Raw genomic sequence first — 113,911 nt, forward strand, 5'->3', positions numbered from 1 at the left:
TGTTGGAAAAGGTAGGACCCGTAAAAATGATTTAAACATCTTCGGGCAGACCCGTTGATATACTGACTTCGTTACATGATGCTATTTCGTGACTTCCTATATCTGCTATGTCAAGAGATATGGAAATCGCCAAAACTAAAAGGCACACGAGATTTCAAATTTGTATTGCTTTTTACTGGCAAATAATTTTTTTCCCTGCGGGATGGCATTTGTCCTGTGGGGTTCAGATCGCCAGGACAGGAACATTCGGAACCAGCAATTTAGCCGACTATGGACAATTAAACATATATGTGTATTGTATAAATATCCAAGTTTTCTGTCACCACAGGGGCATTCCTTCTCGGCCAAATTCTTCTCTCTGCTGATCGTTCTGGCACACTTTCTCGGACTGGCATGTCACATGGCCTATAACTTCATATGCCTTGGTGCGTCGTGGCGCAGTAATGGCCGACGCCGAAGTCTCCATTTCTATAAATTCTACGTATTTTCGTGGGGGAAGGGTACCCAATAATCAAAATATTAGGCAATACTAAAACGCGCGCCCCGCGCAAAAAAAATGAATAAGTGATACAAATTTCCAAAAAAATACTCTATAATTTATGTTAATTCAAGAAATCATTTTAGGCCCCTTCGAGCTCGCACCCCCCAATCGGGGGGTTTGGGGTGTGGCAGTTACGGTCCTGTTCGCCACTACCCAACACTTTTGTCATCACAGAGCAGCTATTTGCTGGTTTGACTACACAAGACACACAACCACAACAGTACGCAAGACAATCGCCAATAACTGCAACGTAAAACGTATAGTGAACCAGTGACGTGCGGTCCAATGAGGCAGGTGAGGCAGTGCCTCACCTGTCGTCTGGATGAGTAAGTGAAAATTGTGAAACCCATTCATGAGTCGATGATTATATTGATGTTACACATCGATGTTCATAAATAACTAAATTGGAACATTTTTTTCACCAAACATCATCAATTTGCATAATTATTATTCAAAAATACAGCGCGAAAGGAGAGGTGAGGCACATGTGAGGCACGGGCGGGTCGTGCCTCACCTGCAACAATGCAATTCCTCATAAATAGGTCGGAATTCTTAATAACTGGAATCAATGAAATGCTATAGTCACACTGATTCTGAAAATGTAAATATTACCGGTGTCAGAGCACCAGGACCCCCAAAAATCGCCAAGGACGGTGACCTTCGCCTGTATTACAGACAATGCCATCGTAGAGAAACAATGGCTAGGTGAGGCACAAACGAATCTGCTTCATGCACTATTCGCTAACAATTGGACAATAGAAACCGAGTAAAAACGCGCTACCGATTTCGGAATCCAACAGTCTTGTAGGAATTATATAAGATTGAAGCGACGGCCAATGCGTAATGCAAAGCCAATACATTGATTCCCGTACTAATTATGTAGCTGTTATGTATTTTGCACCCATAGCTACGTTAAATTGTGGTATGTGATAGATATTTGCATAGGCTGCATTGTCGTTGTTTGTGTCCTTTATGCTGTGTTCGACTGCAATCCCTTTAACCGTTAATTGTGGAATGTGATTGTGATAGCCATATACTTACAAAGCCTGCGTTGTTGTTTGTGGTAGTGGTGCCACTCCCAAACACTAGATCTAGTGTATTTTGACTTGACCTAGTGCATTTTCTTTCGAAATTCAGCAAATCTAGTGTTATTTTACTGAATAAATTTGTAACTGATGCTTTTATCATCTTCTTCGAATAATTTATACCGGAAGGCCTACTTGAAAAGATAGTAATTATTATTTGTCTAAACATGCCCATTTGGCACAATAGCGACCAGACCTACATGGATTATAGAATGTGGAATTGCAACGGCTACCAGTGTGCAAAGAAAATGCTCTCTATACCCGCTGCCGTTGTTATTCACATTTCAAGTCTCTTTACGTGCGTTTTGTACTTTTGTATGGGGGGGGGGGCGTGCCTCACCAGCCGTGAACCTCACCGCACGTCACTGTAGTGAACCAATACCAGTAACGCTCAAAATTTCGGGAAAGCGTTATTTCATATCAAACTAGTCGTGCTGGATGCGTTTGCGACGTCATGAATGGCCGTCCAGAGTTAAAAATGAGGTTTTGTGAACACCACGCAATATAATTTTCGATAGATGCATTCCAGAGCAGTTAGCTGGTAGCGGTAATTGCGCATGTGTCTCCGTGAATATGAAGACTGTCCTGTAGATAATTTTGAACAAACGCGTCTATTCCCCACCAGAAACCATTGAATTCCCCAGCAGTGGGGAATTGCTCACCGTTTGGGAACCACTGCATTAGACTAGCTTGCTTGGAATACCAGCTTAAGGTAGGAAAGTGCAGCATCACGAATCAGTAAAGCCAATATTCAACTGTCAATTATGTTGTCCTAATCATACGGTCGTACCAAAAACTGCACCCGCTACTGCTATTACAATTATAGGTAGGAGCATATAGATGGTGTGTTAATACCGTGTTCGGCAATTTCTATCAGAGACGACCCCAATTTAAAGCAAAACGAAACCAGAATGTACATGCGACCCCATTTTGTTTTTCGATACGAAGACAATGTTTTAAGTAATGTCGACAGTCAGGCCCTATTCGTCTTTCTGTTGGTTCGTTGAGCACTTTCTACGTTCAGTTCAGTTTCTACGCGGAACCGTTCAGTTTCTGTCGAAGTCATTGTACAAATAAAAAGAAGTCGCTCTTTCTCAAAGAAATCGACTAGATATGTGAAATAATGGATTACGCTTAATTGAACTCATCGTAATCGATTACGATTACTAACCATGACTGCCCATTGTCTGCATATCTGCAGATAATTTTGGCACGTACCCAATCGATTATTGCGTGTTCTGTATTGAGGCAGCAGTCGTTCGATTTGTCTCAAGTGAATACGATCTTTAACATCGTTGTCAATAAGGCTCATATGGTGCGAACCCCTGAAAGGCTCAGGTTCGTGTAAACGCGAACCTTTTTGAAAGGTTCTGAGTGAACGCCAGGAATTTCTATTTCTAGAAATCTCTGGTGAACACGAACGTGAGCACTGAGCATTCTTTCGCTACATTTCAGTGAAGTGATATGCATGCTGAAGTACATGCTGTCTTTTTCAACGTCATTAAATGTATCGACTGGAGCAATAAATTCTAGAATATTCTCATAGAATCAATATCTTTCGTGACTTTGCCAACAATTTCGACGAGGACTTGCAAGGGAATAGGCTATAAGCTCACGCTTCAACGGTCTAGGCCAGACCGGACAATGTATTCCGAGTCAGACTTGCTACATTTATATTGAGCAGAGTGTAAAACAGGTTTCTATACTTGCTCCCGATATTATCCTAACCCATAAAAAAATTATGCAGTAGCCAACACCCCAATGACACGCATTTGGTTTTTATGATACAATAAACATCAAATCGAGAAGGATCCCGTACGCCTGCTAGATTTTTTACACTGTACAACGATGCATTCTTTATATCAATTTCATTGATTGGTTTGATGAGCATCATTCGCTGACTATACCTACATGTAATGATCGTTCTTGCTGTTGTATGATTGCGGGTCAAGCCCACAGCAAAGAGTTTTACTAAACATTCACAAACGGAAAGCTGATTATTTCACGCAAACTTTTGTGATAAAGCAAGTACAGTTTTTGAGATTGCAAGGTGTATGCTGGTTTAGTGTTGTTGATTTTATGCTGCCAGCGCCATAAATAGACTGGTCCGAAGGTGAAATTCAAAGAATTTCAACTAAAGATGTTATAATGACGTGAAAAATGTAATATATGAAAACGGTTCACAGTCAAGAACCTACCAAGGTTCGTTTGTGAACTTGAACCTCTAAATTTGCGAGGTTCACACACAGAACGCGAACGTGAACCTCACGTTCACACCATCCCTAAATTGATACTCATAAACGTTGATGTCGTGAGTGAACAAGATTAAGGGATGCATGAATTTGTCAAACAATTTTAAACGTAAGACCTTGGTAGCTTTCACACTCTATTTAACGTCCACTTGCGAATGAATATAACTTTATTAGTTACACGAGCTTTCGGAGCGCCGCTCCTTCATCAGGTGTCAAAGCGAAAGTAACGCAAAAAGAGCAACGCATAAATATTTTCAATTTGAACATATGCATATTACGACATCATAGGGAAATCTAAACTTGATATTTGTGTCTATGACGTCATAGAGTACGCGACTTTGGAATCTAGAATTTCTCATTCCCTATGATGTCATAATATGCATATGTTCAAATTGAAAATATTTATGCGTTGCTCTTTTTGCGTTACTTTCGCTTTGACACCTGATGAAAGAGCGGCGCTCCGAAAGCTCGTGTAACTAATAAAGTTATATTCATTCGCAAGTGGACGTTAAATAGAGGGTGAAAGTTACCAAGGTCTTACGTTCATATATATCGTCTGCTATCGGAGCAACAAAGTATTAAACAATTTTAAGGGATCTCCAAATTGAAATAAAGGTTGTAGAGCAGGGGTTAACTGAGCTAGTCCGCTTGGTTAGGCGGAGATCAATACACACACGCGATTCATACGATTCATATTTAAACTCCCGCCATGGCCATCATTGGCATCACTGAATTAGGCGCAATCAGTAGGGGGATTGTGAATGTTGTGATGATGCACCGTGAGGAGTGGCGTAATTCAGGTATGTTGGGATTCGGATGAGAAGCTCGGTCTATTTGAAGTAGCGATTCTATATCTTTTATCAGCTGGTTTACAATTCAGTGATCGTTATCGCTTTCGCATTTCCAAACTGTTGTCTGGAAGGGAACAGCAGAAGCCATGCAGACTGATTTACAGTAAATATTCAGATCTAGTGAATCTTCAAGCTCCACCCACAATTTGAGCGCTCTTGAGGTTCACCTTCTCATTTATGGGGAAACATTATCAAACCCATAACACACCCACAATTTAGTGCTTCACATTGTCGCCGTGTATATCTAGCTACGGCGCTTGCTTCATTAGTACCGAAAGTTGTCATCTCATTACGCCTTTTCATCGCAATCCTTATATTGTCTACCAACATATCTTCTATTCTTCTTATAAGAAGCAAAATAAATATAGTCGTGAGTAATCGTGATTACTTTTTCAATGTAATCGTAATCGTAATCGCAATCGATTACATTCATGGAGTAATCAATCCATGTTTGGTGTGGCTACTATTCTTTATGGGGTAATATCGGTAGCAAGTATAAAAGTCCGTTTTACACTCGGCTCAATATCAATGTAGCAATATTCAGACCCGAATACATTGTCCGGTCTGGCCAAGACCGTTAAGGCGTAAGCTTATTCTTAGGGAACGTTCGCGTTCTGTGTGTCTGTGTGAACCTCAGAAATTTAGAGGTTCACGTTCACAAACGAAACTTGGTAGGTTCTGCAAAGTGAACCTTTTTCATGTATTACAATTTTCACTTCATTATAACATCTATGGTTGAAATTTGTTGCATTTCAACTGCGGGCCAGTACATGCATGGCGCGGGCAGCATCAAACAAATCAACACTAAAAGGGCATGCACCTTGACTATCTCAAAAATGTTAGTTGCTTTTTTTATCAAAGTTTGCTCGACTATTTAGCAACTCTCTGCTGTGAGCTTGACCCGCAATCACACAGCATCAAGAGCGAAATACACTACATGTAGGTAAATCAGCGAATGATGCTTACTCATACTCAACCAATCAATGAAGTATACCGTCAAGGTATAAGCAATGAGCATATACTCCCTTGAAAGTCCTCGTCGAAATTGTTGGCAAAGCGATGGAAGATATTGATATTATGGGATCGCTATATCATTTGATTGTCCCAGTTGATAAATTTGGCGAAGTTTAAAACGTCAATATGTATTTCAGCATTGCGGCGTTATATGACTCGAGTCGTCGCTATAGGTATCGTGTATATGTACATTAATATAGGCCATTGGTTCCCAACCGCGGCTCTCAGCTAGCCTTCTCGTGGCTCCCAATGACGCTTTGAAATCCCACCAAATTATTAAAAATGAATTTAAAACAAACAAAAAAATAAAATTCATATTTAAAAAAGCTAGGTACCCATGCTTGTCTTGGAGTCTGGAATTTATAATTAAGGGTGGAGCCCAATTCCTCTGGTCAATAGCAATTCTCTAGTCACGATTTCGTTACTCAACTAACGCCAACAAGTATACTCACACTCAAATGCGTTCGGATGGGCACTCAAATTTAAGTCAGCTCACCACCAGACATAAGCCCAGGTGGTGTTACAACACATTTTCCAACGGGATCTGACCATCAAACAAATGGATCATTTCATGCATATAACAGGCTTATCAGCAACTTTATTGATGAGTTCAGCCGCCGAATTGACGGAATGAATGCTTTGTGGCCCATAATGAGAATGTTTTCAAATCGTTTTGAAGTTAATAAAGCCACTGCCCCTAGTAATTTGCAACTTGAGTTGCTAGACACGAGGTCAGATATTGAGCTCAATGAATGATTTTAAAATGAAGACTTACTTGAATTTTGGATTCAAGTTCCAGACGGAAAGTATCCCAACCTGATAACCAATGCCCAGAAAAACGATTCTCTAATGTGTAACTTATGTATGTGAAGCACTTTTGAGCAAAATAGTCAGAATCAAAAATTTATATAGCAATCGATTGACCAATGACCACCTCAAGAAGCTACTGCGTACTGCATTCTCTGCAATTACCAGTGGCGGCTCGTCCTATAGGGCAACTGGGGCATTGCCCCACCTAAAATTCTGTTCAATAACAATTCTTTACCATTTATAGACGCACACCTATCTATATAAACCGAAATCACAGCGAAAATCGTATACTTCTTGTCCTTTCGCTTGTAAATGCCCATATATAGCGAAGTCTATGCGAAAATCAAATTCTCTTCTGTGTTTTCGCTTTGCGAATGCCTAGCCGGGGCTTGCCCCGGTAGTGCTCATAACAAGCTTTCACTGTCTATTCTCTCAAAACCGCGCATAATAAAGAAACGGTGATTTACTCTCTCCTATTCATAAAATTACCGAGCAATCGGGGCACGATAGCTCTGTGCCCTTAAGGTGTGATGTAACAATCGTATCTATAGCTGAACTCTGTTACCGTCATATGCGTTTAGTCGACCTTTGTTGGTATAGGTCGATTTTAATGGGGTTTCACACCATGAAAACTCTTGAAACTTGTTATGTCATGTCGTGATGGTGGTATTTAACACTGCCCCAAGTTTCAGGGTTTCTACTTAAAGTTTAGGGTAGTAATTCCGTTTCCGAAGTTGAGTGTGTGCTGATCCATCATGTATCGCAAACAGATTTTACTCAAAAGCCGGTATTGGTATCCATTGGTTTTGACGGTGTTCAATACTGAGATCGGTTATGACATTTGGCACGGTAAGTCTTAATGTTAGTATCGAACGCTGTACCAAGTTTTAAGTTTGTCACTGAACTGTGTTAGTGGTAATTTCGTTTCCTAATTCGAGTGGGAGATGACTCGTCATTTATCGCTAACAGATTATACGCAAAGCCGGTATTGGTCGCTATTGATTTTAACGATGCTCCTTACCTAGATCCGTCATAAGCTTTTGCACGGTATGTCTTGATTTTAGTATCGAACGCTGTGCCAAGTCTCAAGGTTGACACTCAATGATTAGGGCAGTAATTTCGTTATCAAGGTCGAGTATGGTAAAGATGTGCTCCGATCTGACACTTTAGCCTACAACACATTGCGGATTTCACGCAAAAGCCGGTGTATCTGCGGTAACGTTAAGTGAGATGATGATATCATTCTCAGTTTGCATTCAAATATTTACTTTGATCGTATATTCTCCAATGTCAATTTCACCGTGAAATTGTGGCCTTCAAGCCATTTGCGTACAACCCCTCGTCACTTGATCAGCCTATTCCTCAGTAAATTTTACGCAAAATTCGGTGTTGGCCTGTTCGCATTAATTTTGACAGTGTACCATACCGAAAAGGGCCATGAGGCCACTTCTCGATAATGTCACGTAACAGTGTACCAAGTTTAAGGCTTTCATCCACGTATTTATTCGGTAATATATTTTTCAAAGGCGATTTCGCAGCAGACCTATAAGACAGTAATAAAAACGTATGTGTCGTGTTACAGTCTCCAGTTTCAAGGCCAAAATCTCTTATGCTGTGCCGAGACCAAATTTCCGAGGCTGCTATTCTTAGTCCTTTACAATGATGTTTTGGATTCAATAGGACAGGCCCAATCTATGAGATAACAATTGCGTATCTGTCCGAATTCGTTGACCTTTCCAATTAGGCTTACGCTATCTCTCGAGTTATAGTCATTTCCATTTCTGCAGATAATTAGTCAGGTCTAATGCGAACATGAACCGTGTTGAATCTTTGTTCCGTACGCCGTTTACGCAGTTACCACACTTCAAGTCACAGCTCACCAGCGGACCTCTCGTGGCACATACGTTAAAATCACTGTTGCCGGGAAATTCATGTTACCGTACCATCATTAAGTTACTTGTTTACGTTGGAAAACGCCATTGTGACGTCATCTTGATAAAAAGTCGCTTGCAGGCCTTGCCCCACCACCCGATATTGTCACGAGCCGCCACTGGCAATTACGTATCGGTTTGACACTGTTATTGAAGCTCAAAGCCAGTGCCAAGTTGGACATTAAATCTGATTTGTGTATTTTTTCTTGTTACTGTTGCTATTCGTTGGTACGTGCTTTTATCCTTTATAATTTTTGTTATACCTTGAGTGTATTCGTGCGGCTCCAAACGTACTCTGAAATTTAAAATGCGGCCCGACACTAAAAAGGGCTGGAAACCACTGATATAGGCCATCACTCCACTGAATGATAAGGTTGTAATTAGCAATATAACGTCACGTGCCGTCATGAGGCTCAAGTTCGCGCTCATACAGAACCTTTCAAAAAGGTTCGCGTTCACACGAACCTAAACCTTTCAGAGCTTCACACCATCCCTATTAGGGAGTGTGCGAACCCCTTAAAGGTTGAAGTTCGTGTGAACGCGTTGAAAGGTTCTGTGTGAACCCTAACGTGAACCTATGACGTCGCCTGACGTCATATTGCTAATTCCAACTCTACATTTCCGTGAAGTGATATATTATTGTACACTATACCCAGCGACGGCTCAGGCCACATTATGCCGCAATGCTGAAGTACATGCTGACTTTTTAACGTCACCAAATGTATCATGTGGAGCAGGGGCGGGCGGGAAATCTGCCCAGGGCACTTATGGATCCTAACGCAAAATCACCGTCAACATCTGAAATCTGCGTTGCTCAGAACAACCAGAATGTCGCATCACAATGATCATAACAATGACCAATTGCGATGTTCCTATTTTTATCGGACAATGCCATATTTCCGACTCTGTACGTGAATTCCGGGCTGATTTACATTCGATAGTTATACTACATTCTATACTACGTTATACTACACTATACTACACTACACTATACCATATACATTTTACTGCATTCTATAGTTATACTCACCGCGACTGACTTGAACATATGGCGACAAGGAGAAGGAAGGTGAACGACGTAAACAAGATTTTCAACTCTGCGTGGAAATATGAATTTGCTTTTACCGAGATAAATGGGAAACCTATGTGCCTGACTTGTCAGAGAACAGTGGGCGTGATGAAGCGAGATAATTTAAAACGACACCACGAAAGGCTTCACCCGGAGTTCAAAAATACTCATCCACCTGACAGTCCGTATTTCGCAGCATTCGTAGTAGTACGGATAACGTTACAGAGTCATCGTTCGCAGTTGCTTGAAACATCGCCAAAGCCAAGAAGCCTGCTACAGGAGGTGGGTTTTTCAAGAAAACACTGGCAGACTGTGCGAATTCCCTGTTTTCGTAATTTAAAAACAAGGACAGCATCGCCAGGCAAATCTCGAAGCTGCAGTTGTCTGATTCAACCGTGACCAGACGAGTAGAATCAATCTCAGACGATCTTTTATCGCAGTTGCTGAATCACGTTAAAAGAGAGCTGAGTACTTTAGTCTAGCATTGGATGAATCGACCGACTCCACAGACATTGCGCAGATAATTATCTGGGTGCGTTTTCTCAAAGTGGAGACGATCGCAGAAGAAATGCTGGCTTTGATACCGCTGACAGGGCAAACGCGGGGCGAGGATATTTGTGCCGCAATGGTGAGCTTTTTTCGAGGAGCAGGAAAAAACATCAACCTGAGGAAGCTGGTTTCTGTAACTACTGATGGGGCTCCGTCCATGGTAGGCAAGGGGAAAGGGTTGATTGGTCTGCTCAGAAAAAATAACGAAATGCCAGATTTCTTCTCATATCACTGCCTTTTGAACCATAGAGCAATTGTGTAGCAAGCTGAGAGGTGGAGAGCTGAAAGTAACAATGGATTCCGTGACAAAAACAGTCAATTTTATAATTGCTCACGCATTGAAACACAGAGAGTTCCGTTCTCTTGTGGAAGGATATAAAAGAGCATATACCGACTTGACAATGCATGCGGAAGTGAGGTGGCTTTGTCGGAGATATGTTCTCGCACGATTCATGGAGCTGCTTCCGGCAGTCCGCATATTTTTTCAAGAGAAAAATCGGCATGATTTACTTGCGTCACTGGAAGATGAAATATTCATGCAGAACGCAGCTTTTCTAACTGATATAACGCGCCACTTGAATTCACTAAATCTTATACTTCAAGGAGAAAAAAAAGAATTTGCCGACGATGATGAATGATGTGGCTGCATTCGAGATAAAATTGAGCCTGTTTGCGCAGCAACTTGAGGTCGGTGATTTCACGCATTTTACTGTTCTAGAGACCCATGTGTCGCAACAGCAAGGTTTTTTCTCACCAACCCCTGACTGCACCTACGTCAGGGAATTGATAGCGGAGTTTTCATCTCGATTCGCGGACATTAAATACTTGGGACCAGTGCTAGCACTCACAGAAAATCCGTTTTCTTGCAACGTTCAGAATAGCCTACTTCATTGTCAGCTGAGGCGGCACAATATGGAGTAAAAAGGGCTAAATTTGAGGAACAACTCATCGAACTGCAGCACAACAATATCCTCAAAGAAAGACAAAAGGAGGAGAGCATTCAAATATTCTGAATATCCTACGTACCGGAGAATTCATACCCAGCATTGATTTTGCGTGCTCATAAGATTCTCTACTGTTTCGGATCTACTTATTTACAGAGGTGGTCAGTAACGAAGTACTTCTACTTTTTCGATGTACTCAAGTAGTTTTCCTCTACTTCTGGTACTTACTCAAGTAGATCTGATTTTCGCTACTTCCACTTCTACTTCTTAATATTTTGTGATCTACTTACTTACTTTTCGCTATTTTCAGTTTGTCAAGTAGAAGTAGTTCAATCTTCCAATCAGGAAGATAGCCTGAGGAATTTCGGAGCTGTTTTCACGGAGTATTAACATTTAATTTTCATAAAAGTTTAGTAAAGCACAGAATTTTCGTCGCGCTTCGTGCGCAGTGGATACGGTGTGACCAGTATGATTTCACGAAAGTATCGGTGAATAGAATTTAGGTGGAGGGTTGGCGTGGTTCCGTTCACACCACATTGTCGCCCATCACCCATGAAATAATTCATCACAGTATATGGCTCATCATAACGTTTGAAACTGATGTTTCGCAATCCAGCATTTTCTTGTCATATCGTAATCTAGCATATATATGTCCATGGCGTGTCCTGGAAGAGTGTTTTAGCATACCACCCTTGAAACTTACTGGACTAAAATCATGAAATACATATTCTGCTTTTAGAAGTAGTATTTATATTTCACTTTCAATTCTCAGTATCATATACTTTGAGTTATAATTAATATCAGTTCTTTTGTCCGAATAACATACATGCTGAAGTATAAAAGCAAGTGCAGTAATGCCTTTAATTTCTGGAAATATAGCTACACAATATGGCATTTTTACGGTCCACCATATTTTTTGTTAACGTTTACAAATCGCGCAAAGTGTTTACACCGTATCCTATACAACTTCTCCATATTGCTCTTCGACTAAACTACGGGCCTTATAGGGGGATGGCGCCATACCATGCTATTTTCCAAAACGCGTTGTTCGAGAAAACAGAGGATTAGTATCGCATTTTCTTATCAATACTATCATTTTCACCCCATGATGTGGACGAATGCTTATGCTATCGAAAATTGGATACCTGCTGGTATGCATCAATATGAATCAAGCTCGTCACCTATCACATAGCTCAATTTGCACCTTTTTATAATCTACCCAATCAGGATCGTTTTCACAACTACTTACTTACTTGAGTACTTTTAAAGTCAGTCAATTCTACTTCTACTTCAAGTAGTTTTAGGTTGCTCATGAAAGAAGTACTTCTACTTGTACTTGAGTAGATTTTTTCGTCGCTACTTCTACTTCTACTTGAGTAGCTTTCTTGACTACTTTGACCACCTCTGCTTATTTATGTGAAACCTCTTTCTTTGCCATGGGAATGATATAATCCAAAGCGCGCTCCCATACAACTGACAGACATTTGGAGGATTACATGAGAGCTGCTACAACTGAGCTGCGACCGGATTTTAAAGTGCTTGTGAACAGAATGCAGACTCGGAACTCGCACTAAATCAACAGTTGTACTGTGTTTTCATATATTGCAAACAAAGGAACTGACACTTGTTGTTTGGTATAATTCGCACTAGGACGTGATTACAACTGCAGATTTACGAACGCTGTCCAAGTATGTCCACTTATGTTTTAGAATGCACAAAAATGAATTAGACATCAGTATAGAACAGGTAAACAAGCTGACGGTGAACCAAATAATGCGAATGCGTGGTAAAATGTTCTGCGGCTCGCTGCATCTGTTGTTGCTCAAATGCGGCCCGCGGTGTATGAGAAGTTGAGAACCCCTGCTATAGTTAATAACTCTTTCGCCAATCTGTCCGTCGCCGATGGAAAAAAGAACAATCGAAGTGTTCGACTGACACTTATCAGGAGATACCGTCAGCAATATTGCGATCTTTCAAAACACTAATGTTCAACAATAATAAGTATCACTAATTATGACGTAACACGGAGTAAATACAAAATTCGAAATGCGAGAGAGCAATGGCGCAGACACGGAGAGAACGAAACAAAACAAGTTGGTGTGCGATTTTTCAATGATACACAACTTCTTTCTGTTGGCATAGACTAGGTCAGTGGTTCCCAACCACTTCTACGGAAGTTTTTGGTGGTTTAGCATCATTCCAATGACGCAACTTATTATTTATTGCGTGATTGATGACATACCCTGGGTAACCGTTGTCAATAAAAAAAATTCGAATGAACTCAAGTTTTGAATTGAATTCATCTTCAGAGCAAATCATCAGCGCGCGGCGGACCAATGCGTCAATCAAATTGATTTCACGACCTTTTCAACTAAAATTCAAAAACTTATTGCGGCAATCCATGTTGCCCATTATGACACGGAGTAAAATTTCAAAAAGTTCGATATACGAGAGCGATATAGTCAGGGGCATAGCCAGTCGAGAAAAAGGGGGGTGGGGGGTATTTATAGAAACGGGGATTGTTTTCAGAAGGAGAGGATGTTCCTAGTTCTAACCGACTGATCAGGTAAAATGTATGCACAAAGGCAGATACTACAATGTTCGGATAATCTACCTCGTGTTTGTGACTTCTTTATTCGCATATACAAAACTAAGTTGTGCAATTTGAATACAGCACCGCAACCCGTAAGCTATGATAACAGCCGAAAAGGGTCATGGGGTGGCTGCGCAACCCCACCAACTCGTAAGTCGGCGCCTATGGTACAATACCCCACCCACCTACATATCCATGATATACAATTATAAACGTATGAACGATATTCGTTCCATGGAAATCAGAGATCACAAACACGCGGCCAGCGACGGCATTTTGGATTTCGAAGTATCCGACAATATTTAACTACCATTTTTAATTTGAGGACTTAGTATTCGCTATAAAACTACTACAGAAGCCAGAAACTACTCATCAAACTTCACTATTACATCACATTCAAAAATTACGACTCAATGAAAGATTACCTATTTTATACGTGACATTACTTGTTTTTGCTGGTTAAACATGACCCGTTGATGATTCGTACTGAAAATTGTGATTTGGACTTGGGCGCGACCTTTTGTAGAATTACTCGAACTCGGACTCAATGGGTGATAAAATATAAATGGCTCGAGTTGAGTTGCGTCAAAAGATACAGTCAGAGAAGGAATTTTGTGATGCGGAACGCCGTGACTTGGTACAACCACGGACGCCACAAACTATCAAACTGGTATGGAAAATAGTAAAAAATCAAAAGGTCGTAGCTTGCGTTTCGTAGTTTATTTAGATATCTATAAGCAGGTCGGTATGGAAACCATTGGCATTATGTTGTCCTCTTGATGTATAGTTGCTTACATCCTGTGTCATCTTGGGTATCTTTATCCATGCTATAATCCCCAATTAAATGTGGCGAGTATAAAGTAGTCGTAGCCTACGCTTCACAGCTGTAACACAAATGGATTCTTCGGCGAGTGGACATTTCTATTGCTATGGCACAGTAATTATTATATTCAAGTTGTTATTGATCTGTTCAAATATTAGAAGGTAAATCTAACGTTGAGGTAATTTGACTTTGGTAACGACATGATCAATATCCTAGTTATCCGGAGTATATACCTGAGACCCAGATTAGGCTCTACTGCTCCAATGCTCTGATATCAGATCAATCTTTGTAAAATTCTATCTATAATTGCGGCACGTAAAATGTCCGGTATAACTGCAAAATTATAACGCGACAGCTTTTACGCTGTCCTGATGCATTTGTACTCTCGCGTGGTCTCTACAACTAATTTTTTTTACAAAAATTCAAATATCTAAAAATGTTTTTTTTTCGTGCCAGGCCTGAATTCACAATACTAAATCACATTTTACGATCCGTTTGGAATGTCAGTCTGCAAGGTCCCGTCAAATAAGGCCTACTTGTAAATACATTGGATTCCCCTATTATTGGTGCTGCGGCCCGCGGCGTCATCAAAAAGTAGGAAATTGGCCCGCGAGCACATTTGAGTTTGAGACCACTGATTTAAATCATACAAGAGGGTTCGTTGAGGTGAGCAAGTTGACGAAAACGTAAGCTGTAAGCTCCTATCACTCCGTCTGCGATCAATTCTTTTGTGATATACCAATGGAGGCTCGGTAAACGCACAATCATTGAGTCATTGGTTAGCATTCCGAGCTTTTTAGAATGCACGCCTGAGCTATTACGTACACATTTATCTGACGGACTGATGTCAATTAAATCAGAGGCTGTGGTTCAAAGCAACAGGAAAAGTAACGATTGCAAATAATTCGTAATATAATCGTCACGAAGTATATAACGGACGAAGAGTTTGCTAAAGGCGCAACTGTTGCTGTTGGCAGCGCAACTAGCAAGTGTGAGGTCAAAGGCGGCGTTACGAGCGTTGGTAGAGCAGCAACGGGCGCGGATCTTCCCAAGCTCGCCGAGTGGCACTAATAATAGGATTCGAAAACATTGCCATGCTAGGCGGTTCTTTATGTTAGGAATTGCGCTACCGTCAGCCCCCAATGTCTAACCATACAAAATGGACGCGTCATGACTAGCAACTTCGTCAGGACGTCGCGCACGTGCCGAATTTTATATCATATAGCAAGTGGCAGTCACACTCTAATTACTGCCATTCAGTACACGAGATTGATAGGGAATTCTGTTGTCTCGATATCTTATTTCAGAACAGGCAAACCACCTCGTAACTGGTGGTACAGCTCAATGTCATTGATAGCGTTCGATGGCGAAGTCAAGAAATCCTCGCAATCGAAACGTAGCTCTGGGCGATCTCTCTCGTTAGTGCAATACACGGTTACTAAATATTTTGACTTGCCGGCGTTTTCGGTAGCAGAAAGAGTGCTAACCAATATAATAGGCTTAGTTGTCTAGGCTACTTTAACTTAAGAGTGCAGGGTTCCTTAGGCTGTAGAGATCTTCAAGCGAGATATTACTCAATACATATGACGTTATTCAGATGTTGCAAGGTAGTTTTCGTACGCTGGTCTACAATTTTCCAAACAATTTTTTCCTCATATCTTTTGATGATTGATAGGCTAATTTGTGGTTGCTGAATCCAATTCTGAGCTTTGAATTATTCTATCACGTCAGGATTGTTCGCTGTGGATTTTACCGAATTTTATTAATTAATCAAATTTTGACTTTCGTTAGTGAACTTTCGGTGAGCGTATAACGGCAACAGATCTATATTTTTAATAAAATGTTTTGATGAAACCTGGGCTGCTGTAGCACAGAATGACAGTTTTCGATAAACTTTAATCATAGGCCCTTGTCAAGATGGAAAGGAGGGGAAAAGCATTGCTCCCTATTCATCAGGCATGCGTGGAATACGATTTTTGACCATGTCGAGGGATGAAATTTGCCACCTTAAATACAATTATTTTCCAAAATGACTGAAATTTCGATGTGGATGACCTCGACATCCATTGGTTGGAATTTAGCCAAATTTGGTGTGCAACGTTTTTTTTTAGGTAACCTGATGATTTGACAAGTAAGCCGATAAAATTTGAATGTTTTTCAACACCTTTAATTTGCAGACATAAAACCATCATGAACGTACTGTTGGGACCTAGGCAGGGATTTGGAACTGCCGTAAATTTGCATTGCTCCCGCTCCGGCTCCGGAGCTTTCTTCTATCATACCGCATTATTACCACTGCCTCCGGCTCTGAAAACTATCGAAGGTGTCTGTCTATATCAGGGGTTGGCAACCCGCGGCCTGTGGGTCATATGTGGCCCGCGAGAAGGTTTTGAGTAGCCCACGAGCTAATTTCCCATTATATAATCGAAATTCTGTTATATTATCGAAATTGAATAGCTCAGATTGTGAACTTGCAAGGCCAAAAATATGATTAGTCTGGCCGCAACACTTGGGATGTTGATGACTAAAATATCAGTTTCGACGCATTGGCAGATCCAGGGTCAAGTAACATTTTTAGTAAATCGTCGTACATCACAATGAACTAAAAAAGTAGTAAAATTTTTCTTCACGCTTCGCGTGTTTAATTGTCACACGAATTCTTTCTTTGCAGCCTATACCCCCACTCGAAAATGGAAAAACGCCTGATTTATCAGATTGAGTCTAACTATATTCGTAATTACGAGAGAAAGTCTTTTCGCGTTTGCGCTCGCAGAAAGGTCGTCGGCGATGAAATGTAGGCACAAAATGATTGTCGTATATTAGCGGAAATCTTCGATGTAGATAATAGATATGTCCAGATGCCGAATAGTCTTGTCCTTGCAAACTGAGCCCAGCGGGCGGTATACAGTCGACCCGCAATATACCCAAGTCATAATAATATTAACTTCGAAAATTTTACGCGCCTGGCGCGGCTAGTGGGCAGCGCACTCGTTCGTCAATTTCATGTGGCCCTTTAGCCGAAAAGGTTGGCCACCCCTGGTCTAGATTACTGATTTACCCGTAGGTTAGTTATATATAGTAATCTGAGTCTGTCAGCCGTCAGTAACATCGGATGCAATAACGAAGACATAGGTGCCGCCGTACCGGCTTGTGACGACATAATGAATACTTGTCAATTGTCGATAACATCATAGTTGCACTAGAACGCACTTTACTTCGTGCCATTGCTGTGTACAGCATTAAAATACCGATGCGGCGTTTTAACACTGGCACTGTACTCGTTAACATTAAGCCATACAGCTCAATTCAATTTTTAAATGTGCGATTATTATTCAACTGTAACTGTAGTAAGAGCAATATGGGCGGATGTAACGACGTGATCAGTAGAACTTCGATTTGTACCAAATGGCCAATGGTTTGACGTTCGATATTGGTGCACTCGTTACCAGTCCATCCGGTGTCGATCAAGTTTATCTGAATATAATATTTTCCGGTTGAAACAAATCGAATAATCGAATTAAACACTGTGACATCCACATTGCGCCATGCCCATAACGAATTAAACTATGCAGTATCAGGGCCGTAACAGCACTTCGTCAGGCCCCCCAAAACTTTGGTCTTGGGCCCCCCATAGGGTTATAGGCCGAACTTCTGGGGGGCTTCGCCCCCCAGACCCCCCCTGGCGATACCCTGTTTACCGCTATTTATCATATTGCTGGGGCTTTGTTTACTGAATCAACTTTTGTCGCCTAAGCGCGCTATGCGCGGACAATTTCTAGAATTCATGATTGAATCGGTCAGTATGATCGGGAATTGCATATATATTGTTATCAATTTTTATCTTCTCTCTGTTCACGTAATCAGATTTGCCGGTACAGCTGAGTGAGGTGTGTTTGAAAAGGTAGTACGACTCAATAATAATTAAACATCTTCGGGTGTATACCCATTGGCAGGAACGAAACAGTACCTCGTCAGGCCCCCAAATACGTGGGTCTCGGGATCCCATAGGGTGTAAAACGACCCCACCATCACGTTGTTCGCGTTTGTCACGAAATGATCTGCACTGTATTGTGAGGCAGCGCGAAGCGCGAAAATTTTCGATAATTTATGATGAAATCGGTCAATCAGATCGGCGATTGCATATATATTATGCTATCAATTTATTGTCCTCTCTACTCACGTAATTAGATTCACCGGTAGAGCCGAGTGAAGTGTCTTGACAACGGGAGGGCCCGTAAATATTAATTAAACATCTTCGGCGGGCGGACCCGTTGATATGACTTCGTTACATGATGTTATTTCGTGACTTCCAGTCTGCTATAACAAAAAATATAGAATCGCCCAAACGTGAGCTTCTAAACCAGGGGTCGCCAACTCAAAACTGGTCGCGGGCCACTTTTCAAATTTCGTAGCGGCCGCGGGCCGCATGACTTCAATATCGATATCAAGTAGGCAACCACGTTTTAAAACTCTACGTCAGTACAGCACTGTGTTACCTAACATAGCCGATAGGCATAGTGATCATACAAAAAGTAATATTTTAATAAAGGAATAAAAATACAACAGAAGATCACTGTCATCAATTTCATTTTATTTTGAACTCTGAGCTGTGCACGATACCTGGAAACGCTTTTTGGGGCTAGCGAGATACGTTACTAGCTGAAAGACCATCTCCACCTTAAGCTTGATCTTTTGAGGAAGCTCTAAGCCAGTGGTTCTCAAACTTTTTTAACCCTTTATCAAACCTCAAACCCTTTATGATACTGAAGATTTTTGTCCCCCCGTATCGTCACATCACAAAATGCATCCATAAAGCTAGCAATCGCAACGGATAGTTTAATGCCACGGATGGTTATGAATGTTGATGAGATAATTCTATAATATGAATTCGGGACTATACACAGAGCAATAGCTATACCTATGAATTGTAGGTAAATCGCGCAGAGCGCGAAAAATTTTTCAGTTGACCGCAGCTCCGTGCCCCCTTCAGTTTCAGAACCACTGCCCTAATCCAATTTCTAAGCGTCTCGATCTTGGCAGTATTTCAAAATGTTTTCTTTGCTTTCTTCCGAAATCTCAAATCAAGTCGCGGGCCGCAAAATATGACCTCGCGGGCCGCGTGTTGGTGACCCCTGTTCTATACTATGAGAGGCACACGATTTCAAATTGGTATTTCTTCACTGGCATAAAATTTTTCCCAGCGGGATGGTATTTGTCTTGTGAGGTTCAGATTGCAAAGACAGCAACATTCGGCGCCCGTCATTGAGGCGCCTATGGACAAATAAACCTATATGTATTTTGTATATATAACGAAGTCTTCGGTCAGCGTAGGGGCATACACCTTTTCGGCCAAGGTTTTCTCGCTGACGATCGTTCTGGCACACTTCTTGGAGTCGCATGTTATATGGCCCAAAACTTGATTGTATGTCTTGGTGGGTCGTGGCGCGGTAATGGTCCAATACCCAATAATAAAGACAAATGGCTACTTGAAAAATTTTGAAAAAATTGCACGAATTTTCAAAAAATACTCTATGATTTATGCTAATTCACGAAATAATTTTGGGCCCCCTTCGAGCTCGGCCCCCTTCCCCAATTGGGGGGTTTGGGGTGCGGCAGTTACGGTGCTGTGCAGTATGCACATTGCACACATTGCGAGAATACTATAGTATATCTATAGTATCAAGAAGACATCAAGAATGAATTAACGAAACAGATGATTACAAATTGGAAATCGCGTATCAAATCAGTAATTTGTCTCAAACGTAAAATACCATGGGGTTTTGGGCTACTCTTCTGCCATCCCCCATTTACGCTCGAAAATCCTTACTGGAGTGAATGACGATGATGCGCAGTAATGAATTCCAATTTGCATGCATAATTGCATACTCAATAACACTGTCCAATTTCGCGGTCCGATTAAAGAACTATCACGAAAGAACGAGTATTTGCTCATCCCATTCATAGCAACGATAAGATGGAATTTCTCGGCTCGTGCTCGTCATATCGACATGTGCAACGAAATCACGTTTTTATCCTCTATTCCAGTGGTTCTTAACCTGGGGGTAATTACCCCCAAGGGGGTAATTTACCAATTTTTTTGGGGTAATTGAAATTGACGATTTTTATATACTTACAACGCTGCACCGGAGTATTTTCAAACGTAAATATGAATGTAGGCTACCATATATTTTGCGAGCTTGTACTTCGTTTCACCTATCACACCACGCCTGCTGTGATATCATAGTAACAATCAGTGATTACGAATTAGAGGGCCGAATGTAGTTTAGTGTAGTGCTAGGTAGGCAAGTCCAATTTGTTTTGCAGTAGTGCGGAACATATATTGTTGCGCAATGCGCATACTGCCATCTCGAATGACAACACGGGCGTCTAAGGTTAGCTTTAAACCTATAATGCAGTAACAATATCGTACAAATATAGTAGTTAGTGTGGAAAGGTGTAACGGTGGTATAGTCTAGTCAGCAAAATTATGTCTGAAATCATCAAGAAACGAAGGAAAGGTTTTGGAACCTTTTTGCTTCAAAAGAAGTAACCAATGATGGTCATAAACTCATAATGGCATCGAACTTTCCGATTGAATTTCCTTCAACTTTTTGCTGTGAAGTAGGATTTCTGCAATGATATCTATCGAAACCAAATAAGTTTGCGATTGACAATGACATGAGAGATAGGCCCACCGTTTATCAACCTCCCCTTCTTCTAGATTTAACCACCACTGGATAACACGAAAACAGCATCAGCTTTTTCATTGACCTAGTATTTTTTAACAGGCATTCCAGTGTTCATTATGACGTCATATTTGTGCATTTTTGAAAAGGGGTAATTGCATCCCGTCAATTTCTTCTTGCGGGTAACGATACGAAAAAGGTTTAGAACCACTGCTCTATTCCATTTCGCGTAATACAAAGTGATCATTATTTTCGAACCGTATACAATTGGCCAACAAGGTTGTGCTGATGATGATTGCGGGTATGCCGAATACCTACAATATTCACAGGCATATTTCGCATACCGAGGTTCGGCACTCATATATGAAAATTGAACATTGAACATATGACTGCTCTGCTGTTAAATCCCCAGGAACATGGTTAGTCGGAAAAGGTAGCGCTATGGAGGAAAAGATTTTTAATTTCGCAAAGGCCTGCTATTGAATAATGTGAACTCAGCAGATATGGTTGTTGCATGTATAATAGCAACTTATGAAATACGTCGGAGCCGGAGCTACCCCGCAAATAACTGACTCCAGCTCCGGCTCCGGCTCCGGCTGAATTTTATGTAGAGCTCCGGCTCCAGCTCCGGTAAAATAGCACGGCTCCGGGGCTCCGGTTCCGGGCTCCGGATCCGGATCCAAAGCCCTGGACCTAGGCCTACTCAAAATATATTTTTCATGATTAAACACTCGAGCAGTTGAGATCTCTTTATACTTCTCATTTGCAACAATATTTTACAATGAACCAGGGGCGGCCAAAGTAGTCATCGTATTTAACAAAGTACAGCTAGGAGTAAAGACTAAAATTTTGACTCAATTACAAGTAGAAGAACCTTTTCAAAGCGCAGTGTATTATTTCTGTGGTGCAGTGGTTCCCAACCTGTGGTACGCGTACCACTAGTGGTACGCGAAGGTCTGCCAGGTGATACGCGAGATATTCTGTTTTTTTCGACCGACGGGAGTTTATTAGATCAGGTGAGGTTGAACACCAAGATTGTTCTCCAATAAACTTCAGGCTTAGCATGGCCTCCTCGTACTCGACTCTAGCTTCTCATGCTATTCCCTAGCTGCTAATTTTCCCTTCTACGTGGGAGCAAGGATTTTCATCTCCGATGACTCAAGTCGAAGAAACGAAACCGACTTGTTGCGCCCATGCATGACTTTCGGTGCGCTGTGAGCAAACAGATGCCACGCATCGACCAGCTAGTGCAGTGGTTCTCAAACTGGGGGTGTGAAAGCATCTGAAGGAGGCGCGAAGCTGCGGCCAACTGAAAAATTTATTCGCGCTCCGCGCGATTTACCTTCATTTCATTCTTTGGCTCTGTTTCTAGTCCTAATTGCATAATTGAGAATTCTCTTATCAACTGTCATAACAGTCCATGCCGTCAAATTATTCGCTGGGATTGCTAGCATTCTGGGTGCATTTTGTGATATGACGATAAGGATGGGCGCGCAATTTTTCACCATCATAAACAGGGGGGGGTCTAGAAAAGTTTTAGAACCGCTGAGCTAGTGGAAAATAAACAAATGCAGCCATCGCATTCTATAAATTGACGTTTGTTGTTTGCTGTTATTTCATTATGTTGTTCTTCTTGTGACTGGTGGTGAAAAACGATTCCATGAATCTCATCAACTCTGGCTGATAATGCATATAGTTTATTAGTATTTGCTATTATGCCTTGTATAGGTCAAATACGTCATTATGACGTCATAAATAACGGAAACATTTTTGACCGCCTTCAGCGCGCGTAACTTATGTAGGTGGTACGCGAGCACTGCATAAAACCTCGAAATGGTACGTGGGTGAAAAAAGGTTGGGAACCACTGCTGTATAGTGGATCCGTTTGGAATTCTTGTGGTCAAGTATATTTAAACGGAATTTGATGAGATAAGAATGTCAATGCTTTACAACTAGATCTCTTCCTGTAGGCCACCATTGGTGGGAATTGTTATGTTCTTGATCTTGGTTGAACAAGTTGAACAATAACTCATACGACGAGGTTGCAATATGAAACCAGTTTATTATCAGCAGAACAACTTAAGAGACAGGCGACACGGTCGAGAGTGTAGTTAATCGAAAGACCAGTAAATGACAGAACACAGGGTATAAATACAACGCAAGACACACGAGGAAATAATGAATGGCGCGAATTACTAGTCCTATAAAAATTGAGTGAAACGATACCAACGTAAATACACGAACATAACAGTCCTCCCTCCCTTGTAAGTTAAAGGGTGCGACGTGATTCACGTTGGCCGATAGAAATCAGTTTGTTTCCTATTTCTAACGGGGTAACGTCTACCCGACGTACGGGCAAGACTAGCTGCAGGACGTTTTGCCCTATTACTAACCAATGGTTGCTCAGCTTGTGACTGTTGAGGCTGAGCAACTTCCTGTGTGGCTGTATCATTACCAGTGGAAATCAGGCGTGGTTGGAGTTGGTTTTTATGCCTTCTCCAATACCCATGATCTGTTTGGACAATGTACACAACGCGTCCCAATATTTCCGTCACCACGCCGGGTTACGGAGTTCATGTGTGGAGTTTCGGGCGGCATAGCTTTCCATATGTCAGTTTCATCGCACTAAATACGACGTTTTTAGCAAAAGGCTTGGGACTACAGCGTTAGACCCCGTTTCAGTAGAACACCGTTGAAGTTGTCAACTGATAATATATATATATATGTATATTATCCGTTCTTTTTTTTGTTTTCTTTAGTACTGTGGTTCACAAAGTGGGCGATATTGCAACCTGGTGTGATTTTCAGAGACAAAAGGGCGGGAAGAACGAAGGGGGTTATTGAAGGGGTAACAATGTTCATTCAATTTTATATAATAACCAGTCTGGTTTCTTGTCAGGCATAAGCTATAATCGAAAGATGTTGACAAAACAGCGACTCAATGCCCAACGATAATTCAAGCACAAAACACTTTCATCTTTTTGTTTGCACCCCTCTCTGTATAATGTATTAGGACATTCATTGGTGTACACATACTTGTTTACAGACTTAGACCACCCTGTATTACAGAATACTGTATTACAGAATACATTTTCAATGAATCGGATCGTTACATGATCTGTATTACGGAAGACAGTGCTTGATAACAGCGACATTTTGTCGTCGCCGCTGCCTGACTTCATGAATCGCCCGCAGGCGATACCACTCGCATTACCATATAAGTACCATGCTACAGAATTCAAATTGGTTAGGGATAACTGATAAAACCGAACTGGTTGAAGAACCAAAGTTCACCAAATACCGGGGCAAGTGAAGATATTGTGTTCTAAACGAGATTGAATCGAAGCCGCGACGAACATGATCTGTCTCGTTTCTATTTGTTTCTGCGGTTTTAGTTACAAAAAGTTATTGGCTGTAACAACTGGTTTTCTGATCTTTTAACATTCCGTGAGATGATTATATAGAACTGCGCGAACCGGCTGTACTGTGTGTCACAACAAGCGGGGGGGGGCGACTTCAGTCAAGGTAGATACTCGGGGTCGCAGAGGAGAGCGGTTGTTACAATATTCCTATATACTCGGATAGATCAAGACCAATGAATAATACACTGTGTCTTCGCTTGCCTGAGGCATTGCGATAAAGGCACAGAGCTAGCAAAATATTGTTCAATGCGCTGTCTATCATTTGATTTCATGTAAATACGTTTTGATGCGTATGAACTGGACTGCATGGGGGCTAACAAAGGGCTTTGGGGCAGCCGTAAATTTAAACTGCTCCAGCTCCGGCTCCGGAGCTCTCTTCTATCATACATCAGCTCCGGAGCCGCATTATTACCACTGCTCCGGCTCCAGCTTCGGCTCCGGCTCTGAAATTATCGAATGCGTGACCCGCGAGCTAATTTCCTATTATATTATCGAAAATGAATTGCTCAGATTGTGAACCTGCAATGCCAACCAAAATTTAGAATTCTGGCTGCGACACTTGGGATGTTGATGACTAAAATACCAGTTCCGACGCATTGGCAGATCCAGGGTCCAGTCACATTTTCAGTAAATCGTCGTACATTACAATAAACTAAAATAGTAGCGAAATTTTTCTTCACGCTTCGCGTGTTTAATTGTCACACGATTTCTTGCTTGGTAGCCTACCCCCTACTGAAAATGAAAAAAAACGCCTAATTTACCCGATTGAGTCTAATTGTATTCGCAATTACGGGAGAGAATCTTTTAGCGTTTGCGCTCGCATAAAGATCGTCGACGGTGAAATGTAGGCACAAAATGATTGTCGCATATTATCGGAGACCTTCGATATCGATGTGGCCAGATGCCGAATAGTCGTGTCCTTGCAAACTGAGCCTAGCGGGCGGTATACAATAGACCCGCAATACTCAAGTAATAATATTATTGTAGTTGTTTATTTATAAACTTAGAAAATTTTACCCGCTTGGCATGGCTATAGTGGACCGCGCACTGGTTCGTCAATTGCATGTGCCCCTTTAGCCGAAAAGGTTGGCCATTCTTGGTCTATATAGATTACTAATCTACCCATAGGTTAGTTATCTATAGTAATCTAGAGTCTGTCAGCCGTCAGTAACATCCGATGTAGCAACGAAGACATATAGGTGCCGCCGTGCCGGCTTGTGACGTCATACTGAATACTTGTCAATTGTCGACAACATTATAGTTGCACTAGAACGCACTTTACTCTATATGCCATTGCTGTGCACAGCATTAAAATTCAGGCCTGCTGTTCAATTATGATAAATCAGCAGATGTAGTTGTTGCATATATAATAGCATCTTGTGAAATAGGTCGGAGCCGGAGCTACTCCACAAATAACGGGCTCCAGCCAGACATGGGGTAATCGCGATTAGTAATCGTAATCGATTACGACGATTACAGCATTTTTAAGTAATCGTAATCGCAATCGATTACATTCGAAAAAATCCCGAAGTAATCGTAATCGTAATCGACTACTTCCCATATTTAATCGATTTCTTTGTGAAAGAACGATTACTTTTTATTTGTACAAGGACTGTGACATAAACTGAACACTCGTGAACAAGGAAGATGCATTATACCAGTTATTGAGAGCACAAACGTCTGATTTTTAAATGCCACTGCTCATTATTACGTCAGAGGTAGCCTATTAGCTTTGCTCGTCTTTGCGTAGGAAGTGTCCACACATAGCAAATAGATATTCGATGTACATTAGTGTGATTGTAAGAAACCCACCGTGCTGTATATCGGTTTATCAATACATTTCAGGCGCCACTACCTCGCATCAGGATAATTAATCATAATCACCTCTCTGCCTAAGTTAAAATAGCAACTTTTGTATTGATGTTTGGTTAAGCTTAGTTAAACTATAGAATGTAATAGTTCTAACTCTAGAGTTAGATGCAGTTTCACCGTTGCTGCTTGGCGAGCAGTAGACCTATATGGTACGAACATACAGCAGACAAAGGTTTAAAATTTTGTACTCGTCAAATAAAACATTACGGTTTCCACAACGAAGCATTAAAATCAACAGCTGCTGATATGTATCATAACTGGGCCGTTGTTTTGCCGTTTCTCGTAATGGCAGCTTGCATTACATTATCTGCATTAAGTTGAAGGCAGAATTTTATGTTCTCTTTCTGTTATTCTCATATTATTCTACTCAAAACGGGCGCCAATCGCTATTTCACAATTCTTTACTGAACATTTGGACTTGCCGCCATAGCCATCGGCTTCTATACCATGTTAGCGTGGGTTGTAGCTGGAATCAGGATCAAAACAGCATAAGCGTCCCCTAACCAAACTTTGGTCTTGGGCCGCCATAGGGTAGTCAATTTGAAGTTGACGATTTTATTTCGGCAATAGTATTGGTAATTGCATTATATTGCATTTTTAATCCTATCTCAGCGCCCTAAGGTCAGATGTACCTGGAGAGCGGGGGGGGGGGGGGGGGGGGCGTAATTCATAATTATAACATATGGTATCTTGCAATAATTAATTTATTGTATGTTGTTAATTCGTGACCTCCGGTCTGTTATATAGCCAAAAGTAGTGGCCCAAACAACAGACTAACAGAAAAACTTGCGTGAGACGCACACACAAATTGCCATGTCTAACTAATGCTCCGTGGGTGCCCGGGTGGCATTTGCATCGTGGGCTCAGATTGGAAGGAATGGACTGTTAGTCACGCCCACCCAGCGCGGCTACTAACAATGGACACATACGCTAAGTTTTGGCCAATGTCTTTTTATTAGACACTTCGTGAAGTCTCATGTTGGCCGAAACTGCATAAGTCTTTTGATGTGTCGAGGAGCGGTATTGAATGGCACCTAAATGCCTATTACTATGAATTATGCAATATGCATGCTTTATTTCTTGAGGGGGAGACGTATATGCATTTCGAAATCAAGCTATCTAGAGACATTTAAATCGCAAAGCTCAAAGAGAAATTCGAAGTTAATGAAATCTCTCGAAAATACTCTATAATTTATGTTGGTTTACAAAATACTTTTGACTCCCCTCCAACCACGCTCCCCACCCTATTGGGGAATTGTGGGTGCGGCAGTCATGGACATGGCAAGAATGCAAATCATTGGGTGCGATAAACCGTCCTCTATAAAATGGGCTATGGGTACATTATGACGTAACAACGAAATGTCCCGTCGTTTTTAAAGACAGTTGTTATATCATTGGTCCTTTCCAGCGCAATCCATGTATTGTCTTCCAATATAACTACTACGATGCAAAATAAATGTAATCGTGAGTAATCGTGATTACTTTTCAAATGTAATCGTAATCGTAATCGACTACTTCCCGATTTTGCTGTAATCGTAATCGTAATCGTAATCGCGTGATTCAGAAGTAATCGTAATCGCAATCGATTACATTCATGAAGTAATCACCCCATGTCTGGCTCCAGCTCCGGCTCCGGCTCCGGCTGAATTTTATGTAGAGCTCCGGCACGGCTCCGGGGCTCCGGCTCCGGCTCCAGAGCATTGGTTAACACTGCTGGTCTGTTACATTCAACGTAATTTATGTAGCGGGTTACGGAGTTCATCTGTGGAGTTTCGGGCCGCATAGTTTTCCATATGTCAGTTTCATCGCACTATATACGACGTTCTTAGCCAAAGGCTTAGAACTACAGCGTTAGACCCCGTTTCAGTAGAACACCATTGAAGTTGTCAACTGTTATTATATATATATATATATATATATATTATCCGTTCTTTTTTTGTTTTCTTTAGTACTGTGGTTCACAAAGTGGGCGATATTGCAACCTGGGTTGATTTTCATAGACAAAACGGCGGGAAGAATGAAGGGGGTGATTGAAGGGGTAAAAATGTTAGATTGCTCATTCAATTTTATATAATTACCAGTCTGGTTTCTTGTCAGGCCTACGCTATAATCGAAAGATGTTGACAAAACAGCGACTCAATGCCCAACGATAATTCAAGCACAAAACACTTTCATCTTTTTGTTTGCACCCCTGTCTGTATAACGTATTAGGACATTCATTGGTATACACATACTTGTTCACAGAATTAGACCACCCTGTATTACAGAATACTCTTTGAAAGTTAGAAGAATATGCATTGGATGCATCTATTCGTTGCAGATCTGTTGATCGTAATCCTGTCATTTGCAATCTCAAATGCTTCCGGTGAGTATATTTATGTAGTCAAAGTTCCGTTCACGTGGCTATGTCTATCACATTGACTTCCTAGAGCAGGGGTGGGCAATTATTTTTCTCCGCGGGCCAAATAAGAAGTAGAAAATACGTTGGCGGGCCGAGTGATTTTTTTTTATCTATATTCTTTAGCGCATTTTAGTTTTATTTCTGCACTACATTGTTGATAAATGCCGCTCAGGGAATGTTTTGATGTTAGGTAATGAGAAAGGGACGGTTTGTTAAAAAAATATCTATTTGCCGTCATGATTTGAAATAATGGTAAACATGATACATTTCTTCTATTAAGACACTAAAACAGTGATTCTGAATCTTTTTTGACTCGCTCCCATTATCGTGATATCACAAAATGTTATTAAAGAGAGAAATCAGAATGCTAGCAATCTCATTGGACAGTTTTATTTCATGGAATGTTTATGGCTGTTGCTGAGACGATTCTCAAATATCAAAGTCGGAAAATACACAGAGCAACAACCATTGGCTGGGGGTGGATCGCGCCAAGCACGAAGTTTTTTGTATTTCACTGCTTCTTCGCGCCCCCTTCAGATACTTTCACGCCCCCCCCCCCCAGTTTGAGAACCCCTGCAATAAAATGCATTTCGGATGGTACAAAGCTTCTTGTCTATGGTCGCTGCCTTCAGAGCAGTGTGCAGCTTGGTGAAATAGCCTTGATGTTTAGCGAAGCTCGCAGTTCTTCTGAAATTCTCCCTCCCTTAACCGAGGGTCTATCTTCGTGTTTTTTTCATGAGATCGAATTTAATTAGAATTCTGAATCTCGGCACCCTGCTCGGCACAAACTAAAATGGCGGGTTTACTCCTGACTCCAGTATACAAATATTCAGTGCTCTAAACCAGTGTTTCCCAACCTTTATTGATGTCGGAGCCGCATTGCGAACTCCAAAGTATACGTATGGAGCAGGGATGGGCAATTATTTTCCTCCGCGGGCCCAATGAGAAAAATAAATGCGTTGGCGGGCCGAGTGAAAAAATCTAGCTATGCTCTCCTGCGTATTATAATTTTATTTTTAAATTACATTGTTAATAAATGCAGCTCAGTGAATTAGTTGATATTCGGTAATGAGAAAGTGACGGTTAAGTAAAAAAATATCTATCAGATGTCATGATTCGAAACAATGTTAAACATGATACATTTTAGCTCTCTTTAAACCCATATCCACGTTCTTCTATTAAGACTCTAAAATAGTGGTATCGAAAGATTTGGCAGCCCCCTTATAATGGCATAACAAAATATTAATAAGTGCTATCAGAAAGCTAGCAATCTCAACGGGTAGTTTGATCATAGCCTATGGTTTGATGGTGTGGAAGATTATGGCTGTTGATGAGAGAATTGTGAAATATCAAAGTCGGACAATACAGAGAGCAACAACTATAAGCTGGAGTATATCGCGCGGAGCGCGAAAAAAATTATCAATAAACTTCGGCTTCGCGCCACCCTTCTGATGCTTTCACGTCTCCCAGTTCGAGTACCACTGCACTGAAATGCATATATGCATTAGTACAAAGCTTATTTTCTTGGTCGCTGCCTTCCGAGCAGTTTGCAGTTTGAGCGAAGCTTGCAGTTTTTCGGAACTTCGGCCTCCCTTGACCGAGTGTTTCGTGCTTCTTTCATAAGACCGACTTTAATTAAAATCCGTAATCTTGGCGACATGATCGGCAAAAACTGAAGTGATGGGTTTTACCGCTGACTCCAGTATGCGAATATTTAGTACTTTAAATTCTAATCCTAAACCATCTTTGAATTTCAGTATTCGGTTTCTTTCTTTTTTGGCATGCCCGTTAATCCTTTATGGGTAATTGATATGATGAGTCATATAGTAATCGCGAGCACTGATTGACTTGTTTTGCGAATTAGGGATTTGAAAACATATCACGTCACAAATTAAATTGAAACGCATACTGTATAGTGCGCATTGTGACAATGTCTACAACAAGGTTTGAACTATACTATATGGAAAAAGTGATTTCTTGTGACTTCAATTGCTACTCATACTTTGCCACATTGCCTTTATTTTGAATCTGGATTTCGCATGCCAGGTATGTATGCAGCGTATTCGTGGCATATTGCTGAGCAGGCTTCAAAGTAAACGAATTTCCTGTTCAATTGATACAGCCTATGGTTAGTCGTTCAAAAAGCAAGTTTTATGTTTTGAATTCCAAGCAACCTTTCGCGGGCCGCACAGAATAGCTTCGCGGGCCGCACTTTGCCCAGGTCTGCTCTACAAACTGTTTTGGTATCAAAAGAACTTTATTTACAGGAATGGTCACGCATCTAAATATTCAAATAATCCAACACACAACTATAGTACTTACAGAAATATCATAGTTCTCGTAATAAAGTTGTATATGTACAATATATGTTTATCGTAAGTCCTACACATTCATGATAACCGTCCGAGTTTGACTTTTTGAAAACATTATACCGACATCGCGACATCTTTCAAAATCAAAACCATGGTCACTGCTTGAGAGACTTACCAATGTCATCACAGTAATCTAGTTACTTCTACAAAAGAGTATGTATTCGACTTACGTTCCACAAATCTAACGCACAAAACAATTTACTTGACTAACGAGAGGTGACGAGTTATCGAATGATTTTCTTTATACCAAAGCAACTAGAAGGTGTAACCATATTAAAAACGTTGCTGACCTTTGCGCGCCAGCTGTAACTCACACAAGCAAGAAGTTTCAGGAATCGAGTTATTGAAGAACGTGAAAGTGTTTCCACTGCGCCAAGTCGTTATGTTGACGAAAGCGTATATTGTAATATCATGATCAATTTGCATTCGTTGGTCACAAACTGCCACTACTCTAAATAATTCTTTTTCACTCAAACACAAAAGCATACTTGTCACCAGGGCATGGTATGGTATGGAATGGAATGAGAATCTTCCATACTCCATACCAGCCCAATCGTTCCATAACATACTTGACAATTTTCCATACCATAGCAACATTCTGCCATACCATATTTGATACTTTTTCCATACTTTCGCAACTTGACCAACCTCTCAAAGGATATTCTATTTTTGATGTGTGGAAATGTTCCGATGTATATATGCTAATTACTTTGGATGAGATTATCCATTTAAACAGTCCCGCTGCACCAAAGTAGTGGAATATACAGCTCGTGATGTGCTAATATAAAACATTACGACGATTACAGCATTTTGAAGTAATCGTAATCGCAATCGATTACATTCGAAAAAAATCCGAAGTAATCGTAATCGTAATCGACTACTTCCCATATCTAATCGATTTTTTCATGAAAGAACGATTACTTTTTGTTTGTACAAGGACTATGACATAAACTGAATATTCGTGAACAAGAATGAGAGAATATACCACGTTAGCGATAGCACAAACATCTGTTTTCAAACGCCACTGACTCATTATTACGTCATAAGTATGAGCTCCGCTCATCATTGCGTAAGAAGTATCCACACATAGTAAACAGACATGCGATGGACTTTGTAGTGTGATTGTAAGAACACCTCCCGTGGTGTATATCAGGTTATCAATACACTACAGAAGCCCCTACCTCGCAGCAGGATATTGATCACCACTCTGCCTATATAGTTTCAAATAGTAACTTATGTATTGATGTTTGGTTTTGCTTGGTTAAACACAGTTTACCGTTGCTGCTTGGCGAGCAGGAGGCCTACGTACCAGAGTTGGATCAATTGTAATTTGTAATGTAATTGAATGTAATTAATTACATATTTCAATGTAATTGTAATGTAATTGTAATTGAAGCATTTTTATTTTGTGTAATTGTAATTGTAATTGTAATTTGACAAAAATTTTGCTTAATTACAATTTCAATTACATTAAATTGCTATTGAGACCTGACAAGCACAACATAAAATAATTGACTTATAATGCATTCTCTTTAAATGTCGACAAGGAATTTGGTGGATCCATTCGAGGAAGCCCTTGACTGCGCCCTTGCGGGCGAAGTTTTTTATTTATACCGCTATGCTGGCCTCGGCTGCCATTGTATACAATTATTAGATTACTAACCAACGAATGGATTCGCAACACGTGACTCACGATTGAATACGCCGAGAAGCGAACTGCTGAGCCGGCTAAAAGCAGCAGAATTGATAGTCCCATAGCTGACGATCCAAGCGTCGAAATTTGATATGTATGGTCCTAATCGAAAGCTAGTGTCGCACTGATTCCGCAATAAAAGTATATTTCCAGGCAATGGTACCATCCCAAAATAGTCGTGAAAGTCTGGGAATCGGCATTGTTCTGAACAATCGCTGGGAGTAATTGGTCATTGTTGTGGTCATGCTGCTGCGACGCTCTCACTTTTCAGAACAGTCGGCTTTAAACGGCTATTTTGGAGCAGTTACATTGCCCTGACGAGATTTTAATTTGTATTTTCGGAATTAGTGCATCAATAGCTTACGATAAAGACCAGATGCATCAAATTTAGACGCTTGAATCGCCAGCTCTAGGACTACATAGTTTGCTGCTTTTAGCCGGCTCTGCAGTACGTTTGTCGGTGCATTCATCCGTGACTCACATCTTGCGCATCTATCCGTGGGTTGGCAATCTACAATACGATTTCAGATCACGATGCTGCATCGTTACTTCGTCTGGCTAACTAACCAGACCACCGGATATTATATAACGTCTTATCTGACAAAGCACGGTTTTGTTTCCACCACTCATCCTAATTTCTACGTCCCTCGATAAAAATAATATTATTTCTTTAATTATATACTATATACGCAAATCCAACCCGTGCATGATTATAATACTTTTTTCAACGACATACTGCATACTGGAATAGTTCGAAAACGTTTTTCTTTTATTAATTACCGGGTATTTGCGTATCATGAATGAAACATGAATACTTGAATTGTTGTTAATTACGACGCTACGGTTGTCAAGGAGCACGGTTGAATTTATGATTATTCAATTACATGTTCAACAGCAGCAATTGTAATTGTAATTGTAATGTAATTGAAGCGTGCAAGGAGTAATTGTAATTGTAATTGTAATTTGATATTTTTAGCATGGAGTAATTGTAATTGTAATGTAATTGAAACATGCATGAAAGTAATTGTAATTGTAATTGTAATTGAACTGAAATGATGTAATTGATCCAACTCTGCTACGTACGCACGTGCACCTGACGAAGATTCGGAATTTTGTGCTCGTCGAATAAAACATTGCAGTTTCCCCAACGAAGCATTACAAATAAACAGCTGCTGATATTTATCATAACCGAGCCGTGATTAGCCGTTTCTCGTAACAGCAGCTCGCAGTATATGTATTAAGTTGAAGGCAGAATTTTTATGTTCACTATATCTTATTCTCATATAACTACTTGAAACGGGCGTCAATCGTTATTTCACAGTTCGTTACTTAGCATTTGGACCTGCCGCCATAACCATCGGCTTATATAGCCTGACATGTAAGCGTGGGTTGTAGCTAGAATCAGCAATTCAACCAAAACAGCAATTCGTCCCCCTGTACAACCGTTGGTCAATTTTCAAAAATGAATTTCGTCAATAATATTGGTAATTGCATTATATTACTATTCATTTATAACCTCTCTCAGCCCCGAGAGTCGGATTTATCTATAGAGTTGGGGCACGTAATTCATAATCACAGCATCTGGCATGTTGTTATAATTACTTTATTGTATGTTGTTAATTCGCGACCTCCAGTCTGTTGTATAATAAATAGATATTTTACTCGCCCAAACGTAGCAGACTAAAAGAATATCTTTTGTGAGACGCACACAAAAATTGTCATGGCTTTATTCCTTTGTGGATGCGCCGGGTGACATTTGCATTGTGGGCCCAGATTGGAAGGACAGGAGTTATTAGTCACGCCCACCGAGCGCGGCAATTGACAATGGACATATAGCCTAAGTTTTTTTGGTATCTAATCTAGGGTTACCATATTTTGGTGAAGCCAATTCCGGACACTCTTTAGCGCCCACTAGCGGATTTTAAAATGAGGTGACACTCATTGACCGTCAATATGACGTCACACTAGCAAAGCATTGCCCATCGACTGTATACACTAAACAGGACAGCAGTGGAACATAGGTAATGAATTGGGCCATCTATAATGTGAGCTCTGGTGATTGCTACTTACTAGGGTCTGCAATAGATTCCTCCACGGGCCGGATGAAATCATCTGGCGGGCCTTGTCTGGCCTGTCAAGATTGTGTTTGACAGCCCCGCTATACTGTTAGGTCGTTGGGCTATCCGTATATGTGTTATCAGGTTCGAAACAACCTTTTTTCTCCACCCCCCTTCCGCTAAAAAAAGCACTGATCTTGGGCCCACCATAGGGTAGTCGACGTAACTTGTTGGGCACTTACTATGTCCATTTGGCTGTTAAATTTTATGTATGAATTCTGTCAATAATATTGATTCTTCCATATATTAGGCTACTATAAAATGAACCAGCAGGCTGCACATCCGGTGATTTTCAACCTTTTATGGTCGCGACATCTTTTCCCACTTGAAAATGTTTCGTGGCAAAGTTCAAAACTTGATAAGCTAATTACTAAAAAAATTCAGCTTGCCCAAACTTACTCACGACCTAGGAAGCTGATTACGTCCAACATAATCGCGATCCCCTGATAAAGGCGGACGACCCCAAGATTTGGTACCACTGTCTGTGATTGAAGCATCCAAACGGCCTTAATCAACTCTAGGAATATACCGTTAGCTTATAATTGCGATTACAATCAGACTTATTTCAGTAAATGATGGTTATTATATTACTTTTGATTGCATTTTTGGAGAAGGTGGTACCTGGTGCCCATACTAATATCATTATACGTCGCATTACCTCGCGCGCGGCGCGAAAAACAATTTTGAATAGCATAAATCTGCTTGAAAATAATATTGTTTATGTTGATTTACGAAAAACTATTGAGCCTGCTTCAAGCCTTCAAAATTCCGGACATTTAGGCATATTCTAGAAATTCCTCCCGGACGCAGATTTTTCAGTGAAATTCCGGACATGTCCGGGAAATTCCGGATGTATGGCAACCCTAATCTAATCCCATGGAGTTGCGTGTTGGCCGAAACTGCATATGTCTTTTGGTGTGTTGTGGGATCGTGGCGCGGTAATGACCGGCTCCGAAATGCCTGTTCCCATAAAATAGCCTATGAATGTTTTTTCTTGAGGGGAAGATGTATGCATTTCAAACCCAGCTATCTACAGGAGCAGGGGTCACCAACCGTTTTGAAACAAGAAGCTACTTCTTGTGTAGTGTGTACTGATTATTGCGACGACCGACGGGTTACCACTTACTCCTGCCGTTTATCCGTGTTCAGTTGGATTTCTTCACTTAGAGTAAGACAATCATAGCACTGGGCCGGGTTTCCGCCCCTTACAAAGAACAAAAAACGCTCACTCGCCGGGAGGGGGGCGGGCGGGCGAGACTTACCGAGGGCCACGCATAAGTATCTATCCGTAACTTATGGGGGGGCAACTTTCTATCTTTCACCACGGCAAGGTTTGGCCAGGTGTTGGATTCGCCAATGTCTATTTTTCCATGTGTGCAATGATATACTACATCAAAACTAAGTCATTCTACCACATGCAGAGACGTGATGGTTATCGGGAAATGGAAATTTTCTAACAAATGCAGAGATTTGATGATGATTGACACATCTGTACGGAATCCTTTTCTTGCTTTACACGGATTTCCATGTTTATTCGTTATTATCCTTGAAAAAAGCACATAATCCAAATAGGGGGGCCCTTCGACCGGGGGGGGGGGGGGGCGGGCGACTGCCCACCTCGCCCAACCCAAAAGCCGCCACCGCTACAGCGACCGCGGGCAACTCATTTGGTCCGCGTTGGTGACCCCTGTACTAGTGACATTTGAATCGCAAAGAACATTTTCAAGAATTAATTAAACTCTCGAAAATACTTTTGAGTACCCTTCGAGCACACTCCCCACCCTATTAAGGAACTTGGGGTGCGGCAGGTAAAGACCTGGCAATAATGCAAATTGTTTGATGCGATAAATCATCCACTACAAAGTTGGGCAATTGGTATATTATGACGTAATCAACAAATGGTGCATGATGTATGAAGAGAGTTGATATCTCATTAAGCCTTTTCATCGCAATCCTTGTATTGTCTTCCATTATATCATTTAGGATTACAGCCCTAAGAAGCAAAACAAATGTAATCGTGAGTAATCGTGATTACTTTTCCAATGTAATCGTAATCGTAATCGACTACTTCCTGATTTTGCTGTAATCGTAATCGTAATCGTAATCGCAATCGATTACATTCATAAAGTAATCACCCCATGTCTGATTTGGAGTCACAAACACTGCATTTTGACCTGTGTGACACGCTAAAAGCGGCCGATATCGTTTCGCAAAATATAATAAATCAGCAGAAACAGGAAATTCACTAAAGCGCGCTTCGTGCAAGCTGATTTTGAAAAACAGATGTTCGCGGCTGCATTTTGACCTGTGTGACACACTAAAAGCGTCCGTTTCGCAAAACAGGAAATTCAGAAACGCGCCTGTTGTGCAAGAGGATTTGTTTTCGAGCGCGCGCGACCTATATTTCGTGTGACAAATGACTCTGGCATCTTGCGCGCTGAATTGTTTCCCGTGCAGCTGGATGTTTTGTACTACAGTATACTGAACTATCGTAATATCGATTATTACACTAGTCCAGTCAGTGCTATTACATTCAGCAGTATTCAGTATTCAGCAGCGACACGAAAAGCGACCAACAATAACCGCGCTCGTAAATTAACACTTCAAAAAAGTGTAAAATAGATTGCAAATCCCGCCATCGCTGACAAGATAATGTCTCGGGCATAACCATTTTTAGTTACTTGGTGTTACAGACATACCGATCGCTCACGCGGTGAAATTTTAGTAATCAGTTTGTCACAGAACTTGATTTCGCTGGTAAGATTTAATAAGTAACGAATAACAGAACCGCCAGTGTGGGTAACTTGAATAGCAACAAATTGTCACTCATTTCCGTCCTAACCCTAATCCTTTGTGAGGTTACCGCAGACTCAAATAGGTGTGAAATAATTGTAAAATCATACGATCACTGACAAGGGTAACGAATAACAGAACCACAACAGCGGCGTCTTGAATACCAACAAATTGTCAATTGTCGGTATAACTCTAATCTTTTTAGGAGTTTAATCTTTTTGAAACTGAATATTACTTGACTTGACAAACTTTCAGCTCCGTTTTCGATTTCCACACAGTCGCTATAAGTTTTCACGCTTCTAGAATAGGATTGACTTTAGTTGCGTCATGAGAATCATGATAATATTCAATCAATGTGTTAATTTACCAACTCGAAATCTCACTCGCGCTACAAGTGAAGGTGAATTGTATCCGAATATGTTAATTTACCGCCTTGACATCAGGATAATATTATTCAAAGTCTGTATACATGGTAATGTCTTATATCAAAAATATTAGGAATGTGAACAGAACGTGGAAACTTACAACTTTATCATTGGTCTATAATTATTTTTGTTGCAACTGAGTTTATGGAAATGAAAGCGCTAGTACATCCCGACGTTTCAATATCTGACCACACGCAAAGGACTTATTCAGAAACAACATTCACAAGTCATAAATCCGATTTTGGCTTGAATATATCACTACAACTTGCAAACTTGAATAATCCATCCTGACCGTACGCGTATGACCGATCTTTTTGTTCAACTTTAACCGAATGGCAACGGCTGCAATTTTCGAAAAATTTTACTTCAATTTTCAAAATCGAAAATCTGTGCCTTAATGGGATTGGAGCCCGGTAAACAAGGTAGCGTTCGATTCAGAATTTCAACGCGGATCCGATTGCGCCACTCAAATCATTTCGAGCTCTGTGTCTGGCCACTTATATCAAGAGCAAGCCGTGAAAACGTTGGTTGGAAACAGAAATGCTAAATTGCGGACCTTATGAACCTTAGTATAGGTATTCGACGACCATACAGTCTGGTGTATTGTATATGCTCAGAATTCATCGTTCTAGAGAGCCCTGAGTCGACGGTCTACGTCTAGCAGGCGCTAATTTCTAATCAAAACAATGCCGACCGTTTTAGTCAGCTCGCGGCAGACCGCAGAGAGAGTGAGTCATAGCGCGTCATTCGCGCGCGCGTATGGTAACTTCGAGGGCTTATAACTCTAACTGTTGTGACCCTATATTAGTCATTTTAGTGTTCGTAGACGGATATTTACAGTCCTTACCATAATGATTTACTGCAAATGCTTATCATTACTACAACGTAAGATATATATCGATGTACGACAGCTCTTTGTATACCCAGACGCACGCTTTTGCGTAGGTATAATCGCTGAGTAATATTGTATGTATTCCGAATTATACTTTACCATTAGCCGTTATTTAGAATCATATAGACAACAACAATTCACAGACACAATCTATGAAGGTGTATGCCTATTAGAACACGATATATTTCACGTTATGTGACGGGTATTCAGCCATGTGCTTGAGGCTGGTACGGTAGTCTGACGGAATTCGCTTCCCGGTTTTCAAATGAAACCTTGAGCGGTATAGAACTAACTAGTATCGTTGCTTTAGCACAATATAAACAGAAACTGACAATCGCTATTCATAGCAACAAACTACAGCTGGTTATGACGAATAAAACCAACTAAACGACAGTGTATATGGCGGGTACGAGGAACGCGCGTGTCTGCGAAATGATGCTTCGGCGGATATTTTTGTCACGCGGCCTATCACATAGCTTTTGATCAGCTTAGATGTAACTAATATCAGATATGAAGATATGTGTGGACTTGTATGGACACTAGCTATTGACATAATGAAACAACTATGCCCGAAGGCGGCTAGAACGAAACATACAGAATGTTATCTGATTGTGGTCAATGACGCGCGAATTGCCGACACAGTGCATTTTGCAACATAATTATCCACGGTGTTTGATATACGATTTTGACGTCTTCGATATAATAAATATCAAATAACAAGGTATCAATGAACTTGTACGAACAATATCTATTCACAGAAATGAACAACAACGACCTAGCACGATTAATATGTAATATATCATGGTTTCAATTACGGCACCCTTCTCTCGTACCGGCATGTCGAAAAATAGACACGCCGGTGCGAAACCGTTAAAGCTCGTTACTATTATGTAAGACAAAGTATTTACTAATCGGTGCATATACGACTTGACATAAACATATTATATTTTGAGTATACGAGATTTGAATACGCGTCCGATCAGGGACTGGGAATTAAATTACCACAAGTGAATCCGTATATTACACCGTAAAAGATAGTTGAATGTCAGCAACTCTTTACGACATAGTTATTACCACATTAACTAAATTATCAGCTACCCCGTCATGTTCATTCTCGAAATCAACGCAAACATGATCACTGACTTGAGTTAACCACAAAACTGCATCAAGCTGTCGTATTATTCACATTCATCGATACAGAATATTATTGAACTCGTGAGTATTCTATTTCAATGAACTTTCGTTTTTTATACCAACTGCGAGAGTTAATATCGAATAGTAAGACATCGAATAGTAAGACTTGAAACAAATCACATATTTGTTTGATGATAAAACAGACATGACAAAAAACATTACCGAGATTTTATAAACTAGTCATATTACTCTACACATCTATCAATATCAGACTCCAAGTCGTCAAACTTTTTGTTCAAAGTAACATTTCACTTTTGGAATCGGGTTCGTTATAGTCATACAAATTGTATTAAACCCAACGTCAAAATAAAGAACTTTTTAGTTGATTAAAATCAAATCATTCGTCTTCGACTTGGGCATTTTTAGATTGCACGCGACAATTCGTTTCGAATGAGCTGTAACCAAAGTTAAGATATCTTTGTGTCCACGGGTATAGAGGATGAATCAAGCTAACACAATCACGAATCGACGTTTCTGAGTATTTCACGGATGTAATAAACTTGTTAGTGTCGCCTATCTGAAAGTATGCATGCGTTCTATTTCCATACCGACTGTTGCGATGATTAGGATTCACTTACAATGACCGAGAGTGAGGATTTAACATCAATGTGGTTACTATCGGAATTCGAAACAGATAATTGAAAACATTGCACAGTGTGAAAATATCTCTTTGATATCAAAGCATTATCCCAATTACACGATTAATACTCTACTCCGTTCACACTTTCTATGGAACGTGCTAAATGTAAAATATCGCGAGGTTACACTCTAAGACTTTGATCATTACAAAAGTAAATTGGGATATGTTTGCTAGACGCATCCAATTCAACTAGAAGTGTCTAGTACACAACACTCGTAATATCAAGGAAGTACTTGCTACACTGTAATTCGCTAAACGTGTTTTGCATTGTTGTTCATTTGTAGTATTGATTGGAATTGTTCTTGAACCCTCAAATAATAATTGCCGACATGAAACCAAGCCACTGAAAGTCGTTACCATCACAAAGAAACACTTTGTACAATGTTTACCAAATGTGTCCTATAGTTAGGTGTACTAGAATTATTTGTGTAACACATACACCGACAAAGAAATCGGAAATTTTTCCGTTGTCGTTCGCTAAAGTAAATGCCATCACAATACTCAGTCACTAAAATACCTTAATTGTATGTAATTGAATCCCTAGCAATTAACTCACTAAACCGAACCCTAATGAAATTTCACTCACTTGACGGGTTATGATGTTAAACAGCGTTGCTTAATCGGTGTAGGTCGTTTTTTCTAAATGCAAATCATATCCACCCAGTAGAAAACAATTTTCACTCGCTTGGTAATGAAAACGTGGTGTAGGTCTTCGTTCAATATTTTGTTTGTGTCAAATACTTTGCAATAAACACACTGGAGTGGTTGAGCTTTACATCATCAGGCTGTCATCTGTACATCAAGAATACATCCGATTTGTAACTGTATCGTTTACCTAACCGAGTTGTTTGCACAGTGTGATATTTTTTGTCATTTAGTGATTGGTGAACATACCACTTCGAAATACTACGTTGTTCTTAATTTCCTTCGTCGTGATAATCGAAGTACTATTGTCTCAAATTCGTGATTCGATGATTCGTGAAACTGAAAATGTCATGAAGTTGAAGCAATCTGAAATCATAAACACTTTAGTATTAGGTACATATACGCGAAAAGCTACTTTAGTATTCTGATGCAGTGCAAATACTTGTTTACTTATCAACTTTGAAGGCTTGCGCAGTGTGTGGTGTGATACGTAAAATTAGTGTGTTCAAATCAGACCTGTCGTAAACTTAGTGATGTCGCATTAGTCCTAAATACACATGATAGAATATCAAGGAAAAGTATCATCTAACGCAGGGCTGGCCAACCTTTTCAGCCAACGGGCTACATTCGGTTGACGAATTATTGCGCGGGCCACCAGCCGCGCGAAGCGCGAAAATATTTTGAAGTTCATAGGTCAATAATATTGTCACTTGACTATATTGCGGGCCTGTTGTATATCGCTGGGCTCAGTTTGCGAGGACTGGGCTATTCGGCGCATGGACATTTTATCGATATCGAAAGATGCGACCAACATGCGTCAATCATTTCGTGCCTAGGTTTCATAGTCGACGGTCTTACTGCGAGCGCAAACGCAATGTCGCATGTGTTGAACGACACTTTGTCTCGTAATCACGAATATAGTTAGACTCAATCTGATACATTAGGTGTTCTTCCATTTTCACAAAAGGGCAACAATATTAAAAACAAGAAATCGAGTGAGAACATGTTGCACCAAGCTTGTAGAAAATTTTTACCTTCGATAAATCTATCGCAAATTATTCTGCTTTATTGTAGTGTACGAAGATATACCAATATGTGAATGGCTGATGGATATGTCAATGCGTCGGAACTGATATTTCAGTCATCACATCTCAAGTGTTGCGGCCAGACTAATCAAATTTTTGGTTGGCCTTGCAAGTTCACAATCTGTGCAATCCATTTTTGATGATATTAGAAATTTCGGAAATTACCTCGCGGGCCACTCAAAACCTTCTCGCGGGCCACGAGTTGGCCGGCCCTGATCTAACGCATAATGAATGTTATTTATTTCTTGGAAGCAAGTCATTATCAAAACATAGTGATCAAAATTATCGCAAAGCAATACCAATTTTGCGTAAATTCCGTTATGCGTCTTACTACGTTACTAGGAATTATGTAGTTAGTTACGAAATTACGTGTGCTATCTTCCCAATCGGTATGGAACAACATCAAAATCATCACAAAGCAATATCGACTTTTGCTCCGTAACTGCGAGTTAGGAATCGCGTACCTGCAGCGAAAAGTTTGTTTAATTATAACGCCGAGAATTGTTCTCCTGCGGCTAGTCCGTTGGCGTTTTAGTGCTGATTAAATTATCCTTATACTCGACCGTAGCTCCGAACTTGAGAATCGCTTGCCTGCGTCTAATGAAAATAAGTCGTAAAATGTCGAGCCTGCAGAGACCGTAACTTGTATACATAAAATCAAGTTTAAAAATATGGACGGATGAGTTATCTCTGACCAATAGAGTAATATAACCGCCTATAGTTTAGTGGGGTATTGCTATAATGTATATCCAAACAATCGTTGCAGACTCTGAATGTTACCAAGGTCCTTATCACGAAAAATCATGCATCAGAAGCGTAGGGATTGATATTATCAAGTCGCAGCGCTCAAAATCGCATTTTATATTAATTAATTAGTGACGATGTGTAGAATTTTGATATATCATCATAAAACCACACCTAGTTCAGCGTTGTTCATATTATCCGTGAAAATACAAAGTCCTAAATACACAAAATAATAATATCTGGCGAATATAGCCTTGCATAGACATCATAGTTTTTGGTTATCATGACAATAACTGGTTTCCGTTAGCGAAGTGTTATTGCAGATATAAATACGCACATAAATCAATTGAATTCAAATTCACATTCACAGAAACGTGTTATCTGAGAGCTCATATTATCCGCGAAGATATAAAGTCCTAAATACACATAATAATATTATCCGGAGAATATAGCCTTGCATAGACATCATAGTTTTCGCATTTATGTGAATAAAATGAGCTCGTACACCAAGGGTCGGCAACCTACGGCCCGCGGGCCGGATCCGGCCCGCCAAGCGAAATCGTCCGGCCCGCGACATAATAATTAGTTATCACAAGAATACGGCCCGCAGTTTCATAATGAGTTTCAATCTGCAGTGCAGCACTGCATGAAAAAAATGCGGCATTGCTACGATATAATACAGGGGTCGCCAACTCAAAATGGGTCGCGGGCCACTTTTCAAATTTCGTAGCAGCCGCGGGCCGCATAAATTCCATATCGACATAAAGTGGGCAACCACGTTTTGAAACTCTAGGTCAGTACAACGCTGTTCTACCTAACATAGGCAATGGGTATAGTGACCACAAAAAAGTAATATTTTATTAAAGTAATAAAAATACAACAAAGTATCACTGTCATCAATTTCATTTTATTTTAAACTGCGAGCTGTGCACGATACCTAGAAACGCTTTTTGGGACTAGCGAGATACGTAACTAGCTATAAGACCATCCCCACTTGAAGCTTAATCTTGTGGGTAAGCCCTAAGCCAGTGGTTCTCAAACTGATATGCCCCCCTATATGATACTGAAAAATTTCGCGCCCCCTTATCGCCATATCACAAAATGCATCCATAATGCTGGCTATCCGAACGGATAGTTTGATGGTATGGAAGGTTATGAATGTTGACGAGGGAATTCTATAATATGAATTCCGGATTCTACACAGAGCACTAGCTATAACTATGAATTCGAGGAAAATCGCGCCAAGCGCAAAAAAATTTTAGTTGAACGCAGCTCCACGGCCCCTTCAGGTGCTTTCACGCTCCCATATGGGGGACGTACCCTCAGTTTTGAAACCACTTCCCTAAGCAGAATTCTAGGCATCTCGGTATTGGAAGTGTTTGGGCCATTTCAGGTCAATTTCAGAATTTCAAAATGTTTTCTTAGCTTTATTCCGAAATCTCAAATCACGTCGCGGGCCGCGTGTTGGTGACCCCTGATATAATAGTAGCTTACATCGTATTAGTCTATTGTTACGCCATAAAACGAAGGTGGTTGAAGTAGGAGATGGAGATAGACTAGACTGGATCAGTGCTTATCAATCGGGTGTATCTCGCAACCGAAGGTGTTCCATACTTTTTAAAGGGTTTACCACTCTAATGGGGTGTGACAATAAAGGTGTCCTTCCTTTGCTTCAAAAACGCTTGGAACATCTCAGACGCAATGACGGGATCTCAAACTGTTCAATTATAGATAACTAGCCTCCGTATGTTAGTTAGCCAATCTATAGTTTAATTTTCCAGAAGGCATTGTGTGCCAAGACAACAAACCTGAATAGTGTTTTGGCCACAATGGTGAAAACTGTCAATATGATTTTTGTCTCAGTAACTGAATCAGTTACGCCAGATATTACTAGAAGCAGAGAATCAATATGGCGATGTCATGTAGGCCTATATCTGTCATGTTTGCCCATTAAGTCGAGCAGCTATGCTTACACGAGTGTATATGAACTGAGAAATGAAATAGCAACTTTCTTCGAAAACACAAATATCGCCGACTCATAATCTGGTAATCGAAAATGGGTATCTCATCTTGCTTTCCTGGTACATTTAACGTCACATCTGAACAAATTGCATTTGCAACTTCAGAGGGGAAACAACCAAATACATGAGATGTTGAGGCGCATTCAAAACAAATCTGTGTCTCTGGAAATGTCAACAGTACAAAGAAAATTATGCTCACTTTCCTATACTGGAGGAGAGAAAACCTAGTACCAACACTACATTTGTAACTGTGATACGTAATTTAACTACTGAATATTCACCCGCTTTTCCGACATTCCTTCTCTACAAAATGAATTCTGAGTATTCAGTACTCCGTTTAATGTGGACGCCAATACCATTGCCTGAAAATTTCAAATGGGCCTTTCTGAAATGCGATGCAGTTGAATTGAATGACATATTTCATACAAAGAGCATATCGCTGCATGACTTTGCCGAAGAGAACGTTCTTGAAATTGGTCTTTATCCCAGCTTGACCAACAATGCAAAAGAAATTGCATCGATTTTTGGAAGCACGTACGCATGTGAACAATAGTTTTGAAAAATGAAATTCACGAAGAGCAAGCTAAGATCACGTATTTCGGACGTCCATTTTGAATAGGGACTGATTCTTGTTTTATCTGACTTGTTATCAGAAGTTGAAAACCTTTCACAAAGCAAGCTGCGTCAATTGTCACATTTATTCTGTGTTGTTGAAGCGTAAATACATGTGTCTCCTGATTGGTATGATTGAGATTGCAGCAATGCAGGATAATATACCGAAGTGAGCGTAAAATATAGTACTAAGAAAAATTCCGGCCCGCCAAAAAGTTGTACACCCGAAATATGGCCCGCGAGTAGCAAAAGGTTTCCGACCCCTGTCGTACACTATACAATGCTATTTCAATGAGACTGAGTAAAGTGTTACGAGACATGAAAAGCGCTGAATCGTATGAAATGCGGTGACTACAGGGTTCGAACCTACAACCTAGATCAAGATAGTTGGCTGATTCCTCTGTGATGACGTTATGAAATCTAGTTCAACGTTTAGTGTATTACGCGAGAATTCATATTCTCAAAAACAGCTCAGTACGCATAATCATGATGATGTAGCAATGGGCGTTATATAGGCGGATGATGTGGAAATGGGCGTGGCTGATGACGTAGCAGATGATGTGGCAATGGGTGTGACTGCTGATGTGGCAATGGGCGTGGCTGATGATGTGGCAATGGGCGTGGCTGATGATGTGGCAATGGGTGTGCTATAGGTGTGGTGGTGACGTGGCAATGGGGGTCCTATAGGCGTGGCAATGTGGGTCCTATAGGCGTGGCAATGGGCGTCATATAGGCGTGGCAATTGGGGCGACGTGGCGAAATTTGATTGGTGCGTCTATAACCCAGCTCATCCTACTACTAGTACTTCAGAAAGATACTCAAGTATAGGTAGAAATAGCGACGCTCAAATCTACTCAAGTTTGCAAGTAGCCGAAGTAAGCAGTTGCGTGAAGCAGTCGTAAATGCGCTCTCATGAGCTGTCAAAATCCGAAAACTGAGCCCTTTTGACGGTACAGAGAGTGGGTTCATGCAACTCAGTACAAAGTTTCCACACATACGAATTATACTGCATCGTAGAATGCAAATGATAATTTTGCTTTGTAGAATCGGCACTTGACTTTTTTCACATACGAGCTCCATTTCAGATAATGTTATAGAATTGTGCCCTCTGCCGTATTATAAGGATCGTAGTCAAGACGAAAAGCAATACGGAGTTGTAGCCTATCAGAAACGGCATTGCCGATTTCCGCGATAATGGTTGCGTGAAACAACAATATGGTAGCCCGTAAAATTTCATTTACATTTAATTTTACTTCGTAATTTTAAACTTTTACGTGCATGCGCTCCGTATAAAAGAACTCAGATTAATTTGAAGACATTTCTGTAGTGATATCTGGCATAAAGAGAAATAGACCTACATTATTTAAAATGGGTAATATATTTCATGTATTTGGTAAATACAGTTTCAACACTCAACGGCCTAACGCTAAAATGTCGAATAGGCCCACTAATATTCCCCTATTTGAACACTCGCTGTGCAGCTAGAATGTTAGAATACGATTAGATAGTTCCAAATATTGTTCTGAGCCATATTGTCTGTGATGAAACATGTCATAGGGCGACAATATGGTATGAAAGGGACCTGCTACCTAAATGATACTGACCGACACTTTCGCGAAAACATACCTGTCACCCAATATCTATTTCGTGCGAAGCACGACGAAACTTTTGAACTTTCCCCAACTTTTGTGATAGTTAAGTTACTGTTGGTACTCCGCAAAAAAAAAGTCTCTAAATTTTCCCGCATCATTCCTGCTCTCATTGGAAGATCATAATACTTCTACTTCACAAACTGTAAATAGCGAACAGTAGCCTAAGTTAATCACAAAATGTTATGAAGTAAAAGTATCGATTAGTTACTTAGTTACTTATCGATTAGAAGTAATGGAAAACTTCTTGAGTACTTCAAAAAAGTAGAAGTACTTCGTTACTGACCACCTCTGGGTATACGACCCCGCAAATGGCAGTTATCAGCCGTATTCCGTTTGTATATAATCAATTTGAGCGTTGTAAATCGACATGACTGAATAGCAATATTCAATAAATTTTGCGTGGTTCTAGACCACAGTGTGTGAAATCTTAGATTGTGACAAGAAACAGAAGCCTTCAAGAGCAGATAGCATCTCGAAGTAGAAGGGCTACTTTAAAACATATTCAGACTGTAAGCGCCATGCGATAGCACTCCACGTCATGATTATGACTGTTAGCACAAAAGCACATACTATGTTACATTTATATGCATCAAACACCATCGCATCTATCACAGAGGCGGGCAATTATTTTTCCCCGTGAGCCGAATGGAAAGCTGAAAATTCGTTGGCGGGCCGAGTCACAAATTTTAAGTATATTCTGCGGCGTATTAATTTTGCAGCATGGAACACGTTCATTGCTCCAAATATTCTCGGAATTTCGGCCGATGGCCCTCACGTTTTTTTCTTTTGGCATGCCCGTCCGTACATGGCTTTTTTGTGGTTTGTTTGTTTGTTTTGGGGTATTCAGGGTGTTTGTCGACTACTATGGTCATTTACACCAGGCCGATATTTTTCAGATTTTCCGTAACTGCTGACTTATAGCACGGCCCAACTCTAGGCTTTTGTAAGACACCGCTGACGCGGATGAGGTGACGAGGAGGAGCCTAGGTAAACCTCCAGCAATTAGGTATCGGAATTCGGAAGTCGACCTCGGTCGGACTCGAACCCGCACCCATTGGTGGCTTTTTTGTAGTATTCATGGTGTTTGTCGACTACTACTGTCATTTACACCGGGCCGATATTCTTTATTATTTTCCGTAACTGCCGACTTATGACACGGCCCACCTCTAGGCTTTTTGTAAGACACCGCTTGCGCGGATGAGGTGGCGAGGAGGAGCCTAGGTAAGCCCCCAACACTTAGGAAAGGTAATGGTTATGATGCTGTCAGCATTGTGTGTCTAGGATTTAAACCAAAAGTACAATCAGCAAATCTATGAACAGTTCGCTGTTGATCCGTACAGACTCAAATTGATCACAGATCACAGACTCTAATTTACATCTAGTTTTAAGAATGGGGACAACCTACTTTCATCCTTAATTTTGACAATGTTGACGACTAACTTATAAATGCTCGTCAATCTGGGTTGTTTTAAACATATAAATACAATATATATCAATTCCATATCGTCGGCCACTATATAGTAAAATAACAATATTGATTTTGGGCTTAGTAGGCCTGTACCAATTTTATATAGTGCGGCCCGCGAAGGTATCCAAATGTTGAATGTGGCCCTCGAGCTAAAAAGTTTCCCCACACCCTGATCCAAACTCTATCACAGGTCTTTATCAAGATGTAAATCCGTGAAATAAGCATCACTTTCGCTTCGGATATGTCTGGAACACCATGTTTGGTCAATGGTCAATGGTCATACCGAAGTGTCGAAATCTGCCACCGTAAATACTATCATTTCAAAAACGGTCGAACTTTCATTTAAGATTGCACGGCTTTTACAGGTCGGAATTGATCAAAATTGGGTGTGGCGTTTTTTTTTAGGCAACCTGACAATTTTATCATGAAGCAAGTAAAATTTTTAAGAAAAGTTATTTTTGAACAACCCTAGTGTAGGCTACATATCTTTCCAGCTGTTCTCAGTTAAGTTATGGTTTGGATGTTGCCGTGGGTGCAGTAGATTCAATCGGTATTTCAGGCATACATAAAGGTGCCTTGCCTCGAGTGGCATTTCATTGCATTGAAGGGATAGAGCAATTCTACACCCAGTATTGGATTCAGCAAGCGAAGCTTAGTCCTGATCGCAGATAATGCAGCTAAAAAGTCTTCTATTTTTATAGACCTATTTTTATGATACATACATCAATGAGTGGGATCGTTCTATAATACGTATTAAAGAATACAGTGCTCGATAGCAATGGCACAATGACGTCTCCGCTGCCTGAGCTCCTGAACCGCCCCGAGGCGATACTAACCGCGTTAGGATATAACAGTACCATGCTGCGGAATTCAAATTGCATGGTTAGGAATAACTGATAAGGTCAGAACTCAGCACTTGACGATATCCGCAAAATCTTACTTGATAACGGTTACCCCGAACATGTCATCAACCGCGGCATAGAGAGGAAAGTAACGCAATTCAATACAGAAAAGTCAACATGAGCCTACCGAACGACCAACCAATGATGTTTACGTCCATCTACCTTGGATAGGGCCTATTTCCACCTGCTTTGAAAAGCAATTGATTTCAGCGGTCAATAAGTGTTACGACACAGTGATGACCAATGTGATTTTCACGACCACGCAACGGCTCCCTGCAACACGTAAAGACGTGCTTCCCGCACTTCAACAAAGCAATGTAGTTTGCGAATTTAAGTGTCACTGTGACTGTGGCTACGTGGGAAGAACTTCAAAGCGCTTGCAGGAACGCATAAATGAGCATGTCCCTAGATTCATTAGAACACGCTCGGTAAAAAGCTCACCATTAACTCATCCGTTCAAGATTGATGCGGAACAATCAAAGGCCATAAATTCTGCAATTGGCAAACACTTGTTGGATAATCCCACCTGTGCGAAAAATTATCGAGACGACAGATTTTACATATTGGATAGGGTCGCTCACACTTTCATTTGTGTGCCTTGGAGTCGACTTTTATCAAAATACACCAGCCAAAGGCTGTGTCACCAAAAAGACTTCGTGTATCATCTAAAAATAGTAGATTGAACGCTCTCGTATATTCGACATTTCGTGCTGGTGACGTCATATTTTGTGTTACGATTGTTGATATATGCTGTTCTTTTGAATTCTCTACTAGTGGCTGACGATTACCCCTGACGCCTGTCAGCCGAAAATATTCGAGTTCATTTCAATATGAATATACTATTCAATTGTATATTGAAGTTCTGTACCTCCAAGAAGCTGTTCAAAGATCAGAACTGTTTGTAAAACGAAAATTCACTAACAACAAGTAGAGACTAGTAGAGACCTCGTTTGCCAGACGCGATTAAATCGCATATAAATAATGCCGTTCTGAACACGAAAACGGGTCAGTCTCTAGACAGGTTATTAATCAGTAATTCTTAATCTGGGGTACTCGGACCGCCAAATAGCATATCATGAGTAGGGCTGGGCAAAATCGAGTACCTGGGTGATTCGATTCTGAATCACGTATATAGGCTACTTCGAGTCGAGTGGAGTATTCGAGTATCACTCATTATGACGTCATAACAGAATGTAATATGTCAAAGTTCCAATATGTACCTTTTATGCAACCACAGAGAACATGATGCCTGTTATCCATCAAATTAAAGATACTTTGGTATTTTTTCGGCCATACCGATTACATTGCACTTGGTGACAATGTTGTGGGATGATCATGACTTCGAAGTAACGTTCCAGTAACGTTCGTAGCTTTGTATACTATATGTTTCGTATGCTACGATACGGTCAACCAAGGTTTCAATGCTTCAACAGTGAAAATTAGCATCGAAACTATAATTCTCGTTGATAAATTAACTTTCAGTGACGAGGATCATATGATTTCACTACTCGAATTTTTTTTCTTTTACTACTCGACTCGAATCATTGAAATTAATACTCGATTCAGATTCGAGTACTCGAATCATTGTACCCAGCCCTAATCATGAGCAGTTTTCAGTTTGTAGTCAATTTGTGCATTGTAAATTGACGTAATTAAATAGCAATAATGGTGGTATGCTCCACATCCACAGTTGCAGCATCAATAGGTTGCGGGTTCGAGTCCGACAGACGTCGGAGTAGTGATGTTTGGTCAACTTTTTGCACCAATCAGATAGAATTAAGTCATCATTAATGCCACGCCCATGTCACGCCCGATGCCCATCTACATTTTTTTGAATTTCGCGCCAATTTCATATCAAAAGGTACCTTTGCTGGATTTGAACTAAGGTTTATCTGTTCAAGTTTCACGACGCTTACCACTAGAGCAGTGTTTCTCAACCTTTTTGTCTTCGCGGACCCCTTTCGGACCCCACGAACCCCCGCTCATACACACACATGTTTTAGTCCAAATTTAACTTCATTATCGTGCAACCGTCATTTGTCTATGTCTTGTGCAAATATTAACTGTAGTCCAATGTTAAAACCTCATCAAAAGGACTTTTGTTGGAAATAAAATCATACTACTTATGTAGAAATTGGGTAGAATGATATTATTTCAAAAAGAATTCCGCAGCTGCATTTCCTGAAATACGTGGTCGTGTCTTGAAAATTGCCGATTTGAGTGCCGATTTTGTGTGCAAAAGTGCCGAAAATCCATTTCGACTGAGATAGGTGGTGGCGAATGTAATAATAGCTAGTAACACTTCCTTTCGGTAGGATCGTAGCATATATTGCACCGAAATTGAGAAGTAGGTTTTTTAATGAACCTATAACTTCCAGCCGGCCGTAAAAGGAAATTTGTGTACCCGTAATTCAATTAGTAAGTGGCAGTCGGCCGTCTACATGAAAAGTGAAGTTACGAATTGACTCCCAAACCTTTGAGAGATTAAATAATTTTTCCGAGGTTTAATTGATCTTGAAATTTTCATCGCGCTTTGCGCGATTCAATGTGACTACATTTTTCGATTATAAAATAGACGTGTCCTCTGCAATCTGAGTCCCAGAGTACAGATGCGAACAGCGGAGGAAAATGATGCACCCCATATAGAAATACCAACTGGAATCGTCTGCTTCTCACGTAGCAAATTTGTGTCTTTGGGCGATTCCAGTATATTACCACTATACCTACAACCCTGATGGGAGGTAAAGAAATAATAGCATGAAGCAAAGTGACCAACATTTGGCCCACCCGAAAATGCAGTATCATTTATAACTTGCCCTGAATTTTCGAAGACACTCCCTTCATCAATTCTACCGGTTAATCTGATCATATGGGCCGAGGGAGGATAAATATGTGACAGTAATGTGTGCAAATACATAAGTAATGGAATTGCGGCCGTGAACAGCAAAAGGGTTGGCCACCCCTGCTCTAGTGGTTAGTATCGTGAAATTTGAACCGATCAACCTTAGTTCAAATCCAGCAAATATACGTTTTAATATGAAATTAGCACTAAATTCGAAAATTTTTGGTGTGACATCGGGCGTGACATAAACGTTGCATTTAGGATGACATGGCGCTTTCTGATTGGGTGCAACAAATTGATCAAACTTCACTATTGGTCAACTGTACAATACCTATCCCAAGTGTCGGCGGTTCACCGAAAACATTATAATGAATACTAAATTCGGACAAATGTCCGGTTATTTAAGACACAGGTCCACAATTCCGATCGTTATGACCCAATAAACAGTCTGTCGTTCAACACAACACGCGTGAATGTGGTGAAACAATGACAGTACTTGTTGAATCATTTATTATGGAATAAAGGCTTATCTCTTGTGCGTAACATGCTGTCGGTGCCAATTACCGCGGTATAGCGCATGTGCAATTCATATATTACGCAACAGTACAGTATTTTGTTTCGTCCGCCTTTACGCGAGACCTTGAACCGAAGAAATCATTTTCAAAGCTATTTCAACACTCAATGCGGCCAAAAGTGACCGGAGTTAAAATATCCGAATTAAGAGTATATGTGATAATTGGGGCGATTTTTGACATGTTATAAAAAGTCAAAATTCTGTCAAAATTGTAGCGTTAGGTCAAAAAATTGTCAAAATTGGTAACAAGTCAAATTTTGTTTTTGCAACCTGCATTTTGTTTGAATCGTAGATGTTTGTACTGTCGGTGAATTTATCATTTGAAATTTTACAGATTTTAGCCTACTTTTTATAGGCCTACGGTTGTAGACGGCCCATTGTCTGCTCGACATTCGTGGGCCGCACGAATTCAATATCGAGGTAAATAAGCCATACAGTTCACCAACCACGTTTATAAAACTTTACGTCAAGAAAATACGCCCATTCGTGTCAGCTAATCCTTTCTCCACGAAATGCTATTACCATCGCCGAAGCCGTGTCAGCTAGTGAGGAATAGTAATTTTGGCACGGGACAAGAGCTTATATTTAACCCTAGAATGCATAACAGGGGTCAAAATGACCCAGACCGTGCTATTCATCACGACCGCTAACCACATATCGAGAATCGAGTCCTGAAATTTCTTTTTTACTAATACATGATGTGAAAGAATTTTCTGTGAAATTTTACCTTTGACAAGAAACGACAACAATATTTGTAAACTAGAAATTTAATTTCAGCATTTTAAAATTCCTTACCAAGCTTTCCTCCGAAATCTCAAATCAGTTCGCGAGCCGCAAATATGACCCCGTCCTAACCGATGCAAGACTGCGGGGATATTGTTTCTTATATTAGGAACCGCATGATGAAAAATTGTGATGTAGACAGCATTGTCAGAATGAGGCAACACGGTGTGTCAGTGTTACCAGCCAACAACTGCTGCTGTTGAACGTTATTTCTGAATTCTTGGCAAGCCACTTAGTAAGGACAGACACTTTCTACCCGAGAATGTTGGAAAGCATCTTTCGTTGTACTACAACAAATTTAAATTATTTCTACCATGAAGCGTGATGTAACTACTGGAATTCTTCATAGGTACAGAAAATAAAGTTTTTTTCATGTAAAAATGTGGAAGTTTCCAAGTCAAAAAATATTTTTAGGCCGGACTACTTCGTAGGGACAGACAGTTCCAACCAGAAATGAAGATAAGTGGTACAATTCTATCATGATTGGCGAAGACACCTAATGTGCATACATGAGGGCAAAATATTGTCAAAATTATGTTTCTTAAGGTAAAGGAAATGCCAGAATTTGGATTTTTTAGGTCAACATTTTCCGTTTTTTAGGTCAGAAAAATCGCCCTAGTGATAATATATCATACATATTTGGAAATGGATTGATATATATATTTCTAGATCTGTTCCATTTAAAATGTACTTATATACACATTCCATCATTTCGTTTGATCTATGATACCTTTTGTGGCCTGCAAGGTCCTCTTTCTACTCAAACGCGCCTTGCTCACAGTCTTTGACCAGTCTTTGTATTCCAGAATACTCTTTATAAGGTAAGAAAAATATGTATCGGATATTCGTATACACTGCAAACTTGTTCATCGCAATCGCAAGTACTGCCGGTGAGTAACTTTGTAACCAAAATTGCCATCGTCATAATATAGGTCTCGTAGAGCGGTGTATGTAAAACTGGGGATCGTGACAGCATCAGATAAGGGGCGCGCGTTCAGTTGAAAAAATGGATGTTTCTTGAACTCGGAATGACTTTAATTTGTATTGAAACCGCACAAATTGCCACAACAGAAATTATACTAATTATAATATGATTTTAAATGGCATGATTGCGTCCCCATCCATCGTTGCTATCTTGACTGATACCGATCAGAAGATGATCTGTATTTAGACTTCGTGAGTGAGCTGGTGAATGCCTGTAGCTTCTATCTGGTGCTATTATGGGCTGTCTGCCAAGCATCTCTGCAGATTGCATTGAAAGGCACGCAATTACTGGCAAATAAAATATTGCCTCATAAGCTCGTGCTACATGTCATGTATAACATGCGGTTTGAATCTAAGAAACAAGGATTTAAATCGAAGTGGCTTATCACGTCGACTAAATTTGTCACGATCGCAACGGGCGGCGTGCCTAGAAACGTTTGAGAACCACTGTCGTAGAGTAGCCTAACGTGAACGGGTGATCAATGATCAGCCCTGCACCACGAACGTCGATATGTCTCGACAGAGATTCTTCGGAAAAATGCATCGTGAATATAATTCTTGTTGATAATAATATAAATCTCAGTGGAAAGGGTCGTAAAATTTCAGTATACTGGAGAAGTCGGTTCTCACTAGTCCAGTGCTCTTCAACCTTTTTCGACGTGGTACACCCTTTTAACGTTTGCTAAAAACTCGTACACCCCTGTTAATTAGGAGTAGTAGGATAAAGCAATTTTGGCGCCCGCCAATCAGAGAGCGCCACGTCATCCTTATTGCCACGCCTACAAGACACCCATTGCCACGTCACCCTAATTGCCACGCCTATATCACGTCCATTGCCACGCCTAGATGTTCTAATGTTTTGTGAATTTCAATACTGATTTTCCATGTGTATTTAGCAATATGTATTGAATAACTTGCTTCCGAGAAATAAATAACATTCATTATACGTTAGATGATTAAATTCCGAGACTTTATAATAATTTGCTTTCGAAAAATAAATATAATTCAGATTATACATAAGTTTCGAAAATATACATAAATTCGAAAACTATGATGACTAGGCAAGGCTATATTCTCCGGATAATATTATTACGTGTATTTAGGACTTTATATTTTCGCGGATAATATGAGCTCTCAGATAACACGTTTTTGTGAATGTGAATTTGAATTCAATTGATTTATGTGCGTATTTATATCTGCAATAACACTTCGCTAACGGAAACCAGTTATTGTCATGATAACCAAAAACTATGATGTCTATGCAAAGCTATATTCGCCAGATATTATTATTATGTGCATTTAGGACTTTGTATTTTCACGGATAATATGAACAACGCTGAACTAGGTGTGGTTTTATGATGATATATCAAAATTCTACACATCATCACTAATTAATTAATATAAAATGCGATTTTGAGCGCTTGCAAGGCTAGTTCCGCCAGATAATATTATTATGTGTATTTGGACTTGTATTTTAGCGGATACCATGAGCTCTCAGATAATACTCATCAACGTTGAACTATAGCCGCGGTTTTATGATGATTACGTTAGATAATTAAATTCCGAAATCAAATTCCGAAATCAAAAATCAAAATTCTATACATCATCACTAATTAATTAATATAAAATGCGATTTTGAGCGCAGACAGATCGCGGTTTCAATTGCCGAGGTCTCCGCATTTCACGACCTAATATGAACGCGCACTATAACTTCATTCGAATACCTGCAAATTTACTTTGCATGTCAAGTATAAGGATAATTTAATCAGCACTAAAACGCCAACGGACTAGCCGCAGGCGCACAATTCTCGGCGTTATAATTAAACAAACTTTTCGCTGCAGGTACGCGATTCCTAACTCGCAGTTACGGTTTCTACAAGTACCACATTTTATGACGTATTTTCATTAGACGCATACAAGCGATTCCCAAGGTCGGGGCTATGGAAACAAATCAAGCATGAGTACGTGATTCTAAGATCGTACCAATCCCCAACCCCTGAGGCTGTTACGTTCATCGCTCACCGCTAGACTATTGCCGTTTATATTTATGAGCAAATTTAGAGAACTATGATGTCTACACAAGACTATATTCGCAAGATATTCTATTATGTGTGTTTTGGACTGTGTATTTTCATAATAAATCGCTTCCGAGAATTAAAAACACGACGTTTTTTGTAAAATGAATACTAATTTTATTGAAACAATAAGAAAGTAGAAAAGCGCGAAAAATAATTTGTAACGTAGATGGAAAATTACTTATTCATGACATAATAATAATTCTACTTGTACACTTTTTCACATTTTATAACACTTTTAGTAGTACCTAACAGTTTCAGTTGTGAATAAAATTAGCAATATAAACTAAATGAAAAAATTCACAAAGTCCTGATACGCTATATCCGAGCTTAAAATATTATTCATCCACATGAGTCGAGATGTTAATTAACTCATGCTTCAATACAACGGAGGTCCTATTCCATTATTCCATGCAACACTATGTTGGCAACAGGTCTGATCTGAACACACTAATTTTCCGAATTAAACTTATCACCCACCACGGACACTCAATGAAGAACACCCTGGAGCATTCACATAAATGCTATACAATTCTTGGCATATAATATACTGAGCATATAATAAGCTGACAAAACTTATACTTGAGTACTCCGATGTGTACAAGTGCTTTACCTTTACACGGCGTTTTTGTAAAATGAATACTAATTTCAATGAAAAGTAAAAAAGCGCGAAAAACAATTTGTAAAGTAGATAGAAAAACTACTTATTCAGGACATAATAATAATTCTACTTGTACACTTCTACACATTTTATAACACTTTTAGTAGTACTTAACAGTTTCAGCTTTAAATAAAATTCGGAGTATAAACTAGTCGAAAAAGTCGGTGATCAATTTCACGTAGAATGCATACAAACGAGGAAAGTTACATCAACGCGTGTTAACTATAGTTGTATTATGTAGCTTGTAATTTATGCAAGTAAGTCGGACAAAGTCGTCGCATGAACACGGCTCTAATGGACATAACGACATGAAAATTTTGTCGAGTAGATCTTTTTTCGGTATACTAAATTTAATGTTGTTCCATACCGATTTGGAAGAGAGCACACTTAATTTCGTAATGTATCTAGATAACTACTTTTATTAAACTCTTACATTTCTACTAAACTTATACACTGAATCTTGTGAAGTATAATAAAAAGTTAAACTAATCGAAACATTCATTCTTCATCACCATGAGTAGAGATGTAGTTAAGTAGATCATGTTTTCGGTATTAATCATTACCTCACTTCCAAAAACCAACAAAATAAATCACTTTTATGAGTACTTGAAAGTTTAATTTTTAGATAAAATTCGGAATAGAAATATTCGAAAAATTCACGAAGTCCTGATACGCTATATTTGAGTCTAAAAAATAATTCATCCTCATGATTCGAGATGTCAAGTAACTCATGTTCTCAACATGAGGTAAGAGCGAAGTACGCAAAATTCGATAACATTCAAATACCGCAAATTGCACTAGCCTTCAGAATTGATTAGTTTAATTCTTGTAACAAAGTTTTATGTGCACAATTTATGTTTATCGTAAGTCCTGCACGTTCATGATTTCATCCGAGTTTGATTTTTAGAAAATATCATACCGACATCGCGACATCTTTCAAAAACAAAACCACGGTCACTGCTTGAGAGACCTATCAATGACCTCACAATAATTTAGTTACTTCCACAAAAGAGTAGATATGTGTTTGACTTACGTTCCACAAAGCTAACGCGCAAACAATTTACTTGACTAACGAGAAGTGGTGAGTTATCGAATGATTTCTCCTTACATCAAAACAACTAGAATGTGGAACTATATTAAAAACGTTCCTAACCCTTTGCACACCGCTGATAAATCGCACAAGCAAAAAGTTTCGAGAATCGAGATATACATGGTCAATTTTAATGACAGAATTAGCATGCTAAACATTAAATTCTCACCTTGAAAGTTGGTACGAAGTTATAAGACATAATAACAATGCACCATACCAAATTTCATCACACATTTCATGATGTAACACCTTTAAAACTAACGCAGTTCTCTACGGACTTTTGCATAAATCTGTTTGTCGGTAGCGTTGCACGTACCTATACATAATAAGCTTTAATAACGGAATTACCATGCTGATAATCAAATCCCCACCCTGAAACTTGGTACGTAGTTGTAGGACAATATGACAATGCACCATACCAAATTTCGTCACACATTTTATAATGGAACAACTATAAAACGAACGCAGTTCGATACCAATTTTGCCTAAATCTGTTTTTCGCTAGCGTGTACCTATACATAGTCAGCTTTAATAACGGAATTACCATGCTAATATGTGACTCCTCACCTTGAAACTTGCTGCGTAGTTGTAGGACATTGTTATTATGCAGCATACCAAATTTCGTCACACATTTCATGATGGAACAACTTTAAAACTAACGCAGTTCTATACCAACTTTTGCGTAAATCTGTTTTCCGGTAGCGTGTACCTATACATAGTGAGCTTTAATAACGGAATTACCATGCCAATATGTGACTCCTCACCTTGAAACTTACTACGTGGTTGTAGGACATTGTGATTATGCAGCATACCAAATTTCGTCACACATTTCATGCTGGAACAACATTAAAACTAACGCGGCTCTACATCGACTTTTTGCGTACATCTGTTTTGCGGGAGCGTATAGCACGTAGGCCTACCTATACATAGTCAACTTTAATAACGGAATTACCATGCTTAACATTGAATCCCAACTGGAAACTTGATACGTAGTTGTAGGACATTATGGCAATGCACCATGCTAAATTTCATCACACATCTGATGATGGAACACCTTTGAAACTAACGCAGTCGAATACCGACTTTTACGCATATCTGTTTTGCGTGACCACTGACCATAGCATGTACCTATATATAGTCAATCTTAATAACAGAATTAGCATGCTAAACATTAAATTCTCACCTTGGAAGTTGGTACGCAGTTGTTGGACGTAATAACAATGCACCATACCAAATTTCGGCACACATTTCACGATGTAACACCTTTAAAACTAACGCAGTTCTCTACAGACTTTTGCGTAAATCTGTTTTTCGGTAGCGTATGGCACGTAACTATGCATAGTAAGCTTTAATAACGGAATTACCGTGCTAAGAATCAAATCCCAACCCTGAAACTTGGTACGCAGTTGCAGGACATTATGAAAATACACCATACCAAATTTCGTCAGACATTTCATGATGTAACACCTTTAAAACCAACGCCGTTCTATACTGACTTTTGGCAAAATCTGTTTTTCCGTAGCGCAGCACGTACCTATACATAGTCAACTTTAATAACGGAATTACCATGTTCATAATCGACTCCCCACCTTGAAACTCGGTGTGGTGATCCGCAATTAGGCAATAATTATTTTAATCTGATTAGTTACGTTGTACAGTACAGTGTCGCCTTATCGTTACCGTGTCATTCTACTCTCTTCTGTTCTGCTGTCAGTTGTGTTCTATGTTGCTTAAAGCCACATTGGTTGCCTTTGCTTTAATAAAGCTTCAGTTAGTTATTCAACGCAATAGTCAGTTTACGACAATTTAAGCAACATAGAATTATGGCAGAAAGGATTCGGAAACCAGACAAGCTCGATGTCAGTCCTGAGTCCGCCTCTGCTGAAAAACAGTATAAGCATTGGAAGAAGACCTTCGATAATTTTCTTTCATCATTTGATCAAGATACACAGATCGACAAGCTGAAGATCTTAACGAATTTCGTGTCGTCGTCTGTCTATTCCTATTTCGAAGAAAGTTCGACTTACGATACCGCAATAGAACTTCTCGACAAAATTTATATCAAGCAAAAGAACGAAATCTTCGTCCGTCACATGCTAGTAACCCGTATTCAGAAGCCCGAAGAGACGATCGAGGAATTTTCCCGCGCCTTGGCAGATCTAGCGAAAGATTGCACATTCAAGACTCTCTCGGCGGAAGATCATCGCAAGGAGTCCATCCGCGACGCTTTCGTTACTGGTCTCCGTTCAAACGTTATCAGACAGAGATTATTAGAAAGTGACGGGGCTGTAACCCTCGAAATGGCGATCTCAAAACCCCGCTCATTAGAATTCGCCCAGCGAAGCTCTAGTATCTTTTGCAGCACTCCATGTTCATCAGTCGGTATCGAACCGCTGGAAAAATCTTTAAATCCTGAAGTCGTACTATCATCCGCAGAAACTCACAGTCGATTCAACGCAATGAGCAAAACAATCAAACCTAATCGGAAGTGCTTTTTTTGCGGTCATTTCAAAGAATAATAGACAACGTCATAAAAGACAACAAGCTCACCGGCACCTTCGTTTATCTGGATAATATTACTGTTTGCGGTATGGATAAGGACGACCACGATCGAAATATGGACGCGTTTCTCAGTGCTGCCCAGCGATTCAGCCTCACTTTCAATCATTCGAAGTCGATCATCCGTTCTACGGAAATAGACTTGCTCGGTTATCGCGAGTCGCATGGCGTGATCAAACCGGACCCAGAAAGACTAAAGCCGTTAATCGATTTATTGCCGCCACGCAACAACCCAGAACTAAAACGAGTGTGTGGCATGTTTGCCTACTATGCAAAATGGTTGCCCAACTTTTTCGACAAAATCCGTCCTTAGTATTCAGTCGAAAAATTTCCGCTTTCTGAAAATGCATCTATCGCATTTAACGATTTAAAACGCGAGTTAGTTGACGCGTCTCTTGGTAGGATCGACGAGACAAGTCCGTTCACAATAGAGTGTGATGCTTCTAATGCAGCCATTGCAGTTATCCTTAGTCAAAACGGTCGACTGGTCGCGTTCATGTCAAAAGCACTATCGCCAAGTGAAATACGCTACTCCTCTGTTGAGAAAGAAGCGTCTTCAATTATCGCGGCAGTTCGTAAATGGGCTCATTTTTTACATGGCAGACATTTCACTCTTGTTACTGACCAGAGATCTGTCGCGTTCATGTTTGACGGCAAATCCAAAGGTAAAATCAAAAATACCAAAATCCAGCTGTGCCGTGTCGAACTTGGTCAATTTTCGTATGATATCGTACACAAACCGGGGGCACTAAATGTTGCGGCTGATATGTTTTCGCGGACCACATCTTCGTATTGCGCATCGATTTCACCCTGTGAGTTAGGTTCTAATCTAAATCGCATGCACGACACTCTGGGTCATCCAGGAGTCACAAGGCTGCATCATTTCGTTCGTTCGAAAAATCTCTCGTTCTCCCTAAATGACGTCCGTGAGACCTGCGCTCGTTGCCGCATTTGTGCTCAAATCAAACCAAATTTTTACAAATGCAATCCGCAAGTGCTTGTGAAAGCAACGAAACTTTGGGAAAGAAACATTGTAGACTTTGTTAGCCACGCTCAAACGTAACAATGGGTGTCATGCTTAAGTGATTTTCTGTGCTCAATACTTGTCTGTTTATTTCTTTTGGCCTCATGTTCTTAGCAAGATGTGTGTAGTGCAGTAATTTGTCAGGCTTAAATTGGTTGCATTGAGACCTTTATTTAGTTAGTAAATGATTGAATATTCGTATGTTCCTGCATTATATTATAGTGTAGCGATATTTGGTGTACCACTTGAACTTGGTGCTTGTTAAGCGCGGCTTTGGCCACCTACAATAAACGGTTGCCCTGGAGGGATGCATATAGTGCCGAGTGATTGATGCGTATACTACCACACTATCGCCAATACTCCACATTGTACACCAAGAAGCAAACCCGCTCTTCATATTGGATTACCTGTTAAAATGGCAACGAATGAACAAGTGTCTACCGGTACGGACCTGCTGGAATTGGAAACACTACTGCACAATGAAGAGGTGGAGTCCCTTTTACCGCAGGTTATTGAACTCATGAATGAATCTAAGAACTACAAGTTGGTTGTACCGCTGATTGACAAACTGATCATAGGATTCAATGAGTGGATTGGAAACCTTCGGAATTTTAACGCTCAAAGGAAGGGTGTCGAGAGTCAATCTTCTAACATTGAAACTTGTAAGTTAAAACTGTACGAAATCATGGATCTGAAGAAGACAACTAGTCAAAGTTATCGTGTTTTCCAAGAGAAATGTCTGGAATCCTCCAATTCAAACTCTGTAAAATCGGATCGTAATTCTGTCAAGACTTCCGCATCCCATGCATCGACTGCGATGTCGGCTAAATTGATGGAGTTGGATGCTAAGAAGCGCATTGTTTCTGCAAAGGCGGAATTGCAATTGGCGGAACTTCAAATCCAAGAGGCACAAGTGTTAGCTGCAGGATCGAAGTCGGAATCAGTACATTCGTCCCGTTCAAGTAAATTCAATGCTCGTTCAAATAGAGAACTACTCATTCAATCATCTGACCAATTGCCTGTTATGTTTGATCACCATCTTCCAAATTATGAATATTGTCCTACAAGTGCTGGCCAACCGTTGTTTAACACCACCGAGTTGGTCGATCTGTCAATCCATCCATGTGTACCAATCGCTGGTGCAACCACTACATCGAAAACAGTTAGCTCAACACCTCTCTGTCCCGTAATTGTTAGCTCGAAAGGCTCAACTAAATTTAGTGGGTATGTAAATCCTTCCCGGTTCGGTAACTTATCCACTCAGTCGATTCCACAATATATGCAGTCATCGCTGCTTGTTGATGATTCCTCCATCCGACCTAATGTAACCCATCCTTGTTCGTCCACCATACAGTGTGTGACTCGCAGACAGCATTCGCCCTCGTCGGATCTGTCTTTACTGGGTGGCTCCCAGATCAAAAATAACCCTGTTTGTTCGGTTACATTTTCAAGTCAGGTAATGGGCTCGGTAGCACCGCGGTGTAACCCGCTACATGTTGGTAATCCTCATCCCATGGCGAATCTTAATGCTTCTCAACAGGTGCCTGCTCCATCCCAGTTTCCCATTTGTTCTACTGTAATCCAGCCCACTGTTGTGTCAAACTTCTATGTTGATTCTTCTCCATTTGGAGGAGACGCAAATTGTCCTAGAGTAATCCCCAGGGATTTTACGGGCTCGGTGCCAGTGTCCAATGGCCCGTTGTTTGTTGATTATTCTACTCAAATGGAACCTCGCATCATTGAACCACAGATTTCTGTTGAGGGTTTGGGTGCTCACAGCACAGCTCTGTCAGCTGGTAAATATCCAAATGTTACTTGTAATCCACCTGCGGTGGTCCATTGGCCACCTGCAGTGTCCAAATTTTCAGTGTCTTGTTCAGGCAATTCTGATTTACCTAGACCGTCGTTTGCTCCGCATGCCCTGGATGATTCTCAGCCGGGATTGAATAGTCGACCACAGCCTCCCCTAGCTCATGGTGATCATTTGGAGTTGCCGAGGGCGGGCCGAATGCCCAGCAAGTTTAATTCATATGATGACAATATATTGATGCCTCATTCATTAACTTCCAAATTGACCCCTATCACTTTTGACGGCCAAGCAAAGGACTATCATTTGTTTATACAATATTTCAATCAGGTTGTGGAGAGGTTTCCTTATGACCCCTCTGAAAAGCTTTCATTTTTAATTCAAAGCTGCACGGGCTCAGCTAAGCAAGCCATTGAACATTTTGTGATTATCAAACCTCCAAGCCTTGGTTATGAAAAGGCCAAGCAAACGTTGGAATTTCGTTTCGGAAACAGAAATCTTATAATACAGGCCCATATTAAACAAATTACAGAAGGGCCTCGCTTGAAACCTAATGATTCCGATGCTTTATATGATTTTGCAACAAAGATGCGAAATTGCTGGATCATTTTATCAAATTGGAATTCACATCTTATGCTTGATGCTCACTGCTATTTGGAGGCTATCTTCAAACGTTTGCCATATCATTTGCAGTTGGATTTTGTTCGGGAAGCTTGGATCCATGGTCCGGACCCTAGCTATGAGAAATTGTTGAATTTTGTTGAATTGAGAGCGTATGTTAACAATACGTTTTATGGAAAGATATTGGCACTGGACATGAAAGGTGATTCCATTTCAAACCCATCCTATATGCCTAAGTCTAGAAGCGCTCAAACATTTGCAACTATAACTAACAATCATCCTATTGCGTACTGTACAAATGAATTGGATCAAATGGCTACAAACCCAAAATGTCCTTGTTGTGATGAGTCACACAGCATTTACAGATGTGAAAGGTACAACACTATGAACCGGAACCAGAAAATGGAACTTGTTCTTCATAAGAACCTATGCTTTAATTGTCTAAGTAATGGTCATGGTAACGCTGAATGCAAATCAGTCAATACATGTTTGACCTGTAATTGGAAACACCATACCTCATTGCATGGAGCAAGTTTCCCTCGCAAGGGAATGTAGTGTGCATGCAGCCCATTACTGGTATAGCAGAAAACTTACCGTAGAGGACCTGGTCCTCTTATATGATGATATAACTCCGAGCTGTATTGGCCCTTTGAAATCATTCAAGATGTGTTTCCTGACAAATTTGGCGAAATTTGAAGGGTTTCCGTGCATATCAGCGGAGGGTATTTTTGTGACATGAGAAAATTTGCCTCTTGGAAGCTTGCGTCTAGTATATTGCAGTAGAGTGTTTGTTCGCGTGTTTCGTTTATAAAATAGTCCTCCAGGGACACACTTTCGAACTATTTGGGCTCGGTATGTTAGCCACGCTCAAACGTAACAATGGGTGTCATGCTTAAGTGATTTTCTGTGCTCAATACTTGTCTGTTTATTTCTTTTGGCCTCATGTTCTTAGCAAGATGTGTGTAGTGCAGTAATTTGTCAGGCTTAAATTGGTTGCATTGAGACCTTTATTTAGTTAGTAAATGATTGAATATTCGTATGTTCCTGCATTATATTATAGTGTAGCGATATTTGGTGTACCACTTGAACTTGGTGCTTGTTAAGCGCGGCTTTGGCCACCTACAATAAACGGTTGCCCTGGAGGGATGCATATAGTGCCGAGTGATTGATGCGTATACTACCACACTATCGCCAATACTCCACAGACTTCAAAGGGCCTTTGAAATCTAACAAATCCCCTTTCATGTTCGTTGTCATAGACGAATATAGTCGTTTTCTGTTCGCCTTTCCATGTCGCAACACTTCCGCGTTAACCGTCGTTTCGTGTTTGTCGACACTATTCGCTGTTTTTGGACTTCCGGGATACGTCCACAGTGACCGAGGCACCGCTTTCGTGTCCAAGGAAGTCAAGGATTATTTACATTCTCGTGGGGTTGCAACTAGCTTCACTACGCCTTACCACCCAACAGGAAACTCGGAGTGCGAACGCCTTAATCCAACATTATGGCGAACTATCAAACTCATTTTGAAATCAACCGGAGTCTCAGAATCATGTTGGGCTGACGCCCTTCCTCATGCGCTACATTCAGTTCGATCGCTACTTTGCACGTCAACTAATTCAACACCGCATGACCGATTTTTTTCCTTTCCAAGAAAAAGTATGGTGGTGAACAGCGTGCCATCCTGGCTATTGACACCTGGGCCAGTTTTCTTACGCAAATTCGTCAGAAACAAGGGCGGCGAACTATGTTCTGAGGTCGAACTTCTTGAAGCCAACCCGACTTACGCACGTGTTCGTTTTCCGAACGGACGCGAGTCTAACGTCTCACTCAACGATTTGGCCCGTTTTCTTACTGGAGAAGAAACATCGTCGACTAATCCTGAAACGAAACAAGCTGAACCTTGTTCTGTTGATATCGATGGCCACGAGCCAAGTCGCGAAGTTTCTAACGTTGAGTTGAAGTCATCTGATGAAGAGCCTCAAGAATCTAACCTTTCAGAAGATGTACCAGATGATTCCAGTAGAAATCTAGACGTCGAGCTTCGGCGTTCAACTAGAGTTAGGCGTCAGCCGGATCGGTATGGTAACTTTGTTAGTCATTGATGTTTTTGTGTCATTTCTATATGTGAATTTACAAAATGCAAGGGGGGTAGAATGTGGTGATCCGCAATTAGGCAATAATTATTTTCATCTGATTAGTTACGTTGTACAGTACAGTGTCGCCTTATCGTTACCGTGTCATTCTATTCTCTTCCGTTCTGCTGTCACTTGTTTTCTATGTTGCTTAAAGCCGCATTGGTTGCCTTTGCTTTAATAAAGCTTCAGTTAGTTATTCAACGCAATAGTCAGTTTACGACACTCGGTACGCAGTTGTAAGACATTATTACAATGCACCATGTCAAATTTTGTTACGCATCTCATGATTGAACAACTTTAAAACTAACGCAGTTCTATACCGACTTTTGCGTAAATCTGTTTTGCGGGAGCGTAGCACGTACCTATGCACAGTCAACTTTAATAAAGGAATTACCATGCTAAACATTGAATGCGCAACTTGGAAATTGGTTCACAGGTGTAGGACATTCTGACAATGGAACATATCAAATTTCATCACACATTTCATGATGGAACACCTTTAAAACTAACGCAGTTCTATACAGACTTCACGTGAATCTGTTTTGCGGGAGCGTAGCACGTACCTATGCGTAGTCAACTTTAATGACGGAATTACAGATGTAATTAAGTTTTAACACTTTTACAATGATTCGTCTTGCTTCCTATATAACATCCCACTCGAAGCCTTCGTTATTAGGCTGTGATCTGGACCTGAGCTATTTCTTGAAGCCTACGGGACTCTGCAAATTGTTTCGATTTATTCTGCCCGTTTTAATTTAAGATAAGGAAGCCCATTTTACTCAATGTATCGATACCTACGGTATTCTACAAAGTTTTCTGATTAATTCTTCCTGTGTTAATTTTTCATAAGAAAGATGATTTGACGGGAATGTTTTTTATGCTTATACAACTCAACGAATACCCATCGGCCTGCTTACTACATTTTAAAGATTCTCCCCACTATTGTGTATACAAGAATATACTTCTCTTAGTAAGCAATTTCTCGTGAATTCCGAAGCACATTGACGTGTGTTAACTTCTGTATTAGGTGATAATATCATTTTCATGTCTGATAATGTTGCTTGTCAAGGTGATACAAACGTAATCTCAAACTACTTTAAAATTTAAAGTCCCACCAAATTTTGTCTAAAACTGAAACTGTCAAGTACCGATAACGTAGTCTAAAACCTAATCACTTTTTACGTGGAGGGAGTACACAGCGAAGTACTTGTACATTTTGGAGTATACTCAAGTATAGGTTTGGCCTGCTTGCGCTATATTTGATGAAGTGATTAACTATTTACACTGCATCTACTTCAATTTCAGAATTTTTTCGGTATTCGAGCAAACTATACCTTCAATACTTACTTTTTAACTCACTTGGAAATCATCACTTCTTGTACTTTAGTAGGACTTTACTGCTACTGAAATGTTGAAATGTACCAGTGGGCCAGTGGTCTTGGTGAGTGGTGTCAGTTTCATCTATATCCTACGAAAAGCTACTTGAGTACTTTACGGGTTCGTATCATCGCAAATAATATATTCTAAACATGTTTAGATAGCGAGGAGTTGTAATAATAGGTGAAAGGGAATAATGTTATCTAAAACTGAAACTGTCAAGTACCGATAAAGTAGAGTATTTGTTATGTTTATTCAGCTCAACAAATATCTTCATAATGGCCTGCTTACTACATTTTTAAAGATTCCTCCGCTAGAAAAATCACTGTAACATGATAAGTATATTATAATTAATCTAATCAGCGCGGCATAGTACATTCGCGTAAATTCATTTAATTACCTTATGTTCATGAAATTACTTGGTTTCCGAATTTTATCTAAAACTTAAACTGTCAAGTATCGGTTAAAGTAGTCTTAAACCGCAGTCCCTTTTTACGTGGAGGGAGTCGATAGCGAAGTACTCGTGCATTTTGTTATACTCAAGTATAGGTTTTATCTGCTTGCACTATACTTAATCAAGTGATTAACTGTTTACACTGCATCTACTTCTATTTCAGAGTTTTCGGTTTTCAGGTAAACTATACCTTCAATACTTACTTTTTAACTCACTCGGAAATCATCACTTTTGTACTTAACTAGAAATTTACTGCTACTAAATGTTGAAATATACTGTTTTCAGTGGTCTTGGTCAGTAGTGCCAGTTTTATCTATTTCCTACGACGCATTTTCGCGCTGCAGAATGACTTATTGCAATGAAAATAACAAAAATACTTCGAGAATTTGCGAAATCTCACTGCACAATATTTGAGTTTTACGAAGTACCCATCAAAGTGACCCTACATCTTGGATTTTATCCAAAACCACATAAAATTTCGCTCCGAGCGAGGAATCCTTTAAAATAAGGTAGAAGTAGTCGTTTCCGAATAAGTAAAACGTTAGTACTCTAGGTCTATTTCTGTTTAATACTGTAGCTATCACGAAGTTGATGTACTACAATATCATAAGGACTTGAGAGTATTTGGTGCATGTAGGCAAAAAACCTACTTGGGTATTCTCAAGAAGTACGAGTACTTCTCTACTTAACAACTCTGAAAGTTAGCGCAATTTGTGGTATTTGCATGCAATCGAAATTTGCGTGCTTCTCGCTTACCTTATGTTAATAGTTTTCCTTTTCTATTTACTTTACAAGATTGAGTGTAGAAGTTTAGTGAAAGTGTAAGAGTTTAATAAAAGCAGTTTTTGATAATAGCTCTTGTCAAGGTGACACAAACGTAACCTCAAACTACTTTAAAATATAAAGTCCTAAAAGTAAGTAGTTTCTCCTGAAAAACCGATAAGTAGAAGTGTAAATAATCTGCAAACATAACCACCTATATATTAGTTACTTTTAAATCCCTAATTGTACTTGTATTCCAGCAAAATTACGAATCGTTGAGTATCGAGCGATAGCCTCTATCATACTTGAGGAAAATAGGGATTTAGTACTCGAGTATTAAATTAGAGTAAATTGGGTAAACTTGAGAGGTTAATAGTGATTCTGCTGGAGTTTATATGAAGGGAAGTCCTGATAAAACCTTGATTATTTCAGAAAAGAATAGAGGACTTCTTTCGATATTTTGATAGTCTCCGTCGTGCTGTCGGATGTCATGAAATTGTATACATGCCATCTAGTACTACGCAAAATTTCAAGGCTGGTACTCAATGGTTCAGTTAGTAATTATATGGAATGTGTGGGAATCGAATTGGAGCGTAAAGTATGCTCCTATGGCATAGAGCCCTTCGAAATGAGTCCACATACCTCGTAAAATTGCACTCCAAGCGCTGCGGCTTAGTTCAAGCGAACAAGTATTTCGTACTTTGGGAATCAAATCATCTTTCTTATGAAAAATTAACACAGGTAGAATTATTCAGAAAATTTTGTAGAGTACCGTAGGTATCGATACATTGAGTAAAATGGGCTTCCTTATCTTAAATTAAAACGGGCAGAATAAATCGAAACAATTTGCAGAGTCCCGTAGGCTTCAAGACATAGCTCAGGTCGAGATCACAGCCTAATAACGAGGGCTTCGAGTGGGGTGTTATAGGAAGCAAGACGAATCATTGTAAAAGTGTTGAAACTTAATTACATCTGTAATTCCGTCATTAAAGTTGACTGCGCGTAGGTAGGCCCACGTGCTACGCTCCCGCAAAACAGATTCACGCGAAGTCGGTATAGAACTGCGTTAGTTTAAAAGGTGTTCCATCATGAAATGTGTGATGAAATTTGATATGTTCCATTGTCATAATGTCCTACACCTGTGAACCAATTTCCAAGTTGCGCATTCAATGTTTAGCATGGTAATTCCGTTATTAAAGTTGACTGTGCATAGGTACGTGCTACGCTCCCGCAAAACAGATTTACGCAAAAGTCGGTATAGAACTGCGTTAGTTTTAAAGTTGTTCAATCATGAGATGCGTAACAAAATTTGACATGGTGCATTGTAATAATGTCTTACAGCTGCGTACCGAGTTTCAAGGTGGGGAGTCGATTATGAACATGGTAATTCCGTTATTAAAGTTGACTATGTATATAGGTACGTGTTGCGCTACGGAAAAACAGATTTTGCCAAAAGTCGGTATAGAACTGCGTTGGTTTTAAAGGTGTTACATCATGAAATGTCTGACGAAATTTGGTATGGTGTATTTTCATAATGTCCTGCAACTGCGTACGAAGTTTCAGGGTTGGGATTTGATTCTTAGCACCGTAATTCCGTTGTTAAAGCTTACTATGCATAGGTACGTGCTATACGCTACCGAAAAATAGATTTACGCAAAAGTCTGTAGAGAACTGCGTTAGTTTTAAAGGTGTTACATCGTGAAATGTGTGCCGAAATTTGGTATGGTGCATTGTTATTATGTCCTATAACTTCGTACCAACTTTCAAGGTGAGAATTCAATGTTTAGCATGCTAATTCTATTAATAAAATTGACCATGTATATCTCGATTCTCGAAACTTTTTGCTTGTGCGATTTATCAGCGGTGTGCAAAGGGTTAGGAACGTTTTCAATATAGTTCCACATTCTAGTTGTTTTGATGTAAGGAGAAATCATTCGATAACTCACCACTTCTCGTTAGTCAAGTAAATTGTTTGCGCGTTAGCTTTGTGGAACGTAAGTCAAACACATATCTACTCTTTTGTGGAAGTAACTAAATTATTGTGAGGACATTGATAGGTCTCTCAAGCAGTGACCGTGGTTTCGTTTTTGAAAGATGTCGCGATGTCGGTATAATATTTTCTAAAAATCAAACTCGGACGCACTTTTCGCTGCAGGTACGCGATTCCTAATTCGCAGTTACGGTTTCTACGGGTACCACATTTTACGACGTATTTTCATTAGACGCATACAAGCGATTCCCAAGGTCGGGGCTAATGGAAACAAATCAAGCATGAGTACGTGATTCTAAGGTCGTACCAATCCCAAACCCCTGAGGCTATTACGTTCATCGCTCACCGTCAGACTATCGCCCTGTGTGTTTTATGTTCATCGCTCACCGCTAGACTATTGCCGTTTATATTTATGAGCAAATTTATAGAACTATGATGTCTACACAAGACTATATTCGCAAGATATTCTATTATGTGTGTTTTGGACTGTGTATTTTCATAATAAATCGCTTCCGAGAAATAAAAATACGACGTTTTTTGTAAAATGAAAATTTTAATGAAACAATAAAAAAGTAAAAAAGCGCGAAAAATAATTTGTAAAGTAGATAGAAAATTACTTATTCATGACAAAATAATAATTCTACTTGTACACTTTTTTTACATTTCATAACACTTTTAGTAGTACCTAACAGTTTCAGTTGTGAATAAAATTATTAACGTCGGGTAGGAAGTACCGATTCAAGAAGTCTGAGCTATCTAGGGTTACCATACGTCCTCTTTTAAGAGGATTCGTCCTCTTTTTTGACTTTTTTGAAAGTGTCCTCGGACGACGCCCTTTTGTCCTCTTTTTTGAAAATTTAGGTCACATTTAGAGCAAAATGCGAGTGATATGCCGTAAATTAGTACAGAAGTGACGCTACGGCGGGTATTTCGGAGTGAAAAACGGTGATTTGAGCTCAGAGCGAAAAGTTGACCCTTTTTTTTAGGCATCCACCTAGCAATGTGGTGTGAAAAACGGTATTTTGAGCTCTGAGCGGAAAGTTGACCTTTTTTTTCTTTTAGTCAACCGGTCACAAAGTGGGAAAAATTCACCGATTTTTGAGAATTCTTCTCCGGTTTTGCAAGTCTCAAATTTCTGAATAAGTGTCCTCTTTTTAGATTTCCAAAATATGGTAAGCCTAGAGTAGGGTTGCCATACGTCCGGAATTTCCCGGACATGTCCGGAATTTCACTGTTAAATCTGCGTCCGGGAGGAATTCCTAAAATAAGCCTAAATGTCCGGAATTTTGAAGTAAGCTCATAATTTTTACCTAAATCGAAAGAAATCATTTTATTTTGAGACATATTTATGCCAAATCAAATTTTCCTTCGTGCTGCGCGCAATTTAGTATCACATTCATAGGCGCCGAGTTACGGAGTGGCGGTCACCCCACAATAAGATCAAACGCCCGCCGTCTGCGATTTCAAATCATCAGCGCTGCCAATTAGCGAGTCCATGATAGCGCGTAAATGACAATTATTTACCATTAACCGATACGGGCTCGAATAACTGAATACGCAGCTTAGTTGGCGGCGACGAACTATAGTGCTTAAAACGCCCCGACAAATTCTAATCCGCGATTAGTAAATCAATCGAATCAATCTCGTTTACGACGTCGATTTCGACACGCATGGGCTGAGAAACACCATCTTCTCCCTCGACCAGACGAGCGAATTCACGTTCCCCTTACTCTTAATTAAATTGTATTTGCGCCCATAATCATTTGCAAAAGAAGCCTTGAGTTAATTGCGTGATAGTTTCTTTAATTGGAGGCTTGGATCGCGAAATAGGACAGTGTGTTTGTGTATCATGGCGAATTGAAATGCAACAACGCAGCTCATACGTCGTTATAATGAGCAAACAATTGTCGTGATGTCAGACTTGGAACCCGATTGTGCTGTACGCAAGTTGAGGAATTACTGATTAGATGCGCACTTTCTCGTTTGCTATGATCTGTAGGCTACTTGTCTGCTTTATACTCTGGTATTCCCTCGATGTCACTTGTCCGTGTTTGATTTGTTATTAATACTGCGCATTGTGCAGTGCACGGCGTTGAGTTACGTTGTCAAAATTGATGCAACACGAGATTCTCGGTGGCGCAAATTATGAATTTATTCGATTAGTTTGAACGGGAGCCTTCTATGTCCCAACAAACTTCCTTACTGGCCGGACTCTATCGAGCGCAACGATATCGCGGATCGAATTTGAAACCTTTTGGATATGTATTTCTATTAATAAGGTCTCGGGATGCGCCCATATTTCTCTTACTGCAATAACACATGTATAATTAAAAGCGCACCATTTTACGATCAAATTCGACCGACTGATCGGGGCCTACGTAGATCGTAGGCCCCGACCTGATATTACCAGCGCCTTGTCGCCATAAAAATCCCATGTGCGTAGCCAGGGAGTTTCTCATTTATGACTAAAAATCCCGTCCTTTTGAAATGCCAATTCACTAATTCGTATTATCGATTTAGTTGATTTTAATAGTTTTAATATGGGGACTACTGCCCTCACAAACTGCGTTCAAAAATGAATAAAAATAACATTCAGCTACAGAAATAAAGTCTCGTTGTTATCGCAATTACAAGATAACCGTATATTCATAGAGTCGGTTTAGGCCGCTTGGTCATGACCTAACGATGTACAATTACGGTCCTTGTATTTTCGAAGTCATCATTTTCCCCCAGCTCTACCGCTAACTCTGATCACGTAGGCGGAGAGAGGATCAAATTATATAAAAATATATGGAAGAATCAATATTATCGACATAATTCATTGAAATAATTTAACGACCATATGCATATAATAAGACCCTAGAAGTTGCATCGATTACCCTTTGGTGGGCTCAAGATCAGTATTTATTTGGGCGGTAGGGGACTGAAAACATGTGGCTTCAGCCCTGGTTACAACTTACAACACACATACACATACTCCTGTCGATAGACAAAGCTTTGCTGGTGTGACGTCATATTGATCCACCTAATTTTGAAATCCGCTAGTGGGCGCTCAAGAGCGTCCGGAATTTGGATTACAAAAATATGGTAACCCTAGCCTAGAGAGAGAGAGAGAGAGAGAGATATGATATTCTTTCTCGCCTGCACCATCGAGATGCTTTGGCGACGGAGTTGCGATACGGCCCCATGAGGTCATCTAGTCTGCGCCCCCGTTTTTTTTCTCCTCCATGCTATCCGTGATTGCTGAGCGCCTAGCAGGATAGCTGCGGATACCATTTTTCGAGTCTCTGGTATAACCCGGCCGGGAATCGAACCCACGACCTACCGCTCGAGAAGCCGGACGCATAACCATTACACTATCTCGCCTAGCCCAGAGCTATCGCGGCGGTTTCCTCAAAAATCACTAAAAGACAAATGACTAGCTGAACACATGTTTGTTAACTGCATACTTTCCAACACCAAACGGAACCATTGGTCTATTGCCGACGGCTAAATGAATAGGAGAAATATTTGCTTATGACATCACAATCAAGCGGTGTACAGTATTACACTTGAGATAACATCGTACCATATTGCTCATTAACCTGAGCGTCAACCTGAACTGACCCATAAACCTGCCTTTGTGATAGCTAGCGATCGGCTCATTGTAATTCGGATCTGGTACACCCCTGTACACCCCATCCGAGTGGTACACCCTTTGCAAATTCTGGTACACCCTAGGGTGTACGACAACCCCGGTTGAAGAGCACTGCACTAGTCGACTTCAATCAATAAAATTATTAGTGGCTTCGTATTTGAGTATACTCGAATCATTGTACCCAGTTACTTTTTAACTATATATGCTCTTGTATACAGGTGCGGACGTCACGGGCAGTGATGAGGGCACCACATCAATCAAGCCAGTAGTAAGAGTAAGAAGATTTTATGCATATCATATTGATAGAGTGTTGGCTGAATCGAGTCGGACTCTAGTCAAGTTTTTCCAATGACCTGACTTGACTTGACTCGGGGTTTCAAAAATGTGTAAAGACTCGCGATTCGAAGCAAATCTTCCGAGTCCAATCCAAGTCATCAAGTAATCGGTGACGACTTAGTCGATGTATCTGGACGTAATGTCCTCGACACGCTGATATGACGTGTGTGAGCATGCAGTCATTCAACGATTGCGCAGTCTGGTTTTACTCAGCCTCCGTCGATATGTCACAAATAAAATGACCGCAAACGACGTGATTGGAGCTTGCGTTGTCGTAGACTAGTATAAAAGTATTCTATCTATAGCAGTGTATTTCTTTTCTATAGACTATTCAGTGCTTACCTTAGTGAAGCTCTTGTATGATTTAAATCTGACCGATATATCTTATACATTTATAATTCTCGTTTACAATTATTGCAAGTTTAAATTGTATCGCATGGATGTGTATTGTATATGTCATCATACCAATTTGTGTCAACTTTCCGTCGTTTCATATCCTCTCAACCGTTTGTCCGACAGTTACCGGCGTTGTTTATAGTAGTTCTACGAAGACAAGCAAAGCCCCGTTGAAGGTATATAACTCGATTCAGAATTATTACCAATAATTCATTATGTATTTCAATCATCTTGGAAGTGCAAGCTTCAGTCATGACTTGTAATTCGAAAATTCGAATCCTATCAGAGGTAGTATATACTCAGGAGTTCCCAAACTTTTTCTTTTGGCGACCCCAAATTTCGATTTGAAAATGTTTCGAGACCGCACCTCTCAATTTGACGTCTGATAACTACGTGTTTATTTACCTGATTATTACGTGTGTCATGTGTATGTATTATGTTGTTAACACATAGCAATATCGGTCACTTGAAATTTTCCCGGAAGGAAATATAACCGTCCTATTGGTTTCTATGCTCCCGAAACTTTAATCTTCATACCAGTGGCGGCTCGTCCTATAGGGCAACTGGGGCATTGCCCCACCTAAAATTCTGTTCAATAACAGTTCTTTACCATTTAGAGACGCACAGCAATCTATATATACCGAAATCACAGCGAAAATGGTATTCTTCTTGTCCTTTCGCTTGTAAATGCCCATATATAGCGAAGTCTCTGCGAAAATCGAATTCTCTTCAGTGTTTTCGCTTTGCGAATGCCTAGCCGGGGCATGCCCCGGTAGCGCTCATAACAAGCTTTCACTGTCTATTCTCTCAAAGCCGCGCACAATAAAGAAACAGTGATTTACTCTCTCCTATTCATAAAATTACCGAGCAACCGGGGCAACATAGCCTAGTCGCCCTCAAGGTGTGATGTAACAATCGTATCTATATCTGAACTCGGTAACCGTTAGGGATGGTGTGAACGTGAGGTTCACGTTCGCGTTCTGTATGTGAACCTCGGAAATTTAGAGGTTCGCGTTCACAACAGAACCTTGGTAGGTTCTGCACTGTGAACTTTTTTCATATATTACAATTTTCACTTCATTATAACATCTTTCTTTGGTTCAAATTTATTGCATTTCAATTGCGGACCACTCTATGCAAGGCGCTGGCAGCATTATAAATCAACACTAAACGAGCATGCACCTTGACAATCTCAAAAGTTTTACTTACTTTGTTACAAAAGTTTGCTCAGAATATCCAGCTTTCCATTTGTAAATATTTAGTGACTCTCTGCTGTGAGTTTGACCCGCAATCACCCAACATCACGAACGGAATACGTAGTCAGCGAATGATTCTTGTTCAATGTTCAACCAATCAATGAGATTGATATCGTTTTCTGATGCAAAAAATCTAGCAGGCGTTACGGGGTCAATCTTTATTGCATCATTATAACCTAATCCGTGCGATTGAGGTGTTGGCTACTTCTATATAACTCGTTAATGGGGTCGAAATTGTTGGCAAAGCGACGCCAATATGTATTTCGGCATCGTGGCATTATGTGGCCCGAGTGGTCGCTAGGTATCGCGTACATTAATAGAGGCTATCACTTCATTGAAAGATAGGGTTTGAATTAGCAGTATGACGTAACGTGACGTCATGAGGTTCACGTTCGTGTTCACACAGAACCTTTCAAAAGGGTTCGTGTTCACACGAACCTGAACCTTTCAGAGGTTCACACCATCCCTAGTAACCGTCATATGCGTGCCGTTTAGTCGACCTTTGCTGGTATAGGTCGATTTTGATGGTGTTTCACACCATGATAATTCTTGAAACTTGGTATGTCATGTCGTGATGGTGGCATTTAACACTGTCCCAAGTTACAGGGTTTCTACTTAAAGTTTAGGGTAGTAATTCCGTTTCCGAAGTTGAGTGTGTGCTGACCATCATGTATCGCAAACAGATTTTACTCAAAAGCCGGTATTGGTATACATTGATTTTGACGATGTTCCATACCGAGATCGGTCGCATGACATTTGGTACGGTAAGTCTTAATGTTAGTATCGAACGCTGTATACCAAGTTTCAAGTTTGTCACTGTACTGTGTTTGTGGTAATTTCGTTTCCTAAGTCGAGTGAGAGCTGACTCGTCATTTATCGCAAACATATTTTACGTAAAGCCGGTATTGGTCTCCATTGATTTTAACGATGCTCCTTACCTAGATCCGTCATGAGCTTTTGCATGGTATGTCTTGATTTTAGTATCGAACGCTGTACCTGGTCTCAAGGTTGGCACTCAATGATTAGGGCAGCAATTTCGTTATCAAGGTCGAGTATGGTAGAGATGTGCGCTGATCTGACACTTAGCCCACCTAACGCATTGCGGATTTCACGCAAAAGCCGGTGTATCTGTGTTAACGCTAACTGTGTTCCATACTGAGATAGGTGATGAGATGATGATATCATGAAACAGTTTACTAACATCCTCGGTTTGCATTCAAATATTTACTTTTATTTTATATTCTCCAATGTCAATTTCACCGTGAAATTGTGGCCTTCAGGCCATTTGCTTACAATTACAACCCCTGTCAAGCGCGATAGCTGTTTCGTTCTCGATGGCGGCTAAGAGCTGATCGCTTGATCAGCCTATTCCTCAATAAATTTTACGCAAAATTCGGTGTTGGTCTGTTCGTATTAATTTTGACAGTGTACCATACCGAAAACGGTCATGAGGCTATTTCTCGATGATTTCATGTAACAGTGTACCAAGTTTTCGGCTTTCATCCACGTATTTATTCGGTAATATATTTTCCCAAGGCGATTTTGCAGCAGACATATAGACACTATAGAGCAGGGGTTCTCAACCCGCGGCCCGCGGGCCGCATGCGGCCCGCAGACGATTGTTTTGCGGCCCGCGACATCTTTCATTATGAACGCAATTACTACTGGTACAGTATTGTTATGGAAGACCGATGTGCCATATTTGTCGAAGAACAGTTGTTGTAACGAAGCGTAAAAGCTTAATGATACCAGCTTCTTCTGGAGTTAAACATATCGCCCGATGTTAAAGAAAACGTTGTTATAGTTGGGTGTCAAGCCCAGCAATCCACATTTCGAGACATTGTTAAAGTTGCCGACGACGTTATAGACGCATTGTTCAAAATTGCTTGGAATATTGCTAAAACCATGAATAGGCTAGAGAAGATGTGACTTCAATAAAACTTTAAGGTATACTGTGCGTAAATTCGCTGTTTCCGGAATTTAACAGCAAGACCAACATCGCCTGACCAATTTCGAAGCTATATACAGTTGTCTGGATCAACCGTCACCAGAAGATTAACAGCAATGTCAGTCGATTTTTATCGCATGTTCTTGAACACGTTCCCACGTAGACTACTTTAGTCTGACATTGGACGAATCCACCTACTTGACACACATTGCAGAGCTAATTATTCAGGTGCATTTTATTACACTGGACATATTTCCGGAGGAAATGCTGACTAGGCAAAGTTGGGAAGGGGACCAGTGAAAAATATCAACTTGACAAAGCTGACTTTTGTAATTATTGATGCAGCGCTCCGGCCATGTAAGAAAATGAGAAGGGCTGATTGGTTTGCTCAGAAATTAGCCAGAGCTCTTGACTTCTTTTCATATCACTGAGAGCTCAAAGTGATAATGGCCTCTGTAACGAAGAAGTAGCCGTGATTTTATATTTGCTCGCTCACGCATTGAAACAGAGAGTTCGGTTTTCTGGTGGAAGGGCTTGGAGGTGCATACACCAATTTGGCAACGAAAGCAATGCATGTTCCATGAAGTGGCTTACTTGCACCGCTAGAAGAAAGATATTCTCACACACACAAGAAAAACAGCAACTGCAAACTTACGAACGCTGTCCATTAATGCAACAGAATGCATAGAAATGTACGGAATACCCGTATAAGACTAGTAAATAGGCTAGACTACCCTAAAATTATTAGTAGCCCATAAAATACATGGTGATAATGTGCTGCGGCCCACAGAGTCTTTTGCTGTTAAAATGCGGCCCGTTATACGAGAGAAGTTGAGAACCCCTGCTATAGAGTATAGACCGTAAGCTGTATGTGTCGTGTGACAGTCTCCAGCCTCAAGGCCAAAATCTCCTATGCTGTACCGGGACCGAATTTCCGAGGCCGCTATCCGTAGTTCTTCAGAATTATGTTTTGGATTCAATATGACATGTCCAATCTATGAGATAACAATTGCGTATGTGTCCGAACTCGTTGACCTTTCCAGTTAGGCTTGCGCAATCTCTCGAGTTATAGTCATTTCCATTGCTGCAAATAATTAGTCAGGTATAGTGCGAACATGAACCGTGTCGAATCTTTGTTCCGTACGCCGTTTACGCAGTTACCACACTTCAAGTCACAGCTCACCGGCAGACCTCTCGCGGCACATACGTTAAAATCACTGTTGTCAGGAAGTTCGTGTTACCGTAGTCCGTACCACCAAGTTACTTGTTTACGTTGGAAAACGCCATTGTGACGTCATCTTGATAAAAAGTCGCTTGCAGCCCTTGCCCCACCACCCGATATTGTCACGAGCCGCCACTGCTTCATACTAATGACCAGACACCAACCATAAAGGCGGCGCTTTCAATGACGGTTCGACTGATCTGAATGAACTAAAATATTCAGAAATGAGCCGCCAATATCATCTATGCTTATTTGACATCCATCTAATAGTCATTGGTATTTGATTTTCGTCTCCGCGACCAAGTAAATAGGCAAAAGACCCCGTTGGGACCGCGACCCCTAGTTTGGGAACCCTGCATTAGATAGTACATTGGACATGGTGAAGGATGCTCAATCATCTCATCTCATCTGATTTGATAAGCTTTCCATCAGAAAAATTGCCAATGCCCTTCGACATACAGCACAACAGTTACCAACACAGGTGACTTCAGTCTACCCTCTACCAGGCTTAGATACCTGTCTTAACTAGGGCTGGGCAAAATCGGTTACCTGAGTGATTCGATTCTGAATCACGTAATATGTTACGTGTCGAGTAATCGAATATAACCCATTATGACGTCATAGCAGGATGTAGCACGTCAAAGTTGAAATATGTACCGTTTATGCCACCACAGAGGATATAATGCCTGTTATCCATCCCATAAATGATACTTTGATAGTTTTTCGGCCATACCAATTTCATTCCACTAGGTGACAATGTTGTGGGATAATTATGACTTCGGAAATGCGCTACGTCCAGTAACCTTCGTAGCTTTGTGTTATATGTTTCGTATGCTACGATACCGCCAATCAAGGTTTCAAGGCTTCAACAGTGAAAATTAGTATAAAAACTATAATTCTCGTTGATAAATTAGCTTCCAGTGGCGAGAAGTGTATAACCTCAGTACTCGAAAAAATGGTATTTTACTACTCGTCTCGAATCATTAAAATTAATACTCGATTCAGATTCGAGTACTCGAATCATTTTGCCCAGCCTTAGTCTTAACAAAGTCCGCGCTGGAGGGCAAATCCCATCAAGTGACAGTTTTGAAACGGAATTAGGCCAGACGGGCGCGGCTTAAGTCCGATGATGGGCCTAAGTCGACTTTTTGAAACCCATCCTGAGATCCGCTGGTTTAGTCGACAATGTCAGGTCTGCAATCTGAAAATGGTGGCTTACGCACGGCCACGTATGTCCATTGGCTAATTTCGTGTATGACTGTTCACTCGGAGATAGTGACTTGATCCCAAAACGGTATTGAAATAATATATTTTGGCTGGAAAAGAAGGCATATCTTCACGGTAGTCCGAATAAGCATTTGAATTTGATGATCACTAATCCATATTTTTCGTACAGGCATTCTCTAGAGTTGGCAGTGCACTGAATCCCGAGTTTTCAACATCGAAAGTCCGACTCGAGTCACGATTTTCTGATGACTCGACTTGACTCGAGTCATTTTTTCAAAATACGGAAATGACTCGACTCGACTCGAGTCAATCTGTGTATTGACTCGACTTGGACTCGAGTCATTGCGCATGACTCGATCCAAGTCATTGACTCGAGACTCAGACGGCCAAGACCGACATTTCATTGTAATTCCGAAGCCAATACACTAATGGGATTTCGTCTTTGGGTACTGGTATTTGAATATGCGAGCAGAAACTGCTAAAAGTGATCAAAATTGGTATATTATAAATGCGAAACATTCGATATCACCAAACAGAGTTATAAAAAGTGGGTTTACCAATACTTTACCTGGAAACTGAGCAGTCTATACAATGACTTGGACTCGGACTCGAGTCATAATTCCATGACTCGGACTCGACCCTCTGCTCGCTGACTTGGACTCGGACTTGACTCGGTGTTGAATTGAAATGACTCGAATTGACTCGAGTCAAAACTATAAAAGTGAGATTGACTTGTGACTCGGAGCCTTGTGACTTGGTTACAACCCTGTTAGCATGTATATGGCCTGGCCATACATGTTTGCCTCTCTCGACGCTTTATATTTTGTTGCGACGTTGGCGTCGAGCATGAATTAATTGACAGTCCCATTAACAATCGCTTGCGTTGCCAATGCTGCAAGCTTGTTAAAGGAATGCAAAATACATACTCTCGTAGGTATACGTGAAAATCAGCCTCAAAATTAAATTATATATCGGACATACCAGCTACAACCTGGAAGCAAATCACTTGTGCAAAGTGCGCATGTGCGTATTGTTAGCGCTATCACTGTTTCTTCTTTCTGTAGCCATCGCAAGCCCATACTGCATCAACTGCTTAAGTGTACAATGCAAATCCACGCGTGACTCCAAATCATTCGGTTAGAAATTTTATGTTCATCGTTTGTCTCTGAATTCAGCATTACGGATGTTTGATCAGAACGATCAGTGGAAGCTACGTTGGACCGTGTCAAGCACAAACTACGACAACTTATCCGATCGTGGAAAGGCAAAGAACGACGAATCCAGTCTTGACCGCTCTTTTGTGGTTACTTTATGCACGACAGGGTAAATATATGAAGAGAAATAGTGTTGCGAATATTATAGTATGTGCAATTTCCATGTGTCTGTGTGTAAGGGGCTAGAGCAGGGGTGGGTAACCTTTTTGCCATTCACGGCAGAATTTAGATTTCTGATGTAGCCTACGGCCGCATTCAAGACATAGCCGTAATGAATTAACTGGCCGCCAAATACATATGCTAAAGTGTTCATGTGCAATTCCGGTGAACTCCGAACTAATGTGCTTTCTCATCGGCACCGAAATCGCGAGTGGTCGTGGTCGTGTTATGGGATAAGTCGTGGTCACGCCATGCGATATATTTATTTCGGATTCACGAATGAATGCTTCGTTAATATTAGTAGATTCACATATTACCATCAAATATCTATTCTTTCTCAGCCCATATGATCAGATACACTGGTAGAGTTGATTGTGGCAGTGTTTTCGAAAATTTAGGGCAAGTTATAAATGATGATGCATCTTCCGTAGGGTCATTGATATATATACAATGATTGGAAACTACCATAAGCCCAGCGTTTCAGCGTGTTCCTGGTCACGCTTTATCGCATACACAGTTGTGCTGTAAACAAAAGCGTCCTCAGCAATACTTCTTTGAGGAACTAGCAAAGTGACAATTAGCGTTATCGTGTTGAATAGTTTTAGAAACGCATTTCTTTCTCGCGTCTTGGATTTTTTTTTCGATTAAGCCAGCGGACCACTGCCATGTAAACGCGGATATAGCTCGGTGAGAATCACGCACACGGTTCACAAGTTAAATTTCGCGCGTCATGGACGTATCGCAAATCCAATTCACACATTAACGACTCGCGATTATACGCAATCACCATGCTGTAGCCTTGTGACGACTAACGGGACGTATAGTCACACAGCCGCAGACGTTCAACCATTGTTATAAGTGACACAACCTTCATTCCAACATGAGGTGTCGCTTTTCCATCATATTGATACATCAATAAAATCATATACAAATAAATATCAAGCAGAGGTAGTTATTAGAGAAGCAATTCTAGTTATTCTGAGTAATCGAGTAGGTTTGCCAACTTCACCGGGTGGTAATTGTGTTTTCATACTACTCACCTAAAAACACACATATTCATTGGTCAGTGGTCATTTTGTAGTAGTCACAATTGAATTTTCATGATCCCATCATGTTATGTAAAGAAATGAGGAATGATGAAACAAGATACATACACTTCACAGATGCAACATTTACGAATACAGAATTTAATTTCCAAATCCCTAATTCATGTGTACATTAAAGAAATATGATGCTTGCATTTGAAAAATGAAACATTAATATTAAACGGTACAGAAATAGATTGATGCAAAAATAACAATGTGGACAACAAAAACAGTTTATGCATGATTTTTAAAGTAATAATAGTGTTAGACATCAATTTTTGTCCTCTTCAACTTGATAAAAATATTTGGATGATGTCCTTCAAAAATGCAGCAGTACACTCGCTTTCGTTGGCTCAAATGTGGCCAATTACGACCCGAATTTTTTAAACTATAATTGTCACAGATGTGATTACCTGCCAAAGACGGATTATTCCAGCAAGAGCGGTTTTTCCCGCATCAATCGATACAATGGCAGTTCTAGACTAGGAACGAATTGCACGTTTTCAATATCCTTCGACTTCTTGTAGAATGCATCTCGTTTTTACTTGCTCCCAGAGCTGGTGTCTGTGTCTTTGATACGAGCACTGTTTTCTGGTAAATTTAAGGTTGGAATTGCTCTATTTTTCAAATTGGTCAATGTACGTCCTGTCAACAAATGCATTATAAGACATTAGATACCAAACTCGTTTTGTCAGTTTTGCCAGTCAACTACCATTGGATCAAAATAAATATTTATATTTCCAAGTAATTTCTTAACTAACACAGATGCTAAATATGTGCAATTATATTCCAGTGAAAAATTTTGCAAGGGGGTCTTATATTGCTTGTAAAATTACTTGGGTATTGAGGCTGTAGCCTATATATAGCCAGTACCAATGTTCCCTAATTTTTCACGTATCCGCGTAAACACGCCAACTAACTGCGCAGGCCCTTGGACAACAGTGCGCAACCAGGCCCCCATACGGTGATATAGGGTGAAATACCCCCCCCCCCCCCACTTTGCGCTTTTTGCCGCTGCTTATCATCTAGATTGGAAGTCCGTTTGGTGGGTGCATATTATCCTATCTCATCACACGTGATCAGATTTGCCTGATGGAAGTGATGACTTCGAAAATTCACGGCATGCAATTGCACAGTAAATCTTATGTAATGTTCATGCCACGCTGAGAATACTATTCGTTAGTTTCTCGCAGATTAACTTCGAGTAGGTCCATTGTTATTTATAACTTTGTTAAACCATGTTATTTCGCCATTCCTAGAAAAAGACTGCGCTATTGAAATAACATCAGTATCGCTGACGCATACGAGACCATACTAAAGGAAAAATCTCTTTCGTGAGGCCCACGTCATGGCAAATTATCATTTCTTCGCAGTGCGCAATTGTACCTCCGTTTCATAATTCAGCGAGAACACTATCTGCTCTTGACAATCTTCCCTCTAATTTTTCACGAGTCTGCGCGTTTGCGCGGTACCTTGGAGAACAGTGCGCAACGACTAAAAAAAGTCATCACTGCAGATTTTTTGCGCGCAGCTTAGATTTTCTGTGCGCAGAGACCTTTTCAGCACTGCGTATTTGCGCACGTGCACAGCTTAGAGGGAACATTGGCCAGTAAGGAAAGAAAAGGACGTGGTTTATTTTTGTCCTTGATGTTTTGCGGCATATACACCGACACATGATACACAGACACACGATCTGTGCATACGCATACCATGAGCGCATGATGTGCATATGCCGCTGGACAAGGAAGGTGCAGATATAGCCTTGTGAAGCTTTCTAAGTCTTCTAAGTCTTGCACCACCCCTCCATGCTATCCCAGTAATGCATGAGCGCCAAGCAGGGAAGTCATGGATACCAGTGTTACTTTCAGAGGTGGTCAGTAACAAAGTACTTCTACTTTTTGAAGTACTTGAAGTAGATTTTGCCAACTCACACTACTTTTTAAGTAGTTATGATTGTGGACTACTTTTACTTCTACTTGACAGTTTTCAGTTTTGCAGGCAAAAATAAGCGTAGAATACCTACTTACTTACTTACTTGTGAACCACCACTCCTACTTCTACTTGAGTAGAAATTTCGGCATTACTTCTACTTCTACTTGAGTAGCGACGGTGACTACTTTGACCACCTCTGGTTACTTATCAGGTCTTTGGTATGACCCGGCCGGGGATCGAACCCACGACCTACCGATCAAGAAGCCGGACGCTTCACCGTTACGCTATCTTGTCGGTACCCTAAATTATATTTGCAAAATCAATTATATACATATAAAGCGGCCAAATTTCATCATTTTATAACGCATGAGTTAAGTAGCCTAAGTAACATAAAGAAACGCAGGCTTATGTAATGACGAAGGGTATAAAATCATTTTTTCGCCATTCAACAAATCATAGGCCGAAAAATGATGCTCGTAAATCATCTTTCTTGCACAATTTATTCAGTCACGGATCTTAAAACATTATCCCTATCAATTTCTCAGGGTTTCAGCCCATTTATAATTAGCGTCAGCGCAAAAACGTTTAGCAGGTACTTTGAACAAATAAAACTTGGCATAGGTTTTAGTAGGGATGGTGTGAACCCCTGAAAGGTTCAGGTTCGTGTGAACGCGAACCTTTTTAAAAGGTTCTGTGTGAACACGAACGTGAACCTCATGACGTCACGTGACGTCATATTGCTAATTCCAACCCTATCTTTCAATGAAATGATAGCCTATATTAATGTACACGATACCTAGCGACGACTTGGGCCACATAATGCAACAATTCGGAAGTACATATTGGTGTTTTAAACGTCGCTAAATATATCAACTGAGGCAATCAAAGGATATAATGCTACCATAAAATCAATATCTTTCGTCGCTTTGCCAACAATTTCGACGAGGACTTACCACGGAATATACGCTTATCCCTTATCGGTCTAGGCCAGACCGGACAATGTATTCAGTGTCTGAGTATTGCTACATTGATATTGATCAGAGTGTAAAATGGGTTTCTATATTTGCTACCGATATTACCTCATTAAGAAGTTATACAACAGTAGCCAACTCTTCAATCGCACAGATTTGGTTTTAATGATACATTAAAGGTATGAAGTCCAGAGTGACCCCATACGCCTTCTCGAATTTTTACATCAGAAAACGATATCAATCTTATTGATTGGTTGAATAAGTATCCTTCGCTGACTACGCATTTCGCTCGTGATGTTGTGTGATTGCGGGTCAAACTCACAGCAGAGAGTCACTAAATATTCACAAACGGAAAACTGGATAATTCGAGCAAACTTTTGTAACAAAGCAAGTAAAACATTTGAGATTGTCAAGGTGCATGCTCGTTTAGTGTTGATTTTGAATGCTGCCAGCGCCATGCATGGAGTGGCCCGCAGTTGAAATGCAATAAATTTGAACCAATGATGTTATAATGAAGTGAAAATTGCAATATCTGAAAAAGGTTCACAGTGCAGAACCTACCAAGGTTCTGTTGTGAACACGAACCTCTAAATTTCCGAGGTTCACACACAGAACGCGAACGTGAACCTCACGTTCACACCATCCCTAGGTTTTAGCACACCTTGATATGAAACATAGTCCTCCCTTGCTGACTGAAACTAACTATAAATCTATCAACTAATGTTAAAAGGTGGATGACATAACATTCCACATCAAACGGAACATCATACCGACTACCGGACAACGCGGTATTACAGCTGCATTATTTCACTGGTGCACTTTTGTTCTTCAAAATGCCAATTCTCTTCTTGAATGATTATTTAAGAAAAGCATAGAAATTCCGTTGCCCTCATCCAGAAAATAGTTATTGCCTTCTATTAAAATGGGTCTCCTCGAATTTTAAGGTTGCAGGCCACCCACCAGCAATAAGATTACTCATACAAGTATCTGAATCAGTCTCTCTTTCAAAATATAAGATGGCGTAAATGCTGCTTACAAATGTTCAAATCTCAATGTGTCTTAATTTTCCAATCTTATCAGGTCATACACAGATGCAAAAAGACTAAGCAGCTAGTCGGTACCTGAATATTGCGCATTGGCGGGAGTTTTATTAGACCCTAATATGCAGTACTGTCTCGCTGTGCTCGCAAACCCTATCAACAATCAACCAACATGCAAATAAACAGTGAAATATCTGCAGGAAAGGTTGCTTGCAGCACTCCACCACAGTCACCATTACTCAATCCCGTGTATGCGGTCAAGCGTATCCAGGCACACACTGATTTCCGCGGGAGTAGACCTCACAGCGTTAAGGGGCGTGGTAGTTTCAAATCATTGTATATATATATCATTGGGGTGGACTGATTGTTATTGGTCACTCTGTTACATGCTATTATTTCTTGGCCTCCCATCAGGAGGCCAGAATCACCCAAATCGCCCAAACGTACCAAGCAAATGTCTTTCGTGAGAAGCACACGATTCCAAGTTGATATTTGTATATATAGATTTCATAATTTCTCCTGCTGTTTGCTTTAGTACTGTGGCGCTCAGATTGAAAATGGAGATACCATATTAAGGTCGAAAAACGAAGCGATGGATTGAATGACATTGAATCGCACGTAGCGCGAAGAAAATTCCAAGATTGGTCAATATCTTTCAAATATTCGGCAGTCAATTCGCAAATTCCATTTGCCTGTTGACGGCCGCCAACACACACTAATTAAATTACTAGTCACGCCGGCACGATTTGCCTTCCACGGCCGCAGGTTGCCCACTCCTGGGCTAGAATTATCAAAAAAATGAACTTTTTTCAAATCATTGGGGCTATTTCATAAAGTTGGTGGCTTGGGTGAAAAACGTTGCGCACGAAATTCGACTCTATTACAACTAGTGGAAATGTAGCTATTGGAGTAATAAAATTTTGAACTAAAATATAATTAGGATTTGCAGTGAAATTCACTATGAAATTAAATTTCCCTGGCTAACCCATGAAATTGTTACGTGGTCTACGAAAACGATGTAAAACGAATTTGACCCAATTCCATCCCGTAGAAGCGAAGTTATTTCAGTTTTTCATTGATATTCTGGGCTTATCGTCCGTGAATGTTAATTAAAATCAAAAATTTCACCTGCAATAACTACGCTTCTGCCGGTTGGAATCGAGCCACAACTATTATGGACCGAATTGTAGACAACCTAATAATTTCAAAGGGAAGGCAGTAAAATTTGAAAGAAAAACTTCAACTTTATTTCTAGGCCTGATAGTTTCGATATTTTCAAACTACAATACCTTCACTTCTACTATTAGAAGTTGAGTCAAACTTGATTCGCAGCGTTTTTCATAAAACAGCCCCAAAATATGGACAAAAAAGTTATTTCTGAACAATTCTCTTAGCGAAAAGAGTGTGTATTTCTACCCGTGTACCAGCTCTGATATACGGGTGTGAACTGTGAATATACCAGGGTTGTAATGACTCGAGTCCGACTCGAGTCACGATTTTCTGATGACTCGACTTGACTCGAGTCATTATTTCAAAATACGGAAATGACTCGACTCGACTCTAGTCAATATGTGTATTGACTCGACTTGGACTCGAGTCATTGCGCATGACTGGAACCAAGTCATTGACTCAAGACTCAGACGGCCAAGACCGACATTTCATTGTTATTCCGAAGCCAACACACTATTGGGATTTCGTCTGTTGGTACTGGTACTTGAAAATGCGACCAGAAACTGCTAAAAGTGAGGAAAATTGTTATATTATAAATGCGAACCATTCGATATCACCAAACAGAGTTATAAAAAGTGGGTTTACCAAGACTTTAACGGGAAACTGAGCAGTCAACACAATGACTTGGACTCGGACTCGAGTCACAATTCCATGACTCGGACTCGACCCTCTGCTCGCTGACTTGGACTCGGACTTGACTCGGTGGTGAATTGCAATGACTCGACTGGACTCGAGTCAAAACTATAAAAGTGAGATTGACTTGTGACTCGGAGCCTTGTGACTTGGTTACAACCCTGGAATATACCCACATAGGACATGACACCCGAACCTACCGCAGGCTTATATATTTTATTGATGCATTTGACTAGACTACTTGGCACTTGCTGCACATATAAATAAAAATTATTAGGTATATTCATTATTTTTGAGTATACCAATTGTCGATTGGTTTATGCGGGTGAAACTCGCTTTGGCAAAAATTTCGGATGGTGCTGGAAAAGATTGAAAAGCACTGGATAATTTGATCACCGAACAATGTCAGCAGTCTGTAGAAAAGCAGATATATATTTATTACTTTTAGATATATTTACTACTAATACGACCATGTCAGATCTAATCTATTATCTCTGCGCTTGCGTTAAAATTATTTGTGAAACGCACAATCAATAAATGCAAGGCTGCTCACACCGGTCATACGAGCGCATTACAAACAATCCGAACATATGGTTGCTGCGGAATCAAAATAATCTTATGTCAAATTCAGGCATTTGTAGAAAATAAACTTCAAGTAATGTTTTCATTTTCTTTCAGCCATATTTTGGTCTCGGTTAACTTGGAAACAATGTGACGAACACAAACATGGTCAAGATAATGCCGGAAAAAATGGAAATTATGAATTTAAAAATGAATCTTGAAATTGGCCGCCATAGCGATCTTCTTATATACCATGTAAGCGTGAGCCGTAGCTAGAATCAGGACCAGAACAGCAATTCGTCCCCCCACTCCAAACGATGATTTCACGCCCCCCCCCCATGGCGTCAATTTTCAAGTTCATGACTGAATTTTGTCAATAATATTGGTAATTGCATTATGCTACTATTCATTATTAATCCTCTCTGAATGTCGAAGGTCAGATAACCGATCGAGCCGAGGGCACGCTTGTTTGTTTGCTCGAGATATACCTGGTGTTTATCGACTACTTTGATCATTTACACCAGACCAATTTTTTTCAATTATATTCCGTAGTTGCCGACTTGTAGAACGGCCCACTTCTAGCCTTTTATATGAGACACCACTTACGTGGATGAGATGGTGAGGACGAGCCTAGATAAACCTCCAACACTTAGGTAGGGCACGTAATTCATAATTATAACACCTGGTATCTTGGTATAATTACTTTATTGTATGTTGTGTATTCGTGAACCCCCGTCTGTTATCAAAATATATTATTATCGCCCCAACGTAGCAGACTAAAAAGAACTTTTTTGAGACCCACATACAAATTGTCATGTCTTCATTCCGCTATGGGCTTCCCGGGTGGCATTTGTATTGCGGGGCTCAGATTGGATGGATAGCACTATTCGTCAGGCCCACCCTGCGCCGCTATTGACAATGGGCACATGCCCAATGTTTCGGTGAAGTTATTTCTTTGATAGCATATTTCGTGGAGTCGCATGTTGGCCGAAGCTGCATATGTATTTTGGTGTGTCCTGGCGCGGTAATGACCTGGACCGACAGACCTATGCATGGTTTTTTCTTGAGAGGGAGAGGCGTGCATTCCAAGATCAAATATTCTATATTCTAGTTCGAGAGACATTCAATCGCGAAGCTCAGAGAAATTTAAAAAGTTTATTGAATCACTCGAAAATACTGTATAATTTATGTTGATTCACGACATACTTTTGAGTCCCCTTCGAGCTCGGGAGTTTGGTGTGCTACAGTTACGAACCTGACAAGAATGCAAATCGTCATCACATTAGGCCTTTTCATCGCAATCCTTATATTGTCTCCGACATATCTTCCCAGATTATATCTAAGAGGCAAAATGAATGTAACCGTGGTTACTTATAATGTAGTCTTAAAAGTGATCGACTACACTTCCTGGTTTTGCTGTTGTCGCTATGGTAATCGTAATCGCGTGATTCAGGAGTAATCGTAATCGCAATCGGCAACATTCATGAAGTAATCACCCAATGTCTTGTATCAATATTTATAATTTTCAAGCTATGATAATAATTAATGTGTGGAAATACGATCAACTAACATAGACTGCATAATCTTTTTCAGTGCGGAATTCAAGAATATCAGGTATGTATGTGCATTTGTTCAATTAAATATCTCGCAATGTGTATATGGTGCTTGGTTTCATGGCCAGTATTTTTTTTCTCCATAAGCAGCAACGGTCAAGCTGCGTTTAACTAAGTATAACCAAATATAAATACAAATATTATTATTTGAAACTAGGCAGAGTTGTGATTATTATCCTGTTGCGAGGTAGAGGCGTCTGGCGTGTATATAGATAACCCGATATAGGACTGCAATGTACGTACATCGAATATCGAAATTACTATGTCACCTTCTAAGACACAAAAAGGTATGGGATGTACCAGAGGTTGGTCACTATCCTGTTGTTTTGATCATTTCGCTGGTAGGTTTTTCGAATTCGTCTTCTCGCAGCCATAGTCGTGCTTATGTCATGATCCCGACTCAAATGAATCCATGTTATATCGACTTTATGTTCAATGTAGATTACACCCGAGATCGGCTACTCCATGCATGCGTGCCAATAGTGGCAGGCAAGATGATTTTTCATGACACACTGAATGATAAAATGTTCGGTAATGTATTATTATAACCATGTTTCTTGCAAAAAGTAAAGAAAAAAATTCAAATGTAAAAAGCTCGAAGGTGAATCAAAATTATTTCGTAAATCAGCATGAAGTAGGGTATTTTAGATAGATTTTATTTTTTCAAAATTTTCTTCGCATTTCCCGTGTATAGTCTGTAGTTGGCCCGCAGACCGTAAATGCATAGGTCTGCCCTACGCTAATCCACAAGCCTTCGGGTAACCCCTAATTTTCAGTGAGTCACAAAACAAAAGTCTACCTCATGTGTGCACTTTGCATACAATATGTATTGTAATCTATTGGACCACCAGTAAAGCTATTCAGGCAGACTTGTACAAATTACCCATTTAGTTTCAGAGGTTTATAACAGCATTCAACCAGTCAATATCGTATTTTTACTAATTCTATTGTTCGCGAATAAAAGTGTTGCTACATAGTGTATTTCAGTGTATCACATTGGATAATCAGAATGATAGCAATGGCATGAGGTTACATTTGGAAATGAGTATACTTGTGCGGCCCGCGAGCAGACTTGTACAAACCACCCATTTAGCTTGCTGACGATCAACTAACCAACGTTTTTTTTACTATGGTGCTAGTTCTAATAGTGGATTTTGAAAAGGGAGTAGTTCTAGTTCTTGTTGCACATCTTGAAAATTAAGAAATTCTAGTTCTAGTTGTAAATTTGAAACGAATATTAGTTGCCGAATAAAGAAAAAGTACGTGTCGTCGTTTTGCGTGAATCTAGATATCGGTGCTCTGTTGAATGATTGGTAGCTCGGAAACATCACAAATATCAGTGGCGTTGTCAGCGGCCGGGATTTTAAGGTCCGAATCTCTCATTTCAAACTCAACACGCCGACCTTTTGAAATGTAGATTCTATATCTAATATTTCCGTTAAAATAAAAATTAATGTGTTAAATAGGAGAACGAAATCCAGTTCAGTGCGGTTCGTAACCTTTGATGCAGTGGCTCTCGACCTTTTTGTCTTCGCGGACTCCTTTTGAACCATCACGGGCCCCGCGGACCCTTTAAAGTTTCAGTTCAAATTTAGCTCAATTATTGTGCAATCGTCATCTGTCTTGCGTCTCTGTCTAGCAAGGGATATTCCATTGATTTCATCTATATCCATAGACTGGGGTGAGTGGGGTCCGTGCTCTGTGAATTGCGGATTGGGAACAAGACGTCGGTCCAGGAGTTGCGGAAGTCTCGAAGATTGCACTTCCGAGGAAACAGAAAAATGCGAGTCCCCGTGTACAGAGGGTAAGAAATATTTCGGTCGGTGATTCCCAACCGCGGCTCGATCGGCAACAAAATAACGGATAATACTCAAGTATATACCGCAATAAGTTCAATATTGCTCCACGTGTATTCACCTGTAGATTTATGCAATGAAGATATCCAGATAAACAAATATACCACATCTTGCACTTTAGTAATGATATACATTTGACGTTTGTTCCAATGAATATCACTCCACAATCTCTGCCTATCCATGTTAAAAATAACCGATGTATAACCTATAGAAGTCTATTTGCATGGTTTTGAATTAGCTGGGTGGTGATGTCATCAAGTATATGCTTTAAATTGTTAGTTACAAGTACTCAAGTATTTCCATGCAGCTCCATAAGTAGTGCAGTTCAATTCCCAAATTGAAAGCAGTGAATTACATTGGTAACACACGTTGCTAAGTGGATGCCTTAATTTTAACTGCGCCCTGGCTGTGCGGTGTTTTGCTAGCTTCGTTAGCAGGTTCGCATTAGCTTAGTGTATGTATGTATACACTGCATGATTTTTCTCATCATGCCGACTGAAATTATATTCCTTAAACACGGAGACCTGCTCAGTGCTCAAGATAAAGTAAAAAGACACGTTCACGACTGAATTCAGTAAACAGATACTGCGTGCTCCATATCTTGTTGAAACGTAGGCATTCAGCCCCACCTTTCATCACTTGACATAACATCGTTCATGAGTGAGGATGACCGCTAAACGCGTGCACTGATTGCATTATACGATTTACGATTTGAAGTAAGAGTTCAGCATAGACCTGGCGGCAACAAACAAGATTCAAGCGTCAATATGGAAACAATGATTACTAACTATGATTGTTACAGCATACTTTGCTATATTGGATTTATTTCGAACCTGGATTACTTGCAAGGCGTACGTAGGTTAATTCGTAATCACGGTATACTTATAAATTAAACTTCAAAGTAATCGCATTTCCGGATCAGTTTATACAATATTTTTTGTGCAAATATTACCAATATTAAATATGTTTTATAGTGTAAATTCCAAGGATCTTTTCGCGGGCCGCTCAGGATGGCGTCGAGTGCCGGTCTGATCTTGGATCATATAAATAGTTCAGCAAACGTAACAACACTCACTCACGTACGCCTGCGATATCATTTTATCCGACGTATCGTTTGTTACAATGAGTAAAAATGTTCCGAACGTCCACACTATACCTCTCAACTATACGATTATGATCGTTCCTTAAGACCTGGCTCTTCTACCTAAATCTATATTTAACGAGCGTACGTTGCTGATTGCACATCCATGAGGAGGCCAGTGCCTGCAGACATCGATGGAAATTACCGAAATGAATGACCCTGAATTCTTACGCCGTTTCGAATCATCATCGACGCTACCGCAACCCAACAAAAGTTTGATCGGATTTGCATTAATTCAGAAGTATGAACCTTCTGAGAAAAAAAATGGCCTAACGAACGAACAAAGATTCATTATAGAAATCGGCCGCACATGGGATTGGTCACATTGATTTCAGTTGAGCGATGCCAGGTTTCGTCTAGTGAAACTTCCCGAAATTTACAATGAGGTCATGATATATATTATCTATGTATAAATATTACATATATATTAGGCTTACCATACGTCCTCTTTTAAGAGGATTTGTCCTCTTTTTTGCCTTTTTTGAAAGTGTCCTCGGAGGACGCCCTTTTGTCCTCTTTTTTGAGATTTTGTCCTCTTTTTTGAAAATTTAGGTCAGATTTAGAGGAAATTGCGAGTGATATGCCGCAAATTAGCGCAGAAGTGAAAGCTCCGGCGGGTATTTCGGAGGGAAAAGCAGTGATTTTAGCTCTGAGCGAAAAGAAGACCTTTTTTTTCTGTTTTAGTCAACCGATCTCCAAGTGGGAAAAATTAACCGGTTTTTGAGAATTTCACTCCGGTTTTGCAAGTTGCAAATTTCTGAAAAAGTGTCCTCTTTTTTGATTTCCAAAATATGGTAAGCCTAATATATATATATATTACTTATACATGATATAGCCTATATATAGTTACAAATGTTTTGTTTCAACTTTTAGAAGTTGTGACTGCGTCGAATCATTTTCCACCTGTTACTTCGTGTCTTATCGAAGTTTCGTATAAGTAAGTTGACTGTGAAAATGAGCAATGTGTTAGCTTTTGTTAAAAGAAGTGGTTCTCAAACTTTTTTCTTCCTGCGCCCCTTTTCAGACATGTTCTTGGTCTCAGGGCCGTAACAGAACTACGTCAGCCCCCCCCCCCCATATGATGATAAACCGAACTTCTGACTCTCTTCACGTTGTACGCTGTTTACCGCTATTTATCATCTACATTGGGCTCCGTTTAATGGGTCAACTTTTATCACCTAAACGCGCTAAGCGCGAAAAGTTTCTATAATTAATGATTGAATCTGTCAAAATGATCGGGAATTGCGTACATATTGCTATCAATTTTTATCTTCACCCTGCTCACGTAATCAGATTTAGAGGTAGAGCTGACGGGTGTGTGTTTGAAAAGGTAGGATACCTCAATAATAAATAAACATCTTAAGGGCGATACCCGCTGACAGAAACCAAACAGCACTTCGTCAGCCCCCCCCCCCCCCACACACAAAAAAAACTTGGGTCTTGAGCTCCCATAGGGTGATAAACCTACCTCCCACACCTTGTTCGCTTTTGCCACGAAGTCAGATGTAGCCTACTGTCTATCGATCCAGCGCAAGGCGCGAAAATTTTCGATAATTTATGATTAAATCAGTCAATAAGATCGGGAATTCAATATATATTGCTATCAATTTCTTGTCCTCTCTGCTTACGTAATCAGATTTACCGGTAGAGCTGAGTGAGGTGTCTTGGAAACTGTAGGGCCCGTTGGTATGATTTCGTAACATGGTGTTATTTCGTAACCTTCAGTCTGCTAAATTAAAAAATATAGAATCGCCCAAACGTAGGCTACTAAACTAAAAGACGCACACGATTTCAAATTGGTTTTTCTTCACTGGCATATAATTTTTCCCTGCGGGATGGTATTTGTCTTTGCGAGGTTCAGATCGCCAAGACAGTATTTTGTATATATAACGAAGTTTTCGGTCAGCATAAGGGCAGTTCTTGGCGGCCAAGGTTTTCTCGCTGCCGATCGTTCTGGCACACTTCTGGAGTCGCATGTTACATGGCGCCTAAAACTTTATTTGTCGTGGCGCGGTAATGGCCAACGCCGATATGCCCATTTTTATAAATCTTGCGTATTTATTCTTGTAGGAAGAGTACCCCAAAATCAAGATATTTGGCAGCTTGAAATCGCGCCAGCGCGAAAATTTTTTGAAAAAGTTGCCTAATTTAAAAAAAAATACTCTATAACTTCTGCTAATTTGCGAATTAATTTCGGGCCCCTTCGACCTCCCCCCCGGGGGGTTGGGGTACGGCAGTTACGATCCCGCTTGGTCTGGCGCGACCCAGTTTCAAGGGTCGAAGCTGTATTGTATATTGATTTATTGTTTTGTGTATCACATCAACTGAAAATGTAGTATATGGACCTATGTTTGGGGGTGCACATTGAATTTATGTACGTGAAAGACGGGAATACTGCACCCGACTCATAAATTTACCATGCATGTGCGCAACACAAGCAACCAATATTATTAAGGTCGGCATATATTTATTTTTGTAGGCCGATACCGATAGCGATTATCGACACACTCGCAAGGCCGATAACCGAAATCATAGGCCGATATTAATAAGGAAGGAGCAGAGAACCATTTCGCCAAAAATATTATATATTAGGCAAGATGGAATTTGTACATGCCACAGAAAGCTGAACAACAAACGCGAAAAATGAAATTGAAAAGAATTATTGCCTAATTGTGCACACTCATTCAAATTTGGGATAATCCCAAAAGGAAAAAGTGATACGGAATTGCAGATCAGTCAAGTAGAGGTGGATTGAAATGCGGGAAGCATAGTTTATCTGCACTCTCATCCAGTTTAACTCGTCCTGCAAGGGTAAATCTGTCACGTATCGCCTTTTGCGTCGTCGATTTCTTGAGCTTTAGAACACAAAGCAATAGAATTTCCAATATTTTTGAATTTATTTTTACGTATAAAATATCAGCCCTACCGCGATATCGATAATCAGGAAGATTCCAAATATCGGCCTTGATAATCGGTCAGGTCGATAATCGGTCGACCTCTAATTTAGATAGTATATCAATTTGGCCTGAGCGATTCAAAGTTTGTTTTATGTACTCTCTCTTTCAAAAGTGGAATAAAGCTTCTATCTCGGATTTCGAAAGGTCACGTGCTGCAAGATTCAATACCTAGTTTGAAAAATTTTGCAAAGAAAACACGTATCTATTATCATAAAAATATGTTAAGGAAGACTCTGTTATTAAGAAGTACTCGCATGAAGTACGTAACCCATATTTTGCATGAATTATAACATCCACTAGATTTGTGGAAACATTCCATTAATCGTCGGTATATTTCGCATGAAGCGCTGCGACAAATGTGTAGATTTGAAAAATTTGGTCAAAATTGCAACAAGAACTCAGGGATATAGAGAACCCTAATTCTACCATAACACTACCTATATCCATATGAGAGCTTCCACTCCATTCAGCATCAGCGCCATATGGCTTCCCTGTGCCCCTTATATCACTCTGGATGTTTTCGCCCTCTTCAAAATCTAAATCGCTCCATGGGGTGCTGACTATGAGCAAGGTTAAGAACCAATGGTTTATAACGAAGACACAAATGTTTAGAAATTCATCTTCGAGATGCGTTCCAGAATTTCCTGCTTCACCGCGAGCGATTAACACTGACATAGCCTATGGCGCAACTACGTAAGTTCCAACGGCACATATTAACAAATTTGTGACATTTTAGGATGGGGAGGATGGTCTCCTCAGGGTTCTTGCAGTGCCACATGCAGAGAGGATGGTGGATTACAGCGCTATACGAGGCAGTGCGGCAGTGGATCGGGATGCGTTGGCAACGATGAACGTTATGGATGGTGCACCGGTGAAGCGGAATGTCCTTTTAGCGTCGGTAAGACAAGAAATGCAACCGTTGGTCAAGTGAGCACCTATACGGGCTTTCAAAACTGTAAATCATGTTAACGATTTCCGTGAATACACCGTACGGGTAGGCCTACATACCAACATATTATTGAGAAAGTATGCATCTATCATCTGCATCATTTATTGCTATTTCCACACGAAACGTCCCATTTAGGACGATAACAGGTCCCAACCTCGCCACAGCCTAACTTCTATTCAGAATCATCCCACGTGACAATATGGCCTCTGAGCGTTTTAATTGGTTACTTGGTCAGCTTGAGTCGCCAATATATCTGGCTACAGCAACTACAGACCCTTCATTCTCCAACAAAGTCGACGAACTATATTTGTCTTCCATTTCAACCTTCCGTCCAACCATTTTACTTTTTGGATGAATTTTGCCAGCCGTCGAACTTCATGAAAATGAGCAATATCCTGCGGATTTCAACGACCTTATTTTCCAGGAAGCTGTAAAGCTACAGTAGGCACGCAGGGTAATGGACTTGCGGTAAGGTGTAGCCTGACAGTATCGTACTATGAACAATAGGGTTGTCCATAATTTGGAAAATCTCAAAATTTATGCGTATCCATGTCTCATTTTATAGATTATAGATAAAAAACGTCAATGAACCTGCAATAAGCTCACAGAAAAGTCGTTAACATTTGTCTAAATGCGTTTGAAAGTAGCTGTCGTAGAGTGGGCGTGTCGGCGACCATAGAACGGCAAGCAGACTAGTAATTACGAAATCACGGCGCTTGATTGGCTAATCTGCTGTGCTTCAATGATCACCACGGTGGCGGCTTGCTGATCAGCTGGACAGTGGACAAGGAGTCGGCTAACGGCGGTGATTCAGTAAGCGCATTATAGGTTGGTCCGCAGATAATGATTCAAGATTAATTCAGAACATGTTGAGTGACGAAATACATGATTAACAAAGAACAGCTGCTTCACAAAAACTTCAAATACATGACTTGATGGCTTATTGTGAACGCAACCGTTGTAGCCTGTATGCCTCGTTTTAATCGAGGGAAAGCACAAAACCACGAGAAGAAATATTGCAAAGGCGCTTATGCATGTGGCGAACGATCTTCTAGTTTCAGAGGGGATGTTCCATGATTGAATACAAATATAAAACTTGACATTGACACTACTGTGTCTGATCTTATCTTGTCGTGGTAGCCTATATAATTGAAGTCTTAAAAGCTGTACGGGCTGGATGAATCAGCCATTTATGCTTGGCACTTGTCACATTCTTGCAGCATAACGAATCATACCCGCGAGTGCTGTCTAAGTCCTCAATGATGCCCCGGAAGAAGGTCTAAAGGCAAGCATAGACTATGCTGGTAGGACCAGTAAAAAGACTGTTCTCTTGCATTGTTTAGCATGTCCATAATGAATCTTAGATCATTACCGGCTGCATCACGACTAATGCTTGAATCAAACCAGACATGGACATAAAAAAGAATGTATTGAAGCGGTGCGGTAGTTAAATTTCTTCAGAGTCCCAATGCAAGCAACCTGGTCGGCCCTCATATCTTCTGAGCATACAGGATTGTGTCCAGAATCCATCTCGCATGGTGTGCTGCACCAGTTTGGCGATAACTAATATACTTTACCTGCACTGCACCCAGAAAAGCAGGACCACTTGGCGTTATCTCAATCATATCAGATAGGTATTTCTGGGATCTATAAGTTCACAAGCATTCGCTGTTTCACCTCTGTCATGCCTGCAAGAGGGTAGTCAACATGGAAATAGCTAACCTGTACACTGCTGAAAACGCTGTTGCCAAACCCATAACAATAGCAAAAGCAGCACGAGTTCAATACAAAAATGCAACGCTCAAAATGAGAGAAACGATATGGGAGTCGATGCCTCTTCATGTACAGCACAAGAAGTTAACTTCACAGCCCCATGTATACGAGCTTTCATGGACCTGGTTATCAAGCTCTGCCCTGAAACCGGCAAGCGAAGGATTCATTTTCGCAGTACAAGACCAATCGCTTCCTACAAAATACTATCGCAAAAGAATTCTGAAGCAAAACACGGACGGCAAATGCAGAATGTGCCACAACCAAACTGAAACTGTAGCACATCTCATGTCCGGCTGTGGTGCACTTGCAGCTAGCGAATACACATGGAGACACAGTAGGATTGGTCACTACATTCATCTTGAATTATGCAAACATTTCAACATCACCACTTCGACAAAAAATTGGTACGATTACAGCCCAGCACCAGTGACAGAAAACGAACAAGTAAAAATTCTGTGGGATGTACCAGTTATAACTGACCGCGAAATCAGGAGCAACCGCCCGGATATGATCGCCAAACTAAAAAAGAAAAGAGAATGCTTATTCATTGAACTGGCTGTCCCAGCTGATCACAACATATTGCAAAAAGAATCAGAAAAACACTCCAAATACACAGAGCTCAAATTGGAATGTGAGAAAATGTGGCGATGCAAAATAAACATTGTACCGATAGTCATTGGCGCTACAGGGGTCGTAAGCAAAAAACTCCTGAGACATATCCAACAAATTCCGGGTAACGTTCGATTCGACATTATCCAAAAGATCACGTTATTGGGCACTGTGCACATTCTTCGGAAGGCCTTGAATGCACCACTTGACTAAAATTACATTGTGAATTTCTGTAATTTCGATTCTTCATCTTCAATCATCTCTACCTCTGCCCCGGGGAGACCGGGGTTAGTTGTTACGGGGGAACATTGTTACAACATCAATGATTTTTCTTTTGCCGGGAGATGGCGCACCATTTTTACACAGTTTACTCGGCTGGTTGGAGAGTACGTTCTAACGAAGCCTGGCTTGCGAACTGTACTTGCATAAAGTTTCATGCAGGAAAAGGTATATTGAGGGCTATAAGGTAAAACTTCTACTAATCAAGTGTCGCTGGTGCATCAGTAGTTGCGTGCGACCTATATATGTTTAATTTACATCGATAGAAAGGGGGCGACCTGAAGTTTATTTTCACAGTTGACTTTGTGCTGTTTGTTGGTTATGTAAGGCGGCAAGTAAGCTTAAACAGGCCATATTCGGCGGGGGCACATTTTTACGGATGTAACAACTAGCCTCATGCTTTGCTTGAATATTTATGATGTGTGATTAGCATTATTTATTAATGAAATTTCATCCATCCTGATAGGGTTAGCAATATTTCAACCAAAATCTTTGTGCAGTGACATTGAAAGCCACACTAGACCTACACTACACTGAGTAAGTGATGAAAAAGTTGAAGACAGCTTGGATTCTTCTGCAATTAGCCTACTTATGAAAATGTATTCATTAACCTGTATTCATTAACTCTTCTGCAGAAGCTGCAAGAAGAGTGATTAATGAAAAACAATCTCTGCGCACTGTCGCCACTGAATTTGATGTAAGTTTCTAGTGGGTATTTTGTTGATTCTTTTGCAGTCAACTTGACTTAAAATGACTTTATATAATTGCAGATCAATTTTATGACACTGCAAAGATTTTGTACCAAAATACGATCTGGAGGACAACCATCTGTTGGCTATGCAAAACCAAGAGCTGTTTTTCGTAATGACCAAGAGCAGCTTCTGGTTAAGTACATCAAAAGAGCATCCGAGCTGTACTATGGTTTGACACCTGATGATGTAAGGAAGTTGGCATATGAATATGCATCAATCAACAGTGTTCAAGTCCCACAAAATTGGCTCACGAACAAAAAAGCTGGACCAGATTGGTTTACCTCCTTTTTACAAAGACATTCCAGCCTATCTATTCGTACACCTGAAGCAACGAGCCTGGGCAGAGCTACAAGCTTTAACCGCAGCAATGTGGCACTATTTTTTCGAAACTTATCCCAGGTGTTGGATAAGTATCAATTTGAATGCCAGGACATTTATAATTGTGATGAGACTGGTATCACTACAGTTCAAAGACCCAACAGAATTGTGGCAAAAAAGGGATCAAAACAGGTTGGCGCAATAACATCAGCAGAGCGAGGTGTTTTGATAACCATGTGCCTAGCTGTGAGTGCGAGTGGAAACGTTGTTCCGCCACAGTTTGTTTTTCCACGGGTGAATTTCAAACCGCATTTCATAAAACATGGTCCACCTGGATGCATCGGCACAGCCCATCGATCAGGGTGGATGACTGGAGAAAATTTCATGGTTTTCATCAAACATTTTATCAAAGTTGTTCGATGTACAAAAGAAAATCCTGTGTTACTTTTACTTGATAATCATGACTCGCATACGTCCATACATGTGATTGATTACTGCAGAGATAATGGAGTTGTGTTGCTGTCGTTTCCTCCTCATTGCTCTCATAAGTTGCAGCCTCTGGACAGGAGTGTTTACGGACCCTTCAAGAAGTACTACAATGCTGCTTGTGGGGCATTATTGAAGACCAATCGGGGTCGTCCAATGACAATGCTTGATATCCCAGAAATTGTGAAGCAGGCGCTGCCATTGGCAACAACCCCAGCCAATATTCAAAAAGGGTTCCAAGTGGCTGGGATATTCCCATTCAATGATAATGTATTTGCAGATGATGAATTTCTTCCAAGTTACACGACCGACAGACCCATGCCAGAAGAGGAAAATATGCCAACAATAGCAAATATTGATGAGAATTCTGCTGATTCAAGCAGCGCTGTAAATGCACCAGGAGAATCGGAAGAGACTTCTACTTCAAACAGCAAGGCATGCGCACCAGAAAACTCTGGAGAGCCTGCCACATCAAGTAATGCAGTTGGTGCACCAAGTTCAATGGAGGATACAGTGCCGAGTTTTCCCACTGGTATCAAGACGACACCGGAGATGATTTGGCCTTTCAACAAAGCCGCACCCAGGCAGAAAAAAATTGGTGGGAGAAAGAGGCGCCGTTCCTCCATCTTAACAAGCACTCCTGAACGACATCGCCTCCAAGAGGAGCACTTGGCGAAGGAAGCAAAAGGTTCTAAGATTGACGAAAAGAAAACAAAAAAAGCAACAAAAAGAAACCTAGCTTTCACTGACAAAACAAACACAGATGCTAGTAACAATCATTGCCTACTGTGCCATGACACATATGACAACTCTAGGTCTGAGGAAGTATGGGTCAAATGCAATGAATGTCAAAAGTGGGCGCATGAAGCATGCAGTGATCGCTCTACACCCTACGTGTGTGATTTTTGCAAGGACTGAATGACTTTTTTCATATTTTGCTGTTTCGTTTGATTTTTCTTTCGTTTCGTTCTCAATACACATGGTTACAACAATGCTTTTATTGTGGATATGGAGTTTTCAGCTGACAATTTAGATGTAACAACTTACCTCCTCTCCAGTCACAACTTGCCCCCATCTCGGGGTAAGTTATGACAGAAAACTCGCCTGTTCAAAATGCAAATAGTTCCAAACGTATAAGAGCTTGAAGTTCCATTTTACTTTGTAAAAGTAAGTGGGTGCTAAGTGAAGACTGTGTAACAAAATCATTTGCGCAAGGCGAGTAGAAAAGCCGTGAGGCCAGAAATGCACAAAATCGTAACAACTAACCCCGGTCTCCCCTAACCCTTGCCAATTCTTCATCTGCTGCAATTCTGTAATCTGACTTCTCCATGTATTGCATAGGAATAACAATTTGAATGTATTACTGAAATTTTAAACATTTACTCCAATCTCGCCATTTTCCTTTGGGGGCAGGTTGCTTCCCGGATTATGTGTGTATTTTCCAGTCTTACTGTGAATAAAGAAAATAGTAATAGTAGTAATAATAATAATAGTTTTACTGTGAATAAAGAATATAATAATAGTCTCTTAGAATTCAATTTTCGTGATTATCTCTATCTCATTTGATGGCATAAAAATGTCATCATTTTTTTTCATTTAATATACATTTAATATACATTTAAGTGGTTCTCAATCGGAGTGCCAACTGCCGATTGAAATGCTCAGGAAGTTCCACAAGAAAATGTGGTAAAGTAAGCTGCCCGCAACATATAACCATAATTAAGAATATCCGAATTCCAAGTAGCATTTCGGAAGCTGACGGCTGGCATAGTTATTTTTTAATATGCCCAAAACGCCAAATAATAGGCCTAGCTTATTTTTGGCATTTTTCAGATTTGATTTTGGGCTGTTTTGATATCGCCATAAAAGATAGTTGTAGACTAGAATTAGTTATGTAATACGTTTTAATTTAATATTATCAAATGAAATGACAGAAATATTATATCCACTCATGCGCATAACCAACAAACGGGAAAAATCCTAACAAAAACATTTCCATTGAACACCTGATTTTTAGAGCTGCTGAATCGACCTAAATTAATTGCACTGAATATGGGGACCAATCTTTTTACACTTCCTTTGAAAATTTTGAAATATTAATGGCCCCCATATTTATTTTCAATCTGAAAATACGGTTCGCTATTTTAATTTTTAAAATGGTACATATATGCCTAGTAACCGGTAGATATGAATGATGCCCTTAATTTCCCTCCACGAAGAAAACCTCAATTAACTCAAGAACAAGAAGTAGGTTATTGCTGCTCTAGGATTGTATAATAGATATTTTATTGTTATATAGGAGTACATTTAGAGTTGGGAACCTCTGCTATAACTTATGTCAGTTACATTCATTCTGAGTTCAATTTCCCCATCGAATTTGGGGAAAATCATCTTCAACAGTAGCCGTTGATGGAAAAACAGTTTCCAGTCCTCCTGATATTATTTCGAGGACCGGACTCGCTTTAAAGCAGCATCGAAATAGTCCTTGTCTTTATAGTAACATCGATCAATGACACCCCAATGGGTTGCCTTCCAAACAAGGACCCCAGTTTAAGCATCTCTGTTTTACACGCATGCCTTCCTCTCTCGAAACGCGGTATTTTAATTTGCTTCTGATTTCGAACTCGAGCCGGCCGGTCGCATGACCGCCGCCGTAAAACCGTATTATGTTGTGGTGTGACTACGCTGCAAGTTACAGGGAAGTTCCATAATGAAGAATTACACATCCGAAGACCGCGCCGTTTCGATACAATATTGATATAGTTGGCCGACAGTGGTGACTTTTTTCTAGTCACCGCATTCTGAATCTGTGTCCGAACAGAGATATGACTTTTGCATGAAGACCCTTTTTAGGCATCAGCTCCCCAAATCTTCCACCAACGGTACCCGAAGTGTTTGGGTGCCGCGGACTATTTTTGACCTTTCTGAGGGCCCCACGAGCTCGAAAACGTTCAGAAACACTGGGCAGCATAGTTAGTTATGATGTCCAGCTATTCAATTCTCTCAATTACAGAAGGCTACTGCCTAGACCAAGACGGGTTGGTGTACTCAGGGATATGCTATACAATTCCATCGGTATCGCAAGGGGCTGTCACCTACAACGACGCTGTTGCACTCTGCGAGGAAACGGGAGCTTTGTTAGCGGATGTTCATGATCGAAATCATCAAGCTGTATTGAAAACTTTCGCTCTCACAAAGAAGCCATTCACAAGATCTTATATATATCTGTTTGTGGGAACCGCATATATACCTTCGGTAGGATATTGTATGTCGCATCTGCAGCAACTAACTCAAAAATTAGGAATATTGTATATGCGACTCGCCAACACATTAAGTTCAGAGGTGGTCGTATATAGTAGCTGGTTGTTATTATTATTATGTATAACGATAAACAATAACTTTATATTGGTAATTTATTCGCTAACAGCTTTTCGACTGACTCTCGTCAGTAGCGAACGTCAGTAATAGGGTGAATCAAATTCAAAATGTAGGAATTAGTTTGGCTGTATGACGTAATAATAACAATATATCGTTACTACCGTACCTTGCCTGTCTACTATAATTGTTTTTGGCATTATTGCGTCATACAGACAAAATAATTCCATTACATCGATTCCGTACTAAGCTTAAACCATGGGTGTTGACTGTTCAACCTTTTTGCTCTACCCACCGCATTTCGATTACATATAGCATACGGCCGCATCCCAGCGGAGATTCGACATGACCAATCTGGGCGACAAATACTCATGTTAAATTGACTATATGGGAACTTTGCGCCGCGGATATCCCACTTGGCGTTCGGTGCTGTCACTGATTTCGTTATCACCTTGCGTATAAAAGTTTCTAATTGTAGAAGCACAACATCCCCACAGGTTTCCCTATATATGCACCAAAATCGTTAGTGTAAATGTTATTATAAAGCTAGCATAATAGTTATTGGAATTCGGTTTCCATTCGCCCCATTGATCAATTCTCAGCCCTGTTATCAAATCAATAAGTAGAGCTGATGAATGGATGTTTCCGAAAAATTGGCCCAGAAAATTAATGATTATGCATCGTCCGGTTTTTATTAATCACTGTGTTGTATGTTGTTATTTCTTGACCTCCCATCAGAATTGTCCGTATAGTCAAAATATATTTGAATCACCCAAATGTACCAGCGAAACTTTCGTTCATGAGACGCACGCGATTCCAACTTGATATTTCTTTATGTGGCGTATCATTCTCCTCTGCGGTTTGCATTTGTACGGTTGGGGTCAGATTGCAAGGACACTATTACAAATCCAAGTCACCCCGAATCACGCTATGCGTGAAGAAAATTTTCGGGCTGAATAAAAATCTCTCAACGATTTGGGAACTAATTTGTAAATTAAAATTGCATATTGACACACGCTAATTTAATTATGAGTAGACCGCCGCATAATTATTGTTTTACGACAGCATGCCCTGCCTGGCTTATTCGCAATATGGATGTGCAAGACTGCAATATATAGGAAATGCTAAATAATAATCAGGACTCGAGATTACCTCACCACCATCCAGGCAACCGTCGTGCAGAACACTAAAAAAGAACTGAATTACAAAGTACACCACAACGTACACCATAGGTAGCACACACACTGGGTCATTAAATAATGAATTATGAACAATCAAGCAATAAGGATAGTAGGGACAGCTTCGGCTTGCGTATGGCCCGTCATCTCGAGGTTCGCTTTACGGTAATTCGGGCTCAGTTAGAGGCTTATTTCTAGACCAGTGGTTCTCAACCGCCGGTCCGCGACGACTTTTCTGCCGGTCCGCCAGGTATTTTAAAATGTTATACCCCAATTTCAAGAGGCAAAATGTTGAAGGCTTCTCAATTGATGAAAAAAATTATAACATCAAATTTTAAACATAGTCATAACTTTACGAGCTAATATTAGGCCAGGAAACATGATCGATTTAACTTATTGAAGTTCAAACCGATCCCGGTGACGACATGCGAATGACAAGTACGAGATGACTCGCTGCAGCGCGCTGTTTGCATGATCATTCGTTTTCGATTCATTCATATTATGGATGATTCCGTATCGCTGTTGCCAGGTGTTTTCGTGCGGCGTATTGCATGTCTGGTGGTAGTGGGAAATGAGCAAGGTGCTTGTTCCCACTCCGAAACGCTTCTTCTCTAGATACTGTCGAAAAGAAGAATATAATTCGAGTTGGCGTGGTCGATTAATCCACGGCCTTCGGCGCGAAACACTGTCATTGACTATAGGTAACTAACCCAAGGATATGCGCAACACGTGACTAACGGTTGAGTAGCCTACCCAGATGCAGCTGACGATTGCTGGTCGCTTCGTTAACATATATTGTGTACCAGCGGCCGGGCACCATTATGTCTGGGGTAGATTCGGACTGTAGTGCCACTCGAAGATCACGTCTGGGGCATGTTCGGGTTATGTTGCCACTCAGGCATTGTATCTGGGGTGTATGCACTATGTTTCGCCACTAGGACACCATATATCTGGGGTAGATTCGGAGATGTGTTGCCACTCGGATATCATGTCTTCGGTATGTTCGTAACGTGTTACATCACTCGGACATCATGTCCGAGGTGTGTTCGGACTACGCCTCCACTCGGACAGTATATCCGGGTAGATTCAGACTGTGTGCCGCCAGACGGACTGGGGCATGTTTGGACTTTGTTGCAACTCAGATATCATATATGGGATGTCTTCGCACTGTCTTCCGCAACTCGAACATCATGTCTGGGGTATCTTCAGGCCGTTTTGCCATTGGGACATTATATCTGGTGTAGATTCGGACTGTGATCCGTCACTCGGACATCATATCTGGGATATATTCTGCCTGTGGCAACCCGGGCATCATGAAAGGTTATGTTTGGGCTATCTTGGGACTGTGACATGATGTCTTGGGTATGTTCGTACCGTGTTCCGTCACTACGCCATCATATCTGGGGTGTGTTTGGATGTTGTCAATCGGACATCATGCCATTAGTATGTTCGCATTGTGTTCTGCCATTAGGACATCATATCTGGGGTAGATTCGGACTGGCATGATGTCCGAATGGCAAATACACACAGCCACATTCAGCGCTGATCTTCGTATATGATCATAAAGTAGTATATTCCGTAGCAGATTTATTTTACTTTAAATTTTTCTCAGCACTTCGCGTGATTTATTGTCACATTTCTTGCATTTAGTATTGGAAACCCTCCTAGAAATTATAAATACGCGTAATTTACAGAATTCCAACTATACTCATTATAAGATAACGTGTCGTTCAACATGGGACTACGCTGGTGCGCTCGAAGCTAGATCGTCGGCGATGAAACATTTGCGGAAAATGACAGAGCCATATTCACCGAAACCGTCGATATTGCTATGTCTAAAACGCCAAATAATCCTGTCCTAACCAAATGAGCCCATTGCTACACGGAGGCGACTGCCAATATGTGCAAGTAATATACTTAATGATCGAATTCATTCAGTACCTTTGAAAAGATTTTGCGCTTCGCGCGACCAGGGCATGACTACACACTGTACAGTTGCTCACCGAGTTTACATGACATAATTGATATCAATTTTAAAATATAGTCATATAAGTCTTGCTTTCAATGTTACCGAATTCGGTTCGTTCCTTGTTGTTCGTTCCTTGAATGTTATCAACATTCAAGTTTCCTGCGCAACGGTTGGTAAATCTCATGCGACCCATTGGCCGAAAAGGTTGGCCATCCCTGACATAGATAGAATTGAACATTATTTGCAAAATACAATTCAGATGCATAGAGGAAGAAAGAAGCAATATGCATCTTCACGATGCAGTCACAAATTGATGCAATTTTTGGGATAATACCATGATATTGTGACAGAGCAAATATATTCTCTGGTTGAAACATTGATGTACATATAACCAAACACTCCTTCCAACTTGACAAAATTAAAAATAGTTGTGGTGTAGCTTGGCTGCTTGGGTCGAACAAATGATTAGGATGGACTGCAAATCCTAGTCCTTGAATACTTGACTAAGTGCATGTAGACTAGACATATGCTATTTGGCTAATTCCTAAATTTCGTTTATGACCAATGTCTATTAATAGTGAGAGTGTGTGTGCTTGTAATCAGTACAGTGTATAATGAGAAAATTGATAAGATGCATCTCTGTATTAGTTGCTAACTCATACACAAGAGCAACACTTCGATTGTTTTATCTACATTTTAATTATACAGTATGGGATGTATGTCGTGTTCGAATGGTTCATACATATTAGGTTATTAGAGAGTCCATGTTATGAAAATTGATAAAATATGAAAAAATTAGGGAAATTTAGATAGGTAATCTTTCATGCATAGTGAATAATTCGAGCTGTGCCACAATGAAACAATTTTGCATGCCATTGTTAATCGTATGTTAAATGATAGTCATTTAACCGTCACTGTGGCATAAGTAAATTGGTCCTACTGTTGGAGTTGGAGTCGGTATTTTTAAAGACTCAGGAGTCGGAGTTGGAGCCGGAGTCGGAGTCGGTACGTTTAAAGACTCAGTAGCCGGAGTCGGAGTCGGTCAATTGAAAATGTGCGGAGTCGGAGTTGAAGTCGGTGCTAAAATTTGCCGACTCCACAGCCCAGGTGCCAATACAGTCCAAACATAACCTGTCATGATGTCCGGGTTCCCATTACAGTTAGAATATACCCCAGTCATTATCGAGTGGTGAAACACAGTCCGAATATACACCAGATATAATGTCCCAGTGGCGGAAAAGAGAGTGCGAAGACATCCCAGATATGATATCCGAGTTTAAACAAACTCCAAACATCCCCCAGACGTGGTGTCCGTGTGGCGGATCACAGTCCGAATCTACCCCAGATATACTGGCAGTATGGGTGGCACGTTATACGAACATACCAAAGACATGATACGTGTGGCAACACAGTCCGAATCCACGCCAGATATGATGTCCGAATGGCGGAACACACTGCGAACATAATACCCCAGATATGATGTCCTAGTGGCAACAAAGACCGAACATACCCCAGACATAATGCTGTCCGGCCACTGACATACAATATCTGTTTACGAAGCGACCAGCAATCGCTAGCTGTATCTAAGTACTCAACCGTTAATCACGTGTTGCGCATCTACGCACAGGTTGGTTATCTATAAATCGACACTCCGCGCTAGCACGTTATCTGGGCAAGAGGATTTTACCTCGACTCAGCAGACTATAACTATACTGTGAAATCATGTTAATACTAGGGATGGTGTGAACCTCTGTAAGGTTCAGGTTCGTGTGAACGCGAACCTTTTTGAAAGGTTCTGTGTGAACACGAACGTGAACCTCGTGACGTCACGTGACGTCATATTGCTAATTCCAACCCTTTCTTTGAATGAAGTGATAGCCTAGTGTGCCCTATATTAATGTACACGGTACCTAGCGGAGATTCGGCCCACATAATGCCACAGTGCTGAAGTACATATCGGCATTTTTAACGTCGCTAAATGTTTCAACCGCGGTAATCAAAGGATATAATAATTGCATAAAATCAGTACATTCCATCGCTTTGCCAACAATTTCGACGAGGACTTACCAAGGAATATAAGCTTACGCCTTAACGGTCTTAGCCAGACCGGACAATGTGTTTGGAGTCTGAGTATTGCTACATTGATATTGAGCAGAGTGTACAACGGGTTTCTATGCTCACTACCGATACCACAAACAACAAGTTATGCAGCAGTAGCACGCACCTTAATCGCGCGGATTTGGTTTTAATGATACAGTAAAGATATGAAGTCAAGATTGACCCAGTACGACCGTTCGATTTTTTACATCAGAAGACGATATCAATGTCATTGATTGGTTGACTAAGCATCATTCGCTGACTACGTATATCGATTGCGGGTCAGGCTCACAGCAGAGAGTCACTAAATATTCACAAACGGAAAGCTGGATATTCCGAGAAATTTTTGCAACAAAGCAAGTAAAACTTTTAAGGTTGTCGAGGTGCATGGTGCATGCTCGTTTAGTCTTGATTTTTTATGCTGCCAGCACCATGCATGGAGTGGCCCGCAGTTGAAATGCAATAAATTTGAGCCAAAGATCGTATAATGGAGTGAAAATTACAATTTACCAAAAGGTTCACAGTGCAGAACCTACCAAGGTTCTGTTGTGAACGCGAACCTCTAAATTTCCGAGGTTCACACACAGAACGCGAACGCGAACCTCACGTTCACACCATCCCTAGTTAATACCATCATGAACATATTCAATTACGACTAAAACCCTCAAAATGTCAATCTCTACTACCATAGTTTCGAAAAAATGGTCGTATACTTTACATTCTGGTTGGATAAAAGTGTTGAAGGTCCACCGGTCCGCCACATATTTTTTGAAATTTTACCGGTCCGCGAGATGAAAAAGGTTGAGAACCACTGTTCTAGAATAGAGTCAATCTAGCAAAACTAATGTGATATTAGTAATTACAATGCTTTGAAAACAGAAAGCACTCTCAGATGTTCTACCAATTTTTTTTGTTGTCATTTTGTTGACTATTATTATCGACGTATCGAGTGCTTTTAACGTCGTCGCGGATGTCGCATAACCTTCGTCACTCAGAATGATTTCCTTCCTTCGGAGCTTAAGAAAATTTAACTGCCATGTTGCTCCGTTTACCCTATAGCCATATTTACTGACGTATAGAGCAATGAAAAGGTCTGGATTCGCGGTTGCCCCTGAAAGCTAACAAGTAAGGACTTTTTCTCTGTGCACTGGAGTTTATGCCATACGATAACGAAATGTATGTATCAATATTTCCATGTTCTAGCTCAACAATAATAGCTGTCGATCATGTGTTTAATATACCGATATTTTGACCAAGTTATATTATTGTGCTTTCTACAGACTTCAAAATTGGTGTACAGATCGGGAATGGAAAAAGACCGTACTGTGTTGGACTGGACTCAGTCATATCCCGTCACTCCATCATCAGCCACCTACCTGGCACTACATGAAGACGAAGACCCTACTTTACAGACAGGAATGTTCAACATTCCAATAACCGAAACAGTTGATGGAGCAATATGCGAGAGAGGGCCTTAAACAGTACTGCAGCAATATACGGGACAAAGAAATACTGATGAGAGAAGTCTAGAATACGGCTATATGTTATTATCTTTGGCGTTACCTAGCCATGACCAAAGATCGTTTGTCAAGCAAATATAAAAGGAAACTGATGCTTTTTCGCTTTGTTGCTATTTTGAGAGGAACCTGTGATAGAGGCATAATTAAAAAAAACTTTATCCACCTCTCAGTAGTATCCAGTGACGTGTGGTCAGGGGAGGCAAGTGAAGCAGTGCCTCACCTGTCGTCCGGACGAGTATAAGAAAATTGTGAAAACCTTCAATGATTATGATATCTTCAATCGATGTTCATGAATAACTAAATTTGAACATTTTTTCATCCAATATCACCAATTTTCATATTTATTGTTAAAAA

The 113,911-nt window shown here is 40.4% G+C and overlaps 1 protein-coding gene across 2 annotated transcripts; it reads left to right on the forward strand.

Annotated features, from left to right (window-relative positions):
• The first annotated feature begins 28,136 nt into the window (after positions 1-28,136).
• On the forward strand, positions 28,137-113,649 carry LOC145447212 (uncharacterized). Of its 2 annotated transcripts, XM_080325629.1 has the most exons (8): positions 28,141-28,807; positions 75,694-75,749; positions 83,036-83,183; positions 92,279-92,299; positions 93,974-94,102; positions 98,989-99,150; positions 106,432-106,673; positions 113,318-113,649. In XM_080325629.1, the coding sequence occupies exons 1-8, from the start codon at positions 28,735-28,737 to the stop codon at positions 113,513-113,515; spliced, it is 1,029 nt and encodes a 342-aa protein (XP_080181755.1). In that variant the 5' UTR covers positions 28,141-28,734; the 3' UTR covers positions 113,516-113,649. The 2 variants fall into 2 exon arrangements, with proteins under 2 accessions (XP_080181756.1, XP_080181755.1); XM_080325630.1 differs by lacking the exon at positions 93,974-94,102 and having other exon boundaries at positions 28,137-28,807.
• Positions 113,650-113,911: the final 262 nt, after the last annotated feature.

Source organism: Botryllus schlosseri, chromosome 9 (genome assembly GCF_051294905.1).
Source record: "Botryllus schlosseri isolate E-star chromosome 9, Bs_hap1, whole genome shotgun sequence".
NCBI lineage: Eukaryota > Metazoa > Chordata > Ascidiacea > Stolidobranchia > Styelidae > Botryllus > Botryllus schlosseri.

What these genes read in the sequence shown, in the direction of transcription:
- LOC145447212 (XM_080325629.1), top strand. Translation starts at nt 28,735, where the DNA reads ATGCATTGGATGCATCTATTCGTTGCAGATCTGTTGATCGTAATCCTG. An exon ending in CAATCAAGCCAGTAGTAAGA is followed by an intron (nt 75,750 to 83,035) that starts GTAAGAAGATTT and finishes CTCTGAATTCAG; the next exon opens with CATTACGGATGTTTGATCAG. An exon ending in GGAATGTCCTTTTAGCGTCG is followed by an intron (nt 99,151 to 106,431) that starts GTAAGACAAGAA and finishes TCTCAATTACAG; the next exon opens with AAGGCTACTGCCTAGACCAA.